This window comes from Manacus vitellinus, unplaced genomic scaffold (genome assembly GCF_001715985.3).
Source record: "Manacus vitellinus isolate BGI_N305 unplaced genomic scaffold, ASM171598v3 scaffold_15_pilon, whole genome shotgun sequence".
In the NCBI taxonomy this organism is placed as follows: domain Eukaryota; kingdom Metazoa; phylum Chordata; class Aves; order Passeriformes; family Pipridae; genus Manacus; species Manacus vitellinus.
The window spans coordinates 14470733-14605422 of NW_021939122.1; the positions used below are offsets into that span (position 1 = coordinate 14470733).

Sequence of the window (134690 nt, forward strand, 5' to 3'; positions counted from 1 at the left end):
GAGGAGGGATGGCAGAGAGGGGAGAGGGAGGCTGGTGACCACAACTGATATAGCAGGAAATTTTCTTTCCTCGTTAACCTCCTTGGGTGAAGCTAATTGCTGTTTCCCGATTATTCTCACCCTATATTCCAGCCTTACCCACAAGGGATTCCTGCAATCCTGGCAATCTGGCCCGGAAAGGCCCATTTAGATCATCACATCAGTGTCCCCCTCAGGGTAAACTACAGCCGTGTTTTTCATTTGTGTTACAGACCACATTATGCTCACCCTGCAGAATATTTGCTGAGGAGATTCATTTCTTGGAAACCAGCCAGAATCCAGCGATGCTTATACTAAAGCACGTGTCAGGACATTTTAAAAGCCCTGCAACATTGTCACGATGATCACAGAGATAATTTGCCAATGGTGAACTCTGCAGCTGAATCCAATCAGGGTTGTGAAATGGTCCTTTCAGCCTCCTCTGACTCACAATAATAATAATAATTTGGGGTTAGATTTTGCATTTGGTTGTGGCTCTTAATAGAGGGTTGTGGAGACCTGCACCTGCCAGAACTGAACAAGCCCAGGGAAGGGGGAAGGATCAGTCTGAAACACTTCAAATGTTTGTCACATGCCTTTCCAGCTCTCCAAGTGGGGATGCCTTTTCCTCTCCTGTTCTTTTTGGCTTGTGCATGTTGTACCCAAGGGAACAGAAGACTCTGGTCTCCCGTTGGCATTGTCCCCCTTGGCATTGTTCTTCATGCTTGATTCCCAGGGGCAGAGCTAAGGGTGTCTTGCCTCTTCCCTTCCTGATCTGCAGTGCTTTCAGTTTGGTTGAATTTAGGACAGTAGCTAAACACAAGGTAGTCTTAATGCCTGTGCCAGTGAAATTGTTTGATTGTTTTCTGTCGGTGAATCATTATTATATCAGTTTGAGCTAGCTAACGGACCGTGGGAGCAGTGGCAATCAAATACAGGGAGGAAAGAAAATACTTCTCCTATGTGGGAGTGTGACCTGGGGAGTGTGCACAGCATGAAATAATCAAGCTGCTGGCAGAGCCCAGAGTACCAGAGGGAGGACAGGGCAGGGGAAAGCTCAGCATCTTCTCAGAACTTGCCTCAATTCCTCCAGGTCTGGAGATATCATTCTGCCTGCCTGCAGCCAGTCCAAGGAGAACTACAGCATGAGAGCAGCTCTGTCCTGCCTCCTTTAGTTACCCTACAACCCCAGCATGAGAGGAGAGCAAAACAGGAACATTGAATTTGATTAACTTTCGCTACTTTGGACCCAGCTCAGGGCAGAAATAACAAGCATCACTGTGGACAGACTATCAATGTGATATTGATGTCTCTTTGTAATTTAAAATGAATTAAGCCACCGCTCAAAAACACCTTACTCCATTGTGTGGTGACCAAAATGTGTCCCCATTCTGTCTTCCTGATCAAGATCTTTATTTAATAAAGGTAAAAAAGGTCTGCATTCCTGACTCCTAAAAATGTGCTAAAGGAAGCAGAAAACAGAAGGGAAAATATTGATGTCTGCAAGAGTTTCTTAGTTGCTACTGAGCGCCTGGTATTGCAGAGCCACATTGTGAAGGCTTTTGTACCCAGAGGTGACTTCTAACTGGTTCTGACTCATTGAGCACTAAAATTTAGACTAATTTGCTTTCCTTCCTAGTAGAATTAATAATGACAAACTGACGGGTATTCTGCATAGGAACCTCATTCCAGGAGAGTAATGATCTCATAAGAAAAGATGTAGTCAGATCAAAAAGCATTTTGCAGACACCTTCTGACTGTGCTTGCGACAAGTCCTCTGCAGTAAACAGCCATTTTACAGGTGGAACTGTGACTGTGCCATGTGGGCTGCTGTCCTGTCTGTCTGCAGAGAGCTGGGTCTAAACACTGCGAGCATCCCAGTACCACTGGTGGCCTGAGCCAGCAGGACCAGTGTTAGGCCCATGGACAAGCCCTGAGGGAGTCTGGATTGCATGGCAGGCTGGTGCTGAGATATGGCCCACGGCTGATGGATACCCAGACTGAATGAGCCAGTGAATTGCTGCTAAAGGCTTTGCCCAGATAAGCACGGGAGGAAGCAATATTTATTTCATTTGAATAATACATGACTAGTAAGTTAAATAAGAGAAAGCAAAGTGAGCTTTCCGGTTAAGCCAAAATGTTTGATGCTTGTTTCCTGGGCATTTTGGGTCTCTGGGAAGCTTTGAAGTGGTCCTAATGAACTTGCCAATGTAGATAATGTAAAATCTTTAATAATTAATTTATCAGGCAATGCTGTCTATGAAATATATTCTGAAATGTTTAAAGAGATAGAACTGTCCTTTCTAAGTGGTTGTTTGATCTCAATTAAAATGGTGCAAGTTCTGCAAAGATCTTTTATGGAAGCACTTCAATACACCTTGCTTTGAATTAAACTGTCCTAATTGGACTATCTTTTATGTTTTTATAATGCCGTATTTGCATCAGATTACAAAAGAAAGAGTTGAGGGAGAAAGACCTGAGGAGTAGCAACCAAAATTCCCTGACACCAACCTCACCAAATGACAGAGCCATTTACTCTGTTGTAATCTTGATCTGTATCAAGTGATCAAGGCCAGGAAATAAGCCATAGAAGAACTCACTTTATCTTATCAACCCTCCTATACCCATGATACCTTTATTGCAGTTGTAACTTTCATTTCCTTTACCTTCTCCTGTTAGATACCTGTGAAATTTTGACTCCTGCTTTGCAGTGTAATCTCCCAAAATGATCCCTGCCCACCTTAAGCAAGCCCACAGGCTTTTCCTGGCAGAAGCTGTTTGGCACCTTGGTGAGATCATGGTGTTGGTCTGTGACCAGAATGGATTTTTTTTCCCCTCAGAGTGATGCAGGATGTGGAAGACAGCAGTAGGAAATGGGGATTTGTAGCGGGGGGCTGGGCATCTACACAGCTGTTGACGAGGACAGGGGGTGCCAGTGGTATCTGACAGTGGCTTGGGACATCTCCTGGTCACCGGACAGGTGAAAGGATGCTCTCAGCCCTGCTTTCCTGACACAGAGACCAGTGCCACCAGCACTGCTGGACCATACCTTTCCATGGTCCCACAGTCCCACAGTCTCAGCAGTGCTTCCAAGCTGGGAAATGTATTAGGAGATACATAAGGGGTTGGAGGTGATGACCAGGGATCACTTCCTCTCTGTCAACACAGGTACAAAGCACACTTTTACAAGGTTGCACGCATGGCCAAACAGCCTCTCCCATCCGTGTAACAGCACTGGGATTGCTGGAACAATAACCCACCCACTTGTGTTTGTGTTTCCAGGGGCTGTCCTGCGAACAGTCACATGCAGGTTGTTTTACTCACAAAGACCCTCGGCGAGTTTGGCTGCATTCATGTCTCTGTGCTGCCTGGGCAGGGTCACATCCTCCCCACCCAGAGGCACACCTGTGTCCATGCAGGGGAGAGTAAGTATTGTAAGTCCAGTTTTCTTCCTATTCCACCCTAGAAAATTACCTAACAACAATGAATGCCAGTGTTTTGGTGGTATATATCATCAGCGCTGTAATGTGCCAAGACAAGGAAGGGCCTGAGAACAGCAAAATATTGTTTGTATTTTCAGCTCTCAGCTCTGAGTTAAATGAAAGTTTCAAACATGTGGCTCCAGTCCTCTTGGATCACGTTTAAAATAAATTTTGTGTGTTTGGAAACAGTGAAACTGGAAACTGCAACAACAAATGGTGTGTTTGGGGGAAAAGATAGCAGGGAGAGAAGAAACAAGCCTATCTAGAGATCTTATCTTCATTTTTCTTGGGAGGACAATTTATGCAGCCAGCAGTGGAAGTTTGATCGTGGTTGGGTGGTTCCCGGCAGCTGCATTTGGAAAGGAAAGGGAGGCAGCAGCAGGCCAGGTAGATATCTGAGTACTTCCACGTCTGCTCTTTTCAGTTAAATACCAGATGTTTAGACTTTGCCTGTAAACCTTTAACAACAGGGATGAAAATGAAATGTTTGCTGCGTTTTCTGCCTGGCTCCATTTCAACACCAAACAATGCTCACAGATCCCCACTCACCTGTACTTGCCTGTTTGCAAGTAAAATGTGAGCCCTGTGGCGATTTCCAGGACTCTTTAGTTTTCCCTTGCCTGTTCTAGATAAAAAGAGATGGAAAAAGCTAGATCTAATGTATGCAAAACAAACCATAGTGGTCAGTGGTGCAGCACTGGTGTTAAGTGCTTTAGGAGATCATTTCTTCAGCCTGCATAAAACTCCATGCAGCTAAGGAAGTATATGCTGATGAATTGCATACATTTATGGGTATAGTCCATATTTAAATATCAAAATCATGCTTATTGCACAACAGAGACTTTCATTTAGTTCCTACAATGCCATTCTTCCTCAAAGTCTTCACTAGCACAAACATTAACAAGGTGCAATGACCTGTCTGTGTTTTGGCCTGACACCTGGGAAGTATTTCTATTACACAACGTTTCCTTATCTACTCCAGCAATAAAACTAATGGAGCCAGGTGTCTGATAGGTCCCACTCCTCTTGCTGTCTGCTTGGGAGGCAAATGGGAGCCCTCCTGCAAGTTCCTGCCAGAGCCTGGGTTAGTGGCACTTCTCTCAGTGCTCACTCAAGTCTCTGGCATTGCCAGTGAGGGATCAGACATGGATTTTGTTTCTAATTAACATTTTCAGTGTAGTGGACATTTATTTGTATGTGTATTTATATATGACCACATTTTACAAGCCCCAACTCCCACCCGAAGTCACTGCCTTTGTAAGCGAGGCCCACTCACCTGATGAAAAATCCCTTGAGCCCGATCGTGTTGAAATAATTTTGTGTCCCAAGCTGTGTAATATATTAAATGAATCACAGTACAAGAAACAGATGTTTATTCCAGGGAGTGCAGGAGTCCATACACAAAGTATTGGGTTACTCTCTGTCTCAGATAACGGGACAAAGCAGAAAAGCTGGGATTAAACATTCTACATGTGCCCAGTGTAGAAACTTTAAACCTTAAAAATGTAGCCCAGGTCCTTGTAACTGGCCTTATGGGAGCAAACCTGCATTTGCTGTGCTGCATTCCCAGGCTGCGATCAGCACTTGGGCACAAATCTGGGCACTGGCACATGTCCCGCATGTTACACCAACCTCGGTGTAACATGTAAAGCACTTGGGTGCTTTAGTTTGGTGCCTGGCCACATTTTTTTTACTCCCATGCCCAAGGGATGGTGATCCATAGCCCATATCTAAGAGAGGTTTGGGACTATCTGAGACATGATCTATGATATTTCAGGTCTTTGGACACTAGTGTCTTTAGATCTAACTGCAGAACTGAACTCTGGTCTTTTCAAATGAGCTGTTTTCCTTAAAACAAAGGCTCATTATGTTTGATCAGTTGTTTTTATCTGTTAAGCCAAAACTCTAGATTAAGTATGAGGAAAACTCCCCCCAAATAAAACATGAAATATGAGAAGCTCCAGAGAAGTTTGCGGGCTGGGGTGTCTCTATCAGGCTGGCTGCTTGACTCTTAGCAACTCAGTACAGGGAATGTTTGCTCAAAACTCTATACAGGAGAAAGCATGAGCTCAAAAAAACAAGTGAGGTAAAGAAAAGGATCCTTGTAGAAAGATTGTATATATCCAGAAATGCTCCTTGCCTTCAACTTTTCTGCCCTGCACTGATTCTTTTATCGTCAGCAGCATTGCCCACATGGGTCCTGTTTGGGGTAATTTCTAAAAGTCCTGTGGGTCCAGGCAGTGCCCTGTGCTTGGGGTCCCTGAGGGATCCCAGCCTCTGGCCCTGCAGGATGGCAGTCAGTAGAAAACAGTGTGACCAGACTTCCAGCCTCTCCTGCCACATGCAACCACTGTCCTTTGGCTGGCAAGCACTGCGGAAAATGCAAAGCACCATTTCTACATTGTAAAATCTGTTTGAACAAACAGACCTTTGCTCAGACACAGCTCAGCCTCCTCCCACATCCCACCAATCGCTGTATCACAGGCAGTACTTCCTGGCTGCAGAATCTGGGCTTCACTCATACAGGAGGAAAGATCTGCTGCTCCTTTTCTGTTCCTGTTTGCATCCCTCAGCACACTTGACATGATCTATATCCTGAGCTATTCTTGTACAAGCTTTCCCATTGTTTGAGTTGCAGGTTATGAGTTCTGTCTCTTTGAAGAAATATGACACGTGATATGGAAAAGTGAGAATGATGTTAAGTCTGCATGAGATACTCATGGATGTGACATACAGGAAAAGGATGAATGCTTTGCACTGTCCTCATGAATGGAGGCACAGGAAGGAGGTGTGACAGGGCACTGGGTGAGCGGCTGAGAAATTTCCATGGTTCCTGATTTTGCGCTGGCTCAGTTTGCGTCCTCACTCTGCATTTTCATTAACTGAAAATGTAGATCATAAAGGGCTCCTCTGGCACTAAAAGTCTTGTCTCTGCTAAAATGTTTTTTAAATACTTAACACTAGTGATTCAGACATAATTTGTGACATCTGTGTCATGACAGCCTGCAGACTACAGCTTCTTCACAGCAGGCAGGAGAAAGGCAGGTCCTGATCTCTCTGGTGACCAGCAATAGGACACAAGAATATGGAATGAAGCTGTGTCAGGGGAAGTTCAGACTGGACATTAGGAAAAGGTTCTTCATTGAGAGGGTGGTTGATCTCTAGAACAGGCTTCCCAGGGAACTGGTCATGACATCAAGCCTGCCAGAGTTCAAAAAGCATTTGGAGGATGTTCTCAGTCATATGGTTTAGTTGTAGGTAATTCTGTGAGGAGCAGGGAATTAGACTCAGTGATCCTTACGGGTCCCTTCCAACTTGAGAGACACAATTCTACGACAGTCATTGGTCCCTTGCCTGTCTTTCCACACTAGCACTGCTCCTTTATTCTCATCAGTATTGCCAGCTGAATATTTGCAAGGGTGGGAGGAAATACTTTGTGCTGATAGATAGCAAAAATGCCTCTCTGATGGCTGCAGTGTCCTCCCCAGGATGCTGTTACCAGCCACTCAGGATGTATTTTGAAGGAATGGGGGAAAAATAAAAATGCTACAGCCAAAGGCCTGGTGCAACCAGGTGCTGAGTGTCACTGGGTACAGCCTGTGGTCTGGAGCATTTGGAGTTGGCTGCTGGGGCTCTGTGCCTTGCATTGTCCCTGGGGTCACTTGGCATTTTGTTCCTCCAGCCCTGCACCAGCAGTGCCCATGCTCACTGTCAGGGGCTGTGCTTCCCATTGCCGAGCTCCTTGCCGTGCCTCAGCGCCTTGCTCCTGGAGGCTGCTATCATGTGCAAAAAGGAAGAAGAAGGCAAAACAAGCACAGCCAGGAATCACATAATATTGCTGCAGTCCTGCCAGGAAACAGACTGTAGAAGTTCCTGTATTTAATGCCAGGAGATGAGTTTTATTGTTAGTAGTTGTTATAGCAACCTGAGGTGCTGGAGAGTAATACATGCTCAGCGCGTTGCAACAGACTCTGACAAGTTCAAGGCTGTTGCCTTGCTGCTAAATCTTGTTGCCAAGGCAATGCAACACAAGGCTAGAGCCTAGAGAAATGAATACTGCTGACAGCTCGTGCCAGCAGTGGGCTGATTAAAAGGGAACTTGTGAAAGTGATGTTAACTTAAAGAGCAGAAGGGAAAGGGGAGCACAGAGAGGGAGGATCGGATCCAGAGGAGGAGTGGTGGGTTAATGTCAAGTAACAGGTAAAGGAAAGCATTTGGTTAAAAAGCCATATAGTTGAACAGGAAGTCTTAGCCTGTGATGCAAGAAATGCACCACATTTTTGGAGGGAGTAAAAAAGAATCACAAAATCCTCATTTTTAAAATTTGTTTGACTTGGACAGTACTGCTGTCAATTGAACAGGAACTTTGGCTTTTTCCCAATAGTGTTGACAGCAAAAATAATTTCCTCAGTAAATTTGTTCAGTGGCACAGATATTGTTGCTGCTGTAGTGAAAACCATGAAGTAGCTAAGTTAACTTTCAGTTTTATGTTCATTTCCAGCCTTTTTAAATGTGCTTCATGGCAAAATGTTAGCTAGAAAAGAGATGAGGCTGCAAGTTGATTATTCTCTCTTGTCTGTGATTCACTGTTAATGCTGACACTATACTCTGAATTGAAGGAAGAGTATTACTCCAAGGACCACAGAGTCAAAATAAATGATCAAAGCCAAAGAAGTCAGGTAATTAAGTTAATTTCAACTACCAATACAATATTTTGACATGTGCTATGGGATACTAGTGTTCTAAAATGCAAGTACTACAGAAGTGCCTCAAATAGATACACAATGATCTCAGATGAACTTGTTGACTTCTCTATTGATTTGTGAGTAAAAGCATAATGTTTCTTAATTACCATGGCAGTGTTCTGATCCACTCCTACTTATGTCCAACGTATTTTACATTGTCATGGATTATCAATAGCAAAAGGTGACCTCATGTTTTTCTATTCAATAACTGTTTCATCATGTGCAACTTGCAGTACAACAGTACTATACCTGAACAAATGCCCTATGCGGAAATTTGTTCTTCTGGCACCTATTGTGGATCATGGAAAATCAGGTCTGTGAGTACTTTGTACTATTCAAATATGGGAAACTTAGACATGGGAAGGGATTTGCCAGTTGTGCTGGAATGTTTTTTGTGTGCAATCATGGGCAGAGCCACCTCTATTGACCTTGATAAAAGTAAGGTTTTTGATTAACTGTGAAATATTTTTGTACTATTTTGAAGTTCTTAAGCCATGGTCCAGAAAGCAGGCAGGTAATTGGTCATATGCTTGTAACCATCATTTGTTTTTCAGCTGCTGAGTTATATTCAAAGAAGGTAGCAATGTGTTACTTGTACCCCTACTACTATTACTGGCATTTTTCCACAATTGCCATAGTCAACTGTGAGATGTTATAGAATCAGAAAGAAGGAGAAAAACAGTTCAGGCGATTGTGAAGAGAACATGACATTGCCCCAGAGGATGCTTTTATTTGGAGACTGTCCATTAGATAAAGAAATGTGAGGATCCTAGAACTGGGCATTAGCATTTTTTTTAATAAGAAAGCAAAAAAAACCCCTCTATTTTTAGTCTTAGTTGAATTTCTCTGCTGGTGATTCCACATATGGTGTTATTTCTTAATATATCCAAGAGAAGGTTTCAAAGCCCTCCGGAATACCCTTCATTTTTCTGAAGAGATGCATACATAGAAGTCAGGCAAGTAAAAAGGCAAAACCATATGGGCAGGTCACTCAGCAACATCAACACTTACTTGAACTGCAGGATCCCAGAGCGTTTCCAAGACCCAGCTCTCCTATCTGCAGGTCCCATCTGCCCCTGATGCCTGTGACAGTAGGATCCTTCTTGGAAGGCTCCTAGGTTCCTAGATGATGTTTACCACCCCGAACATGTTGTGTTATGCCTCCTTCAGGACAGATGGGATGCATAGGGGAAGGTCAGACCCCCCCAGAAAGAACCATGGCTGAATCACGCTGCAGCTAAATGCACCTTGGCACAGCCTCTAAAATATGGATGCACAGCCCAAGGGCATCCCCCTCTGCTTCCTTCTGCCTCCTACCCCTCTTCCCTTCTGTGCACCTATTTATTTGCTTGAGAGTCACCCCCAGGGAGCAGGAAGCAATGTGGAGCCAGAACAGTGTGTCTTCAAGATAGCTACTGATAGCAGAGCAGACAGAGCTATTTCCAGAATGATTAATACTATTAACACATGCTGAAGCTTAAGGCTGAATATAAGCTTTAGAGGAATGGATTTTGATGTAAAAAGTGAATAAATGAGACAACTGTCAGAACAATGAGTGGTGAACCAAGTAACGATTTTTAGCGTAGGAGATGCAAAGCACTGCCTGCTGGCCTGTTTTCACTGAAGCTGCTGATAAAATCGCCACTGCCCTTCAGGCTGGAGAAATAGCCCAGCAATAGCATGTGGCACAGAGGTAACCCAACTATAAGGCACCAAGACTATTCCCACAACTAATTAGCCGCATGGCATTTGAGCAGAGGCACAGGGATGGTAACACCCAGGATTCAAGGCACTGATCCTCCCCCAGACCAAACCATGCTCCACTGTTGCTGGAGCTTGTTTGGGGATCTTTGTGTTGCCCTTTGCTGTACATACCTTGAGTGCCTGTGAGAGTACCAGTGTGAGGGCTTGTCCTCACACTTGAATAAAAAAGCTTGAATAAAAAGCATGTCTCCAAAGAGCCATCTGACTTACACTATCTTCTCATAATCCCCACCCCACAGATCTCAAATGCCATAATTGAATACTTGCTGTTCATCTTCTGAAAGTCAGGTTTAACCTACTGTAGGCAGCTCCCAGAGGGACAGTATTTTGCATAATCAGTTACAGGGAATATGTGTAGCATTTTTCTGTTTTATTTCTCCTGACACTTTTCTCATAGGAGAGCAAGCAAACAAAATATAGGCATAGCTGTGCAATGTCCTCTTCCACAATTCCTTTTTTTTTAACCCCAGTCATTAAGGTTACTTCTTTTCCTGTGACTACTGCATTGTATGGACAGTTTTTCATTTCTTTTTTTGAAAATGTATTCTTCTCTTTCTTGCATGAAACATCTTGAGAATAGATGAATGGATTCACCAAAATCTGGTGCGATTTGTTACCTTAGATCTGTCTGCAAAGAAGTCACATGCTCGGGGTGTTTCTCTGGAGTAGCTAATTCAGCTTGGACCCAGCCACATGATCCTTTTTTTGAATCTTGCCTTATGGCCTCTGAGGAATGTTACATTGGCTGCGAGCGAATTACTATGTCTTGGCAAGATATGTTAATATCTTCGCAAAGACTTGTTAGGGACCAAGACTTCAGCCTCCAACTATTTCCTCTGATAAAGCAGAGTATTCACAGCAGTTCATTAGTCTTGAATCATCAGTCTGACTTTGAGAGAAATGAAAGTTCCCCACAAACCAGAAGGACTCCATGAGTAAAGCTGGCTGCTGTTGCCTGCCTGCTAACAGGCTTTGGAACAGAAGCACAAAGTGTTGGATAAAATTAGAGGAGTCAGTGACTCAGGACACTTCAGTCAAGGGTTGGGAAAATGAACACCCAGGTGGAAGACAGGTTATGAATTATGGCCACACCTGCTGCAAGAGGATTTGAAAGACCATCTGTCATGATATCTGAAAAGTTGGACTGTCATATGTGGGGATAGAAATTTGATGTTTTCTCCTGAAGATCTGCCCATGTTCATACACCAAGTTCATAGCAGCAACAGAACTACAGTCCCATTTTATTATAGCTGTTGTTTTGGGGGGTTTTATCACTCAGTGCTGTCTTTCCATTAGCATCCAAAATCACACTGATAACCCTTGAAAGCACAAGAGTGTGACTGTCATATCTGCAGCTGGATCTGCTGGGAAGCTAGTTACACAGCATGGAAAGTATTTTTGCTATCTCATTTTGAATCGTTGATAACAATATCACAAGTGAAGGGACCGTACTGTTCATCCATGAGATGGGAGAAACCCCTCCCACATTCCCAGAACATTGCTGTCCCAAGCACACACTTGCAAGGCAGAGAGGCAACATACACATCTTACAAGCCAGGAGCAGCTTTCCCAAAGCGTGGCTGGCAGAGCACCGGTGCAAGTGACAGAGTATCACAGAACAGGTCCCTCCATGCCAGCTTCCCAAAGCACTCATATCACTGAGCTCAGCTTCGGAGCATAGCACAGAGAACACTCTAAAGGAACCTGAGAGCTGGCCCCCAGCAGCAGCAGCCGGCCCCAGCACCTGGAGCGCTCGATACGAGTAAGGGTATCTACCAGTCAGATGCTCAGAAACCCCCAGTTGATTCTCAGCCCCATTTCTTGGCTGCGTGCCAGCCTCTTTACACCTCGGGTGTTGGAAAAGGAAGTGAAACAGCCGGTTCTCATGTATACGTTCAACAGCTCTGAAAAGCCCCCCAGTTGTAGAAAAACGGAGCAGAGCTGCGAGGTCTGGAGTTGGTTTCCTATCTGAAAGCCAGGCAGGATGCCGGATCTGTAGCTGCAGTTTGGTTTGACAGAGGGCCAACTCCAACACCGCTGTTCTCATCTGCTTTAGTGTCAGCTGAACATTTGTGTGCCATTTTCCCATCCAGCAACATATGAGCCTAAATCAAAGAATAAAGTTCCCCCAGCTTTCTACAGGTGGTGGCATAAATTGCATTCTTGTTCAGTGTCATTTGCTGTCACCCAGTTAATATTTTTGACACTGGGATCCAAATCAGGATCTTGATTCAGCAGCTACTCAGAGACTTGTCCCATTCCAGTCTCATTTGGGCTGTGCATGTGCTTAGTTAGACACATGTTTAAATAACTCAGTACAGCCATGGTCAAGCCTAGAGAAAAAAGTATCCCAGCAGAAGGACAGAGAATGGGCTTGATCAACCACTCACAATGAGATGTGTTCAAGCCATCTAATGGGTAATCCTGTGCCTATGTACCACAAAAACAAGATAACTCACTGTCCTACTTGGCAGAAGTGTTATTGGCTCTTGGGGAACAAGCACTCCTCATCAAAAATTATCCTTGTAGAGTAAATAATCAAACCAAACTAATGCATTTGTAGATGTGTATATATACATACATAGTTCACATGGATTTATATGATATTGCATATGCTTATGTCAGTCCATCTGATGGGGTAGAAACTGGTGGGGAATTTGTAACTACACGGAAAAAACAGGAATTTTCTGGTGAACCTCAACATGGCAGAGACTGTTCTCAGAGATCGTAAAAGACTTCTGCAGCCTGCTAATTATACACTAGCCAAATCTTATTACAAACAAGTAATAAGTATAGGCACGTTTGTTGGTTTTGCTAATGACATTAATGTCCCTTTTGATGGTTTGCAGAGCTACAGGAGGCCAAAGACTCAATTTGTACTGATGTATCTCTCACTCTGGTGAAGTCTACGGATCTCTGTGGATGTTTGATAGCTTTTCACCCTCTATCTTTAGACAATCCAAGGTCTGTTTTCTGCACAGTAGTTTGAGCTGCTTCTTCTGCCATATAACACACACATTCAGAACTCTAATTAGATAGTGGATCTGTATATTATTTTCTAGTACATAAGTGATGGTATGTAAAATTACACATTTCTCTTCTTAAAGGGAATTTGTGCTTTTATTCCTCCACAATTTCCCTATCTTCCATAGCAAAATGGCTGAGATATTGAAGTCTGCTGTGTAGATTCATTTATCTTTCCCCTGCAGAGTTTCAGAGAGTTCAGCTATCCTAGTTAAAACCACAGACTTTGCAATTTAGGGTAAGTCATCAGCAGGGTGAGAGACAGACTTGGAGCTGGTTAGTACACATTCTGTCGAATTATCAGAATTTGCTGGGCAAAGAGAAGCAAAGGTTTTTCTCTTCTCCTCTCTCTATCCACATACCTCTGTGACTGATTTGTTTTGAGTTTCCAGTGTCTGTTTGCACAGACCTGATCATCGGTCCCACTGCCCTTCTCCGCTTCCTGTCTGAGAACAAATGGAGACAGTCACCAACAGCAATCACACGTCCTTTCATATGAAAACCACTGAACACAATTTGTCCCGCCAGGGAAATGAGTACTTCAAGTATGTGAGCAATCCACTGACTTCATAGGAATATCTCTGGGTGGGTTTTTTAAGTGTGCTCTCGATGGCTGCAGCGACAGAAGGACACTGCTCTGAGCACACACTTGCAGGCTGCAGGCGAGTGCCAGGAGCTCCCCGCAGGCGCTGCTGGCCTGTGCTGCAATGTAGGGAGCCCTGCTGTGCTGGGGCAGTGAGCTCCTGCCCCCCCAGCTTTCCATCCAGCCCTTCCTACCATTACACATCCCTGGGAATATACTCCGAAACTACAGATGAGGTCATTCCCAAGAGTCTGCTGAGGTATTTGGGGCCCTTGACACTGAGAGTAGTTAAAATCTTATGCTCTATGAATGGCTTTTAAAGGGAAAGTGGAACTCTTTTTATAGTACATTAGCTGTTTGCTAATCTTGAATTGGTAAATTACTAACTCCTCTATAGTTTGTTTATCCTTATTGTTAGAGATTGAGCTCATATATATTCTTTGATCTTAGTTGCTTCCTAAGAGGCTTTGGGAGTGACAGTTACCAATGCACAATCCAAAATAAAACATTATTCATGAATTAATATTGTTTATGCATATTAAAAAGTTTGATTTTGTCTCTGTGCTGTCTTTTCAAGCAATCCATCAAATATGAAAAGCAGCAGCTTGCCCAGAAGGCCCTGAATTTGATTTGATGCTCTAAACTTCAAAACATCTGTCCAGCAAATTACGCCACATGTTCCTCTGTGGGTCCAGGGCGAGAACAACAAGCACAGCATACAAAGATACCTCACCACTGAAGGTGGGGGGTAACTCTAGCTTTGTCCTATGTCCAATTTGTCTTGGTGTAACAAAGAAGAAAGTGGAAGCTTACCGTGGAGTCCAGGTTTGGTACAGAAAGCCTTTTTCAGACTTACTGAATCAACACTCACATCTACCAGCCCATGACCTTACACTCCTGTACTTCCATGCTCCTCTCCCCCAGGCAGTTGTACAGGGCTTCCCATCTGGTATGGGTCTGCTGACAGCACACTCCTGTCAGAGATGGCAATTTAGGTTCAAGTCACAGTTAATGTGCTGACAGAGAATCCCTACCTTGTTGTTCAACCAACATAAACCTTTTGCCCAAGTGTAGACAGTGCTGAGCCAACAAACATGGGTTTCTTGATGCAAGAGGATGTACTGTGCTCCAAATGCATCATCAGAATCACAGATTAGTGGTGTCTTTTTAAAAATGTGCTCTGAACATGAGTTTTTGCTTCCAAAAATAACTTTTATTTTGTTCATATTAGAAGAGCAGGATGTTCTTTCCTGTCCTGAAGGGATAAAGAGGAAATGAGAACTATGGGGTTCTTATATGGTATAAGCTACTATTCTTTGGGACTAGTGCTCTGAATCTTGATTTATTTTTTTTTCTCCAGGCTTAGCATTTTATTCTCCATGGACCTCGTTTTGCATTCATTCATGCTGATGTTACTCCAATGAAGATCTCTTTGATATCAAAGGAATTCCTTCATGTTTACAACCTCTCCCATCCTAAGGCAATAGGCATTAGAAGGGAGGCAACCTACTGAAGACAGTGCATGCTGAATGTCTCAAATCCCTTTTCGAAAGAGATAAAGTCAGTTGAGAGTTGCAAGTGGGGGCAGAAAGCATCCTTTCCTGTACTCTGTTCGAAGGAAAGAGACAGCAGTTTGGAGGAAATGTGAATGTAATGGACTGTACATTTGTATCCCATTGTACTGAGGTCTGACAGGAAACACTTGGGGTTTGATTCAGGAAAAAGTAAATAGTATTCCTCTATAATACTTTCATAACCCTGGTTATCCTGCAATATTTGACTACATCCCTGTCTTTAATGTATATATTCTCACAGCTCTCTCCAGAACACCAGGAGGAAATCTGGCCACTGGGGAGCGGGGGAGGCATGGGAAGAGATTGTACGGCATTTTCCATGCGACGACCCTACTGAGTGACAGCAAAAGGCCATCTCAGCTCTCCCCCTTTTAAACCAAATGGACTCCTGAGCAGCTGCCATTATGGACTGCCACCATGAGCAGTTCCTTATGGGAGGAAAGCTGCAAATACCAAACTTGGAGTAATTTCTGAGCAGCCTCCACCAAGCCTGTGAGAGCTCTCTGTTGCCATCGGCTCTCACTGTTATGTATAGATGGTTGTAATGAGTTCCCATCAGGTGTGCAGGGCCACTGATTCCTCAGCAGACACCAGGGAATCCCTTGTTAGAGGTTCACCCTGCAGCAACTTGGAAAAGGTTCCAGCCCTCAGCATTTAGCAACTTTGTTCCTCATAGAGACATCTGAAGCAGGAGTGCTCTGTAAGATCTGTGCTGGTCCCTGGAAATGCCTTTCATCCCTCCCGAGGGAACCTGCCTCCCAGAGTGACCAGGGTCAGGGAACTGTTACAGTTCTTTGTCCGTGGGGAACATGCAGTACCACCAGTGTTTGGCACTTTGCTGCATGGCTCATGAAGCTGCAAAGATTGCAAAAGAAACCAACCCCCCCACATGTAACCCAGAAGACACAGACTGAGGACATAATGCCCTTGATTGAAAAGGGAGGCACCCAGGAAACCTCATAGTATATGTTTTGTTGGTTTTTTTTGGTTTTTGTTTTTGTTTGGTGTTGTGTTTTTTTTTTAACTAGAGCTAAAGTAATTTGGCATGTGTGTGTCCCCTGAGCTGCTTCCTAAACCACAGCTGCATGAGGAATTATCTAGCTCTTAGCTGAAGTAACTCCTTAAAAAAAAAAATCCCAACATGTAGGTCATTAAAGTGCTAATAAAAAAAGTTGATGAATCTCTGAGCAGTGCTCCGATTATCTCTCTGTGGGGATTGAAGAACTCATTAACATGAGCTCCATGCCACTCCCTCCCCCTTTCTCAGAGTTTGGCATAAAGCAAGGAAACAAATGTTTGTGGTTTGGCCAAGTTTCTAATGAGTAGCTCAATTAGGTTCACTGATTTAGACACATGGCTTTACAGAGGGTGAAAAGGCTGCAGTGCCATGTGAAGTGGCAAAGCATTTCTGCCAGATTGGGACCCTGAAAAGGAAATGCTTTACCTCTTTTGTGAATTTTTTTTGTGATATGTTTAGCCAGAGATGTACACAGAGAGGGTTTCCTTAACTTGGCAGACAGGGAGAAACATTGAGCTCGAGAGAGTAACAGAGCCGGATGTATGTCTGAGGATGCACTCTCCAAAAATACAATGCTGTTGTAGCTCACTATGGGCTTGGTTTCACTTCCTGTGTTCTCTCTGCTCTAGATGTTACTTGTTCTAATCCACAGAATGATGCACAGCAGCCCCCAGGCACTGCAGGAACCCACAGGCAGCATGGTCAGAGACCTCCATTTGCTACATCATCTGCAGGAGCTGCAGTGCAGAGATCTGCCTATAACTAGAATTGGCCCAGGCCAGTGACTCTCCAGGAGCACCTGGCAGTTGTTTTGAAAGAGGGAACAAAACCTCCAGAACTAATGGGAGAAGTCTTTTCCATGCAGGAAAGTTTCTTCTATATCCTGCTTGTAATCCATTTATAGCCCGAATCATGATGAGTGCTTGTCATCTCCATAATCTTTCCAGGAGTAAAGTAAAACTCATCCACATGCCCAGGAGAAGAAAACTCACCCTACAATAAACAGGAAAGGCATCTGCTGGGATAAGCAGCTGCTGCCTCTGAAATTCAAATATCAGGGTGTGTGATCAATGTCACATAGCACCTTAGCACTCAAATCAACCTCCTGAGACATCAAGTCTGTCCCCTGCTGTTGCAGACAATGCATTGTATAATGAATTTAATAAACTTCATCTCAAAAGCAATGAGATTTTCCATTTCCAATACCATCCTTGGAAAAGGCAGAATTTAATTGCTCTAATGGTTAGCAACCCTCTTCTAATTTCCAGATGAAATCTGTGTGTGGCCTGTTCATATCCAGTTGCTTGTATGCCAAGCATCATCTCTAGCCAAGCAGTTTTTTGGGCCAGAGCTCAGAGTTCGAGGCAAGTTCTGATCCACCAATTCCATTCCACCCTCACTTTCAAAACCACACCTAAAGTTTGTAATTTCGCAGCTTTTCAAGGCTGAAAGTTTATTAAGGCATGATACAGCTGTAATTTTTTCTGAAAGGAAATGAAAAACAGGGGATGAACATGGATGGAACAGCCCCACTAATTCCATGACTGTTAAATTGAATAAATATGCAAATTGGAGAGAGCCAATTGCTTCAACCTTCATAGCACAATCCACATGTAGTTATATATTCTTCCAGTGCCTAAGGTAAGTTTTAATTTACAACATCCACCAGATAGTTAGAGGTTTTGTATTAAATAACAGATGCTGTACCACCTCATCCCATTATTAGTGGCTGGTACCTACAGGTTCCTGTGGTGCTGGTCCGGTCAGGTGGAGACATCTCAGTGCCATGTACACATTTGCAAAGTTAAAACATGTTCTGCATCCTCTCCCTATTCAAATCAAATACACATGTCTGGATAGTTTGATGCCTCAAGCACTTTTTTCTCCAAGGACCTCTCTAGCTCCCAAAGGCCCTTGCTCACCTTTCTATGGTGGACTTGTAGCTTCTATCCTGATGTGGTGGCAGCAGCCAGCCAGGCTGGAGCCTCTTTGGTAACTCCATCAGAAGAGGGTCCTGGTGTGCAGTGTCCTTACTCCAGCTCTGCTCATTTCCCCATGACCACAGCCCCCTAGGGGCTCTTTAAAAGTGATCAGGATGCAGAATTAAAAGGTTTTGTTCCTGAACATACATGAAGTTGGTTAACGTGTGTAATTTTACACCTGTAAGCAGTATTGTTGATTTCAAAGGAACGTTTTAAGCCTTTCAAACATATTTTAGAAAGTTTCTCCCTGATCCTGCTTGTAATCCATTCATAGCCTGAATCATGGGGACTTCTTGGACTTCAGGAGTTCTGAGTTTTAGAAATAATTAAAAATGTAGTTAAAATACAGACTATTTTTTTGCATGTAAAGGGGAACAATCACCCATTGGTTCCGTGAGTTCAAACGTCTGGTCAGAACTGCTCAGATGTAACCAAACCAGCTCTAAAACTGAGAAACAAGTAACTTAGGGTGGGGAAACAAGACAGGGGTGTTTTCAGCTGCAAAGCAGAACAATTACAGAAAGAGACAGAAAGAAACAGAAAGAAACAGAAAGAAACAGAAAGAAACAGAAAGAAACAGAAAGAAACAGAAAGAAACAGAAAGAAAAAGAAAGAAAAAGAAAGAAAAAGAAAGAAAAAGAAAGAAAAAGAAAGAAAAAGAAAGAAAAAGAAAGAAAAAGAAAGAAAAAGAAAGAACAATGTTTGCCAAGATGACTTTAGCATTTTGTGCAGCTTTCTTTAGCCAGGGCTGCTCTCAGCACAAGAGCCTTTTCCTGAGCAGCATGAGCCATCTGGAGGAGCCTTCTGCTGCCTTTCAGCCCCAACAACTGTTTAAATCTCTCAAAATTTCACTTCAAAACAAGGGGGTTTTCCGTTGTTGTTTTTTGGCTGGGGGAGGTTTCTTTATTAATTTTTCCCCCCGTACACCTCCCCGTATCCCCCACCGCCGCCTCAGCAGTGCGCTGAGCACCGGGGTCCCCATCTCCTCGCGTCACGGCCCCTCGGGGACCGATGCTCCAGCCCCGCACTGCAGGTACCGCCGAGGCGCGGGGCGTGGGACAACAATGGAGGGCAGGCGGGGCGGACGACACTGGCGGCGCCGCCGTCCCTCGGCCAAGTTGGAAGCCGGCGCGAGGGCGAGGGAGGGCGCCAGCTCTTCCACACTGGCGGAGGGGCGGCTGGAGAAGGACGGCGGCGCGTCCGCCGCCCGGCTGCCCAATAGTGAATCCACGGCGGGCGGGCGGCGCGGGGGAGGAGCCCAGGTGTCCCTTCCTGGCCACAAGTGCGCCACCCCTTTCCCCGCCCCTCCCGCGGTGGTGCTGGCGACCTCCCGCTCGCCCGGGCGCGGGATGGCACTGCAGCACAAAGGCGCGGGCCAGCCGCTGAAGGTACCCCCGCGGGCCGCGGGCGGGAGGGCGATGCGGGCGAGCGGGGGAATCTCCTTCCCGCCGACGCGGGGGCCGTGGCGCGCCGCACCCGGAAAGGGCGCGGCCGAGCCCCCGAGGCTCCCCCGTCCCGCGGCCGCCCCGGGGCTGCGGACGCGGGGCCGCGCACGGCGCGGATGGGGCGGCGGGCGGAACCGCGCGGCCCGACGAGGGCGACTCGCCCGCGGGGCTACGCCAGCGCTCCGGCCCGGAGAGATGCTGCAGCGCTGCCGCTCTGCCTCGGCGCTGGGCTGGGCAGGAGGACGGGGCTTTAAATAATGCGCCTCTGCTCCGAAACTCCGCTAATCAAATAAAACCTGGCAAGTGATTGCTGTAACTACGCACTGCCCTTGCTCCACCGCAAGGCTCCGGACTCCCCTATGCGTCTCAGGAAACTTCTTAAAATTAATGTTTTTTAGGCTTTTTGTGCGTTTAGTCGCGCACGGCTCCACCTTTGCTGTGGATCGCGGTGCGGAGAGCCCGGGAATGCGCTTTCCCGGTGCAGGCACACGCATTCCGGTCACGGCAGCGCGGACCCATCGGCGTGAGCAGCATCAGCCCCGCGGCGCTCGCTGCTGGCCACACGTCCCCCTGTTCTGCTCGCAGTTTGGAATTATCGCCACTCTGTGTTTGTATTAGCGAGGAGGAAATTCAGCATTGCTGCCTTGAACTTTAGGCTCCAGAAAGGATGATTTGCGATGGGCCTGTTGGGAGTTTCTTCCGCGGTTTTTGATCAGTTTCATCTCTCATTGTAAAGCTGATTTAGGAATTCGGAGCAGAGTTATCAGTCAGTGTTCACCGCAGACTTCAGGATAGGCAGGATCTGCATGGCCAAACGATGTGGTTTTAGCAGGGAAACCTTGGACTGGCCCTCTAGGGAGGGTAGAACATGTCTCAAAAGCAATAAGCTGGTGATGGAGTTGGGTTGCCTCTGTTTCTGTCTTCTCAGCATGGTTAAGTTACAGGCAGGTTGAGCCTGAATCTGCTGGTTTTCATTCACAGGTCCTGGACTCATGTCTGGAGGGTAGTGATGTGATACCAAGCAAAGGAAAAATCTGTAGGCTTGTGCCTCATGTGCATGGTGCCACTGTGTGGAGGAGTTAAGTTTTAAAACAAATAGATAAAATCAATGGCAATGAATATCTGGGCAAAAAATAGTTGGCCAAGGGTTATAAAAGCATGAATGTATGGAATTGCTGAATTGTGTGGGGGAAGTTGCTGCTTAAATGAGCTTTGGTGCCAGAGGAATGAAGCCTGATAAATGTGACTTCAGCTTTTAAAAGAGCACTTTGCTGTGCCTGGGGCAGATTCAGATTGTCTCACCTGCCTTCTGGTCCAGTTGCTGGTGATTGGAATAAAGTGCAGGTGTGGCAGATGTATGTCTGTGTGTAATCTGCTGGGAAGGGATGGTGATGGCTTTGGGGGGAGCAGTGCAAGACGGGGCAGTTCTCCACCTGCCTGCTTTGACAGCAGATCTGCTGTGAAAGCCTCCCTTTTGCCTCCCTGCCAGGGTTTGCCTTGTATCAGGGAGTTCTCAGGACTGCACATGCAGCCACTGAAGTGGCCTTGCTGGAGGGGAACTGTGTATGAACAACTTGTACAAACCTTCTTGGTGGCATCCTGTACTTACAGGGAAAGAAAGTGTCAGCTCTGGGAACGGCGTGAGCTCTTTGGCCATTATCAGACAAGCTCCTCAATGCTGCTTTGAGTAACGAGTGCATGTGCTTCTCAGTGAAACAAAATGATAATTGTGTGATTAATAGAGCGTACCAGTTTTAACTTTAGATGCTGTCACGTTAACTCTTTTAGTGATACCCACATTATTTTTCAGAAGACATTACTTGAGCTTAATTTTCTCTGGGAGAACCTGAAGCCCTAAGCAGGAATGGGTGGGCTGTTTAGAGGTTGAGTGTTTAATGACAGAGGTTAGTGCATGATGATGATGATGATTAAGCATGTCCTTAATTCCTGACCAATAGATGGAGTGCTTCTATGCTTTAGGATATCTGGGGATTTAATGGTCTCTTGGTTAAATCAGTCATTATCCTTGACTCTTGCCTGAGGATTGAGGCAGCTGACATTTTTATTTAAGGAAATGGTGATTTTTAGGGTGGTGCAGTCAGGCTGTCTGACACCACGATCATCTAACCTAAAGAGGAGGTCCAGGTGGTGCCTCTCACCCCAGAGGCTTTGCACTGCTTGTGGAGTGGTTGGACTGGAGGGACGTGGGTGAATGGGGCCGTCTTACCGTGACGGTCAGCTAGAGGTACTGCAGCTCTTCTGGCGACCCTTTGCTGGCAATGAAATGAGCGTGGGCTGTTCGACAGGGCTGGCTGAGCTGAGCCAGACTCGGTGAAACTGTGCTGGAACGGTCCCTGTTGCATGTGATGTTAGAGGTGACATTGCATGCGGGGCTGCCTGCTTTTGTTCAGCTCCACTTGTTATGGGCCAAATGACCTGGCATAAGACTCTATTTGCTGTTAAAATCATGAGAAATTAACGTGTAAGAGATGAAAAATGAAAACTATTTTAAGACAGGTCAACCTTAGTTTGTTTTCCTTTGTAAGGGGAATGTTTTACAGATTAAAAACTGAAATGAAAGAAGGCAAAAGGCTACAAGATTTTCCCTTGTTAAAATCATTGTCGCTGGTTAAAACTGCAGCAAATGTCCTTGCCTTGCTGTGGATGGCGTTGGAATGCTAATGATTTTAAAAAAACAATTTAATTTAGGAGAATAACTTTTATGACTTTGAGATGGTGCATAAAATTGCCTTTGCTAGCTTTTTTTAAACTCAATTCAAATTTTAGTTTCTTAAAAAAATGTCCTGTAACTTTAGCAGTCATAGTAACCTCTGGCTATTATTTCCCTTGTAAATCAATTCTGCATTTTCATAGTGCTGCTGTTTCAAAAACTGAGCCGGTCATTGTTTTGGTATTGACTTAAAAGAATGCAATCTATATTTTTTAATAGCATTGCTTCCCATTACATCACAGGCTTTTCTTCAAGCTGTGTTTTGAAATGCCTGTTGCTATATGAGAGATGGTGGTAGATGGTGGTGTGGCTTCTGGCAGGGTTCTTGGGGGGTAGTTGTCTTTGGTGTAGCATTTTTTGGCAGATGAGGATGAATAAAACTACTTGACCCTTAGGGAACAAGCAGTAACTTACTCATTGTGTGTTAATATTAGCTCTGTTTGCCCACAGAGTCTACTCGGCTTCCATATTAAATTTGAGTCATTTGGCATATGGGGAAACACTATTGTTTCTTTATTCAAGATAACACAAGTCATTGTACATCATCACAAATGAGATTTTGAGGGATTTCTTTTAAAGATATCCTAGCAAGTACATGGCTGTTTTGTGGATAATTTGTGGTCCAGACTATTAGTTAAGACAAGCAAATTTTAATTGGATAGGTAAGAAAGTATCTGTAGTTATGGCACACTCTTAACCTTGGCTGGGGGAAGGGGGAGGCTTCACTTCAAAATTGTAGAGTAAATTAAAAAATGTTGATTACTAAAAGGTTGAGATGTTCTGCAGATTAATTGAACAGTTGGATAATGAAAGAAGGCTTGAGAGGTTCAGACCTCAGCGTGAGGGTGACGGCTCCTGGTTGTTTTATTCCCCCCTGGATTGTTACAGTTTAGTGAATGTAATGTAGGTATCTAGTCATTTAGGACTCTGAGAGCATACTAAATTTAGTTTGTGTCTTATGGTAGTAATGTCAATTCTGCTTGACAAGGATGCAATCAGCTGTTAAAGTGCTAATTAGGGAAATATTATAATAGCCTCATTCATTGTCCCAGTCTCTTACAGTGTTCTGTTCTTGGGTAGAAATAAACTCTTTGCTTGTGTTGTATTGTTTAATGTGTTAAAATCCAAATGACATCAAAGCAGGAGGCAGTTTTCACGTGAGTCAGCAGGTTGAGGTGAAGATCAGTAAATCACAGACTGGTGTGAGAGCTCCAGCTTGCTTTGTAGCATTTCACATTGTGTTTTCTTCACCCACAGCAGCTAACAACTGGTAAATCCTTTTTCCCTTCTGCAGTAGCAACCTCCTGAAGTTACTTTTCCAGCTGAAGTACGTGGCAGCTCTGAATACCATAGAGTTGACAGCAGTTTGCTGCTGTTGCTATTGTTGCTGCGCTGCCCTGAATGAGCACCTCACACAGTGCTGGTGTTACTGGCAGCTGGCACTTCAGCCAAGACCTGAACTGTCCGCCGTGTTGGCCATACTAAGAGGATTCTTGGAATTGCTTTGAAAATCTCTGCTTGTTTTCTTCATCTATACCTGTAATAACTGGTCTCAAGCTTTTTTATTGATACGCATATTTAAGTGTTATATGATACTTTTTTTTTCTTGTAGAAAACAAGCATTCCCCTGCATATCATCCATAGTTATTACACTAAATACAACATAGTTTGGAGGCCATGTGGATCTTCATCTTATGTTTGCAGATGTACGGTAAATGTCGGTCCTGGAAGCAGGATGATTTAACCACTCAAACTGTGCATGTCCTTCTGATGGTAAATAGAGTGCAAAATAGAAAAGCTTACTTGATTGATAAAGCTTGCTTAATTGTTCCAATACATTCAAAACAAGGAAAGAAAAATATAATTTGAAATATGTATTATTCCCCCCTCCAAATGTAGACTGGCTTTTTTTTGACAGCTCTAGAAGTCTTCACAGAATGTTGTGGGAGCAATTTGGTACTGAAGTTGTCTGTATGATTCAAATAAATAATTTCTAGAGCAGTGTAAGTTATAAATTGGCTGGGTTCAGAGAGATTGCTGATATCAGTGTAAGTAATTTCATAAAATCCAGTATCCCAGCACTTCCTTAGCAACCCCTACAACATATTAGCCTTTATGGATGGATATACAAAAAACCTCCATATTTATAAAGAGCATCGGTAAGGCCACAAAGTCAAGTGTTTGAAAGCTGGGTAGTGCTTTCCAAAGAAAATATCCTTAGTTTAAAAATGAAAATTAAACTATAGCATTGGAAAGTACACTTAGGAGCCCTGATGTCAGGAAGAGTAGGAGTGTTTTGGCTCAGATGCTTCAGATGTAGCAGACACTTAGCAGAGGCAACCTTCAACCTACCATATGAAAAATTAGGTGAAATTGAAAATAGGATTTTGGGACGGAAACAGCAGACAATGTTAGGCAGTGCATCCAGCTCTGTCTAGAACTGAATACAATGACTCGAAAGTACTGACCTCACAAGTGTCTTTGTGTTTTCCTGATTCAGAAACACTGCTGTTTTTAGGAGAGCTCATGAATGGTATAACAATTTCTCCAGTCTCCTGGTCAGTGCTAAAACAAGAGTAAAACACAATTTAAGCAAGCTGTCTTTTAATATACCAATTATTGCTATACATCAGACAATGTACCGTATTTCCTGTGTACCCTAAACCACCAAAAGCAAACAGAACAACTTCGTTCTTGGAACATACAAACTGTATTTGGGGATTGCATGATATAAGTAGCCCATGGAGGGTCAGATCAAGTATTCTATTATGAATGTTTTCAGCTGTATTATCTGCAATGTCTTCTGTGGAGGTGCTGAGATTTAAGGTGCAGGAGGCATTCCTGTGTTAACTGAATACAACATTAGCTCTTCTGATGTAGCATTACTGCCATAATAAATGACTAACTAGTTTAATAGATATTTCTCTTATCATGGTTAAAGTGCGATAGTGCCCACAACAAGCCCATCATCCTGTTTCAGGTTTTGGTCATGTATGAAGCATTATATTAAATACCCAGTTAAGGGGTAATTGTAGAGTTCACAGTTAATCTGTATAATTTCTGGCTTTCAATTGCAGCTGTCTTTAAATGCCTAAAGATGTCTAAAAATATGTGCAAAGGCTCTTCTGGTACTCAAATATTTTTTGACCCAGCGGTCAGAGCAGAAAGCAAAGATGTTCATAGTCTTTAATTCACTTATACTCGTGTACTGTTCCCCCCTTAGGGCAAACTGTATTTTCAGGCAATGGCTGTGTAAACTTGTTATTCCTAAAGTTATTGAGGTTGTAAAAGAATTTGTGGGCATGTGTCAGTTTTTTTCTTTTTTCCTCTCCTCCCCCCCATTCCCATCGATGGATATAATACTGAATACAAATTAGATTTCTTACTGACGTGCTGATTGTTATGGGTTGGCTATGCAGAGTTGTTTGTCTTTTACACGTAGCTGACTTGGCATTCGAAGGACACGTGCATGTTCTGTGTTAAATGGCTTAAGGACTGGAGTGACACAGTTGGGGAGCTTGGCAGATACATCTGCGTGTGCATGATTTGGAACAAAAAACTCCATCTTCTAAGACAAAGTGTCCAAAGTAGATTTCTCAGTCAAATTTTCATGAATATTTTTATTGCAGAGATTTAATCCTGAGCAGCTGAAGAAGAAGAAAGAACTTGTGATACATGCTTTAATAATGGCTTCTACCATGTTTTGTAAAGCCAAGTATGTCTGTAACCAGCAAAGCCCCCTTTAGATGTTTGTCCTGTTCCTTATCAACCTGATCAAAATCAACGGGCAGAAAAAAAGTAAGAAATGTGCAGCAGAACTTGCACATCCTTTGAAATGCATAGTGTTTTGAAATAAGTAAAAAAACCCCAACCCAAAAGCAGAAACCAAACCCAGTGATGTGGCAGTCAATCTGTTTCAAACTTATTTTAAATACTTTTGCAGCATGCAAAGAGATTGAATACATCTGTGTAGAGCTAGCATGAGTGAGTCTGTGCTCAAAAACAGGTTAGTTAAAAAAAAAAAAATAAATCTTGAAATGAATCCAGGTAGCTTCCTAGTTAAAACATATCAAATAACATAAAGCACGTGAGCTCAAGACAGCTCAGTTTAACTATATAAAACATTTAAGCTGTAAAAAAATTGGGAGGGTTTTTTTTTATAGGTGCCTGGATAATTTGCCCTTAGGTGGCAGAGGGGCAGAGTGGGCTGGTTCCCTCATTGCATCAGATGTTTTCCTGTGGGCCAAGCACTTGGGGAAAAACTGAAATACTGCTTCCTCTTTAAATGTTTTCTACATATACATTATGCTCTTTGTGTTTGTTTGCTTAAATTTAGATGTTTTTAAAGAGCAGTGCCCCTAATTTTACATGCCCTAAGACAGCTCCCAGTTAAGGGCTAGATTTCAAAGACTGCTTAGTTCTTCTCAAGCACCATGCCATCTGAAATGGAAATTTTTCCTCTCTGGTCAGTGGAAAATGTTCTTGTTTTCTTGCTGTTCATAATGTTTTATTGTGTGTCAGTGTTTCTAATCAAATCAAGTGACAATGTATTGCCAGGTGGGATCCTGTGTCCTTCAAAATATCTTAAATATGAAAGTCTCCAATTATCTGGATCAAGACACCTCTCTCCAACAATGGACCCAAAGTGGCCTGTGGAGACTGTTAGCGTGGTGGGATTTCTTCTGTATTAGAGAAGTGTAGTCCAGCAAGGGTAGTCAGCATTTCATTCCTGTGCTCTGGGGAGTCTTTGCTTAGATGTGAAGATTCCCATATCTGTCCTCAGTTGGCAAGGCAAGCAGGAGCCCAGGTTCACCCAGCGGTTCCAATGCCAGCAGCTTTGTCTGCCTGGTCTTTTCCTGTAGCTGGAAGAATAGACTGCCTAGCTTATATGTATCAGCAGAGTGGTGTGTGTATGGGCAACCCTTTCCAAGAACCTTGAGCGCTGTGTGGCACTTATCTCTAAATTTGGGTCTGTGAACTGTTTCACAGGAGCCCATGAGACAGAACAAAGTTACTGTCTCAATACTTGTGCCGGGAGGTTCTGTCTCTCCACTGGAAAAATTATCAGTTTCTTTGTTGAAAAGGGTTGAAATCTTCCCCTATAGGGTAAAAGCAGTAAAAAATTTAAAAAAAAATCCCCCGATGTATTACTTCCTTTTTTATTACTATTGGTTAGTATGTTGCATAAGACTAGTGTATGTGCAATATTGACTGAAAAGAATTGGCTAATGGTGGGAGTAAGAATAACAATGTCGTATTTATAGCCTGGATTAGCCTTTAACAAGGAAAAAATAGCTTGAGATATACCATGTAACACTAGTGTCTGGCTACTATCAAACATGCTGCAAATATATAGTAACAGGTATTGTGTGCAGTACATTTATCTTTGTAGTAGAAACCTGATGTTGTTGCTATTCCCAGGGGCTAAGTTGAATTACATTATTGCTGAGGCTGAGCTAACAGAGCTTTGCTTATAGTATACATACAGACAAGGCGGTTCTTCACAGAGAGGTGACCTCTGCTGTATTTTGGTTTCAGGTTTCACAGGGACCTATTTCAAAGTTTTTAGCTTCAGTCCACACCCTGCTGGTAGTTAGCTATAAAACTCTCTTTGAAGTAAGTAAAAAAAAAAAAAAAAAAGAAAGAAAAAAAGTGTCTTTTATTACTTTAATAAAGTTAGATAAAGGTCATTTGTTTACCCCTTTTGTGTTATACAGTGCTGCCACTGTTGCTTGTCAATATAAGTGATAGTTTGAAGATGAAACTAAAGCTATAGAATTACTGGTTGCAATGTGCAAATGCATAGTGTAAGTAATTATTTTTTATAGCTCTTCTGTTTATTAGTTAACTTGAAGAATGTGTACTGGCATATATTTGTACTGGGGAAGCTATTATAGTTGACATGGCATAATGTAGTGTACTCTTTCCAAGGTTATTCCACTCTCACTCTAAACTTTTTCTGTGTTTTTCTTTCTCTCTCCAAAACCAATTTAAAGAACCAAATTAAAGCCCTGTAATCCTATTTAAGAACCCTGTCAAATAAGAAGTCTGCATGTCACCGTTCCAATAAATATAATCGCCTCTTTATACAGTCACTCCTCTCTAGGACTCCGATTTCCATTCGATTTAAATACTTGGATTGTACATTACAATCAGGCTAGAGGGGATATCTTGCTTTTCCCTCCTGGCCATGTGGTCCTGCCCCATCCTCTCTTGTGTAAGCCCTGCCGCTTGCTGAACTTGTGCAATTCACTGAATTGCAGCAGGAAAGCTCCTCTCCCCCCCTTTCCGACTGAATTAACTCTCTTTAACAAGTTGAATTAGCTCAAGAGAGGATTGAGTGAACACTAGGGTGGGTACGAGGTGTTGAAGGCAGTGGTGAGAACCTGTGGGGAAAGGGGGGAACAGGGAGATGGGGCACTGACAGTACTGGGCTTCAGGTTAACTCCAGCCCCTTAATCCTTCAGTGGTGACAGCTCTGCAGGCTGGGCACTGCCTGCAGTACTGGGAGGCAACACAAAAATGTATATGGAAGGTGTTGGTAAGCTGAGCCTTCTGTGAGGGGACTCTTTGGTAGGACAGCAAGAATGAAAAAGCCATTTGAGGCACAATGTGGCAGCCTCTAGGTTAGGAGGTTCCCCCTTACCCTTCCAGAGCTGTCAAAATCTGAGAGGGAACAGTCATGTTTAAAAGGAGATTCTGGGATAAATGCCACGTTTGGGAAAAACTACACAGACTTCAAAATTATTTTAATGAAAATAATCTCAACATGCTAGGCTGAGCGGCTCTTTGACTGCCATGCCACACCCCCATATCCCAGCTCCGTGAGGCTGCCAGTGCGTGACAGTCCAGTGGAGTGCAGTGGTGTTGGGTGCTTGGGGTTGCTTTCTTTGTCTGCCTTCCCTTGCCTTCAGAGCCTGCAGTATTCACGCACAGCACAAGATGCACAACTGCATTTTCTATTGTAAAATGACAAGGTTATCACTGTTGAGCAGTGTGTACCATCGCTGCTCTTACTTTTTGATTCTATTTCATGGTTATGTACCAGAAATGGAGGCTAAATACTGCCATAAGAGAACTTAATTACTTAATTTGTTGGGTAGACCACAGTGGCTGTGTGTATAGAAGAGGGGAGGATGGGGTTGTGCTTGGTTCTAGCAGTGAATTTATGTGTATTTTTACAAGACAACTTCATATATGAAGATTAAGAATTACATTGAGGAAAATGTATACAAGTAAGTTGTTTAGTGTAATTCAGCCTGCCTCCTGAAATGTGTAACTCTCTTGCAGTCTCCTTCATGCCTTTGATGATGGCATTGCCTCTCTTCTCATTTCATCCAGGTTTTTATAGGTTAAATGATGTGTGAGAAAACCTAGTGTTACTGGCAACAAATTTGGCAGAAGAATTGCTTTAGAAGTGTAATGCTGAGTTTCTAGCAGCAAAAAGCTGTTTGCTGTTTAAGTTGACTGAAATTATTCCAGTGAGTGTCTGTGCAGGTGGTGCGTGATACAAGTTCACAGTGTGAATAGCTGTCCTGCAGATAGCACTTTTTGGTCTTCAGTGCTGGGTCCTCCTAGGTTTTTCCTGGACCTCTCTTTCTCCTTTTCTCTCTTTTCCTAGCTGCAATGAAGGGTCATTTCCAAAAGTTTGTATTTTGTATGTGTGATATGATATGCAGGCTTCAGTGTAAATACTTAAGGAGTCTTATCAAAATAATACTGGCTCAGTCAGAGTAAAGATGCTTTAGTTAAATAGACTGTGGCTGTGTTTAAAAATAACAGCTCTGGCTGTGTCAGCGTGTTGGACGACCTGATACCGACTGCAACAGAAAGAGCTTCTGAAAATCACTTTGCCTGTTGCACGTATCGCCCCCAGTGTGAACTTGATTTCTGTTAGTAGCGTTTCAGTGTAAGACAAACCAAAACAGAGCCCCTGAGTTGTAAATATGAGTAGCCAAATGGCTTGAGAGAGAGCTTGTTGTAGTGGGCATCTTTTAAATGCTCAAACAGGAGTAGCAGCATTTTTGGTCTTGTTCACATTGTCAAAACAGTGGTGTCTGGGTTTGGGTGCCAACATTGCCCTCATCTAAGCTCAGTAGTTTTGGGTTCTCAGCTGTTTGATGTTGTGGTGGTTTTCCTGTAGGAAAAAGGTGGTGTGTGTATGTTCCAGCCCAAGGTCTGTCAGTCTGTGACTGCCATGCTTGCACACATGTAGGCTGTTGCTTTCTTGTAATAGTAAAGCATGAGGAGGAGCTTGCTAGTAATTCCCATGTAATTGTCTCATCTCACCCCAGCCCTGGTTTGTCTCTGACTTCTTTTGCCTTTCTGAAGACTTATTTAAAGCATTGACGTTCTTAAAAAGTCTGGTTAATGAAATATAGGTCATATGCAAAAGAAAGGTACAGGTTTTTGAAAATACTTTGTGTATCTGATGTTTATTCCATTTTTTACGGTTCTTGTTCTGTGTAGGTTTCCTGTGCTTTTTTTGTTTCTTGGCAAGGAAGACAGTATTACATTCTTGTACCAAGAGGAAGTGTATTAGGCCTACTCATAAAAAGAAGATTTATTATCAAATGTAGTTTTTCATTTTGTCCATTGGAAATTATTTTTTTCTTAAACTCTAACCATACACAGATTACTGGCTTCATTCATACAGTTGTATCAAGTTTGGATGCTGTCTTTGTTAAATTATGGCTCCTGAGGGTTTTCTGTTACAGAGGTTTCTTCAGTCAGGGGAAATGAGGGTATAATAAAGAAGATCCGAGGACCGGACACAATGATTCTATATAACTGAAACAAACAATGCTAGACTTGGCTGATGTTGGATTTTCCATCAAACTTTTTTATTGGCATTAATTCATTTTACTTTAAGCAGAATTTAAAACTCAGGCAGTTTGAGTTCCTGAAGGAACTGAAAGACCAATAGCAGACAAATTGGGCAGTACTTTTAATTGCTGTATCCTATCCTCATGCATTTATTCTGAATTCTGGCTTACTAAGGAAGTTGCCTTGATTCAAATGCCATTAGAGCAGTAAATTCAACAGGAGACATCCAGAGTCATCAAAAGGACTATCACTAAAGCCAGTGTAACAGACCTGGCTGTGCCTGGGGTTTCTGAAACATTGATTCCAAGCACTGAGCTCGTGCTTTGTGAGAAGCAGTACTGTTTTCTGGCAGAGTGAGTACCTGACCTTTGTTTCTGTTGCCTGTGACTTACTGCAACTCTCTTAATGTTAATGGTATATTTTGTCTTTTACTACAGTTATAAAATGTTATTAACTGTAATATGCTAAAATAGAGATAGAATAATCAAAATGCACCTCAGCATGCAAGCAAATTTGCTTGAGAGATTCTATAAATAGATGACTGTGCCTCTCAGCCAGAAATACAGTGTGAAGCAAGAACACAGGGTATGCCAGTAGCTTTCTCTCTCTTGTGTTGAGTGCCAGAAGGGGAATGATGCTGAATCTGTTTTTCACTGCCTCTGCTATGCCAGAATATTGGTCTTTCAGGGTAGAGAGTGTGCAGTACTGCAGTTTTCTGCAGGTACTTCTAAAGGAGAGAGGAGGAAAAAACATAATATTAGTTTTGACATTTACAAACTAATGGATACCATGGTAAAGCTGCTCAAGTCAAAACTGTAGACATTGTTTTTAATGGCTTTAAATTATTTAAAAGCCTTTATATATTATATAAAAACCTTTTAACTATTTTGGAAGGTTTTGGAGTATTCCTCTCCCTTCTTATTCTCAATAACTTCTCCATCTTTGCACGTTGGTGAAATTGGGTGCAATGATTGAATCATACCCAGTACACAAAACTGTTTCCTCTCCCCATCTATTTCTGCACCTGCTCTTCAGTATAACTTATCCATTTGTTTATTCATAGAAATCTAGGAGAAGCTTTCCTAATGCTCTTTCTCTTATTGAGGTTCAATGGCATAACTTTACCTTCTGTTCTTACATCTTTCCTACCCTTAGTGGCTTAGAAGGCACTCTCTGGTAAAAATGAAAGTCCTTACAGTGACTAATCATGTAGCAATTTGGAAGATGAAAACTGGATTCCTCATGGAGCAAAAAGCTGTATGTGATTTGAGGTGAACACTTGCAGTGCATCAGCACTGTGCATTATGGTCAAATTTAATGGACACAGCATTTTTAGTCTTTTTTCTTTTAATACCATAATATGCCTCTCATACAACAGGATTCTGCTTGATGAAAAAAAGAAAGAAGATAGAAGGGGTAAAACTACACATTGCCCCAAGGATAAAGTTTTGGAAATATTTGTGTGAATTACAGCAATGGGCATTACGTAAGAAAGAAAAAAGGTTTACCCTGAAGTGCCTAAGTTATTAAAGCATTTGTAAAAGCAGGATTTGTCTGTCCCAAAATTTATTGCAATGTCAACTTCTGACCAGAGGCGAGATGAGTATGGATGCTTTGTAAAATCCTAGTCATCTACAGGAGCCTGCGGATTTTGAGGGTTGCAAGGTTGTGTAACTCGGTGTAAAAAACATAAAAGGTTGCAGCTGATACTGTCGGATTATTTATTTATCTTGCAGTTGTGTGAAATTAAGTTTCCTGAGAGGTCTGAGTGACAGTATTTAGTGTAAGAGGATCTGATCTTCTAGTTGTTTGTTCCTTGTGGTAGCCTGAACTATCACAAATGACCAAAAGTGTGCAATTGTGCAGCTTTCTAATTAGTGCGCTGTCTTTAGTGTATTTGATAGATCAGCGTTGAGGGGTGGTGGTTATAAAGGCAGCAAATAGAGCAGTCTTGGTTGTGAGATGCAGTGATTTCCTTGTAGCATCTTATGGGGAGGAGTCTGCACTGGACTGGGATCCACAGCTACTGAGACTTTCCCTTGAACCACAGCCTCTTTCTTTGGCTCGGCCCATGAGGGAGCAGAAAGGCCGGAGGTATTCACACCACTCAGCACAGCCGGCTGAGGCTCTCCCCTTAATCACATTCCTTCTCTGAATTGCTTTTTGGAGAACTCTCTAAGGATGCCGGAAGCCTTAAAACAAGGCAAACGCAACTCGGGCTTGGCTGGCTAATTAAGGTGCCCCAGCAGAGTAGTGAATAGCACACTTAGGTTGTTATGCCTGCATCTAAATTCTTTGTACGGTGAGGCCTGGATCCCCTGGATCCCCGGGTCCTCTCAGCTCTGTGCCGATAACACCCAGATAACGATTCTCTGCTTAGTTCTCAGCTCATTATTCAGATATATTCAAGTATTTTGTCTGCATATTGGCTTAATTTCTGAACAGACTTGGACCGTGAGATTTTTTTTTCATACTTTTTAACATAAACTGTGTAAATGATGCAGTATGTTATCTTTCTCCTTTTAAGATATTTTATCCCATAGTGATGCTACAGCTACTGTTGTTCACCCCTTTTTTGGGATAGTGAAACCCTTCCTGTGGAATAGTTGGTAACTACTAAATGAATGGAAGCTTTGCCATTGATTTATTAATGTGTCCACAAAACCACCTTTATGTTTTGCCTTCTCAGTTTATTTGTCTTCCTTCTTAAGAAAATAAACAAATGCACATATCCTCCTTTGTTTCTCCCAGCCATAGGTAGGGTTCTCAAATTGGGGTTTCTTTTATGTTTAAGGAAAATGCTTTGCTAGCAAGGCTTCTGTTATAAATAGTAGATGAGTGCACCTACACAGCAGGGCTTTTCTCTTTGAGACTATAGCAGTTGAAGTTTGGAAGTAATTTTTAGGTACCACATAGATAGATGGCATGTGGGCAGAGCTGCTCACCCGCATCACCCCCACAAACCAAAGTAGCTGGAAACACTTGGGTGAGAACACAGCTGAGCCTCAGAGCTCAGACACTTCAGCAGCCTCTCTCACTGAAAGAACGTTTTCCTCGTGGAGCAGAGACAAGTGCTTTGCTCACCTCTGGGCTCAGAGTGCTTGTTTATCCATCCTTGCCAAAGTTTCCTCTCTGAACAAGCCATTAGGTCTAACCGTGCTTTAAATCAATCTGATTCCTCCATTAGAGATTGTGTTTATACAACCGTATATATATATATATATATTTAATCCTGTTGTAAATGATGTTCAAAACAGATATTTAAAGCTCTTGTTAAAGGTTGCTTGGGACACTTTAAATAGTTGTGTAACATTCCAGTTTTCTCATCTTCCTGCCTCCAGAAGCAAGTAGCTAGGTACCTGTTGATTAGAAATTGGCTGGTTGTGAGAGGATTTTAAAATTGCAGCTGCATTCACATCATCTGATGTGGAATTTCTTAGGTTAAAGTAGGACTTTCCTCTACTTTGATTTTTATTCACTGACTTTTTCATCATTTCGTATGACCTTTATAATACCTTGCTGGGAAAAGGTAATCTAGATTAGTCAAATATCTGAGCTTTACCAGTAAATGTAGGTGCTCATAAGTGGCACTGTCCTCTGAAAGAGTTACTTATCTTTGTTTCCTAAAGGTCCAATCAAAAGATAATTTGGGGAAAAGGGTTGTTTTCTTTTCAACTGTTGATTTTAAGTAATGTTCCTGGTAGTTAACTAACCTAGCTTCAAGTGCTTTAGTTCCTTCAATAAATACATTGTAAAGGCAATAGTCTCAGTAACCATTGAATATTTGGGGTTTTACTAGTTAAATTCTATATGAGCATGAATGTGGAGTGAGAGTAATGATTCTAAGTAGAGAGAATTTTTCTTAACCATTGGATTCTCTATTCATATGAAGATGGACTTGTCTTATGTAGTTCAGGAGAGTGATTGTTAAGAGGACTTTCTTAAATACTTCAATATCTGGATATCAAATATGGTGAAAATCTTTTGGGTTTAGATCTGGAGTGATGCAATCAGTCTTTCTGTGCTGTTTCGAAATGAGTTTGAGTTTTATTCCAATTTTCTTGAGGTAAGTTGATAGGATTTTATAAATCAGACAGCATGAAAGAACCAAGTTCTTGTTCAGACTTTACTGATTTTCAATATGAAACTTATGTGTTATTTCCATTATTTTGTTGATTGCTCGTCATTATATCAAAATTCAACTACCTTTTATCTTAAGCAATCCTAGAGCATACCAATTAAATCTTGATCATATGTTTGACTTATTTACTGAGAGCTCTATGAATTTGGTCAGAGATTTTAAGGATGATATTAGCGATCAAAAACTTTGGTATGTATCTTTTGGTTTTTTTTTTTTACTTAAAACACTGAGAATTATTGCTTAAAGCATCTGAACTTTCCCTAATCCTACAAGTAGAATTATAGTAACTGGTTTTGTATTTTGAAAATCAAATTATAAGTCAGGCGCAGATCTAGCTAAGTACTGTCTGCTGCAAAGAAGCTCAGTCTAGACTTAGTTCTATCCTGCATCGTTGCCTTCTCATAGCTGCTATAGCAATAAGCTGCTGCAAAGCAGGGTTTCCTCAGTAACATGCTGAGCTTTCCTTTGATAAGAATGTGCTTCAATTATTTTTTGTGGTGGATGTGTGAAAGGGGAGGGTGTGTAACTTTTTTAGTTCTTGGAAACATTTTTTTTTTGTGAATTAAGAGATTTAGAGAAAATGTAGAAAATGGGTGAAATTCTTATACATATAGAGAATTTTTCTCTAAACATTAGGTTCAGGATATAGGCCACATCTGTAATCATGTTTTTAGAAATGAGTCCATATTAAATCGATTCCCTGCCAACAACATCTGGTTGCACTTTATTATGTGTTTTCTTTCATAGAGAAAGCAAACCATATGACATAACCCCAGTCAGATAAAATGATTGTTTATAATACTTTGTTTATTTATATAGCACCACAGTGAAATACGTCGTCATCTGAAAGACCTTACAGCAGATTACAAAGGTGAGCAGATGACATCTGCATTTCCAGATGGCTGCTCTGGGGCACTGTGTTGTGTGGTTTATAAGCCCTGCTTAAGGGGATATAAAATTAGTAGCTGAATTTGCTAATTGAATGGGGGCTAATAATTCTAGGTGCCTTCGTGGATAGTGTCCCACATCCTGTAGTGGCCCTGTGATGCTGGTAGCACTTCTGAAGCTTCACATGGGGTCAGAAAGAGGAATACTGTGTAGTGACAAACCTTCACAGACACAGTGCCTTTTAGGACTGGTAATGACCCCCTGGTAGTGCTCACTGCCATGAGTAAAATTTGGAAGCAGTGATTTACTTTTAATAAAGTGGACAGTATAGCAGTTGCTCATGTAAATAGTTCAGAGAGATTTCAGATAATTGATCTGAACTATGCTCTTGAAAGTGGCTCCTTTCCTTACAAAACAAGCAGTTTGTGGGTCTTGTGAAGTAGTGCAGCCTGGATTCACCTTTTGGATTCCCCTTGGGAATGAGCCAAAAGGGAAGAATTGGAAATACCTTGGAAATAGCAGAGATGTAACATCCTGTAGTAAAGAGTATTGAGCTGTGATGCCCTCAGAGCAGGGGGAGCTAAGCAGTGGGGGTTTGGCTGTTGTGATCCTAAACAACAGATCTCTTTAGCACATGCCACCAAGGTGTTAAAGGGTGTCAGCCTTGTCTTTACAGCATGAAAGTTGAGCCACTTGGAGCTGTAGAAAAAGCTGTAGGTGAAGCTGTGTTTAACCGAGCACGCACAGTACTGCACTCCTAATTTGAGATATTTGGATGAAGTATCCTTGGGTGGTTGATGATCTCAGGTGAGATCCAGGTTGTCTTTAATTTTGGATTTTTTAATTGATTATTTATGCTTTAAAGTTACTTAGAATATGCAGTATTCAACAAGTAATAGTTTATTTGACTCTTTCCATTTCAACTGATTAGCTTATCTGTTAACAGCATAACTTCTTTTTCTGAGTCAGTAAAAAAAAAATGGCAGGGGTTTAGAATAGACTTTTATTGTGTTCCCAGAACAAACCAGAAATTTAAATATTGTGGCTATTAGACCTTTTAAAATTAGGCATCCTAATTAACAGAGCTAAACATGACTTAATTACTTAATGTAATTAACAGAATATCTATTACCTTTTTAGTTGCTAGGCTAAAAGGTTTTTACTCAAGTACAAGCTTTTGCTGTGCATGATGACCCTTTAAAGGCTTTTGGGACTCTATCCAGCTGGCAGCTTGGCATTGCTGAGCAGATGTGCCTGGTCTCTGGAGAGCTGATCTGTACTGCTTAGCTTTATTAATTCCTGACATTCAGATTGATCTGTGGGTCCAAACAAAAGTAAAGAGTCTCAGGTGGAAGTGGTATAGTGTGTAAGTTCCTGTTGGTCTTTTCCTGCTCTGTTCAGGATATAGTTTGGTATTTTTAGTCTTAGCAGCTCTTATTTGTTGTTTGTACATGTGCATGTGCATGTTTTACTGTTTCTTGGCTTCATGTTCTGTTCTTGGTGATTCATAGAGCATCAGAATGCTCAGAAATCATGTTCTCAGCACTTTGGAAGACCTCTCCAGATAATTCTGAACACTAGTGGTTCACAGGAAGCAAGTGGGTGTGCTGCAGGAGCATTTGAGTTTCCCGAAAATGCTCATGATTACTGAGGAACTGCTTTGCAGCTCCCTTCTGAGAAGAGTTTTAAATTTCTTCCAAATAGTATTTAATAATTAAAATATTAAGGTTGGGAGGAAGTACATTTTCCTCTAATAAGGACAAGTAGTGTTGAAAAATCAAGTGAAAAATTGTGCTGATGGACTGAAGTTTGATTTTTCCCAGGATGTAATTTATGTCTACAAAAGGCAAACTGTAGTATATTGGGATTAGTTTGGCAGTAAACTCAAATCACAAGTGACAGATTTTTCTTAGTGTGGAGGGAGTTACAGTCAGATATTCTGTGTATGGAGAGTCTTTGTGGGCCACCTATTAATGTATTATTATCAAAGTACTAAATTGAAGTTGGTTTTTTTAACATTTTTCAAATTTAAGAGGAAACATGAGGAGTTTATGAACAAGAACAGTATGACCAGAGGTTGGCATGTTGGAGACACTGATCACAGGCAGTTGCAGACAGTGTTCTGAAGGTTACCAGTGGATCATGCCAGTGGGCTGTGGATTTCCCCCTTTAACCACACACTGTCACAAATAAACATGGTAATTTCTGCAACAAAGGCACTGCACTAGTGCACATTGCTGACCTCATCCCAAGAAACGCACAGCACTAGCCAATTTCTGATACAGTTTGGGGAAAACATTATTTAAATACTTACTGAAAACAGATGTTCGGGAGTTCTATTTGGATATATTAAAGTCTTCTAAAAAAAATCGTGAACTGTAACTACAATAGCTGATTGTTTATACCTTTCCAATCCTTGGTGTCTGAGGCTGTGCTTTGATAATTTCTCCAAGGGAAACACTTGCTGGTGAGAAAGTGGAGTCAGATTGAGACCACCCAATAGTCACTAAATAGAAGTCATGGCAATATGTGTGTTTTCATTTAGTATAAACATTTTTGACTTAATGACTTCCTGTTTCTAAGGATGAGAATAAACTTGCTTAAAAGAAGAGGAGGGGGAATATTAAAACAGGAAACTTGCATGACTGCACTTTGCTAGTAAACCTGTAGGCTGATGCAAACTTAGGAGAAAGCTCATAAGATGTTATGATATTGCAACTTGCAATTCCTATGGTGTTTGTCAAGCAGTTATGGTTGTTTCCATAGAAATATACAAACTTACGGATTTTGCTGAACAGAAATGGAACAAGTAACAAGAGGTGGTAAATGGAACAGCAAATGAGGAGTGAGCTGGTGGACAGGAAGACAGTGAGGGGAGAATACAGATGGTGTCTAAGTAGTGTCTTGACTTAATAAAATGTTACACTGGATAGGATTTCTGTTTAACTAGGTAACAAGTCTCTGTTTACATTTCCAAACTTTATCTGAATGGGCAAATATTACCAACAAAGAGTAAAAAGAAAAGCTTAGCTAAAACTTCAAGATTAGACTTGAATCATTAAAACATTCCACAAATTCAAGTTGAAGATGTCTGTCCTAGTTTTGTTCCCTTTCCTAACCGAATTTGATGTACAAGTTCTCAATGTGACAGTGTTGTAGAAGCAGCACATGAAAGTGGCTGGTTTTTTTCTCAAGTTTAGCGGTTTTAGCAGTGAAAGCAAGTGAGTTGCAGAGATGGGTAAGGGCTTTTGTGAACTGAATGAGATGCACATACTCAGGGACTCTTACACTTTTGTAATGTCCTGTTTTATTTTAGACCTGGACTTGGATTAATTCTGCTGGCCTTTCAACATATATCTCATGCAATCTCCATGTAGCATTCTATTTGATCAGCACATGTTCTCTAACCTTCTTTTAAGTAATTTTTGTTGAAGGGATCAAGGTGTGTACAATGAATGCCTTTAGCCTAAGCTGAGGATCTTATTAGAAATACGGCTACTGAGAGGTGAGGAGGGGGATGGCATGGTTTGATTGAAACCAAATGAGTTCTCATCCTTCCATTCTTGAGGGAGGAACGTATAAAAATACTTAGCATCCTTTTTACATAGCAGTAATTTATATTTGTACTGTTCTAACTGTACACTTGAGTATCATTTCAACTGAAGGTTTTGAAGGAGGAAAATCTATTCCCTCCCAAAAGGGCTTTGCTAGAAGTGTGTTGGAGGAGCATGTGGAAGTGAGTCATTTTGACTAAGTTGCAAATGATATTTTGTCTCAACTGAGGAAAAAAGAAAAAGGTCCCCTTGATTTCTGAAGGGGAAAGAAAGGTTAACTGGTCCTGTTCTTATATCCTGGTAGCTTCTATTTTCAAGAAAGCTTGAGTTGTGTATTGTGGAATGAAGTGTCTTTCAAAGTAATGATGTGAGAATTTCCTTTTGCTTCTTGTGGCAAAACAAGTTGGACTAATTGAGCGATCTTCTGAAGCTTTGCACAGTCCAGGCATTCATCAAAGGAGAGATTTTTTTCTCTGAATTTAAGTAAGTTTGGGTATCGTTCTTGTCTACATCTTTGGTAAACTAACTGTAACACTTGTGTATAGTTTTAATGGCCCTGGTTTTTTTTCTTTTCTTTTCTCCTTTGGAAAACAGGAATCCGTGTGGCGAATGACAAACAAGGATTGCATCAGTAAACTTCATTATAGTATCTGTTGCAACAGTGTCTGACAGGATCTGTCTTTTGTCTCTGCACGGGGGTCCAACCAGGCACAACTGTGCAGCAGCAACGTTTTCATTGGGCTGACCCCTAAATACATTCCAGTTATCTGTCACTTAAGAAGTTGTGCATTTATTTTCCTGTATTGTTATTTTCATAGAATTTCTTCATACCTTAAGACTAGTGTAATCTCAACATGAAATTTAATATCTTTTGTTTTACCTGTAAGTGGAAAAAGGTGTTAGGAAGCAAAGCCTGGGTGGGAAGCAAAGGCTGCTTCACCATACAGCAAATAGACATTCTTGTTGCACTTATACCTGAAATAGCCACTGTCATCATGTCACCACTGAAATTCTTTACTTGTTCTTTTCCAATTGATAGCCTAAATTTCTCGAGTTGTGGAACTTCTCATTAAGAGCCTAATCTCCCCTTAATAATGTTGTCTTGAAATGAATTTCAACACATGCTGAATTTGTCAGGCAGTGGTACAAGAAACTTCCCTAGTACCAGGCATGAAGAGGACACCAGTGGTTCCTTCTGCCTCCCTGGCATGTGTAACCTGGACATTCTCATCTATTCAGTTTTAGCCCTTCCTTTCATATGCCTCTTGACTTCTGCTTGGTTTTATTGCTGAGTAAGAAAGATATAGACTGGAATGAAGAAAATCCTACCTGCTAAACGTGCCTGGAGTGCATGTTAGGACTCAATTCCACAACAAGTGTTAGAAGTTTGGTTGCTTGCTGTGGGTATACCTTGCTTCCTCTCTCTGAAGTGGTAAGTGCCCCTCAACACAGGAACTTTTGAGTACAGCCTTCCTTTATGGGCATTTTGGATACAGAAACAATCACACTTTGCTTGGACAAAGGTAATGCAGTAAACAAAGTGTTGTTGCTTCTAGTGCAGGGCAGTGAGCGGCAGCGTCCTTCTGCTTGGGGAAATATGATTATTCATCTCTACTGGAATATCTCATAAGGTACATTTTATAAGGAAAGGCTTTGAGACTCAACAGGAAAAAATCCCATTGAATACAGAATGGTATCTTAAAGAAGCGTGTTCTTGCCAGAGACAAGATCAAAGTTATTTGACATTTCCACGTTGTGTTTGCAGCTAAAACCATTGTTCTGATTTGCATTCAGAACGACGCTTGTGACAGACCATTATCTGGATTATTCAACATGTATGATTAGGCATTTGCTTTCTTTTCCTTTCAGAGTGTCTGTGTAGGGTTTTAAACATTTGAATTAAAAATGATCTGTGCATTTTCATACAGCATTTGCGTAATTAATTTGAGAGGTTGGTCAGAAGGATTTATTTTGTGGCTTTTGTGCCTAAAATAGGTTCCATTGATTTATAGATAGAGATGAATATTGATGTGCATTCTACAGTGGGATAGCACAGTGGAAATAATATCACAGCCTGTGGTAATGTATTTGGGATTTCAGGCCTGGGCTGTCATCTCTGGGTTGCTGGCCTTCATGCAGACACTTTTACCAGTAGACTCTTAACACTGATATTTCAAGTTACATTAATGCTTTGCTATTGCAAAGTAAATAGCTGTACAAAAAAAATTGTCACTGTCCAAAACAACAGAGCACATAGGCAAACCAAGGAGTTGAAATTAACCTCACTCAAAAACATTTATTGAAACTGCTTTAGAAAGATTATATTTTCAATTCACCATCTAGTTTTTATTGAACATAAAGGGGACATGGATTTATTTTTAAATGTGAATTTAAGATTATATTTATTTATTTTTAAAACTCTCTGTATACCCAGAGAGAAGCTGTCTTGCTGTGTCGTGAGAATGATGGATTACAAAGCTTGCTTTGCCTCTTGCAGACACATACACGTGTGCAAGCTCTGTTGCTAAGCAGTGGGTTATGTGGCTGGTTGGTAGAAGGAATGTTTCATTTCAAAGTTTAGGAAGTGCACTACGTACCTCTAAAGTTTTAAATTCTCCAAAGAATTCTGATTATTTTGGCCTGGAGGATCTCATCATGTGGAGTCCCCTGGTATAGCTGCCCTTTGGGTCTGTCTGCATCCTGAGTGCAGTCCCTGCACGCTGGGGCACACTGCCAGCTGGGGAGAGCATCTGAAACAGCCCCATCCCATCCGGCTTGGAGGGATGCTTTCTGAAGTCCAGTACTTATGGCAGCAGGGAAACCTGCTTGGCATTCATGGTGTGGAAACCCCTCTTGAAAATCCCCACCATTTCCCTGACTCCCTTTGAGTTCTTGTACAGAAAAGTTTGCTGCCTCACTAGTTATAAATTTGTTTTTTCTCTGAAAGAGGAACCATGAGACGTGGGCAGTCAGATTTTTTAGAAGTCACTGAGGAGCCTCTGCATGCATGAACGAGCAGACTATATTAAGTGCCAGAGGTATTATTTTTAGTGTCTCTTCCTGCACTGCAGTTGAGAGGAGTAGGCTGGTACTGGCAGTGAGCTGGTGTGCATCCTGCTTACACCCTGTGCTCTCCCTCCTCAAATAGATGCATGTGCCTCACCAGTGAGGCTGCCAGTTAAATTGCTAGTTTAGGATGCTCAAGGTTCCTCAATCGGTTTGGAGGAATTTTGCTTCTTGTGCTTTCTGCAGCTGATGCTGTGTTTGCTACAGAAGCAGCACAAACACAGAAATTTTGTTCCCTCAGATTCTGCTCTGTTTCCTTAGAAACTGATTTCATAACGTATCTGTGGACTGAGCATCAAGTCGCTTCACATTCTGTATGTTAGAAACCTATAAAATCAAATCGATGCAGACTAAGTGCAAATATGTTGGTCCTCACTTCTTTGCAGTTTCTTCTCTTCTCTGCAGTGAATCTTCTCTTACTGATCATTTTCCAACTCGGCTGTTCTAGAGAATAGAGCCCATTAGGCTGTGATTGCTATTCCTTTGATTAAGCTGCAAGGAGTTATCATTGCTGGAAGTAAAACTTATTTTTAGTAGCTTGCATGAAACATTCAGCTTGTGTCTCAAGAAGAGGAAGTTCAGTTGCCTAATTGATTATTGTCCATGTCTTCACTCCAAAAAGAAAAAAGTATTGCAAAGTATGGGCAAAATTTGAACAACTTGAAATCACATGGAGGGGAGTTCTTCTTCTTAGTAGAGGTATCGCTCAGCTGATAACAGATGTCCTGTTTTGGGGTTTTTTTCTGGTGAGTAATTTGGCAGTGCTTCCCTAAAGCAGAAATAATGTTGCATCTTCACTTCAGCTACTTTTAATGACAAACTGTGTTTATTCATACTGATGGTCTTTTTTAGATTTTTGGAGATGAGGAGGTAAAAAATGGGAAGGGACAGTGTTGAATCAGTCTAGCAACTGGCATCTATGAATGCAAGGAAGCAGAATGTTTGGTTCTGTTAATATTGCATTAAGTCCTCTTTTCACAGATGTGGAAGAGGTAAATGTTGGCAGGGGAAGTGTTTCTGCCCCAGCTTTGTACCCTTAATTATGCTGGTTCAAGCATTTGTGTCCAGAGCTTTTGCGTTATTTTATATGTGGTAGTGTTTGGCTGAGTTATTTCAGGAGTTATTTTTTCACGTGGACCTATTCATTACATTTTTAATTCACTGTTACCTCTCTACTGTATATTTCCTGCTCTAATGAATTTACTGTACTGGTGGTATGCAGCCTCCTACACATCTGTAATTGAACTTTTACTCCTTGGTATTCCAGAAGAGTTGCTGAAGGGATGAGAAGATACTTAACACGATCATTATAAGTCATTATGCTTCTGAAAGCTCACTTTGTTGAATTAAATTCAGAGGTTCAACTTGAAAATAAACAGCAGCTAAGCAATCACCCCTCTAGAGAGATATTTTTCTTCCTAGTATGTGTTTTCTAATTTATGTTACACTATAGTTCTACACTGGCATTTTTCCCTTATGCAGGTATTAAATTAGCTCATTAGACTGAATTAATATTTGAAATTAATCAGATGTTTGGATCAAGCATTGCAAAGCATTGGGAACCTTCAATTCCTGGTTAAAAAGTTAGCTGAATGTCAAGTATTGCTCATTGCTTTCATTAATTTTCCCTGTAACAAAGGCACGAATCTGGCTTTCATTTAAACTTGATGCAGATTTCTGGTGCGTATCAAGTGCAGCAGAGTAGTCTGCAAAATAGCTTTTAATGATAATCTGTAGTTGACTACCTTTGATCGAAAGAGATAGTGTACCTTGAAAAATAGGGTTATAAAATGCACTAAAAGGCAGACTTATATGGCAGCTCAGATAAAAACAGATAAAAGTAGGTGGGGTTTAAGAACATGTGGTTGGAAGTAAAACCAGTTTGAGCCAGTTGCTTGTCTTCTGCAGTTTATGCTTTTTCTGCGAGTGTTCCTCAGCACATGTGATCCACTGTTTTGGGAGAGGGGTCACAGCATAGATATTTCGATGAAAATATCATTTAAAAAAATGACATGTCCCTCTTTTCTGGAGGAGCTGAGATGCAGCAGTTGCTGCCAGGGGGAGGGATACCATCAAAATGGGTACAAGTTCAAAAGCAAATGTTTGTCTCTGTTCCTTTTAAAGTTTGTCTCTGATCTTAGTTTGGCAATAATTCACTTCATTTGCAAAACTCTCTAAATAAACACTTTGGTACAATTTCTTCTATCCTGAACCATCATACGGGAACTTTCATGCTGTTTGTAAGGACTTTTGTGACAAAAAGGTGAAAACTGAGGGGAAAAATAGTAATTTCTATTTTTTAATTTTTTTTTTTTTATTAAGGCAGCATAGAAAATGGTAAGCAAAGAAGTTGTATGACATCAATAGAGCTCACGAGGAAGATTGTGTGAGCTCTTCATAGAGAACAATAGTTTTTTTTGAGAAAATAAGAACCTAGAAAATAACTGCACAGACAGGACAAAAAGATAGTAAGGAGGTTTTTCTTTGTTCATGAACAAGTTTGACTTACTTCTTAGTAATGTAAATACAGTCCAGATGGCTGGAAAGTACAAGATGCTCCCAGGGGTTAGGGTGGAGGTTGGCTGAATTAAGCTGTGTAGAAGTCAAAAGTGAACAAGTGAGATAAAGAGTTTAAAAAAAAGGGAAAAAAGTGTAGTTGGTTTCTATCCTTTCTAAGCTTTGGGGCCTGGATTGACCATTTCAGGAGCATGATTAAATAGAATATAAAGAGGCAACATTTCTGTTCACAATGTCAGAATTAATTAGGAAGAATACTGATGAAAGTGTGTTTTTGTTTTACCAGTTGGTCAGAAGTTGGTCAATTTGTAAACAAATCATAATCTTAAGTTCCAAATACAGCTTGTTCCAATAAATAAGGGGTTCAATACTTTGTAGCTGAGGAAAAATATTTTAAGATCTGTATGTACACTGAACATTATTAGTTTTGCAGTAATGGTGGTGTCATGAATCCAGCTACGGCTTTATCCGTAAGTAAATACTGGAAGAAAATAATTCCATACTTTTGAAGTTTATGTTTTGAAACATCTTCTGGTCATCTGTTGTCAGACAGAGATTCCTCTTGAGAAGTTGTGTCATGCCTTGATGTGACTGGGCTAAGTGTCCCAATCACTATTGGGAGCACAGGGAAAATCCTCTCCAGCCCCTTGAAACTTCTGCTGCAGGCCTTCACTTTGATTTCCACTATTCTCTTCTTGTTTGCAGGCACAGTATGAACCAAGTTTCAACAGTCTCAGAATGAGCCGCAGAATGCCAGTAAACCCTGCTGGAAATGCTCAGAAGTAATATTGCTGTAGTAGAATCAGAGGTTCAGAGCTGAAAGACAAAACTGTGTGAGTGGAGGTGTAGAGGTGCTGTGGATTCAATGATTCAGTAATAAAACCAAAACAGTATTAAAGGAAAAGGTGAGATTAGAAAAGAATCAGTGGCTTCTCAGGTGGTCGAAGCATCAAATTAGCAAAAATTACTTCCTAGTAAAAACATCCCGAACAGACATTTTTTAGAGCTGAAGTGGCAAAGGCAGTTTGCAAAAAAAATTGCTGTGAAATGAAATGTAGCATGAGACTCTGCCAGGTCTTATTGTTATTTAATATGAAGACTTGGAAAGAGTCCCTATGAGTCTTGCCTTGCTTTGTATCCTTGGGCAGACCACTGCTGTAACTGCAGGTGTGTAAGTATATATTTTACATGCAAGTCTAAGAGAATGGTGTCTCAAGTGCACACACCCGAGCGAGTTGGGAAGTCGGTCTTGTTTCCTTCTGTGAGAGATGGATCCCAAGGAAGCAGAGGTCTTGCTACTTGAAGTGCCCATTCCTTTCTTGAAACTTTGATGCTTGTACCTTTTGTGTTGCTTTAACCTATGCTTTTTCATTTTTCATAATGAAAGCTGAAGGAGCACTGTCTACCTCCCCTTGACAGGCCTTTTCAAAGCTGCACTTGTGTTTTGTCTGGTTTGAAGTACCTGTTACTGAAAGAGATGCAGTTTATTAACACACACCTTTGCTCATGCCAATCTCAGTAGGCACTTCACCTCATTTTAAGGGACCAAAGGAAGCAGAAATATATGATGTAGAAATGATTTTTCTGAGGCCACTTAGGAGGCTTGTAGCAGAACTGTACCCGGCATCCGGATCTTAAGGCAGTTCAGATGATTTCTGACAGTGCCATTTCCTATTGCTTGCACTGTATTTATGTGAAATTTAATAATGCAGTACTTTAAATACCTCACCTGAAACTAATTTTACAGTCTTCCTGAGAAAGTCGTTGAGGTAGCTACCAGACAGCAGCTCTATTCTGTACAACACCAAATTGTTGAGCATTGGGCTTTTATTAGTGGGATTTATCAGATGACAGAGGTAAAGTGAAATAACAAGTATTATCGTAAACTATAACCCATAAGATGAGTGTGAATTAGTACCTTCATTTTCACATGTATTTATTTCAACCAGAAGACACAATTAAAGCTTTTCAGATATGCTTCAATAGCTTGGATTTTTGCCACCTTTCTAAAATCAGTCTCTGCTTCCTTATCAACACCAAAGCTTCCACTGATGGTAGTGCTAATTCAGCCTGAGTAAGAATGTTACATAGACTTTGCCCAGTAGTTTCTTGTCATTCTGAACATGCATCTTGTTGCAGTGACTGTAGGAAAAAATAAAAATGAACTGGGCATTTTAATGAAAACTAGCAAATAATTTCTTGCATAGCTTGGTATTATTATGTTCTAATTATGGAAATCCATGATGTGTTCTACTGACTTTACCTTACTGCAGAGTTTGGGTAGTTCTCTATATCCTCACCAGTGAGATTAAATTGAAAAGCTTTTGGTACATGTTTTTTTTCTAGGACACTGACAGTAATAAAAATAAAAGATAGCTTTTGAGTAGTGTTCTAAATCTCAGCACGCTTTGGCACTAGTCAAGGTTGTGTAACACGCTTTGGTTATCTAGTCAAGATAACTGGAAAAATAATTTTTGCTCTACTATTATAATTAAACCAAGCTGCTTCTTTGCATGACTTATGCTTAGATCTTCAGAATCATCTAAAAAGGAGGGGGGAGTTAATGTGTTTGACTTCAAAAAGGTTGAATTCTCCGGAATCATGGATGTGCTGTGACAAAAGGTCAGCGTTCAAGAGTTCAGTGTGCATCTCCTATAGAAAGAAAAGATTAAGAGATGCAACAGTTAAAATAAAGCCTGGCTTGAAATTTTTAGCTTCCTGTTCAGTAACTTCTGGTAAATGGTTTTGTATGTGGAAATATTATGGGAGACTTGCAATCAGTGACTATTTTATTATTGATTATCTCAGAAGATTGAAGTACAGTATGGACATGTTTCTTCCTCCGTGGTGCCATTGGGACGAGTTTGTTGTCAGATACTTTTGGCCCTTTTTGTCTACACATGGGACATCACAGCCATATCCCATTTTCCTTTTTGAAGAGCATGGAGGATTTTCCCATGTTCCCTCCTAAAAGGGGAAATCCAAAATTTGAAATCTTGTAATTGTAGGAGTGGTTTCCTTGACTACAAGAGAAATAATCTCTCTGCCACGGATTGTAAACACTTCCACACAAGCAAAGTCTTTTTACATCTCTATCTCAAGTTAAGACATTTGTCTGTCTTTTCTACTATCCAAAATTCTTGACTTGTTTGGCAAACTAATTCCATAAAGCTGTGTCTTTCATGGACTTTGTTTTGGTTTTTTTCTTTTGAAAACAATTTGGTGTCTTTGTAGCACATTTCAGTTTTGTTCTGTTTTTATGACTTCTCCTTGCTTTCCTTCAGCTTGAATGGAGAGAATTAAGTCCAGTTGTAGCTCTGATTATAATCTTGCCTTAATTGAGTTGCAAATTTGCAATGACAGATATTGGTCAGGGTGCTGATGTAGCACCTTTTGGCATTCCTGGTGCCCCCCTGGATTCTGACAATACTCTCTGTTTTTACATTTGCTTATGTTCATTTATTCTCCTTTTCCCTCTTCACAGCATGAAGCTCAGCACAGAGTGTAAATTGCTTTCTCTGCAATAGTGACTTGTTAATTAGCTGTCAAGAAAATTAAGTGCCTTTGTCAGTCTTGTCTTGCCTTTCCCTTGAAGTGTCTCTGATACTTTGTCTCCTCATGTAAGGTCTGAAGACCAGTAGATTGTGAGCACTAAGGGTGCCACTGCCTGAACATATACACAAACATTTCCAGCTTCCTTTGGAGGGATTCGCAGTGTCAGTTGGCATCGCTCAAATAATAATCCCAAATGGAGAAGGTGGCGTGGAAATCTATTCACTGGAATTACACAGAGGATAGTGTATAAGATACAAAGGGTGTACTACCAGTAGCGTTGCTTTTGCTTTCACTAACCAAGTTGAGCACCAACCCACATTTTTGTGCCAGTGCTTCTCCCTAGCCTCACCTGCCTTACTTACTGTCAGGGAATGCTGCAGGAGTGAGTCTTGTTACTGATGTGCTGATTTGTGGTTGGGGCTAGAGATCTGTTTCTGGTTAAAAGGGATGTAACGTTATTTAGGGGAAATCTGACAAATAAATAGAAATTGCAGTAGAGAAATAAATTTTGTTTAGATAAAGATGCTAAATAATTAGACATAAGTTCTCTCTCTAAACATCAGGAGAAATATATTCTTGTTAAGTCTCAGGTGCTGAGTTAAAGATGTCTTGTGGCCCTGGTATGATAGTTCTGTATTCTATTATATCATCTGTTTTGTATGCTGAGTGCTGAGAGTGGAAAAGATGGAAACATGGTTAGCTTGTCAGTTGTTTCCAATGAACACATCTCTGTTTGGTGGAACTGTTTGCATTCCTGTGGCCAGTGGTATAAGGAAATACCATGTTATGAAAAATTCCCAATTGTTTCCTTAAGGGCTCTTAGAGTTGCACAATCTTTTGATGGTTTTGTTTGTTAAAAAGAAAAGAACTTAGTTGCTAGCCTTTCAGTTTGGAACTCAAAATTCTCTTAAATATTTACTAGAGCTTTGCTTTTATACTCAAGGTTTGGATTCAAACCAGAAGCGTATTTTCCTATTGCACACTGATCAGCCATTATAATATGAGTAGCTGAGGAAGATTATAATTTCATTCCAGGACATGTTTCTTTGGGATATCCCATCAGTTCCTGAACTATCTGTCATTATGATTACTCGTACTTTCTGGATGCAGCTCTAAAATGTTGCTTCTCTGACCGAGGGAGTGGTAGCTCTCAAGTAACCCAGTGGCTTTTGCACTTTAATTCTGAAGAAGATAAATGGTATCTCTGACACACGAATTATTTTGTCCTATAGGCTGAAACCCTCATGTAACATTTAATTTGTACTTGCATTTTCAATATCCTGTTAAGATTTGTGTAATATATCTGATTTCTGACATACACAGTTACTCAGATGTATTGTAAATTTTTTTGAAGCTGCTCATGTTCAATATTTGTCTCGCTGCTGTCATATCTTGAGTTAACGTCCATCTCTCTTACTAATTTATTCGTCCAAGAATGTATTTCAGTTATTATTTTCCCTGATCTGAGAGCTGACTTTGAGTTTGTTCTTTAGTGTGTGACTGTTACTCCTTTCCAGATTTTCTTTTTCTAGTTCTTGATATGATCTGCATCCTTTGTTACTGATTGTATAATTTTATTTTGGCCATAGAGTCGTTTTGATGAAAAAAAGCTGAGAATACAGCCTAAACAAGCACAGTGAAGACAACTCCTGGCCAGTGCCTACGTCAAAGAGTTTCTTGCCCATACTCCAGGGGTGTGTAGAGCAGGGTGAAAAGACCCCAGTGGATTAAGCAGAGTGAATAAGGTCATGGTACCAAACAGCATAGTAGTTTCACAGTTGTCAAGTTTTTTTGTTGTTGTTTTAATAATGAGAATTTTGAATTGGAATGGGAGGAAGAGCTTGTGAAAGTGCATTGAGTGGTAATAGGGAGAAGGGTCGCAAAGAGGGAGAAGAAGAAAGGGATTGTAGCAAAGAGCTTGTGACAAAGGGCAGAAAAAAAACTTGCTCAAAAGCACATATATTTGGAGTGTCATGGTTCCTGGATTCAGCAGTTTCCCAGACTGCCTCCTTTTACTGGGAGCTGTAGGATCTCCAACTCCCCCAGTGCCCAGAGGTGGGGACACAGCTGAGCAAGGTGCCCATGCTCCACTGACCCCCATGGGAGTGTGAGCAGTGCTCTGCAGCTCTAGGGAGGCTAAAGCATGTCAAACACCATCAGATATGGGCATCTCTGTGCTCTAACAACCAGTGCTATTAGACCTGAAGCTGGCAAAATTGGAAAGACTATCAAATTTTCATGCCTGAGAGTGGTCTACTGATGCCCTCTGGAAACAGTAGCTACTAGCCTGCAAGACGGGGGTCTCTTCTTACTGGTGACAGCTACGCTTAAAATAACATATCAGGAACTTGAATAAAAATAGCATTCCCTTATCTCTAGCAGTGTGAAGTAGATGAAAAATAAACTGTACTCATGCCAAGAATAAACAGTCACGTTAAAGTGTTTAAATTCCTGATGCTGTGGAGTACTCCTGCTTTAATGTGGCATTTTGATGCCAACACACTTCCTCTTCTTTCCCCAGTCACTGCTATCACTTTGTGTGCTCTGCCAGGGAGCATTGGCAGGACAGCAAAATAAGCAAATATGCCCAAGCCCCATGCAGAGCACCTGGATAGAGACAGTTTTGTCCCCTAAATCTATATTCCTCTCAAGTCTAAAAGTAGGTGAAATTGTTTTGTGGCTGTTTACCTGTATTAATACTCTGTGTAAGTACATTGTTCATTCCTAAATGCAAACATGCTGAAAATAACTGTATAATTCAGGGAAAATAGACAATTTGAGCACATGTGCACTAACATTTTAACTTCTCTTGGAAGCTTGTTTTTTACTTTGGACAACCTTGTGGCAATAATCTCTTACGGTAATTTTGCATAATCCTATTTGCATTATTTTTGTGTACCCTGTTTTTTTCAAAAGTTAGTTCTTTACTCCTGAAACTCATAGAGAACATTGAATAACTGAGCTATTAGTGATGATGGGGAACAGGATAACCAACCTACTGGAATGTTGAAACTGGTGAAGTATTTGTAGTATGATAGTAGAAAACCTAAGCAGTAATGTTTGAGGATACTACAATGAAGTCATGAAAGAGTAAAAAGGAAAAGCTGGGGACAGTTGAAAGAGACTGTTACAACCTGATGAATAAAAATGGGTTAACAGGTTGGTGAAAAGTACCAGCCATGCCTGATGGTTGGCTGAGCTCGGTGTTTTCACAATGCATAAAATGTCTAATTTGCCATGTATAGATCCTAAAAGAGAAAATGTAGCATATGTTTTGTATATATGTATGAAATCAAGGAGTCTGGCCCCTGTACCCCAGGAAATTCAACTGTTTTTCCTTGGCGGAACAGTTCAGGGAAAAGGGGAGGTGATGGAAATGATTTCTCAGGTTTGACTGAAGACAACTTGTACTCAAAGACTGAGAGGACGAAATATGAAAGAAATAAACAATTGCTATTTTATTTATTAATTTACTTTCATGTTAGAAGACAAAGGCAGGAGGAAGACCCATCACTGCTCAGTGGTGGGAAGGGGTCGGAGCAAGGCAGTTGTTTCCATATGAATTTGCACACCAGCCCTCAAAGAGGGGTATTGTGTCCCTGTCCCGGTTCCCCACCTGCCCCACAGCATAGTGACTGCTCTGAAGTTCAGTTCTTCTGCTGGGCTAGAAGAGGAATTGTGAATTGTGGCTGTTACGCTCTATTTTAAAAGTGAGGCTGGTAGTCTGGATTTTACTTTCTGGTTTGAACCTGGTAAATGGCAAGATTCCCAATGAGATGCTCTTAAATGAGATTTATGTATGTGAAAAATGCACTGTATGATAACAAAATGTAATTCAATGAAAAAATCTGAAAAGAGTTCAAGAAACTGAATGTTGTATCAATACTTTAAGTGTACAGTATATTCCTGTAATATTCAAAAGCCTACCAGAACTCAGTCATCTCTTTCTTCTGTTTTACAGGTCAACTACATTACTAGAAAGAAGGAGAGCTGTGGAAAAAATCAAGGTACCTAAAAAATTTTACTGTCTGAATTCTTGGCTGTGTTCCTGCTGATCATTTAGTGTAATGATTTTAAGGGGGGAGAGGGAACTGAATCGGAAATTGGCACTTTGAAAGTGGTTTTATTAGAAAGTACAGACAAAAAAACCTTTCACAATAATCTCATTAATGTTGCACAGAATACTTTCCTCATTGTGGGATGAAATTGTACCTCAGCTTTGGGGTGTGTGCAGGAGTCTGAACAGTACTGCATAATATTTGCTCTAAATATGTAATGGAACTGCATATGCATAAGGATAACGACGTGTCCTGCTGGTTCCAGCTACAGTGAGGTGGATATTCCCTATTTGTACAGTGGGATGCATGGACTAGTTGATAAGTATCATCGAAGCTTGCAGCTTTGACATTCTTCACAGTAGTTAGCAGACTTTGCACACCAGTTAGCTTTTATATGTACAGTTCCTAAAGATGCAAAAGGAGGAGTAAGAAAGTGGCAGAACCTGAGCAGCAGCCTGTATTTTACAAGTGAGGAACTGAGGATTTTTTAATACCTTTTTCAGACACTGCTATTATGTCTTACAAGTGTTCCTGTGGTATAGATAGCATATATTGTGTTGTGTTCTTCATTTTTGTAATGATAGGCAGCAAGCATTCTTACACTGCAGACTTTTAGGGATTTGGATGCCTAATCTCTTATCTGAAGTATTTTTTGTCTACCACTCTTGTCTGTAGCTCCTCAGGCCTAGATTAAAATAAGACAGTGTTATAACTTGCATTTTCATGCCTGTTATGTAACTAAAAAGACTATATTAAAATAATCCTGTTGCTAGCACTTGGATTTATTTTTTTTTACTTGGAGAAACTTTCTTTCCTTTATTTGCTGTGAAATATTACCTGTGAAATGCTACATGTGCCTTGCAAATGGAATGCTGTGAGGCAGAAGCAAGGAAGGAGTAAAAATATTACCGTTTCATTAAAATGTGAAGACAATGGCTTTGATTAATAAAAACTGACTTTATACTTCTGAGCATTACAAATTGAGAGGTGCTGAGCTGCCTTCTTCCACTAAGAGTGCATTGAATTATTACTGTAAACTCTAACACTTTCTGTCCTGTTAATGCTAAGTTTCCATATTTGTAGCTGTATAGGTTGCATGTGCCACACCTGCAAGAGCAGTTTGCTACAGATGAAAGTACAGTTTATATGGAATTAATTTCTCAAATTTCTACTATTAGTACAGATTTAGATTGGTTATATCAAACATTTGTCTTTGTGATTTAGGGAAAAAGTAACAGGTGTTTTTGTTTGGTGTCTTGAAGAGTGTGGGAACTGAAAAGAAAGGACAGAGAAACTTACAGTGCTGGTAAATATGAAATGTGTTCAGTTCTTGACCTGTTGGTGGGTAGTTATGCTTACATTGCAGGCAACACAGAACTACTCAGGTCTGTAATTTGGACGGAATTGAAAATACAGGAGAGAAATCCTGTCCAAGAGCAAACCCGGTGATATTGGCAGTGTTCATCCATAATGCCTTTCATTTCAAGAAACAGAGTAATTTCCTGGTCCTTTGACTTTTCCTTTAAGATCACTCAGATGATTGGTTCCACCTTTAAATTGAGGTCTTCTGTGATGCTTGGGGTATTTAAAATATAGGATGTTTTCCTGGGATCTTGGGAGAATGCTATACATGGAGTCCCAATGTGGCTGCATTCCCTGCACTGCTGGACTGGCCTCCCCTGTAGGCTCCTGGTAAGATGAGAAGCTGGCATAAAGCATAAAAAGGAATTAATGTGTGGCTGGAAAAAAGATACAAGGGAGTCAGACATTTTATCTGGCGTCTCCAGTGCTGAAGGAGAGGTTTCTGTCTCTTTGCTCGTTTTAGACAAGAGATTTTACTCTAGACGTTCCTTGCCCCTCACTGTGCAGAACCTGTCAGATCCTTTTCCTGACACTTTCTCCCCCGTCAGTCCCTCAGAAGGAGTTCAAAAGAGATTTTTCCCAATAGCAAAAGGGAACCAGACATGGCCTTTCTTACTAACCCTGCATTTGAAGCATTGATAAGTAACATGTGGCTGGCTCCAAACTGCTGACTTTCCCAACCATTTAAGAAAACAGTGTTAGGAGTCCGGTTTTAAAAGAAACTATAGGATTGTTCTTCCTTCTTTGCAATTGCTCTTTTGTGCAATGTATCCCAAGAGTTTTGATTCTTTTCTGTCTGAAGCAGTCAGAATTCACTACTGTCTTTCTGATTAACACATATTGAAAAGAAATGTCAAATTTTTAAAGCTTTTCCATATGGGAAGGGTTTCTTTTTTCGTAATCTGTGTCACACTGTTTAAGCTGTAACTTTTTTTTCTTTAATGCCTTTGGATCATCATTGTTTGGAAGTGCCCTAGTAGAAAGAAAAATATTATTTTTAAAACTTGAGACTGAGTAAGAGGAGCCTGGAATTGAAATCTACTGTCTTGCATAATTGTTTAAACCTGCTACACAGTTTGGCAGAGGTACAAACCGAGAGGTCTTTTCCATAAAATGTGGTTGGGGCTTCGTCTTCAAAGACAGGGTATGCCTGAGGACAGCTTCTAGTCCTTTTAATAAGGATAGAGCTCACTTGAAAGGCAAGGCTGAAGATGAAGAAGAATGTGTAACCTGGGGGATTGATCTATTCAATAACAGCAATCTGGTGCATGCCATTATAATGATGGGAGAACATGGTAAAGCAATTGCCTTTTTCTTTCCTGCTTTATCTAAGGAACAGTCTAAAGTAAATAGTTCAAAAATACAGTAAGATTCAAGATTAATCTAAATATGTTTTTAAATCTATCACCTGAATTAATTTTTTTCTTTAAAAAATAATAATAAAACTCTCAAGCCCTCCTTGAAGTACAGGGAGTGTGGCTGCATTACCCCATGCCATTTAACCTGGTTAAATAAAACTCAGTGTTCTCTTGGCTCCTGGGCATCTGCACTTCCTTTAGCTTCTGCTGTCCCACATTGTTTATGTGAGGAAGTTCAGTCCTTGAACTATTAAAACATTCAAGGGACTTGTTGGGACTGTTTTCTGAAACCATCTCTCAACACTCTTAAGATTCAGCAAGTTTATAAAGTTGATTTTTTTTTTTCTAATACAGTTTTAATGCCTCTCTGTGATATGAAGCACGTTTCTGAGCCCCAGGTAGAATTACTCATTTTGCTAGAAATTGAGACTTTTCAAATCCCCTTACTCATAATACTGAGGAAGAGGTCGAAGTAGAGCAGAGCAGGACGGTTACCAAAGTATTTTTGCATGTTACCAATATAGAGTTGACCCAAACTTTTGTCTGTGCCCTACTAGAAGTGTTAGCCTGTACTGTCCTATTCCTCCCCCCCACACACATGCATGATAGAAGGGCATACCTGTTTTGCACACTGGATGTAGCAGCTCTGGTGAAGGTCATGTTCCTAATTAGTCTGCTGTACTTTTGAGAGGGGCTAAATGTTGTTTGTGAAACTATTTCAAGCAAGCCCTTGAGTGCTTTCCCCTCCCTACCCAGTGCATCTTTCAACATGTCCATCTTCATGTTGCTACCAGCCCTCACCTTCCCAATCCAGCAAGGAGGAATTGGGATGGACATTGGCTCGAAATCCCTTTAGGCACACTACTTCCTAGGTTTGAGCAAGGGAAACTGTTTAATAAGTGTTTACTTCTGGTTATACAGGAGTTTCATGCAAACATAGAGGAATTGTCTTCTCTGTCTTCTGTCAGCTCCTAGCCCTACGGAACCACACTTCAGCATCCTAGAGGCCTGGAATCCTCTGGCTTAATGTGGCTTCATTGTCCTTTCTGAGCCCCATTGCTAGAGTCAGCTTCTTATTTTGGTCAATTTTTTAATTGGGGCTGATTAAGTCCCCCAGGTGAGGCTCTTCAAATGTCAGTGTAGATAATCCTGTCTGCATGAATGATGAAGCAGAATATATGATACAAGTGTATTTATGCCTGAAATGCCTGTTTCCAGTAAATATTCATAAAAAGAAGTTGGTTTTGCAGTCTGATAACAAAACCAAAATTAAATGCAGAGTTGGGCTCATGCACATTTCATGAAATCATGTAATCTGATACCTCATTCCCCACAGTGAATCAGTTTGAAGCTTTTTTGTTCCTAGCATGGAAGCTTCAATGCATAAAAGTCTGAGTCTTTGACTTAATCTTCTCACTAAGTATTTGCAGTAGCAAACAGTAATATTGGTTCATACTGTACCTGCACTCTACATTTTTCTCCTACGGAGTGGAAAAAGATAACCATACTCATCATGAAGATGACTGTATTTTTCTGGAGTCCTGCATTTGTTGGACTTTTTTCTTTCCTGTTGAGGTGAAGAAACTTTCTGGAACTCAGTTCCCATTTACTTGGCTGCTCTCAGCCTTGTCCAGTATGGATAATGGCTGTATCTCCTGACAGTATGGAGGCTGTATCTCTCCTACTTCTCCAGCTTTCCCTGCTGGTGGTAGTGCTCATGCTGAACTGAGCTGTTCACTGTGACCACTTGCATCAAAGCACTGCAGCTCTGCCCAGATACTCATAAACAAATGAAATACATTGTGGAATGATATATATTGTGCAATCTAAAGTAATCAAAGGGAATTAAAAAAAAAGACAAAAGGAGATCCTATTCAACATTTCTACAGTTGTTGCCTTTCTCCTGGAAAAAAACAGTTGCTTTGTGTGTAGCTCCTTTTCTTTGATACATGTGTGAAAGAGCTGGGGGATTGTTGATTGTGTTTTTAATTATTATTTTAAACACACCATAATTTTCAGTATAGATTGCTGTTACAAAATAGAACCTGGTTCTCTGTAACCTCAGCATCAAGCTGATGATTATCTTGTCTCAAAAGAGCCAAACCCAAAGTTTCTGTGGTATAATCAGACTAAGCTTGAGCACTTGCACTGCTTGTCTCACTGTGATAGAAAGCTGGAGTAGCTTAGTAGTTGAGGATGAGGAAGATTTATAATTAAAACAGAAAAACATCATCCTAGGATACTTTCAGAATTGCTGCTCCTGCTATGATCCATAGCAGTGAGGAAAGCTTATTCAAATTCCTACAGCCTTTTAAAACATGAATAGGGTACTTGAAGCTCCTGCTCCCTCAGGCATGCTGCTAATCCTTGAGTTTGTACAGAATTTCTGTAGCTGTGACTTCTGGTGTGGATTGAGGAAAGAGACATTCAGGCTTTCCCAGACAGCTTAGTTTTTGAAGGTGTTATTTTAATAATGTTAAAATCCTAAATCATTGGTGCTGCTTTTTTTTTTTATTCTTTTCTCACTGTTTTGGGGGGTTGTTTGTTTGTTTGTTTTATTTCCCACGAGTGCCTGAAATGGGTTGAAGAGTGTTGGATTGGTCTTTGCCATTTTCTTTTTCCAATGCCTCTCTCATGGAAACAGTTTGCTGGCAGCAAAGTTTCTATATCTCATTCCCTGTCAAATTCCTCAGTCCGTGTGATAAAGGAGTTTCATGAGAGGCAGGAAGAGGAGGAGGACAGCATTCATGTAAAGTCTCTAATTACAGCAGGGGCAGAGGAGCTTGGTGGGCACCTCCAGGAGGAGGAATTGTAAGGGAGTGTTGCTGAGCATGGGAGAGAAGCACTGGAGCTCTGGGGTTCACCAAACAAAAAATTGTCCTTTTTCAGGTGATGCTAGCAGACTGTTAAAAGTTAGTAATACAGATTGTGTTACCAACCCCAATTAATTATGAATTAATGAAGAACAGCTCTGCAGAGAGGGGTTGATGTAATTATTTGGTTGATTGTGACATGGTAATCAGATTTTTAGATCTTCATATGTGATGCTGGAATTCAAGCTGAAAATAATATTCAAAATTGCAGACTGGCATATTTTAAATGATTCAGCTTCTCACTACAAAAGAACAGATCTAGCTTAAAATTAAATATTTTTTTCCAAAAGGTAAACTCATTCTGTTTTGCTAACATTATAACTATTAATGAAGTGGGTTTAAATGTGTCATCCTATCTCTATCTCATTGTACCTAATTTTTTTAATTGCTCCTTATCTTAGGAATAAGTCTGTCCCTGATGGCTTAAAAATGTTGAATCTTTGTGAGCATAAAAAAAAATGTGGATAGATGTGTATTAGCTCATCACTGTGTCTTTACCATGGAGATTGTTGGATTTCATCTGGTTTGACTTTATTCATAAGCTGAGTAGAGTGAATGAGGAATGTGTGTTTAAAAATTTAATTTTTTTCTGAAGTGGTTATAAGACTTAAAACTCTCCCACTCAATAATGATTTAATACTTGCAACAACAGCCTGTGTTTTTAGGATTTCCCCCCCCTTCACTCATTGAACTATATTCAGAAATTACAACGTCCTTAGCAAATATTGATATTTAGAAAGTCAGTTTAATAAACATATAGCTTTTTGTTTCCCCTCTGCTGAAGCTGGATTTACTTAACAGTTCAGTTGTAGTACCATGAAGATTTTCTCTGTCTGCTCGTGACCTGTGACTCTTCATAGAGAAGACTGTTAAATGTGGAACTAGTTTTAAGATTCAGCTTTGTTGTGTACCTTGCTGGGCCAGGTTAAAACAGTGTCAGCCGAGTTCTTTGCAGCTGATACTCCTCTTAATTCTGCTCCTTCTGAAGGGCTTATACTGTTAACTGGGACTTGCCAACACTCCAGTCTCTGCTGGTTATCAGCATGGAGTGCCAGGAAGTGTGATTTGTGTTGTGTCATCTTTAGGCTGAGGAGAGACTTGGTTGAGGGGGAGGGGGTAAAACAATCACTAACAAAGCATGGAAGTATGATTTCTTTGTGAGCTGCATTCAGGAACTGTTTACCAGTGGTCAACAGTGCTGTTATTGCCCAGTGTCTACCCCTTAATGTAGAGATATGGAGGGTTTCATGTCAAGTGGTTCAGTTGGAAGCTTGTCTATACAAGTAATTGGAGTAACCTGTAATTCTCTTAATTTTAAATTCAATTTATTCACATTTTTCAGATTAACAGTAGTGCAGCTACACAAATCAGTAAGTGAACTGCTGAATTAGATGTCTTTATTCTCCACAGCAATAGACCATTTATATTGGACATAGATTGTAACTTTAGATTGAGTTAATTCTTCTAATAAGCTAAAGCAGTCAAGCCCCCAAATATTACAATTTAACAGCAGCAGAACAAGCCTCTTTGCATTCTGTTTGCAGTCTTTGAATGTGTGTACCTTGAAAAAAAAAGTTACAAAACACGTGGTGTTATGAAACATTGTAACTCAGAAGAACCCCAGTCCTGGTTGTAATACATTGAACAAGTCACCCTGATGTTCGGAGCAGCAACCTGCTCCCATGGAGGTACAGGAGGAGGTAATTCTGTGGGTGTTTCCAAAGGCTGCTGATACCTCTCTCAAGCTTGTAGAAGTCAGTGACTTCAGAAAGCATCACTGTTGCTTTAGATGCATTGGGAACTGGGATCTGGAATAGCAAAGCTGTTCTTACCTGGCTCCCAATAATATATTTGTATGATTAAAGTTCACTGGTCACATCTGAACTGGTGCACTGAACCCTGCAATTCTCCTGCCAGCCTCCTGCCTTTGCTAGTCATAAAAATGAGAATGCTTGTTATAAGGAAGTTGAAGATTGGAAGTAGTAAAGTGTCTTTTTAAAGACTGAATTAGAAGTTGGATAAAATGTACACCCATCTATCAAAGACTTCAAACTTTTTGTTGTTGCTGCTTTTTATTTTTAAGAGGTAAGGAGGGTTTCAAAGCAGATTTTAGGACTCTCTTAGCAACGAGGAACCATCTTTCTAAAGCTGAAGTTTCCTCTGAAGAAAATAGAAAGGGGGAAAAAAAAGCCTCTCACAAATTAAATTTTAAAGTATAATAAGTCTGTCCAAAAGATATTCTGAGAAACAATTTGCTAAAGATACCAGAGCCTACAATAAATCGTTTAAATTGAATCATTTCAAGTACATCAGAAATGGACATCCTGCCAGACAGACTGGAGAGCTGGTAGATGCCTGAAGTGTAAAAGAAATACATGATGAAGATAAGCCACAGAAAAAAAGCTAAATATTTTTTACCCAAATTGACTTTCCTGAGAGATTTTAGTGCAGGAACTTCACTTCGTAGGTGATATTTTGAGAATTGGTCTCAAATTGAAATGTTGGTATAAAAGACTCTTAGAACATTAAAAAAAATGTAGCAAATTGCCAGGAGTAGATAACATTTGTTCAAGAGATCTTATAGTAACTGCCTGTGACAACACTGATCTGGCAACTGTGATCTGTTACTTAAGGCGGCTGCGAGATCAGAGGCAGGAAAATAGGTGAACGCAATTTCAATATATTAAAAGCATTCCAGAAATAGTCAGGGTACCACAGACCAGCAGGTCTGTACAGGCAAGTTGGGGTGTTTCATTAGGAACAAAGACCACAGAATTGGTAAACACGTGGGCATATACAGTTTATCTCATTATTTGAGGGAAATATTTGTGCGCTTCAAATAGATGACCTTTAGCCTCAGGGTGGGACATGCAGTTATTTAGCTCTCTTCTTTCTCCTCATCTCCAGCTTGTGGAATTGAACTTGCTGTTGGTGTCAAATGCAAAAAAACCCACTAATTTGTTCTATAATCATATAACTTTGTGAAAAAGATACTTACTTAACAGCCAGAAACAGTATACTATACCACAGTGTAACTTTGTGTTAAATTAGATGTATGTCAATAAATAACTGGATAATAAATAAATATTAATAATAATAATAAATACAAATAATAAATATTTAGTAGGAAATGATGGACTGAAATTAACTGTCTGGCATCAAGCACACTAAATGACCTGTATGTAGTCAAAATCTATGACTGCCGACATACGTTAGTTTAGATGTGAATGTTTATTTAATTTTGGTCAAGTTCTGTCCACAAGATTTAAATGAAACTTAGTTTGTGGTGGAGGAGATGTGGACATTACCTAGTTTGCTATGAAATCTACCAAGTCTGAATTTTATCCTGTCTTCATGCGTGGTTGGCACATGTGACACTGGATGTGCGTGACTCTTTTTTTTTACGTTGCTGATAACACACACTTCTTGGTAAGAAGATACAAAATAAATAAGGTAAGGTGTCTTCTTGCCATCAGATCCTGGGCTTCAGGAAAAAAAGATTCTTTGGACTAATAGTGGTTTCAAGCTGTTCTATGGGTACGGCCTCTGTAAGGTGTCTAACTTTGCATGTAGGCTGAATACAGGGCTTTTTTCTGCTACTTATCATGCTAAGCAGAAAGAACTTGCATTTCACCAACTGTGTAGAAAGTTGCTGATGACCTGTGGATATTTGAAAAGCTAAGTAACTGTGGGGGAAGGACCTCACCTTAATACTGATTTTTGTGAAACGTTTAATACCTTGTGATGATGAAATAGCTTTAAGGGGAAACAGATTTACTAGACCAGCCAAAAGGCCTTCACCTGCAGCTGTACATCAGCTGGTATATCAACTATGTATCAGTTTTGTACCAAAGAATTACAAAAGGAGTGGAGATTACTAGAAAGGTCAAATCTGTTCTTCAGCCTTTGGGAATATACAGATAAATTTACGCTATTCTCTTTAAAGCATAAAACACCAAGTTTGCGCCATTGTTAGTTTGCACATGTTGTGTCATATGGAAGAAAGCATATGTTTGTAGGTGGGTACTGATAAGCTTGTATGATTTAGAAAAGTATTCAAAAATCCTTTCATCATCACTGTAACTTAGTGTTGCATGTTTGTCATGAACCATGCTAATTAAGCCCCAGATCATCTACTGTCATATGAGGACAGGAGCTTAAATTAGCTTTTACCAAACACATTTTGGTGCAGTACATCCAATACATTTCACTGCAATAAACTTTTTATTGCCATGAGTATAGCAAGGTGCTTAGAGTGGGCTAATGAATGCAAGGGGTTTATTGTTGCTTTGACCCAACTTTCACCATGATTTCTAGTATAACGGAGTACTTTGTTTGTTTACATGTCATGCTAACATGAAATGAAAAGACTAGTACCATGTTGATGTCCAGAAATGTGAGTTGTATAATGCATTTTCTAACTTTTTGGCTCATTTTTCTTTCTTAACAGCAATAATAAAATACAGAAGACAGTCTTTGAGATGTACATTAGCTTCAAGCACTTAGTGAGAGTGGGAGAGAGCATTATTATTGAATTAAAAATCTCTTATGGAACTTGTTAAACACTATTTTCTGTTAAGCTTGTTTGCTTTGTTAACATTTTCCTAATCAAGTACATTTGTATTTTGATCACAATCCCAATAAAATTTGTCTGCTACATTTCCCCCCTTCCTCGTTCCTTCACTTTTTCTCCTTCGTTATCCCCTAGATGTTGACATTTTATTTCTTTTTTTTTTTTTTTTGAGGAATTGGTCACATATTTTCGCTTAATGATTGTTATGTTAGCAGCTCCTGCACTTGGTATTCCAAAAGCTTGTTTGTGCCTGGTGACAGTTTCTCACAGCATATTTTAGTCTACACTCACACTGTTGCCAGATCTTGGTATTTACTTGGCACCATGAGGTTCTCATTTTATACTGTGTTGTATCCCAGTGCCACGAATTAGTCTGTAACATGTGTTGTTGACTTGGGCAATGTAAAATACTCCTTTGCCTCTGATTAGTGGGATGCATAGAAAACTATACTACACATCCTGCATGTGAATTTTAAGAATTTAAAGAGTAGGCTCTTGTTTTTAAATCTGCCATTTTTCATTTTTTTCCCCTTCGTTATTAATGTAGTTAAGTGATCTCTTCGAACACATTTCCTCCGTCTTGCATGTGGCTTGTTACCGTTTTAGAGCAGCACTTGAGGTGTCTGCAATATGGATGTCTACCTGTGGATTGTGTGCCTCCATTGGAATCACTGTAAGCCTGTGGTGCAAGCAATGAAGTCTAGAATATTGTGCACCTCATCCTAAAGAGAGAGCTTAATTAGACAGTGAATTCAAATGTTATGTAATTATCTAAAGTTAGGAGAAAAAAACGCACTTCAGGACCTAATGGATTCACAAATATAAATGTTGAACAGGAAGGTGTTAAGTTTCAGTAGTTTGTACATAATATGGATGATAAATGAAAACTGTTACTTTAGGACTTAGGAATTTTCCTTTCAGACTGGGAACTTTCAGACATTGAGCAACTTTGTTCCTGATTCAGATTTTGGAGAGAGAAAAGCATAAGTCATCCCAAGTGACTCACAAATTATTTAACCATAAAGTATGAACTCCTCTTGCAAGTTCAGATGGCACTGTTTATCCTTAACCATTATGTAATATAAGCATTTCTAGGCATTTCAGGGATTATTCTAACATATGTGATATGTGTTCATGTTCAGCATAAGTTAAGCAACTTCCTTTTGTTGTGGCTGGATGTGAAAACTAGGGACTTTCTAAACCCCTTTTGCATTCTTTTAGTGTGAAATTCTTTGCTGTGTAGCAAATCTGAGAAGTGTGTGCCGCTTAAACTCACATGGAAGTAGCAGTGAGGTGTTATTTTGGAATATAAGTGGTAAACAGGCTTGGAGCCCTCTCTGCATCCGAATTTCAGCCTTAGTCACTGAAATTTATCTGTAGCTTGAAGTGTCATGCCTAAATTTAAATGGTAAATCCTTAAGAGCAGAATAATCGTGGTATTTATTTCTGGGACACATCTTCCATGCTTTTAAGCAAAACATAGATCCTGGATAGATTTGCTGCACAAGAAAGAGTTTTACTCTGGAGAAGTAGCAAACAGAGAAGAGACTAGTCAGCAAAGAGTTGAGTTTAGTTAACAGTTGGCATGTGTACACTTGTGTGATTTCTGTTTGTACTGCTCAGCTGAGTTTTACTGATGCAGTGAAATGTACTGTTACCACTTTTAACATCTATCAGTATTTTCACAGTCTTCTATCAAAATATTGCTGAAAACAGCTTGAGAAGAAATTTTGAAATTAATAACTAATACCCATTCTAATAATTATGGGTGGGGTGAGAGTAATTTCTGAACTATGTAGTTTTTTTAAGGCATTGACAGCACTGTCACCATTCCCTACTTTATTGAAATATCTTCCATTTTGAAGTAGGTCTAATAAAGCCTTTAATCCTTCTTTTAGTTTAAAAACCTCTCTATGTCCTGCTGTTTAAGGATAATTTTTGCCTTGTGTTGTCCAGTATTTAGGATAAGTAATATAATACTTTGTATTGCAGCACTTCATGTGAAAAGAATTAACAGCCTTGGAGAAGTGGCCTATGTACCTTGAAGGTCTTGGTGTTGCTCAGTGTGATGTGATGTGATGGGTCGATCAACTGCAGAAACTTTCTGTGCATATTTCTAGTATATGACAAAGTCAGATTTTACTGTGGCAGACAATAAGCAATGTAAGAAATCATCCCCCAATGGATTTGCTCAGTGTTAAGCATATAAAACTGAAATTGTGGGAAGAGTGGTGAGTGCTGTTCTTGCTTTCAAGGAGCAGTGGAACTGTTCATGCAACAATATAGTGAGATTGCTTGCAGTCAAAATTGTGCTATGCTTCTGATTTAACAAAATTGTGCTATGCTTCTGATTTAACAAAATTGTGCTGCTTCTGTTTACCCGTTATTGAGTCACTGGTTCCAAGGGAGAAAAAAAGACATGGTATTTTAAGCCATTTGTACAAATTCATACTTTCCAGTCAACCATAGGATTTAGATTTACTTTCCTCGGGAAACTGTAAATTACTGAAAGTCCTCTGCTTTTGTATTTTCTGAGTGATAACACTGCCTGCTTGTATAGCTATTGTGGAGATGATACCAATCTTCCAGAAGCATAGCTCTACATTGTAGAGATTCTTTTTAAAAAAGGTAACGTTTAAATACTTCATCAATCTTGTTTGACAGAAGGATGTTGCTCTCACATTTTTTTCATTACTGTGTGGACACAATATCACAGTCCTGTTCTGTAGAATATTTTTCTTTCTACACACTGGGATGCAAACTTGTAGTTTGAGCAGACTCGGTTTATTCAGCAAAACACACAAGCTGGTATTTCAGTCTGCCTCTTTGTAAAGGGATTAGCTCTGACAGTTACTTCTTACCTCAGGTACTGGAATTGAAAGTGAAGATGTTTTCTAATAGTGTCATTCTTCCTGATACCTGTGCAGTTTGAGATGGTTGAGTGGTCCAGCCAATGAAAAGGTGACCTGCTGCTACTAAAGATCAAAGAAGTCAAAGAAGCTCTTTTTAGCTGGTGGTGTTGGGACTGAAGAAAAAAGCACCAGTAATATATATTAGAAGAGTCTTGCTGTGTGTGGCTTTACCCAGCAAAAAGGAATCCATATGGATAGTTTGGGATTTTTAAATGGGGGTTGGCTTGGGTAAAGGGAGGGGAAAAAAATGTTATTTTTGTTGTTTTAAATATATTATAGGAAAAAACGACCTGTTTGTGTAACCTGGTGAGTTTATTTAAGTGGGATGAAATTTCCAGGTGCTTAGCACGGTGGGGTTTGTTGATGTTACTGATAGCATCCTCTTTTTATATGCTCTATGCCTTTCCTGAAATCCCAAGTGTGGCATGGGGTGATTTCATTCATAAGAAAGAAAGGGCTGAAATCTGCCTTAAGTTCTGGAGCTTCAGGAGTGCAATAATTACCAATAAGTAGTAATTACTTACCAAAAAGTCTTATTCCAGCATGGATGAAGCCATGTCTCTATAGCAACTTTGTTGGGAAAACACGATCCCAAATAAAAGTGACAGCTTTTGTAAAGTGCCCCCAAATCTACCTGACATCAGCCAGTGTAAAACCACCTTGGCAGAGCTGATGTAGGTATGGGGGTTTCTGAGGCCATCCCACCCTGTCTCTACCAGTGTGACAGTCGTGTCCATCCTGTAAGCTGAGCCTGGCTTTGCTGGCAGCTCCTCGTCCTCCCCCTCTGCCGCCCTCTACCCCAGATAACTTTATCCTCATATCACAGATACTCAGAGCTCCAGTCTGGATTTCATTTCTTCTTCCTCAGCTCCGTGTGATCTCTCGCACATTCCTGACGCGTTACCAACAGCCCACGGCTCTGAAAGTGCCGGATCAGCTTTCAGTGGCAAGAGCTCGGAGGGGAAGAAGGCTGGTTCCTCCATGAGCAAACAGCTGGGCAGTTGTGGATGGAATTAATTGCTGATATACACTGGCCGTGTTTTTCTTCTCTTGTCATTTCCTTTGCAGCTGTGAAAGGCAAGTTTTTTAGGCTTTGAAAACAGCGCAGACCTTCTCAGTGGTAGTGATGTACCAACACTGAAATATATATGCAGATTAGGATTTGCATACAAAATAAAAGCCCTCCTAAACTATAACAACCAGCAGTGTTGACCTTGATATTCAAATTCTAAGTGCACCTTCCATTTCTGACTTTGGATTTCTAGCTTGAAAAAAAATTCTGTTTGGGGAGGTTTGTATTTCTGAACGCAATAGTCATTGTTTTCTGAAAATAGGAGTCTGAAGTTGAGTGTTGAAAGCAAGCTGTTAAGAAAATGGTTGTCTTCCATCTACAGTCTTGGAGCTATTATACAAAATGGACTGAGGCTGCTTTAGCCAAGTGTGGAACAGTCAAGTTGCTGAAAGTCATGTTCCAGGCCAGCAGTTATGGGAAATTTATCACAGGGTTGGAAAATACATATGTTATCAACAGGGCTGCCTGTCTGCCTCGAGGCTTCACCCAGCCCATAACAATGCAAAAACAAACCGCCCATCACAAATCAAAAAATGCTGTCAAAAGTAGGTTCTGAGCACTAATGCTGTCAGAAGCTGCAGCTTGTTGGATTTAGTTGTAAAATGAGTGGAAAGATGTGTGGTACCTATTGTTGGAGATAATATTTTGTGAGCTTCCACCCTGTAAGTCCCACAGATATTTTTTGCCTTGTTTATTAAACTGTTTTAATGTGCTTTTGTTTTGCAGAATTGTTAGGCCTCCCCTTCCAGCAGGCTTATGCTGCCATGCAGTTTACTCAGGGGAAGATCTATAAGCTCTTTTGCCAAAATAATTACAACTCTCTTAGGTATTTCACTAGTACACAGTTTTTGCACGATGTATATTTATAAATAGTCTTATACACAGAATGGATTCTTTAAACAAATGCTAGAAAAAGGTTTTGTTGTTTTAAGGCCTGGTCCTAATAACTAAATAAATGAAGTTGTACAAATATGCTGAAAATGTCCTCACCAGCTTGTGTTGTGCAGTGCCTTGTTACCACAAGACGAGTATTTCAAAGGTCCCACTGAAACCAGGGCCATTATTTGTGGTAAATACTGTGCAGGGTGAGGAAGGGTTGACAGACCAAAATCTTAATAAATAAATAAAAATTACACAACTCTTGAAAGGAGCCAGACTTTCAGTCACAGCACCCACATCAGCCAAACTCTTGCAGAGACTGCTGCAGAGATCTGTGGGACTGTACTTGCAGCCAGTACAAAGTAGTGCATCCTATTTTTTCAGCCTTCCATGCAAGGGATATCCGCTGCGACCTTGCGTCTGTCACAGCTAATAGCACACCAGGGGACACCAAACCAGGTCTGGCTCACGTGGAATGCAGGAAGTTCAGCTGTAGCAATTCAATTGTAAATCTGAGCCAGAGAATCAGTATATCTGAATCGTGGCTGTTACTTCAAAGAATGAAGACTTCCCCTTTGAAAGCCTTCTAGTTTTTATAGCTATATAAAAGTTCACTGTTACGTAAGTCGTATGATATATGTATGCATATATGTCTGTATTTATATGTTTTGATAAAACATATATGTGTTATATGTATTGATAAATATGCATGTATCATAGGCACCCTGTCCCATATCTGTCATATAAAGTACTTTTTTGGCAGGTAACAAACAGAAGTTATGGAAACAATTAAAATTCCTGTGCAATGCTGGAATACTTATTTGTTTGGAAGAGTGGGTGGGTGTTATAGGGAGGGGAAAAAAGGCAGATATGTACTTCAAAACCAAAACGTAAAAGCATTCTGGAGTGGTTTTGCCAGAAGGTCTTTTTGTCTATTTGTGTTTTGACAGAAAGATCTGAGTATCAGGAATACTGTTCTGGGGTTTGTACTCTGGTGTATCTTATTAGTAAATATTTAAGAAATTATAGAGCTGCAGTTGCTTTTGTGGCCAGTAACCAACTGTGTTCATTTCAAAGCACTAAACAGTGTATGAGAACAGTGCTCTTAACTACCCTGCATTGCAAGAAGTTGTTAAAATTTAGAAACTGGTTGTTCTCTGCTCTGCCTTCGCTTTAATCCAGTGCCTGTCTGACTGAGAGATTAAGAGAGACAAAAAACCCAGCCAGTTTTAAGGAACTCATATAGTAGCAGGGCAATTTAATTTCATCCAGCAGTGAATATTTTGATCCAGAGTCTGCACTGTGCTTTCTTCTGGGTTACGTGACAGGTTGGTGGCATGATTTGCTTTGCAAACCTGTAAATGAGTTCATGTTTGTGAATCTTTCAGCTGTGGTTTCTTCCTCCACCCTTTTCTCATGAATAAACTTGAAAAATATTTAGGACAAGATTTCTCTGGACTCACCACATCTGATGATATCTTTTTCAACTGTGGTCTTTGTATATGTGTACTTCTAAAACAATTGGGAGGTGTGGTGCAATGTGCTTCCTTGGAGGGAGGAAAGATTACTGATCTGTTAGTAAAGATTACTAATTCTGTGAGAAGAGTCAACCACACAAAATGCTGAAACTAGCATTGCAGCTGGGAGGAGTCTGTGGCTTTGGTTCTAAACTCCCTTTGGGTTTTGCCAGTGACTTGGAGCAGAGAAGTGTTTGGTCAGTTATGGTGAAACACCAAAAAGATTTTAATCTTCTTGACAACTACATATAGCAATATAGTAATAAGTTCAGTGTCCTAATCAACCACCTGACTTGCTACATGAAGAAACTGAATGCAATTAATAAATATTTCAGATTGTTCTGTATGTGACTTACAAGTGGTATTTGACTAATGAAATACAGGATCTGGCAGTACTAAAGCTCGAGACATCGTTGAGCGAACTTTGTGTAAGAGTGGGTTCATTCAATAAAAAATAAAAGGAGCATTTAAAGAGCCTTTTATTCCTGTCATAAAGATGCTTTGTGCTATTGCAGTTGTGTATTTGACAGAAGGGTTGGGGATGGATGCTGCAGAAAATTGTCTTGTATTTTGAGTGTATTTTGAGACCTGCGTGATTTCTGTCTTCAGGGTCATGACATGGCTGGTGAGTTATGATTTCTGTGTTCTAATGAAGTTTTCCGCTGTACTTAGTGTCTATGTATCCATAAATCAGTTACTCCTTTAACATTGGTTGTTCTGCATATTATGGGGTGGTTTGGGTTGTGTGTTTTGTTTTGTGGGGTTTTTTTAAGGGAATGTTATCTGATTTTGCTTCTTCTTAAGTCCAGAACAGCAGCCTCATTAGGACTGGGCTCAGAGTTTTGAGTATATGTTGGCAGCTAAATTGTGCACAACCACATGGGGCACAGGGCTGATTCTGCTGTGGTGCAGTACCGTGGGTTGCTGTAGTGACCTTTGAGGTTTTAATTTTAAGTCTGTGAAATAAAATAAATCAAATATGTTTGGTTTTGTTTTGTGGTTGAGTTTGGCTTTGGGGTTTTTTTTGTTGTTGTTGGTTTTGTTTTTTGTTTTTGTTTTTTTAAAGCTGAGTACAAATAGGTATCTTGATTTAGTTTGTAAGATACATTTTAACACATGGTTCTAGAACACAGCGCATAGTGGTCACACAGTTACACCAGTTGTTGCACTGTAGTTTTTCATTTCTGCTTATTGTGTCAAAGTAGTTCAACTTATGTAAGTATGGGTGATTAACAGCAGACTAGATATTCTCCTGTATAAGTTGTTGCAGTGTGATAGATAATGGAGAGGTCTGTTCTCATTTAAAGATATAGCAGAGTGCATAAGGCAGCCTTCATTAATGTATACTGTAATAGCATTGAATGTCTTGGATTATGTCAGAGAGATTCTTATGATAAACATGACCAACAATTTTTAAATTGTCCATAAAATTTAATTTTCTAAGGTCCAAAACTACCCCACTCCCACCTTCCCCTCCACCACCCCTCCATAAAAACCCCCCCAAAAAACCCAAAAAACCCCCAACAAAACAAGGCAAAACACTCAAGTACTTTTAAAATACATAAACTTATAAACTTGAACTGGGGAGAAAAGATGAAGAAAAAGCTTCTAACTTTCAGTAGATTAATCATACTTTCAACATCTGGAATTAAGGTTTTTCTTAAACACACTTTTGAGATACGTAGCATTAATCCCAAAGCTTTGTGAGGGTGTGCAGAGCTTAGCCTAGGAGGCAGATACTCAGTTCTGGCATTAGTTTTTTTGCATTGTTTCCACATTCTGGCACTCCATTTCCTCGCCTCACTGAGCACTGAAAGGGACATAAATTGACATAACTAGAATTTTGTGACTGGGGCAAGGGAAGCAGCCTGAAAGATAAACTTTAACCTGTCATCCTGTCAAAAAATTTGCATTGTTACAGAAGTAAGAATTTATATACCATGGAGTCAAGAATAGTATGTAGGGACAATGTATTAAGATAAAGAAAGTGCATATCTGAAGTTGTTTTTTTCATCCTAAAAATAGAATCTAAACTTCCCACTACCTGATGTACTGTTGCATTAAAAAAATTTGGTTTTCCATTTTCTTGGTATAAAAAGTTTTGAGTATTTTCGCTGGCGTAAAACAAGGAATTCCTAACTGTGGTAAAAGTTGAACAGCTTAATGGGAAAGTAATGAAAGAATTTGTCCTGTCAGTGTAGTTTTGGGACTGCTGACTTCTCTTAGCCGTCTATACTGTCTTCAGCATGCCACAGTTCAGTTATGCAACCTTGGGAAATTTCTCTCCCACTGAATGCTCTCTTCCTTTATTAAGGCTAATGGGAGTCATGTGTTCATGTCAGTGGGAAAGCAGAGCCTTACAAATCTTTCTGGTAGATTTGGTGGAAACAGAGCTCACGTTCGTTATTGCTGTGTTCTGGGCAGTTGGATGTCTCATTAGTGGGACGTTAATGATGTTCAGTGAACTTCGTTACTGGACAAGAGGATGTGGTGAAAATATAAAATAAGTGACTTCTCAATCTTATAACTTCCTGTGTTATTGGATTAACTTCTGCCTGTTGTGCCCTTTCTCTCATCCCAGCACTTAAACATTGCTACCTGTAATGTGGTGGATATGATGCTGGAGGTGCTTCAACCCCACTGTCATAGTCTCTCTGCCCTGAACCTGTACTGTGGCTCCCCTCTCCTTGGAAATTTGCTGCAGCTCAGTAGCAACCATTAGGTTTTCAATCCTTCTGCAATTTAAGGCAGGGAGCAGATCATAAACATCCATCAGGTAGGAGCCAGATTTTAGGCATGAGAATGTCAGTGTAGTACCTCTATAGTGAGAGCCACGTGCAGAGGGAGCAAACGTGGGTTTGCACAGATCCGCGGGAAGGGCCTGCGGGCGATGATAGCGAGAGCCACACCACTGCTTCCCTGAGCAGATGTTCCTGCAAACACCTCCTGCTAACAAAAACAAACCCACCATCTCCCCACCAAGTCGCAGGACAGGCTGGCCCTGATGTGAGGCCGAGCCCTTGGCCGACAGTGGGAATTTGCTTATCCTCAGAAAACGCTGCCTCTCGTTTTATCTCGCCGAGGCAAAGGCAGAACAATAGGTTATTAGAGCATTGGAACAACACAGGCTTTGAGTGACCCCCGTGTTACTGTGTTGGGCAGGCGAGGCTAAAAGAGGAGAGATTGGCTGCCCTCAGAGTTAATTTGGCAGCCAGTGTGTGGAGGCCTGGTCTGGTGGTGGGTGTGAGGTGAGGGTGACCATGAGAGAGCACAGAGGGCTTCCCCTCAGGGCTGCCCATGAGAAAGGAGAGCAGTAAACATAGAAACAGAGAGCTGGCAGAGCTGAAAGCCCTTGGTTTGATTTTTCTTTCTGGTATGAAATCTGTTTTCCTTCATTCTTCAGCTTTTATGACAAAACTGTCACATTGCTGATTTTTGTCACTGTGACTCCAAGGGGCTGGAAATGGCTGAATCGCAGGTGAAGTGTCCGGTCACAAGCAGAAAGGTGGTGGCCTCCCCAGTCCTACACAGAATGGCACAAGCAGGCTGTCACATCCATGCACAGTCCAGAGACCTGATTTAGTCTTGAATGTAGCCTTTGGAGATGTCATCCTTCCTGAGACCGTGTGCATCTGTAAGTAATTAGATAAATTATGCCATTGATATCTCAGAAATTAGAGTCACAGAATCACAGAATATTCTGAGTTGGAGGCGACCCACAAGGATCACTGAATCCGACTCTTAGCCCTGTGAAGGACACCCTAGGAATCTCACCATGTTGTGTTGTCCAAGCACTTCTTGAACTCAATCAGGTTTGGTCCTGTGACCACTTCACTGGGGAAGCTGTTCCAGTGCCCAACCACCATCTGGATGAAGAACCTTTTTCTAATATCTAACATACTGAACTAAGAATATGTTTTTTCAGAGGAATAAGGGTGTAGGGGAATGTTTTAATCTATGAACAAGGTATGTTCCAGCTATGGGCCGTTAGTCTTAAAGGTGCATTTTAATTAGAAGCACTAATATTTCAATGCTGGTAAAATATATAGAGCTGCAGAGTAGACATGCATTTTGAGGAAATTCAGAAGGGACACAACATTCAGATGTTTGCCAGTAGCTCCTGTTTTGTAAAGCAGAAACCAGTTTCTTAGTCCTTCAGCTTTCACTTGCACACATACCCTTAACAACAAATAAAGAAACCAGCCTTCCTAATGACTCATCAATCTGTCTTGGGTAGAATTTTCCTGCCTCCCATGCTGATGGAGGAGCCCATCCAGTGAGTTATTTGAAAGTCAGTTGGTCTTAGAGAATTAACAAGGTGATGAAACTACCTTTATCTTCTGGACTGGTGTACCTGTCGTATGCTGAGTATGTAAATGTATGTACATTTTTTAAATGTGTTTTTCTCTAACACGTAATAAGAATTCTGGCATCCCCTTCCTGGGTAGTTATCTACTCAATATGCAAATGTATTCCCCAGTGTCCTGACTGGAAGCCTGCTGGAAGGCTCCCAGTCGGCCCTCACTGTGCAGTTCCTGGGTTGCATCTGACAGTCCAGAACCAGAGACTTTTCCATCAGTCTGATGGGGGCAGAATGGACTATCCATGAGGGAAGAAATAAAATGGGCTATCCATGAGGGAAGAAATATTTAATAGTTATGATGTGCACCTTTTTTTTAATTTTTTTTTTTGCATCAGTTGAGGAAAAACAAGCAATGGCAGCAGCTGTGCCATGTGAGCGAGTGTGTCATGAGCCTGCTGGGCAAGGCATAGTGAAGGGCATTATTCCTCTGGGAGGTTGGCACTGGCCATGGCCCTCCAGAGTTGCCACAAAGGATTTTCTGTTCGACATCTAATGCAACAAGCACATTCATATGTTTGCAGAGGGTTTCCATGGAAACCATGTAAACTGTGATGCTAGCAGACAGAGCCAAAGGTTATACTATTGTAGAGGCCCTTTTGTGTTCCCTTTAAGTGTTTCAGAGCAGCTATATTTCTTAACTGATACTTTGAGCCTATGAAACTATTTGTTCAGATTTTTGGTTTAGTCTTCTTTTCCCCCTCCTTTCCCCCCATCCACCCTTGCCTAAGCTTTTGTCGTGGTTGTACTGAGGAGGCCAGATGAGCTGCAAGAATAACAATGAAAATGTGGTTTTTATTTTAGTTTTTTTTACATAGGATCACTTGAATATCATTATTTGAATTGATTTATCTTTCTGTTAGTGATAATGGTGCAATTGGCAGTGGAAGAACAGGGCACAAAAAAAACAATCAACCCATTCTGCCCCTACTAGTACAATTCTCAATTCTGTTGAATGCTTTTATTGCTCAGGTAGAACTAACTCAGGTCATTGCTCGCTGGCACGTGGGGAATTTTGAATGTTTGTCTCCTCTTAGAAATATGAACCTATGCTATTTGTAGACACTAGTTTTAACACTGGCTAGCCTTTAGTATGCTTTGAGAGTTCATGCTGATTTTAAATTTAAATTTCCAGGCATACCTATTGCTTTGTTCATGTTTCAGGAAGTACACCCACCATGGGCACAACTGCTACTTATTAAGAAGAAAGAGAAGTATTGACTCTTCTATAGCATTATCTGAGTTTCCTTTTGACTGCCCATGTTTGCAAAATTGTGCTTGTTCACAAGTTCAGCTTAATTATCATGGGAGGTTATTTCAGATGGCTGATCTCATGTCTGGGCTTCTGCTGCAGATCAGAGAGAGGTCTAGGTACCTGTTTGTTGTTCACCTGCTGCTCTATGAACATGAGATCTTACCTGATCACACTATGCATATATTCCTTCCTGCCACCTATCTTTTGAACCTGTTGGTTACTTTGAGCCAAACTTGGTACAAAGGTAAAAACGTAATTCATTTGTGCATTACAAAAGTTGATGTCTGGTTAGAAGACAAAGAGGTAGGATTTTGATGCACAGGTTCAACAGAGGTACAAGTTGCTCATTCCATCTGATCATAGGGCAGTGACTAAAGAACAAGTCCAGGCTCAGTGTACATAATCAATTGAACTTGTAATCAAGTTTGCAGATTCGAGACAATTTAAATTCTCAGTTTTAAAGAATAAAACGTGCTTTGCTGAAAAAAGTGCAACAACCTCTTAGGTGCATAAGATATTCCCATCTAATATAGGCAAGTAACCTTGGCATTAATTGTGTTTCTGAACTTGTGAAAGTGCTGTCTCAATTATACAAAGCAGCACTTAGTAATTACTTTTTGTGGATATCCCACACAAGGATGAAACAGCCAAATTGGAGCATCTACTGTTGAGGGCAATAGTTTCTACTACAGAATGAAAAGGTGGAATGTGCTGTTAGCTCAGCATACTGCTGACTTACTTTTGGACAGCTAGGCATGCCCATGACCTGCTGCACCATACCAGGAGGGGCCAGGAAGGGATGGATTTGTTTGTTTACTTATTTCTCATGTTTTGTTATTTAGATATCAGATGTGTAATTATTAAAAGCCTTGTATCCAGTGCCTCAGGAATGTGACAGATAAAAATAACTTCAAAAAAATAAACCGTCCATGTTAGTCTTGTAGAAACCACAAGTCTTCCAGCCCAATATCACATGATTGCAAACAACACATTGAATATGACATGAAAATGAGCACAGGATAGATGTAATGAAAACCTTTCTTCAAGTTTCATATAGCATAATTGTATAATTGCACTCTGTGAGGGATGGGGGTTGTGTGCCAGGTAGGAGTGTTTTTCATTATGAATTCCAGTTTTCTGGATTTGAAACCAGAAGTCTCAAGTCTGTTCATATAGCACAAAACTTTGTATGCTTTTCATCGCTTCATCCTGACTGCTTTGCAGCACAAACTCTAATCAGTTTTGAAAATTTATCACAGAGAGAGAACACAATACTGATGAGGCAGGCTGAAGTCAAAATTCCTTAGCAATTTGCCAGGCAATTAAAAAGAACAAAATGAAAAACCCTTAGCAACCCACAAATGGCATCTGACATGCTTGTTTCAATACACACTGGAAGCATCACTCAATAACTGAAATTGAAAAAATTTGAAATCTAGCTATCTCCTACCCAAAATAATGCAATAAATTAGCAAGTTAGAGCAATGCATCTTGAAGGGGGAAAAAAAAAATCTAAATACTACCCAACTCTAAAAGCAGCACCCATTCCAACACTTCCAGAAACCTTTGAGATCAGACTCCTGAGACCAGATTAGTCCTGCAGATTCCTTTTTTCCTCTTTGGATTAAGAAGTGAGTTCCAAAAAAAGATGTGGTTCCTCCACATCCCCACTGTGGTTAATCCAGAGCTCTGGCTGCCCTGGGTCGGTGTCGTCCTCCACAACATTCCAGCACGTCTGTGAGAGCTGTCATGAATGAGCCTTTGGCAAGCATCTAATCACCTATTATTCAGCACTTTATTAATCAAGTTTTGTGGTATTTTTTTGGCATGTTTTTACATTAATGTGGAGATCTTTAATGCTTTGAACAATGTTAGGTTTTTACAGATGTTTAAAAAAAATTCCACAAAATGCCCGATACATAAGTGAAAAAAATAACTGAAAGACCTAGAAGAGATGTTACTTACCTTCACTCCTCAAACAGATGTGATCTGTCTAGTCTCAAGCATTTTTTGTATCATCAGTAATTATGATATGAACTGAAATTCCACTTACCCAGGATGGTTTCCATGAGTTATTCAAATATTCAAAAATAAACATCACTATAGCTCAGAAAACAATGTAATTTTTACAGTTGTTAATTGATTTTTAAATTTGTTGCTTTTAAATCATAATGTTACAGTTAAGAGAAAAATTTGCCCCCGCATCTCTCTGCACTCAGGCTCTGAACTCCATCCCATGGGTAACATGTCTGATACTTGCATTCAATATAAATATAAACAAGTTGGAATGCAAATAAACAAATAGCATTTTCAGGCCTGGTTTACAAATGAGCTTTGGAAATTCAAATAAAACAACTCTTACGTTTTTAGTTTTATCTAGGAGATGGATCCATCTAGTATCTCTGTTGGCTTCAGCATATTCTTGGAATTACAAACAAAAAACAGTAGAAGTCAAAACTGGAAGAATTGCTGGGAAAGGACTTGAGGAAGAGTCCTTCCTGCTGCATGTGTGACAGATTAAAGGCTGTATGTGCCTTCAAAATTATAACTGAGGTCTTTGCAACTGGGATTCTGAGCCACTGGTGCTGCAGCTCATTCAAGTCCGTGGTTTGAGGAGAAACCATGAACAAGCTTTTCTTCATTTGTGTGCCAATACAGTAGTATAAAGTGTCTTCTGAAGCAGTCTCTGGTGGATGGTGTTTGTGCCGCCTTGGCTGCCAGGAAGTTCTGTTCTCCTTTTTAGACACGAAAACATGCTTCATGAACTGCTTAGGACAAAAGAGAGGGTGAATCTCTAGGACAAGTGTTCAATGTCAGCTGGTTTTGCATTCTAGAAACAACCAACACAGATGTTTGCAAGTCCCCAGGATTTTGCATAACATGCCAGGTCTGGTGATACCAGAGTTGTTTGCTGTGGAGTGTCTTTTATTTTATGCAAGTTTCCAGTGCTTATGAGTAACGACGGAGAAGATGAATTGTGGGATAACAGTAGATAATTGCTTGCTTGCACTGGGAAATAATAGTAACCTAATTATGAAATATTTCTATATTCTACTTTTGACTTTTAAAATACTACTCTTACTACTGTGCCTGGTGCTGACTCACCCCCTCAGTGTGCGTCTTACCAAAGCTTTTGTTAGTAAATCTTCAGCTCTCGTTCAGGGATGTGCTGGCTACTGCTCTGGGCATGTCTCCTTCTGTGGTTAAGTCCAAAATAACCCTCTGCCTTCAGACAGGCTTGCTTGAGATTCAGTGAAGTAACTTTCCATTCCTGAAGGTGTAGAAGACCTTTGGCTCTCTAAATTCAACTTACTTTTCGAGTATCATGAGCAAAAGGTGGCAGAGACAAGAAGCAGGTCAAATTCAGGCCAAGTCAGTTGAGATTGATGTACATAATTATATAGGTTAAACATTGAAAGCAAATGAAATTTTTTGTATTTACTAGTTAGGTAATTGGTTGTTTGTTTTTTTTAAAATTATTTTCCAGCAAGCTGAAGACAATATTAGCCATGTGACTATACACAGAAAAAGTGTTTCTGTACCACCGTAAATCCTAGGGATTTCCCTGGGAAGGATAATTAAAGCAACATGCTTTGAACACAGCTGATAAAGTAGCTGCCTTTTGAACTTATGGTGAGGGCAGCCAGGCCTTTGTGGCCCTTCTCTGCTCCACACTTTCCCCTGCCCTTCTTGCCCAGATTATTTTTAACCCTGATCCTTTTGTGTAACCAGTGTAGACTCAAGCTTCCTGGAGAGGTGTGCTAGCACAGCTAGGGGGAAATAGTGTTTTGAGAGGTGGGGAGCTGAAACACAAGGGGCAGGATTGCCTTGAGTCAGCCGGGAAAACATGAAAAACTGTAGCATAAGGTGTGTTTAACTTAAGTCCTCTGAAGATAATAATTTTGTAGGTATTAGGGATGCCCCCATAACCTAAATCAAATTCTGCGTATTTGTTAACTTTTTTTGTGTTATGTTTTAACATTCATGAACATTCATATCTGTAAATGGACCAAGGAGGGGAAAAATTTTTCCATGTATTGAGGCAAAATTAAGTCTGATAATGCAGTAAAAAAGCAAGTCTTGAATAGGGTGACAGAAGACACTTGTCAGAATAATTTGAATATAGTGATTTACAGTTTTTTGTCCCTTATGCCATCCCATGGCTGATAGAAGCTGTTAAAATCCTATCAGCAGAGCTTTCCCTCTACACCTCAATTTGAGCTTGCTTTTTGGAGCATTTACTAAAGTAAAGGTGTAGCTTTTTTCTTGAGTTGCCTAGGTTTTTTTCCATGCTTCTCATGGCAAATCATTGGCAATGTGTCTCCTGCACAGTCAGGCCTGGACTTGGCTGGCATCAATCCCTAAAATTACTATTTTTAAATTCCAGTTAAAAACCTTAAGACAGCTATAACATTTCCACTAAGCCTCTTGTTCATATTTGAAATCAACATATGCGATTGTTGTTTCATCTAAAATATTCAGAGTTTTTGACTGTAACTATCATAAATCAGCTTTTTTTAAATGCTGTTGTTTTCTGTTTAATGTGAGAATGACATATAAGTCAGTAAAATGTTAAAATTCCCTTTCTGAGACGCTAGCCAATTTATTTTGACATGGTCAAGCTGATATTGGTGTATTAATGTGACTTGTGTTATTGCTCTTTATTTAAAATTTATGTCAGCATGATTCAGAGGTCCCAAGATGAACTTGGGGGGAATCGTGCAGGGTGTGGTGCATAATGTAAATAAAGATACAATTTGTCCTGAAGACTTTATGATCGAAGACCTGGCACAATTTCATCTTTTCCCCAAGCCTCCAGTTACAAATATCCTACTGAGATTAGCTGTTGGCCAGGCTTCCCATTCCTCACTTACGAGTTACAGAGGGTGTTGAGCTGCAATTCTGTATGGTCAGTGCACGGTGGTGGTCTTAAATGGGGTTTGAGACAGAACCGTTGCTGATGGTAAAGGTCAGGATTTGATGTGAAGAGAGAGGAACTCCAGGGGTTTGGGCTATAAAAAGGTTTGGCTGCGTGCTGCCATACACGAGATCGGTTGTTCGTGTAAATATTTGTACAATCCAGCAGTTGCCCCGTGTCGATCATCTGGTTTGCCCACCATCGCAGCCTCTGACCCTCCAGCAAAACGCAGGAGGCAGCTGCTTTGGCCATGACATTTCTCAGGATAATCAAACTGCCATAAATCACGAAGGCTTTTCATGTGCCTTGGCATCGATAAGTTTTCCCGGCTCTCTAAGGTCACATGTTGTACCAGTGACCGAGGAGGGCTCTTGAAGATTGCCAAGAGCAACCCTTGTTACTCCAGGTAGTGCTTTCCAGGTTGGTATGAGTCAGTGGGATTTTAAAAAAAATATTTACATAAAAACTTGCTTCTTCTACCCCATGATTGTGTAGATCTGCATAAAGAGTGTAATTGTCTCCCCTGCATCTGTTCAGGGACACCCCAAGAAAAGAGTCACCAGAGGAAGCTGGAGGCTCTGTCAGAGAAATAAAGTGTTGCAAAATACAAAAGGTTTTGTCTGTTTTGACTGCAATCAGCTTTTCCAGTTACGTGTTTTTTTCTCACAGAGAAGTTCTTAGTTGATACTACGGAGGAACCCAGGTTTCATCTTTTTCAAAGGTTCAGGGGGATTTTTCAGCCGCTGTCTGTGTGCGGGTTATGTGTTTGCGCACTTTCACGGCTTAGTACGGATAAGTGCCACCAGAACGTAATCTTTTAATTTAGCTCTGTGTTGTCTACTGACTCGTGAAATATTTTTAGGTGACTTAAGCACAAGTGATTATGTAGATAAGCGGAGATCAGTCCTTAAAAATAAAAAAGTGCTTTTTATTGTCTTAAAGTTGCAATATTTTGGAAAATACTGACATACTTTTTCATTATCAAGGTTCCAGGTATCTCTGAATCTAAATGAAATCAAAAATACCGTCCTAACTTCTTATTCCCCTCTCATTTGTAATTTGCTGGGTCCTCTTGGAGCATGAATAGGCACAGGGTTGTGAGAACCAAAAGTTGAAGCCTCTTTGGTGGTGGAGCATTTGCATTTCATCAGAATTCTTAAAACCAAAAGGAAAAAGCAATTATTCCTCATGAAAACTGATATATGTGTCTTATGTCTTTCATTTCTGTTTTTTTATTAAAATTGAAATACACATTAGGAGTTAAAGCTCCCTGACTTTATTTTTAGGGGTTCCATGACTTAAGAAAAGGTCAAACACAAATAAATAATCTTATTTCTGCTCTGTCGGTATAATTTGCTTGTATCCCTCTGCACTAGTTGGTGTCAGGAATGGGTAAATATAGGACATTAATTCCCAATAAGCGCTGAGATGACGGATGGATTCTTTGAAGTATGTCAATATTTGCTAATAATATTTGTTATTAGCAAATGGGTTTGACGTGAGTAGGTAGATGGTGTTCTCTGTAAAAGAAGGATAACAAAGCAGGGTCAGCAAGAGCCAAAATACACTGCCAGTTTAGGAGAGCCCACCAGTTCTGCTCCATGGGTCAGCTCTGACATGGGCTGTGCTGATGGGAGCAGCTTGGGGGGGCCTGGGCCTTCCTGCAGTCCCATGATGTTTATATTTGGATGCAGTTTATTCCCTCTAGTGCCTAAGCTTCGAGGTGGCATTGGGAGAGGGCCACTGCTTGTATCTTCAGTTGGATTTGCCAAAAGAAACCACTTTCAGAGGAGACTTGGTTGAGTTCTTGCAGGTGGAGCATTCCTGCTGCCTGTGAACTGGCTGAGGGAGGACCAGAGCAATGGCACTGCTGCCATCACTGTGCTGGCTGGCTCCTCTGCCACAGGTCTTCTGCATTCAGAACAGCTTCAAAACACTTGCAACTTGAAAATCTGCAGCAGTTCATGCTGCTCTGGTCCTTACCAAATCCTCTGGAGCAGTGGAGGGGGGAGGGGGTTTTCTGTGAATGGCAGATGAATTATTATCCTGGAGCAAAGTCATAGTGAGATGAAAAATGTTAGAGGAGGGGAAGTAACTTCATTTCCATTGTTGTCATTCAGTGCATCTGTGCTTTGTGTGAGAGCAGCTTTTTGCATATGTTATAGGGAGAGGTTTTCTTTTCCCTGGCAGCTCCAGTACATGTCCTTAGCTTTCTGCTACGGTGAGGACATGCTTCCCAAACAGCAGTCTTGCCTTTGGATAGAAGCAGATTATTTAAGCTCAATGTTCAGATATTTTGAGTGATCTCATATCCTCTGCATGAAATTTTAATTTAATACTCCTCTATGAAAATAGCTTAAACCAGGAGAAATTTACATTCTCATCATAGAACTAATTTTTTACTGTACTTTTTCATGAACTTCAGTTTAACATCGAAGATGAGAGAAAAACAGAGGAAAAGTAGGTGTGAGGTAGGACTGACATGCTTTTCAAGTCTAGTGAGTACAGAAACTATTTTACAGTTTAATAATTCAATGTATTAGATGTTCTGGTGGTTTTATTCAATTGAAGGAGATGTGGGGTTTTTTTAATTGCCTTAGAAATAGTCTCTGTCCACACTGTTTCATAGGACCAGTCACCCTGTGTACCCAAGCAGAGGTGACAAATAAATATCAGTACTCCAAAGTGCAGCTTAATGTTGTTTCAAAATAAAGGCATACACTTACATGAGTAAATAAAATTTACATAAGAGCAAAATATAAATCAGCTTCCAAACTGTTTCTGGTATATTTCAGTGAACCAGGTAGTTATTAAAAATAACAAATAAACAAAAGGAGGAAATAAAACTATCAAAGAGAAAAAATTTCAAGGAACAAGTTTAGAGAAAGGGACAAAACCAAACCAATGTGATATTTCTGTATGACTAACATTCTTCTCTTAAAGAGAGGTTTTAGTGACACAATCTGTTGTGTCTCTTCAAAGTTACAGATTATTAGTTCTTACTTGCTTCTATTATACAGTTATAGAGAACTGGTATGGCAAACTGTGTCCAGCAGTACAGAGGATTTATAGTGAATTATCAGCATGTGACACGAATCCCCCTTTACCACTCTGACATTTCAGTGCTTTCTTATGGTTCAGCCACCCCTTGCTGCTGCGATGCAGGAGTCACCTGTGTGAATCATTTCACCAACTAACTCTGGATTCCTCCTCTGCTACTTCTCAGTAACCAGTTTGCTTGTGTGATGAGGTTTGTTCTGATTTTAATGTTCTCTGTACAGAACAGCATAATCTCAAAATGTTCTTACTGTCTGTACAACCTTAACTAGAAGAAAACATTTTGTGGAGTGTGGCAAGGAAGCCCTTATGCTGCCGACTGCTCAAGTGTCACACAGTGATGGAAACAGCCTTCCCTTGGCACAAGAGGTTCCATAGTAGGCAGGATGGACCCTGGATCTAGATTCTAGAGGCTGTGCTTTTGAGAGCAGTTTTGTCTTTTATCACACTGTCTCTTAGAAAAAGGGTAACTGCGTAATTCACTGATCAAGGGTTCTCTCCATCATGAAAAGCTCACACAGCAGTGAAGGAATACTAAAATGTGAATGAATGAAGTAGTTTGGGGCTACAGGGTTAAGCAGGCAAGTTCACTTATGAGACTCAATGCATGCAAATAGCATTTAAGGCCATGTGGTAGAGCATATTGAATACATCAAACCATCATTCTAGGCTTGGGAGGTTTTTTCCCCCACCGCTTGTGCTGCAAAATGTTGGCAGGCTGGCCTGCAAATGTGGAGGTGCAGATTGCACCTGCTACAGTCTGGGTGCATTACAAGGAGGCTTCTGTAATGGGGAAGAAATGTCACATCTTCAGTTAAAGGTAGAGATGTAGCCCTCATATTCTGGATGGTTTTCAGCAATTTCTTAGTTCTCACTTCTTGACAATAGAGAGTATCTGGCTCAGTTCCAGTTTACACTGAGTAAAGCATAAGTTGCACAGCTTGAATATTCATGTTGACTTTAACATGGCGCTATAGAATTGGGCAAAAATAATGCTTTAGATTTAACACAGCAACACAAAACCTGTGTTCAAATACACACAAGTTCCTACTTCTTAGGAAAAATATATCTTGCTGCCATATAGTCTCTCTAATGTGGTGTCTGAAAAGAGATTAATAAAATTATTAGCTTGCTCTATTCAAAAGCAGAAGGACTTAAATATGCAGCGCTGAATTAGAATATTTGATTAGTAACTGGTTTGGGCTGTAGTATGACAAATTGTTTATGGCTGCATTGCTACTGGAAGAAGTGGTATTAGACACCTCTGTATCATCATTATCTTTGTTTCAGAACAAACATTTGTGTAGATATGCAATTAGCTGGCAGGGGAACTGATACAGCTGAAAAATAAAGCCACTTAAAAAAATTAAAAAAAACCCAAACAACAAAACAGACCAAACCAAACAAACAAGAAAAACAAACAACAACAAAAGCAAAAAACCTCTGCAACTCAGCCATAGAGTAGTTTTTCCTACCCATTCCACCATCTGACCTTGGAAGCTTTTGCTGGCATGAATATGAAGATGTGATAAAGGGAGAAAGATGGAATGGCTGGGAAGGTTGAGAGAAGGTGCGATTATTTTTTTAATGCAAATATTATATTGTGTCAATTCAAGGGTGTAGTTTGGCTTGAGTGCCAGCATACAGAATCACTGTGTAGTAGTAAGATCAGTTAATATAATTTTGAACAAATGCTACCTATCTATTTATTTTCAGTTCCCCAAATTGCATTTAGAAAATGCTAATGTCTGAACATTGTGTAAAGTAAGATATATAAATGAAACCCAAACCCATTGTAACATAAATAAAAGAAAAAGAATTTAAAAAACAATCTGTCAGCTCCTTGTCAGATATTTATAGTATTTGATGTCCTGATCAGGAGACTAAAAAAAATTAATTACTTTTTTTGCCCTGAAAGAGATTCAATTCTATGTCATTACTAAGATTTACACGAGGAAGGACGAATAGTTGACTTTCTAATGCAAGAAAATAGCACTGGTGATGCTTTTCTCAGTCCATATTCTCCTGCATGTTTCCCTGTCCCTGTTAAGCATTCCCTCATATTCCTTAAGTGTGTGTGTTTCTGCCAGCTTACTTACGCAGCTGGAGGTGTTCTCTAAAGCCAAGTCTTTGATTCAGACTGGAACCTGCCTGTTTCATAGGGAGGCTGGAACTGAGATGAAGAGACACCCAGTTTGCTTCCAACAAGTCTCCTGGCAGACAAGATACTGGAGGGTGGGGGGAAGAAAGAGCAGAGTGTTCCTTAAAAACAAGCAGACGAGAAATAGCGAGAGCAGAATAGCACAACGTGCTCCTCAGAAAGGAGCTGCTCACACGCAGTGTGGTCTCACTCGAGTGCTCAGACCTGAGATCAGTTGCTCCTGTTAATGATGCAGCGCACACACTGCAGGTTTGCAGGGCTGGAAACTCTCAATAAGATGGATTGTACTGCATAGAGAAAATGGAGATGTCTGAAACCAGCCATAAAAAATCAGCATAAAAGGTAGGTTAATGTTCCGTTGCTAGGTGATGTAATGATTTGGTCCCTTTTCTGTTACTCTGTCTTGTGGTGGTATTTATTTTTATATACATTCAGTACATTATGAAAGATATAAATATATCAAGTCAGTTCTTTCCGGGGAGTTCTTTGACAAGATAAATTTTCCTTGCATTTGGTCTCTTGCACTTTTTTTCTTTAGTACTTCTTGTTTCTCTGACCTCGTTATTATCTTTTTTTCTTTTGTGATTTGACATTCAAAATAGTTATTTGCAACAAAAGCAGCACAGCATGTTACTTAGACTATACAAACTGTCAGATAGGGATGCTCAGGATGTAATGTTGCAACCTAAAATCAACAGTTTCAAGTTCCTGGAATAAATTGGAAGCTTTTGTTAAATAGAACTTACTCCTAAGTAGAGAGATACACAGTTTCCTGATGGGGTGGGAGGGGGAATGTTCTACTTTCTCTCTAGCCCAGTTACGAGTATAAAATACAGAACAGGATATGGAGGCCAAACCCATGAGCTATATAAGGCATCAAAGCACGGGAGGACACGACCTGTTTTCTTTTGTATCAGAATTGAGTTCAGCATGAACCAGGAGGGCAGAATTAGAAGGGGGAAACAGAGTTAGATTAACAAGTTACTTTGTAGCAAGAGCTTGTGAGCCTCTTCCTTTCACAGGTCCCTAAAAGTATTTTCAGCAGACGTGAAGATTCTGTGTAACAAAAGTTTATCCCTGCTGACTTGCTCTTCTTAGTTTCTCTTCTCCCCTTTGGAACACTTGAACCATGGGTGGGCAACTTGCTCTTCCATATGCTTTGAATCTCTTTTTAGCATGTCAGCATGTGCATGTTAGGCCAAAATGTGGACTAAATTGTGTCTCAGCTGAGCGAGAGTGGTGTCTCTCACCAGGATAGAATCAGATCCTAGTTTGTTTGATTTCTCTGTGTTTGTCCTTTCTGACCTGTCTAGATAAAGTGTCATGTTGCTATAGGGTCTGTCATTTCTACTTGTGCCCCAGTCTCTGGAACCACTCTTAAGTGTGCAGAAGAAACATTAGCTAGTACTGCTTCGGAAGGTGGGACCTCAATTTCTGCAATTCATAAATACATCATTGGAAGGGGTGAAAGCTAAAAGTAGCCTTGCAGCAAAGCTGATTTTATTTCTAGGCAAAAGTATCTTGAAAAAAAAAAAAAAAGAAAAAGAAATGGGGAGGGGGAGAGGATCCTCTATCACCATTCATAGATTTTGGTATCTGGGTTTTCTGCAAATACTTACTTTTGTGTCATTGCCAGTTCTGTGCTGAGAAGGGGAGGTACTGATTTTTTGATCCCCAAAAGCCAATCGCATTTTTAACAAATGTCCTCTTTCTTAAAAAGAAATCAGTGGATGATGCAAATAAATAATAAAAGAATGGCCGATTTGTTTAAAAAATTTCCTGGATACAGTAGGGGTTATATGAGAGTCAGCCTGGGCCCAACAGAGCGGGCATTGAACCAGACCTAATAAGAACAACTGGACCCAATACCCATATTATGTTCAGTAATGGAGGGGGGTTTGTAGTACAAGGACTTTAATGTTATAATCTTAATGGCTAGAGGTAACAAACCAGGCTGAAAGGAAAGAGGAAAAAATAAAGTCCAAAACAATTAGAAAAATCTTTTTTGTGGATTTTAGGTTTTGCTAGCCACATTTGTGTCATTTTTACAGATGAATGGGCTTTTCTGTCACTGTAAGAGTGAATTGCAAAGTAACGGACTTGAACTAATTATGTCCTGTAAACCTATAACAATAACAATAAACTTGTTTTGAAGTTCAGACATGCGTGTAGTTGATCCAGTCAACTGAGTGAATCAGCAGCTGAGCAAGTCTGCTACTTGGGGGTAACGGGACTCAGGAGCATTTTAGGGAAAAAAACAATCAGATAAGACATCTCCTGGGAAGGAAGAAAAGAGTGGGAGTCACAGCTAGTCACCAATTCAAGCAAGATTTTTGCTATCTGCATTTCTAGACTGCTTTCAGTTACCTGCAGGTGCTGGAAAGTGGCTCAGATGGAGGTTCATAGCCCAGCGCAAATGGAGAACAGCTTAGACTGACAGGTCTGGTCTCAAGCTCTTCATACCTTGTGGCATTTGGCAAGGGAGCTCAAAGTCTTGTGTTTTCTCCTAATACTTCTTTTCTTTCTCATCTTAAACCTCATCACTTTGGGTGGGGGGAGAAAGAGGGAGGTACACTCCTCAGGTTAGAGGAGTGGAGACCTAATACATGATTACATTTATAAGGTATCTTTCTTAAGCTGAGCAGTGATCATAGTCCCAGGCACTAACCCAGGAGGCTTATCCTTCTGCTTCAGTGCTCCCACTTGGGAAAGACAATAGTTAATTCTTTAGAAAAACTTAAGCTCCTTTTATACTTCTACTAGATTTTTCCCAAACCCTCACTTCCTTGAAGCAAGCCCCTTGTTTTCTCCCCAGCATCCCTAAACTGATCACACATACCAGGTTTCCCCGCGGTCAGTCAGCAAATGCTGAGTGAACTCATGTTGCACTCGAGCAGCAAATGAAAAACTCACCGATGTGTTTCCACAGCCTCTGGAATGAAGCCATCAGAGTTCATGGAGCTTGTCTCCAGGATGTGAATTATACATCCCAGAACATGGTATGTTCATCCAGCATGCCAGGTACCTCTTGGGAGCTATGTGTGTGCAGCTGGATAGCATTGCATCCCAGATCACGTGTGTGTGTCTCTCTCAAAACCAAAACAAAACAAAAAAAGAGGGCAGAAAGAACAAACCCGATTACAACTTGTAAAAACTGTTGTATTTCATCTTGATCCCAAATTTACAAGAAAATTGTAGATGTGGTTGTCTTGGCTCTTAGCTGCTAATGCTTTCCCAGCTCCATAGGTGGTATCTGTCTTGTTTTGTGTCTGGAGTTTCATGCTTGGTTGCAGGGCTGCAGTGCCCCAGGATTTCATCCTTGCACTCTCCCTTGCATTGTGTCAGCAAAGCCGTTTGGGAATCAGTGTGGGAAACTGGCTGAAGACCAATTTGCATCCTCCTGCCAGCCTCGTTCCTGGTGTGGCTGTGCAGCAGAGGGTGCAGCACAAGGACTGACAGGACTTGCTGCAGGCAGGAGGAGGGCTTGGGCTGCTGGAGCTGGTTTTGACAGGGCTTCCTAGTGTTTCATCTGGAAAATACGTGAGGTTATAGTTGAAGCAGTTCAGATGCTCCACTTTTTGCAGAATACCCCAAACAGTATTTGCAGTGACCTGAATGAGGGATGGGTGAACTGTGCCACAGAGCAAGGACACTTTAAACCACTGATACCATAATGTCAAACCACGCTGTTTAACACTTTGGCTTTTTTCCTCTGAAGATGTGAATTATCTACATACCAAATATATTTGCATGCAGATATTTTTTATTACATATATTATTGAATGTAGATATTTGCATGTTAAAATGTGCATTTTCATAATGTACTATCTCTTCCTTCAAATCTTGCTTCTCTTTATTCCTCAAACCTGAGAAAGCATCCCTCTTCAGTAGCCTTTTGAGGAATGGTGTTCCTGAGTGTGCTTCTGAGCCTTATTCTTTGTATGAAAATACAGGTGTCTTCTCCTTTCCTTTTGATCCAGTTCTGTTTGTGTTTAAAAATGCTTATCAGGTTTTTTAATGAGATTTTGAACCTTCTACCAAGACATGAAAGTTCTTGGGGTGTTTTTTTTCTTAAGGTGATGAGCTTCAGTGAGAATCTTTGCATACAATTGCTCACAAAAGGAGAAAAACTAAAACTCAGCTATTTGGTGTGGATGTAACCTCAATCGTGTGTAACCCAAGATATAACCTTCTCTGCAGTTGTCTCCAAGTGTCTCCTGAAAGTACGGACACCAGCTGGAGCTCTGCAGAAATTTCCTGGTGGTCTTTGAGTGGCCTGATGCCTTGTCTTGAAGCTGCAGTTATGAGATGCTTTGGAAATGCTGTAATTGAGGAATGCCTTCCTTCAAGTTGGGAGATGAGCTCTTAGCAGATATTAAACAGAGGCCTTGTTTTCTGGATGTGTTCGCTTGAACAGCTCAGGAAGGAGAGCTGTATAAAAACCTTGGGGGGCTGATAAGTGCAGTCTAAAATGATACAGGAAAGTTTGTCATAAAATATATAATGGTCATTTCAAATTTCATTCTTAATTGTGTTCTGTTGGGGTTTCATTTTAACTTGGATAGTGATGGTTATGTGCTATCAGAAAACTTATTAATGGGTTTTAAGCACTTTTCTAGGATTTTTCCACAGTTTTCTGATTATGACTGTTGTTCACTTGGTCTCCTTTCATTTCAGATGGTGTTCTGCGGACACGAAGAAGAGCATTAGTTGTGTCCAGACCTGGAAGTTATATGCAATTTCCTGCTTTGAATTGTTAACCGTTCTTCCCTCTTTTTCATGTTTCAGGTGAAGCCTGCCCTCTGCACTGCTGAAGGATGAGTACTGATGCCAGTCAGGTGGTGGTCACTACTCCTCCCCCGGCCACGATGCCTCACAAAGAGCGGTACTTCGATCGCATCAATGAGAATGACCCGGAGTATCTCCGGGAGAGAAACATGTCTCCTGACCTGAGACAGGACTTCAACATGATGGAGCAAAGGAAGAGAGTCACTCAGATACTGCAGAGCCCTGTGAGTGCCATTAAGGGGGAATAAAAAGGAAAGGGTGTTATTTTTGGAGACTTAGAAGAAGAAATCTGTGTCACATCTAGATAGAATGTCTCTGGACCATCTCCTAAGAAGAATCACGAAAGAGATTATCCAGCATTTTGTTTGCATAGTGTTTTGTCTGTGAACAAGCAGCCTTTATTGTGTTGTTTTTTCTCCGGGTGCTTTTATATTCTTATGCTCCACTGCAGTATTACAAAAGGATGTGGCTGGCTGCAGGGTACTTAATTAGAACTTAGGGGCAGGAAAGAGAGTGAAGGAGTCATTGGTCAAATAGAAATAAATTAGGGTATTACTTGGTGTTCTGCATTCTGGGTTTGAATATTAACCTAACCTTTGCATCAAGAATGCTTTAATTAACATCTATGATTGAGTTAAATTTATTTAAAAGGTAGACTGTGTGTTCTTTTTATGTCCTTGGGGGTAATCATACCTGTACTTGGCCATATTGGCACTCATCTACTGGTTGTGTAAGTTCAATACTTGTGTAGGCTACATATAATTCTATCACATCTATTGAGCCACACTCATAGTAGCTTTAATTTATATTTTAATGCCTGTATTCTTTGGGCTTAACTCGATGAATACACTGGAAAATAATACTGTTGCCTTTAGTATTTTGAAGCCGTAGGGAGCAAGCAAGGCCTGTGCGAGGGTGAGCCTGTGGGAGTGTTGAGTAATGAGAATAATGGGGACTGAGAAGGGGTTAAGTAGCTTTACAGATCCTTCTCTCTTCAGTTCCTCTGTAAGTTGGGGTGCTGCTTCTGTAACTTTTTTTGAAGCTTTTCCATATGTAATAAGATGGCAAACAGCTGTTAGTAATCACTCTATTATAGTCATCCATGAATAACAGGATTGTTTGCTAAAGTGTTGTCCTGGAGTGTCTCTTGGATCTGTGTGTTGCTTTGAGTATAATGTGAACCTGTTGACTAAGGAATTTATTATTTTTCAAGTCAATTTGTGCAAGCTTGGGTTTGCAGCCAGGCTCTTTTATAAAGAAAATATTCTAAGGAGGTATTGCATAATGCTTAAATCATGATAATTTTATGTTAAACACTCAGTTGTAAAATGTGATCAGAGTCTCTCCCTTCCTATTAAAATATTCACATAATGAATAGCCAGGACTCACAGAAAAGACTAAATCTTTAGCCTAAGAGGTAAAAATAAGTTAGAGAGATCTTGTTTGCGTTTGTATGTATGTTGTTTTTTGGTCCTTTTGATGGCAGTATTGAATCTGATGAGTGTAACTATTTCATTAACATTTTGGGGGGCACCTTTTGCCAAGTCTGCCAGATGTAATTAATGTCCCTTTGCTGCAGCCTCTGTGGTGTTTTTTTCAATACATACAGTGTCAGGGTGCAGATTTTAGGAAGGGGTATGAAGAGGAGCAACCCCTGAGTTTAGGTAACTGTTTTAATAGAAGGTCGAGGGACAAAGAGCTGCTGGGCTGCTGTTAGTGTCCTGCTGCAAGAGAAGCTGAGCCCAGCACTTTTTGGAAAGTGTCTGTTTAGAGCTGCCAGTAAGTTGCAAGTTTTTGTTGTGTAAGGGAGCAGTTGTCCAAATAAGCCAGGGGCCTGCTGCCTGCTTGGCTCAGGGAAAAGCAGGAACGTGGGAGCTGAGTGTGTGATCAGGCACGAAGAGGAGTTGTCTGAGCTGCAATTTCCCCTCGAGTATCTTCTTTTATTCTCCCTTGATATAGAAAATTTAGACGAACCCCGCTGTGATTTCTTGTGTGAGGAAATAAAAGCATTTTTCTACAGTATCTGTGACCAAATGTCCATCAAGCAAATTGCACAACTGATTTTCTGATTTGGGGATGGAAGGGGCAGTATTTCTTCCAGGTTCCCGCTGCCATGGACCATACTGTTCTTGAGACTCAGGACTGAAAATAATTACCTTGATCTCCTGAATTTAAAATTCATCACGAAATGTCCAGAAAGTATTTTTCTTGTTATCAGTCTGTGTAACACAGGTTCAGGATCGATTGATGAGTATTGTGCTTAGTGTTTTTGTTCTGTAGCTGCAGAATTACATTGCATTAGACATTTTCATAGAACTTTGTTGCTTTTCTGGATTATTCCAGTTGGCAAGGAGGATATCATTTGAAGGTGTTTAGAAGAAGAGGAAGAGAGGTTATCAGAAACATTTTAAAGAAGAGCTTGCTTGATGGTAAATCTTCACCCAGTCTTAGATATATGCATTCATATCTTCACCAAGTCTTGATTATATGGATTCAGATCAGAGAAACAGTGATTGACTCATATTCTGGCAAGTATTAGTAAATATGAGGTGTATGTAGCAAAGCTGGTAACTGTCTTAAAAATATACAAGCATGTATGGACTTGAGGTGAGCTTTGAACATGCACTTTCTCTGAGCAAAGGTGCAAACCTAAAGGGTTAATCACTGTCATATAGCAGGAAGTTTAGGTATTGATTTAATCTGGTTTTATTAACAAGCTTTTTTCTTTCTTTCAAGTAGAAAAATCTAAATCCTGTAGCAAGAAAATAAATTAGAGAATATATTTCAGGAACCACAGTGTATTTTGTTCAGTGCATGTTATTGTAAAGGGCTACAGCCCTAACCAGACATCTTCAGACATCAAACTGCTGCATCTCTCTGATGTGCTGTTTGGTCACATACTAGTGTGCAGTCTGACTACTCCTCTCTGATGTGCAATTTCCCTTTCCTAAATTAAATAATTTAAAAGCTACTGAAAAGCTATTTCCATTACCTCTGATGTTTGCTAATGTCTTAGAGTCTGTTCATAATAAGCCTTAAACAAATCATAGGAGTTTTATGACCGTTGCCCACAGAGAATGTCCTGACATTATCAGTGAGTTCTCAGACGTGTTTGCCTAATATTGCATGTAGCCCATGAACATCTGACAGCCTGGACAATCTGATAGCACTCACATATTTGCTGTTCTGTGTCTGTTAGAAAGGTGGAAAGAAATTAACATCAGCTGGGTCTGAGCAGCCTGAAAGCATCCAGAGATACTGCTGGCCAATCTTTGGGATAAAGCCATTTAGGTTTATTTTAGTAATGTCTTCAGTTTGAGGAGGTTCAGGTAGTGTGTTGTTATTTTTAAAGGAAAGGTACTGCATTTCTTCAGTGGACTGATTTTACTGCTTCTTGGGTCTGAGGTACTTGCTCTATAATATATCCAAAATGTGAAAAGATGGGTTGGTTGTTTAGGGTTTTTTTTTAAATATTTTCCAACTTAACTTAGTTAAAAACAGTTTTGTCTGTCTGCTAAGCAGTCATATGTTGCTTGTTATACAGATTAACTATGTCTTTCAAAGAGTAAACATGTATTTGCTGCACCATCAGACCCCTTATTTCAGTTATGGTATGCAAGTCCTTCTGGCCTTCATTTCCTTCTAGCATTTCTCTGGTGCCCTCACCATAGCAACCAGAAACTCTTAAAAGACAAAGACTATCAAAAAAAAAAAAAGGGAAAGGCAATGGTTGTGCAGTCATGGTGTGTGTGAAGACTGAACAATCTGTTCAGCATTGAGGAGCTGAATGAACATAGAGAAGGGAGAAAATCCCCACAACCCTCCCAGAACCAGGGAAGGTGATGTGTGTTTCTGCAGGCAGGCGGCAGTGCCACGCTGCTTCCAGGGCAGTGAGACCCTGTGAAACAACTCTTTCACCAGCAGGAAAGCTAACTACAGGTTTTAGCTAACAGGACTGTGTGTAACCTGACAGGAAATTAGGATCACAGCTTAAACTGCACTGAGGAGTACCATACATCCCCTTTATATCACTGTATTTGAAGGAAAGCGACAGGTCAGGGTGGAAATGAGAGCAGATGCATTCTTGTACATAAGCTGTTATGTGAGATATACTTCATTATTTTTACTGACATAAGAAGTTGGAGTAGTCAAATTTGTGTATGAAGTTGTGAGTTGAACAGCTGTTTTATGTAAACATAAAAATGCCTGGTGATTGGAATTTAAATGCCCAGTTTATGTTTTGAATTTTCCAAAATGAAAATGTTGAGTGGCTTGTTGAGACCCATTGAATTTGCACTTCCTATTTTTGCACAGCTATTTGGAGCTTGGGTTTGTTTTATTTTTCTGAAGTTGAGCACTGCGTTGGCAGGATCTCATCATGCTCTGCTTTAATTCTGTGTTGGATACAGAGAGTGTCTACCAACCCACCACAGCTCTGCAGAGTGTTCAGGATGATTTTGGCTTGATGCTGCCATTACATGAAGGCCCTGGATCAGGTCTATCCACCGGGATTGCAAAATAAGGGGGGGGTTTATGCTGAGGTTAAAAATGTCCTTCTCTCCTGTGCCTCTCTTCCTTCCTGCCTTGTACATGCATACCCCCCCCTGCCTCCCACACTAGCCAGTCTTGCCCAAGAAAGTGGGGAGAGAACTATGCAGCTTAGCAACTCATCTCTTCAGAAGTCTGCCTTAGCATGCAGCATGCAGACAGATTTTTCTCCTCAAAAACAAGCAATCCCACCCACACTTGAATTTTTTTTTTCTAGCTATGTTATTTTCAAACTATCAGTTCAGAGATGAAGGATGGTTTGATTTATTTTTTCCCCAGCTTTTGCAGTTGTTTAGCTTACTTTATTTGTATCAAGTGAACATCTAGTATTTTTGTAATACCACTCCCTTTTGAGGCAGTTTATTTTCTTAAAAATATCAAAGTCCTTTCAGTTCCTCATATGTTTTGGCTTCTACTGCTCTTTTCTCACAAGTTCAAAAGCCTTTCAGATCCTTCAGAAGCCTTTGGCCACAAAGGGCTCACAACCTTGTACATCACCTGGGGGCCTCCTCACTGGGCAGCCCTCTTGCCTTGTAGCTCCTTCTTCTGGCTTTTGTCTTCTCTGACATCTTCCCAATTTCCTGCTGGGGAGTCATGACTCTCCTCTTGTTGCAATAGCTTATTTAATTGCATGCTTTTGTCGTACAACCTGTGCAGTGTTTTGTTCACTGGGAGACAGGAGCTCAACTCAGCATTTAAGACATACCAAAAAATGTCCCTTAAAGATCCTCTCTGAGCCATGACAACAATTTCAGTGAGAGGGAATTTGTGCTAAGGGTGTTGTCTTAAACCAAGGCCATCCACTAGATGTCTGCGAGGACCCAAGAAATTCCATTGCGTAACTTTCATTTCTGTAGCTGCGATGGTTCATGGTCAAATCACACTCATGTCCTGCACCACGAGTGCTATTTTATTTCCCTGCTTCCTCACCTTAAAAATGGGGTGCCTTTCACTCCTCTCTTATTTCCATGTTGCTGCTTTCCGTTTAGTTTGAACTGCGGTTTCCATTAGATATAAATGCCAACAGTATCCAAAACGATATTTTTTTCCCTCATATCCGTGTTTCTAATGTTCCTGCTGGTTGTTAACTGCTTGGGTTTGGGTTCTTGTAGTCTTGGGGGATGTCTACAGATTCTGTTGTACTTCTGGTGCCATGTTCTTTAGATTATTGAAATCATCAAACAATCAGATCCGTCTTCCTTTGTGTGCTGACTCTTCTATGATCCTCTGTGTAGTTGAAGTTATTAATTGCAAATAGCACTGTAATCTGATTTATTTTCCTAGGTCAGTAATAAGGAGATATAAAATGTACTGTAACAAAATCCACTCTTTTTCTTTCATTTGCTGGTCTTGTAGATTCTGTCCAGTTAAGGCATCAGCTTGGTCTGATGAGGGCAGGAAGAGGGGTTTCCACTGCAGTACAAGTAAAGAATAACAATTAAAGTATTTACTTAGCTCAATTAATTTTTAAATCCTTTTTTTAATTATTATTTTGGGCTGTTAAATAATCCTTTGGTTTAGTACACGCTCTTAACAGTGCCTGGAAAATCCTGGAAGGTTATGACTGATGAGTTTCCTCCCTGACTGCAGGAGGACATTCATCCAGAGTGCCCTACAAGAGCTCTGCCTGCCATCCCTCCTGGTGCATTGACACCACATGTGATCCCTACTCCTGCACTTACTGAAAACCACTTAATTATGCTTAGAAATGTGAGACCCCTGAGGAGCTGAAATTTCATGTCTTCTAGCATTTTAAATTTCAGTGGTTATATTCCATCCAGCAAGATGCATAGTGTGGCTTTATTCCATGAGAAAACACGAGGGAGGGACCCAGACCCACATTCACAGCAGCAGCTCTGAGTGTGGGGATGGCTGGCGCAGGGAAGTCGGCAGCTGGGTGTGCTGGAGATGGGCTTTGCAAAGGAGTTTGGTGCTTTGGGTTTTACTGTAATCATAGGTTATCTCTAGGCTGCTTATCTCAGGAGTAAACATGCTGCTTCAGCTCACAGGAAAGTCAGTGTGTGCTGGGTTAGAAGAGCTGGAAAAACTGGCACAGTAGAGCTCTGTTTGGGGACAGCCTTGCTGTCGGTTGAGTCACTAAATCCAGCCCAGGTACCCTCACGCTTCACTGCAAGTGAAGAGATTATTATAACTTTAGCTAATTCCCTGTAGTTATTACTGAGGCTATTTCTTTCTGTCTTAACACAGAAGCCCCTTCCCCCTTTTTCTTTTCCATGGCATTAACAAACACTTTTTTGTGGCTCTTATCTTCTCCCCGCCAGCCTTAACTCAGTGGCGGTTTTTTTGTGGCCAACTCCACCCTTTTCCACTTGGGGCACCGGCTGTTTGTATCTAAACTCCAGTCTTCAAGCAGCCTGTTATGAGCTGTATCGGCTGTTTGGGTGAAGGTCTTCGTCTCCACGGGCAGCTGTGTTTGCAGCACAGGAGTTAAAATTAACGTCTCTTCACTCTCGAGAACAAAATACCAGTTAAGTTTTGAAACTTTTCTTCAGTGGTTGAGATTTAGCTTAGAGACTCTGTGTGGGCGCGTTTATATGTAACATAGATAAGTGGAGCTATACACTTTTTGAAAATGGCTTTTGGATATATAAACTCTGATTAAAATGGGCAAAAGTGAAAATGGGTGAAGGGGTTTCTCATATTGTTCTGCAGCTTTTAAGTGCTTCTATGAAATGTAGGGGCCTCATGGATCTTTTTTAGCTACTTTCCTTTGGAATGACATGAGACTGTTTGGACATTACTGTAATTAGTCCTGATGTGAGCACATGCTTTCTCCCCTTAAAGGTTTGCGATGGTGTGGAGTATTTGTAGGTGACCTGTATACCATTGGGTTTTTTCTTATTATTTTTTTTCTACTTCTTTTGAGTGGATATATGGAGAAATCAGTGGTCAACTAAGCTCAGAGGACTGAAAACAACATGATCAAAAAGCAGAAGAATTAAAAATACAATAAGAAATAAATGATCTTTCTGTCAAAAATTGCCCAAAATACCATCAATTATACTACCTTTCTTTCTGCTATAGAAGTAATATTACTTGTACAGGTTATAAAAAAAATTCTAAATATAATTGGTAAGAATTTACTGTGAATGTTTTTGCAGATCTTTTTTATAGTCCTCGTTGAATTGAAGTGGGAATGATTTAATGTAATACAGATAACTGTTTATCTCCATCTCCTCCCAAGCAAATGCTTCCATGAATATCATGAATTCCATCTTCCACATGGCCCCCAGGAGACTACAAATGTGCAGTTTCCATATATACATATTGTAAACAAGGCTGAAAGAACATTTCAGCCTTGCAGAGTGTAAAATGGTAGAGTTTCTTTCAGGGGACCTCTTTCAGTAATAATTGAGAAGTAACTAAATATCTTGAAATGACAGAATTTGAAAATAAGTGTAGCTTCCTGATGGAATATATTGGCCGGTCATCTCTGCTATCGTAATAGATCATGGGAACAGAAGCAGAAAGTCACATAAAGCCATCATCTCATGGTGAACCATCAGTAGGGGAGGGAGCTGGCACTGGGATGGCTGGTGCCCGAATGTCTGTTTTAAGTGTTTTGTAACATGGGGGATGTGATGTGCCGAGAACCAAGGAAGTACCTCTGTTGTTTTACATTTTTTTCACTTTTGATAAAATATGGAGGTTGAACCTTGGTTCCTTTTTCTATGCCCTCTGAGCTGTTTGACCACCAAAATGCATCTTCTATTTATCTGAAAAACCCTTGTCTTCTACAGGGGATTGTATAAATCATGCACATCTGATTTTCATTCAAAACCATTTCGGTGGTTTTTCATTCAAAACCACTTTGGTGAGAGATGCTCAGATTCAGGTACTAACCCGTCTCAGGCATGAGTGATGCCAAATCATCTGTTTCCCATTTTTCAGACTGTGATTTTCCATGTATCCCACTTGATACCCTGGGGAACAGCAGTGCGCTAGACACTCAGTGCTGCACTTGAATTTTCAGTGAGAGTTGAGCTTTGTGTATGTAAGAAGCTCCTTACTGCCCAGTGTTCTGCAAATGGGGCTCTGGGCCTCTCGGAATGAACATCCCACATTGGTGGAAGCACCTTACCTTGACCTCCTCACTGGCATTCTGTGGAAATAACAGGGCCTTGCTGCATCTTAAAGGCACATTTTGGGAATTAGTAAGTTAATGTTTGTGAAGCACTTGGATTTACTGTAATTATCTGCCCACAGAAAATCTTGTCAGATAAATAATAATTGTTACCTCAGCAGAGTATGTGCAGCCTCCACAAAAGGCACAGGGCCACATGCTGAGCCACAAGAAGAGAAAAAATACTGACCTGCTTTTCTAGTGAGAATGAGCCACTGTGTGCCAAATGAGGCACGAAGACAAGGTGTCTGTGCTTAAAGATTATTACCTAGGTGCAACAGGGACCAAGACACATCCCCTGTTTGTCTTAACTTCCAGCAGTCCAGGCATCCGCATTGCCATTGGAACACGAGCATGATGGCCATCCTCAGAGCTGAATCAGATTGAAGGGGGTGGGTTTCACATCATCTGCTCATAGATGAAGGATGAAAGTCAGGATGTTTTCTCCAACCACTTGGTGTTTTATACAAGTACTTTGCTTTTCTGGCAGCTGCCTCCCCATAACTGCCTCCCATCAGGTCCTTACAGGCTCTCACTGCTGATGCACCTCCCATACTTCCACTTTTCTCCCAGTTAGGTTCCTTTCCTCACGTAATTCACTGTTTCTTCTTTTCTTTTTCTCATCTGCTGCTTTCTCCTGCTGCATAGATGTTACCTCCATGAGCCTCTGAAGACAAAAATCTGACTTTGCCTGTGCACCTTCAGGCTGCCAAGAGGTTGTTCAGCCATTTGAGGGCTGCCACGAGCATAGTCTGGTCTGTGTTGAGAAATCCATGGAACAGGTCACTGCATAGTCAGTCAGTGGGAATCTTTAGAGGCTTTATTTATCTGTCAAGTCACACACAATCCTGACAAAAATTATTCTAAGGAGAGCATGGGTGTCTGAAAACTCGATCATTAAAGTGCAGTTGTGGAGGCTCAACTGTCCAACCAGGAGGCCATATCAAGTAGAATCTTGAGGACGTTTTTTTAGGAGACCAGTAGTGCTCTCTCTTACAGAGTCAAAACCTGTTGATGAACAGGCTGTCATGAGATTGGTGGATTTTACCCAACAAAGTGGGCGATTTGAAGGCCTGAATTAAAATTCAGTGAGGAAATCACATTTGTCATACAGAACTATCTTCTTTTTTTAATTGAGAGCAAGTACTCCGCTAAGCAAGGCAAACTGCAAGGAGCAATTACATACAGGGAATAGCCTGGAGTTAAAATGGGAGCCAGCTGCTGGTAAAGACACCAAATGTCTTTTTGGAATGAACTGGCAGGAGTGTTCGCAATACACCTCAGCTCGTGTTGTGTGCAGCTTCAGGTACTGCTAGTTTGGACAAAGGCTGGAAGATGCTGCCAAGAAATAATGAGAAAATGTAACTTATAATGGAAGTTTGAAGGAACAGAATTTACTTAGTCCAGAAATGTCAGGATTGCAGTAGTCCTAGGACAGGCATTCGCCGTGGATAGGGGATAATCTGCCTATCATCTCAAAGGAACAGGCTTTGTCCACAGTGCATAGTATATTAAATTTGATACTATAAAAACCTTTTTCATGATATATTCTGCAAGACTGTATCTCTTGGGCTTGCAGACATTTTATTCAGGAAAAGAAGGGAGGGGTTTTCCCTTTGGGAGAAGGAAAGAGAGAGAAGATAGCATCCTGGCATTCCTTCTAGTTTCTGCATGTCTGTGATACTACTTGAGCATGGATGAGCTCCAGTTTTCCAGTTGTTTATAACTTTATCAAATTTGGATGGATTTTCAGAGGGACTACATTATTAAAAAATATCTAGTACTAAAAGCAGCGTATCCTGGTCAAATTTCAAGTACATCTTCCAAAATATGGACAACACTTTAATTATCCATAAAAATGTTTTTATCATTTAAAAAAATACATTTTATCATGTCTTGTACTGGGAAATAGTTAATCCTCTGTGACCAAACTCCTCCTTTCTGCCCCCCAAATTGCAAATACCCAGCATACAAACTTCAGGTCAGATGGTTAAAGTCTGGCAAAGTTATAAGCAGCTAAAAACAAGGTCTAAGGGGAAGTTTCATGTAACAATAAGAGGCAAAACTACCAGCCCCACCTATAATAGAAATATGGTTATCAAAGCCAGGTTTCCTTGATGATTCTCAAATGTTTCTACAGGCTTTTAGAGAAGATCTGGAATGCCTTATTCAAGAACAGATGAAGAAGGGCAATAACCCCACTGGACTGCTTGCATTACAGCAGATTGCTGAATACATTACAGCGAGCACTTTTACAGGTTTTTCTTCAGCTTCACTCAGTAAGTGAATCAAACATATAATTGCACTTTTCCTTTTTTTTTTTTTTTTAATTGTCACTGGCAATGTTGGGATCTCCACTTTCTTTGAATACAAATTCTGCCAGAGCTTGCCTCAGCTGTGAAGTAGTACAGATGGTGGCCTTAACTTGCCTTTTTAGGCTTCTTTCTCCCAGATTCCTTGATTTGTGTAATGATGTACAAAATGGTTGGGATCCTCACACTCCGTTCTATAATTTGCAAATAAGAGTTTAACTGGGTTAGGGAACAAAACGTTGTGCCCTGTTATTATTAGCAGTTTTAACATGAGCATAAACCGAGATGTGAAGTACATTGCCATTCAGATTGTTTATTTTTCTACTCTTGCATACAAATTGTTACTAAAAAAAAAAAAGGGGGGGGGAAGAATACCCTGGCAAATTGAGTCATTACACAAACAGCTCCCACAGTTAAAAACAGCTTGTAGTCTGCACTCCAGTTATAGAGATGTCACTGGGATCTTTCAGTTAACACCCAAGTTCTTCTTTCCAAGTCATGAAGCATTGAAACGCCCAAGTCAATTTAGGTTCTGTGGGTGGACATCATACAGGAGCTTACAAGCCTGAAGTACAGTGGCAGCTGTCAGTATTCGTAATTTTTTGAGAATTGGTCCCAAAATGGTGCTTCAGGGTTCATTTAACAAAACGAGTGGAAGAGAAGAGCAGAGAGCCCAAACAGTCTCATCTTCCCATCTCTGGTTGGTTACTGAAATGATGTGTCCAACTGTTGTCTCTGCTACATTTACCCAGAGGCAGTGGTGACTGATCTCAAAGTGCATACTCTTTTTGTTGAAAACCAAAGTGGCTTTTACTTCTTCTGGTTGTAATTCTCCCTGTAAACAAAGGTTGTAAGCTGTCCAAAAGATATTATGCATTCACGAAGGGGAAAAGGGTATGTTTGTGTAGTCACAAGTCAAAGAGATGAATTGATCTTTGTGATTTCTCTGTTAAGAGGTGATCCCTTCTGTTAATCCCTTTGAGAACTCTTGCACTAATCCTAATTTCCTCATTAGGACTGAATTAAAGTACTGAGATAGCTCTTTGAAGTAGTTATATTGGTGTCAGAAGTCCATAAGGAATGTGTTGTCCTGTAAAAAAAAAACAAAGTAACATGTAAAAATACTTCATTAGTGACAAATGTCTTAAAGCACATTTCCAGTCCTGTATAGGGTATTGATTCAGGAGAGAGCTCAGGAAAACCTTTATTTCACCTCTCTTAGATTTGAAAAGGGAGGAACATTTAAATTCAGGTATGGTTCCTACTGTCTTAAAGTAACAGATGTTTCAGTAACAACCTTAGAAATCCCAGTAGTGAAGTTCCAGTCTAGTAATTGCTGGTACTGCTGGGCTAACAACTTAAATACACTGCATCAGGAAGATTGTGCTAGAAGTCATTTAGTTGTCCAAGTGGCTATCATCTTTTTTTGTCTGTTTCTCAGGCCATGGAATGATTACACCCATCAATGACCTACCTGGGATAGATACCTCCTCGTTTGTTAAGGGAGAAAAACTTACTCGTTGCAAGTTAGCCAGTTTATATAGACTGGCTGACTTGTTTGGGTGGGCACATTTGCCGAATACCTATATCACAGTAAGTATTTTAGAGAATAACATTTTTTATTTAGAATGCTACTTATTCATTCAAATCATTTTTCCCCTGAATAAAGTAAATTAGATCAGTAATCTATTTTATTCTTCCTTTGCAGGTAAGAGTAAGCAAAGAACATGACCATATTCTAATCATTCCAAGAGGTCTGTCCTTTTCTGAAGCTTCAGCTTCTAATTTGGTACGTGATTCACCTGCTGTAATAACCAATGAGGCTCAACCTGTTTTCTGAAATACTTTTGTGGCTGCTAAAATGGACTTCTAATCTATAATCACGCTGTTGTTTGGTTTTTTTTAATATTTATCCACCAGATGAAAAGCTGATTAACTGTTTAGATACTAGCATCCTTTGTTTCTCAGCGTTTCTCCTTAGGTTTAGCTTTACTTTCTGTTGCTTCGTCTTCAGCTTCAATGTGGAGCAGCAGTTTTGTTTCCCTGTCTGATGAAGCTCGTCAAATAGCCTCAGTGTAGCAGTAACCTTTTATAACCTGACAGTATGATAATATGTGTGAAATTACTCCATAGGAGAAGAGTTAGTAGAATCAGCTCTTATTGTTTTAAGTGGGGAAATAAAGTTGAATATCTTCTCTAGGTCCAATAAATGAGCTGAGTGAAGTTACAGGCTGTTATTTAGGCAATGGCAGCTGATAAATCACACATCTTTTGGTGCAGACCCTGCCATATGTTCTTCGTGACAGTAGATATCTGTAAGGAAACTTACCTCCAGGTCAAAAGGGTACCAGATAGAGACTGACAGCATTACATAACAAAACAAAATACCTTGAGATATGACCCTGCTGTTGTTTTTTGTTGATACAGGAATTACAATTCTAATGTTCTCACGAAACTGAAAATTCCTTATGCATTTAATGTTCCTACTGGACATTTCTCAGGGGCTGAATTTTCTTCATATTTAAAATGTAGGAAATGTTAACAAAATTAATTTTTGAAAGTCAGAAACCAGGAAAGGTCAGCTAGACTGAAGTGGAATATATGTTGTATCAGAGTCTTATCCTTACTTCTTCCATGGCTGGACTTCCAACAGCTATCAGAGGCTTGTACAGCAGGATGGTTTATTGACACACAGATTCATGGCTGCTCTCCTACTTTTTTTTTGTGCTCTGAGCCCTAAATCCATAGGGGGGAATTTGGTACTAAATAAGAAAGGGAGGGTAGTTTCTAGACTATTGAAATTGTCGCGAACTTTCTGAATATCATTTGTTTCTTTGGCTCTTTCAGGTTAAAGTAAACATCCTAGGAGATGTAGTGGACCAGGGAAGTACAGCTCTCAGTATTGACAGTGTAGGATTCAGTCCACACGTGGCCATCTACTCCACCCGCCCCGATGTCAGATGTGTGATACACATACACACCCCTGCAACGGCCGCTGTAAGTCTTCCTTCTGGATAAAGAGTAAAAGAAAACAGCTTTACCTTATGAACTTAAAAGTGTGTTTCTGAATCCGAATCACTGCTCATGGCAGTGATTTTGTTTTTGTTTTTAATACCGGCTCTACGCTGGCAAAGAAGAGTCTGAGGTAATCAAATAACCAGAGAAAGAGGGCTGGGCCACTGCAGTGAAATGGGATAGAAATAAAGTGATGCTTAGATATTGTTATGGTCAGGTTGTGGAGGTTGTAAAGCGTAGGGTTTACACAAGTTTCATTTATAGCATCCTAGACAATATATTATGCTATATAGATCATCATTTGCATTATGCAGTTCCATTTTTTAGGTGGTTTAATTAGTAGTTATGTTCAGTTTGGATTTACGTCACTATTAAAATGTCATAGTTAACGTAAATTTAAAATGGTCTACATAATAGTGATAAAAATGTAATGAGGCTTGAAAAAACATATATATTTATCTATAAATATATATGTATTCTTTGACCACAGACAAAAAAAAAAGGGATCGATAATTTCTTTTATACTAGCTTTTTGAAATTATAAATGTGCGAAAGAAGGACAAAAAATTAAGCTTATGCTGAGAATTAAACATGGATAAAAATTCACAAAAATTAACTCAGTTGGGTTAATTTGTATTTTCCTCTAATGAATCTGTTCCTAGGCTGGGTAGCAGCACCTCTGTCATCCTATTGGAAACTAGTCTGGTGGAGGGGGATTGATTCTAAGCTTTCACTGTGGAGAGTTTGTCTCTCTTGTAGCAAAGATACAAAAGTACATCCTGCTAAGGCTTGGGTGGTTGAGATACGAGTTTTAAGTTTCATTTTTTCCTAATTATCAGCACTTCATTTCCGTGAAACAGGTTTCCTCTATGAAATGTGGCATCCTTCCCATATCACAAGAGGCTCTGATTCTGGGAGATGTTGCTTATTACAACTACCAGGGATCTCTTGATGAACAGGATGAGAGAATTCAGCTTCAAAAAGTTCTTGGACCCAGTTGCAAGGTATTCAACCTCCTTCATGCTCTTCATAAACGATTTTCATGTCCTGTGCCAGTTTCTACCATTTAACATTAGTGTCTTCATTTACTAGGTATTAGTCTTGAGAAACCATGGTGTGGTAGCACTAGGAGAGACACTGGAAGAAGCATTCCACTATATTTTCAATGTGCAGCTGGCCTGTGAAACACAGGTGAGAGAGAATTATCTGTATTTAATTCCAAACACTTATGCTGCAAAAGCTTTTTCACAAACGAAATAATCACTGGTGTCCCCAGGTTCATGCATTAGCTGGAGCAGGTGGGATAGACAATCTCCTACTACTGGATCTGCAGAAGTTCAAGCCTTCCACGCACGCCGTGGCAGCAATGGGAGGAGGTGGAGTTAATATGGCTTCGCAACATAAATGGAAAGTTGGGGAGCAAGAATTTGAAGCGCTCATGCGGATGCTGGACAACCTGGTGAGAGCACATGGATGGTGTTGTCCATGTGGTGCCTGTAAGCTTTTGAGTGCAGGATTAGCTTCTGGAAACCAAACAATTTTTTCTGGTTTCTTCGTGATTTTTGAAACGAAGACAGAGTAACTTTGTGTATGTAAAATCTATTCTACTTGGTTTAGTTTGTCATATGTCACTGTTTCTGACAGTGGTATTTTGTCATGATAAGAATTTATAATGCTTTGGACTTTGATTTTGTCCAACCATCTTACAAACATGATTTGCTCCTTAGAGTAGCTTAATAGTAAAAATATATTGTAATTACCACCTAGTAAATAGACATGTCAGATTCCCTCTATATATTTTGTTATTAACTCTAGTATTAGGAGAAGAAAAGGCTCCAGGGAAAACTCAGTGAGGCCTTTCAGTACCTTAGAGGGTCTTATAAAAAGGAGGGAGAGGGACTTTTAATATGTGCAGATAGTGACAGGACAAGGGGCAATGGTTTCAAACTACCAGGTTTAGATTAGATTTCAGAAAGAAATTCCTTACTGTGAAGGTGGTGAGGCACTGAAACAGGTTGCCCAGGGATGTTGTGGCTGCCTCATCCCTGGAAGTGTTCAAGGCCAGGATGGGGACTTGAGCAACCTGATCTAGTGAATGGCATCCCTGCCTATGGCAGGGGACTTGGAACTAGATGATCTTTAAGGTCATCCCTTCCAACCCAAACCATTGTATGATTAGGAAATCAGATGATAATTTATTATTTTTAAAATGTCCATTTCACTATTCTGTGAATTCTGGAACAGCCTCCCATACCAATAGAGTGAGGAGTGAGGGAGTGTCATGAGCTGGGATGTGCTGTTGTGCAAGACATAAATGTCCTCATGGAAGCTGCCTAGACCATAAACTGAGCAGGGGGTCATTTGGTGGTCATACTTTTGCAAAGGCAGGAGGAAGGTGAAGTGAGAGTGGAGTCCTGTTCAACTGCTGCTGTACTGTGTTGTAAATGGGTCTCTTGAATGTAAATAGTATGAATTAATGATGGACAACACCACTAACCAGGTCTCTGAAGAGAACTCAGCAGACCTGCTTAATGCATATAGGGCAGCACAAAAAATCCATTGCTACTTTGGATACCTTTTTCTGATTTTTAATAAATAATTCCTTCTATTTATGTTTTTAATTATTTTTCTTTTTTACTTCTCTGTAGGGATACAGAACTGGCTATGCCTATAGGCAACCATTAGTCAGGGAAAAACCCAGACATAAGAGTGATGTTGAGATCCCAGCCACTGTGACTGCCTTTTCCTTTGAAGATGATACAGTCCCACTTTCCCCCCTGAAATTCCTTGCACAGAAGCAACAGAGAGAAAAGACAAGATGGCTGAACTCTCCAAACACGTACTTGAAAGTTAATGTGCCTGAGGAGTCCTGGAACGGGGAAACCAGTCCCAGGACTAAGATCACGGTAGGTAGAGATTTTGGGCAGCCACTTCATTTTTGCCCTATTTGAAAGTAAATTATGCACAGTTTTTATGAGAAAATCTTTAACAGGATTAGCAAGTAAGTTTATCAAGCAAATTAAAATAGGCTTTTCAGAGACTTAATGACATTAGTACTAAGGGTTCCCTCTGTTTGGTGAGGGGGGGTTAGTAGTTTGTAAGAGTAACAGTTTATGATAAAATTTAACAATTATTTCCCTGTTGTTACTAGCTATTCTGATTCCTGAAGCAGACAACAGATTTTCTGCCGGATCTTTTTGTGCTATTAGTTAACCAACAAACATAGTAAGGTTTTAAATCATCCAGGGGTGGTTCTCTTTTTTTATACAAGGGAGACACAAGCTCTAATCCATCTCTAGCTGCCCCTTTCCTGTTCGTGAGCCTGCTGAAAACAGCTTTCAAAGAGTCTGTTCATGCTACGGCTTTTAATGATGATCAAGATTTTTTTCCCCCTCCTGCAGCTCACCAAGATGCTTCTACTTAAGTTTCCAGCTTGCAGAGAGGTGGCTTTCATGGGACTCCAAAGTGTGTTATATGCTATTGACTACTCCCAGTTGCGCAGTACAACTGCAAAAGCATCAGCTCCTCCTGCTGGCAGGCTGGCAGGTTTCTAAACTTAAGTTTAGAAGGAAACCCTGCTTATGAAGAGAAAGAACCTGCAGTCAAAATGTGCAGAGGTGGAAGTCAATTGCATGAACAAGGGCTCTGGATCTATGTCCCAGTTACTAGGAATTGTGATCCTTCCTAAATACAGAGTCATAAGTACACCGTAATACTGCATTTTTCTGGAATGTATTTCAGTGGTTACAAAAAAGTAATCTTAATTGTACATGTTCAAGGCAACTTAAATCCTCTTGGGCAAACACATAAACCTGCAAGGAGATGGGATTATTTTGTGAGTGTCATGTGGAATCGAAAATAAAGGCAGAAAGGCCTTTCTTTTATATCTCTTCATTAGCAATAAGACAACACTAAGAATTGTTCCTCTCCATCATGCTGGAAGTTTTAGCTTCTTTATTTTTATTTTCTTCCCCTTTAAGTGGATGAAAGCTGACGACTCTTCCAAGACTAGTGGAGGAACGCCAATCAAAATTGAAGATCCAAACCAATTTGTCCCTCTAAACACAAACCCAAGTGAAGTGTTGGAAAAGAGAAATAAGGTAAACGAAGTGTGATGAACTGAAAATTGTAACATTTCCAAGTAAAACTATATGTTCGAGCAATGATTCAGCAGAGCAGTAAAATAACATTTTCAGATGTTTTGATTTTATTAAGAAGTTTCTTACACTATGTGTGATTTTTGGCACTCAAAAGCGTGTATTTAAATGTGTGACATACATGAAGTCTGGAGATACATACGTAGTATGTATATATTTAAATTTTGAGTGCAGTAGTCTGAAGGATGAGTATTAACTCTGGAAATTATAGATTGGAAAGGGTAGTCCCTACTATTTAGTGTAATATTTAGTGGATAATTAGGTGTCAACATGAACCGAGTTGCTGTGCATCATCTACAGCATGATTCAATCTCAGACTCTAATCTTGCTCTGCTCTGTTTTAATTTGCCTAGTGCTTATTAGGCTAGAGTTTTTGTGACCCAGTCCTCTTTCTAATGGCAGTAAAAAAAAGAAAATGAGAGATTATTTTTGGACCTCTCTGTAAACAGAAATATCTCACCGCTTTTCCCTTCCAGCACATAAGTCACTGACTATCAGACTGACCAAATACTCCACCCTCAGCATAACTATATTAACAGATATTCAGGACATTTTTCATTTGATTACATATTTTTTCTTTTTTGGAAAGCACTACATCAGTATCCTTGGAGCAAATCCCTTCCTCAGAACTGGAAAGGCACCCTCTAATCATCTAGGGATTAATAATACGTGTCCCAGGCAATGATTTTTAAATTCATGCATGTCACTGTCTCATAGATAGTTTATTCCTAATTTTCTGGTTTAGAATTTTTTTATAAGATCTGTATTGGTATTTATATCTGATCTGTCAGTCTCTTAGGCACTGACAATTTGAATTTAGGGCTGTTAGTTTAGGGAAAATAATAAGCTATTCATAAAAGGAAAAACTTTACCAACCTTTATGACCACAGAGTTCTCTCCAGTAGCTGAACATGTGTCATTTATGAGGTGGGGAGGACAAGTTCAGAGAATATTCCTTGGAGTTTATTTCTAAATATTGGCTTGCATGATGAAGTGCAGGAGCTGGGACTATGGTGGATATTTGGGAGTACTGCAATAGCTAAATAATATATGCTGTATATTCAGAGGTGGAAGAAGAGTTCTTAGTTTTTAGGTGCAGCAGCATACAGCTTGATCCTCCAGCCACTCACTGTGTTAATGGCTTTGGAAAGCTCATGGGCGTAGGATTTGTTAAAGAGAAATACCTGTTTCTAACCAGGTTTGCTTTCTCTATATAGATAAGGGAGCAAAACCGATATGACCTAAAGACAGCAGGACCACAGTCTCAGCTGCTCGCAGGGATCGTTGTGGATAAAAAGCCAAGTTCAGTGAGTACAACATAATTCACTAGTTTACAACTGTTTGGGTTGTCTGGCTGCCTGTCTTTCAAATGTCAGTTCGGGCCATTGTCTTTTTAAGTGATTGGTTAGAACTGATTATTTTCATGCCAAATTTCAGAGGTGTGATACATTTTATTCATATTTCATTTGAAAGGTTTAAAATGTTAGTTTCAAATCGCGATATGCACGTTAAGTTTGCCACTATTAATATTAATGAAGTAGGACCCTGTCTAAGTGAGAGAGGATGAACTTTGCAATGCATGGGGCCAAAAATAATCTTTATTAGTTTGTGGAACTGATGTCCACAGTAGTGATTGAGGCCCTGAAATATCTGAGTTTAAAAGGTGGGATTTGACCATGTAGAAGACACAGCTTTCATTAGAAACAGGCTTCTTACTGGGAGGGAGGTTTTTCAGTTTCTTGCCTGTCCACAGTAATCTTTTCTTGAATAGAATATACTTACTTCCAAACAACACAGATATCCCTAATAAGGTTATCCAACAAGCTGTGATGAATTCTAATTGGAAACCTATAAATCTAGTTTTCAACTGTCCATGAGTTAGTAAGTCTTATTTTCTCATTTTGGTTTCAACTATTGTTTTGAGATAACACTGGGTTTCCTTATTTATTTCAGACAAAAAGAATATTTTGCAAATGAATTTTCTTTCAACATGAGAATAATTTTAAAATTTGTCATTTTAAGATTCATCTTGGAGACCTTCCACTTAGATTCCTAAACAGGAACATGAGCACAGTTACTTTCCTGCAAAAAAAAATCCTAGAACTTGGGCACCTGTAGAAAATAGGGAAACCTCATTTTTGATCCCCTGTTAGGATCAACTGTGTGAAAGGACTTTCACTTCCGTGAAGAGGCCCTGAACTGTAAACTCTTAAGGCAGGTCTCTACTCTGGAGCTGTCCTCCCTTGATTAAAAAAAACCCAAAGCACCCAAACAAAAAAAAAAAACCAACTAATTACTTAACTGATGCAAAAGGGTAATTCTTTTACAGCTCAGCAGTCAGTATTCATTATTATGAGAATGCCTCTTGGGGTAACTTTTGCCTGGATGCATCCGTGTTTTAGTTCTGTATTCCCTGTGAATCTGGTGTCACAAACTCTGGGCAAAAAAAAGAGACATTATCTCTGTATGTCTTGCTTGTTGCTTCTTTTTTTAACTGTTAAATTCTGTGGTTTTCTCTTTTCCAGCCAATGCAATTTGATGACGAGCACGCGCCACCAGCACCGCCCAACCCGTTCAGCCATCTCACTGAAAAGGAACTGGAAGAGTACAAGAAAACAATTGAGCGCAAGCAGCAAGGGCTGGAAGGTCAGTGATGTGGTTTAGATTGTTGGGGTTTACATTTTAATAATGAGTGGGAAAATACCTACTGTAAAATTGTATACGTGTTAATTATTAACACATACAGCTACTTTAGAACTCATCGTTCCTTGAGGTGGTAGAATTCTTTTTTAAATGTTGTTTGTTCTTTTACTTTAGTTAGTGGTAAAACTGAAGCAATGAAAGGTTTGCACAGAAATAGGGTTGACAGAAACACACTTTAACATGATGAATTTTCTTGTCAGAATTATAGAATAACTTCAGGTGGGAGAGTCCCTGAAGGTCATCTTAGTCCAACCTCCTCCTCAGAGTTGATATTAAAGTTAGATGTGCCCAACTGAGCTAAAGTTTACTGGGATGTTTGGTCTCGGCTCCTTTAATTTTTCTTCTGTTCTCTCAGTGTGCACAACTCATCTACTTTCACTTTTTACATCTTTTTCCAATACTACCAATACTACTGTTTCATAGAGAATTACTAATTCAGTGTTGGTCTTTTATATGTGGTTTTTTTTAACAATAACACTGTGATTTCTTCTTCACTAATACTGTGTAATAAACCAATTTTTTTATATGTCACATTCAGGACATACTATAGTAGCTTACTGTAACAGCAGACTGTGACTTATGGCTAGAGAAGACCACGGGGCATGGCACTTGAAATGCAACCCTGCCAGCTTTTTAATGCTTTCTATTAAAGAACTAATATATAATGATTTTTAGTGGATAAAACATGTAAATCCACAATTCTGTAGTGTTTCAGTTGTGTATTGTAACTTGGTGAAGTTGTCAGCCTGAGCAAGGCAATGCTATAGCAGAACTGTAAATCTTGTAGCACTAGCACTGACACTCTTGCTTGACTTTCACTTTTGCATGGCTACTAACTCCAATCTTGTCCTGCAGATGCTGAACAGGAATTATTCTCAGATGACGGTTCATCTGTGTCACAAATTCAGTCACAAACTCAATCCCCGCAAAATGTCCCAGAAAAATTAGAAGGTATTCCATGCAATTTCTGTACAATGCCAATGGCTCCAATAACCCAAGTCATCCACTTTTCTGCTGCATTCTTACACTTGCATGAAGTCAACTGAGCCAGAAAGAGCCCACTTCTACAAAGTCTGGGAGGGACTTTGTCCAGAAAACTATTTTTCCCAGTCTTTTCTAATACATAATTCTCACAAACAGAAAACAACACAAGGCATGCTGAAACTTGGATATTAATATGATGAAGGAAATAGATATTATACTTTTATATTATTGAATATGTTAAGATTAGATTTTATGCCTAAGACTTTCCTAGCAAAGTCTACGTAGGCATTTTGAAAGGGAAGTTCTCCAAAGACTTCTGTATGGAATTAGTCTCTTGCAGTAAAGTGTAATTTTGAGTGTGCTTGAGACTATGCTACAGACTACACATCTATGCAGTGTAGACTGTATTTGTACATACTCTGTACAGTTTGATCTGCGTATGCACCTGGCAGAGATAAAGTTAGATTTTTCAGCCCATTTTCCTTTGATGACATTTTCACAGTATTATCTGCTTACAACAACAAAGAGTGTGGATAAAGGGGAAAAAACCCACATCTAAGCACTCTGTGTTTCATTCTTTGGATCACAGTCCAGACTCACAGTATTTGCTTCTATACTGGGGGTTTTTTTGCAAAGTGTTGTACATAAATGATTGCAAAATCATTTGCTCTTTCAGAAAACCATGAGGATTCCTATACCCAGAATGCAAACCTAATATCTGTGGAGATGCCAGTTGTGGTGGTGAATGGGAAGGAAGATGCACATGACGTGGAAGAGGATCTCACCAAGAGAGTCAGTCAGTTAACCACAAGTACTGTGGAGAGCGTAGAGATTACCATCAAAAGCTCTGAAAAGATAGAAGAGGCCCTGTCTCCTGAAGGGTCACCTTCCAAATCCCCATCAAAGAAAAAGAAGAAATTCCGCACCCCATCCTTCCTGAAAAAGAGTAAAAAGAAGGAGAAAGTAGAAGCATAAGTGCAGTTCTGTCGTGAGGAGACATTGCACATTTTAAACGTTTAAGTTTTCCATTAACAGCGTAGTGTTAGGGGTGTGCAGTAACTGGACTTTTAACCTAAACAAAAAGAAACTGGAAGAGGTTTTGCTTTAAAAAAAAAAAAACAAAGAGACAAAAAAAACTTTACATGTTAATTGAAAGTTAATTCATCTCTCACTTAACTGTGTCCAAAATTGCTATGAGGGCTGGAAACATTGATTAGTTTCATGTAGAACTACACTGGCAGGGGCTCCATTACCATCATAGCAAGGTCAAATACCATCACAGTATGCAGCAGCAAGTTCTGCTTGGAGTATTTTGCAGACCTTAAAATTTTCAGTACAGTTAAAGTCTTTATTAAAGTTACTGTTGAGTGATCATATGACTTTTTAAAACTGCTGTCTCATTTGGAAACCAGATCATACATTTTTGTATTGTGATTTTTGACCATATATTTTATGTTTCTGTACCCCTGTTCGAGTGGGTACATATTAACAGCACACCTTTAAATCTTTTTTAAGATTAGCTCACATAGAAATATTATACACTGGCACATAATATTAGGGGAAAAACTGTGTAAGAGAAAGTTTATTTGGAATTATACAAAATGTCTAAAGAATTCCATTATTCAATAACTTTTTTGCCAAATATTTCATTTTAGTGAAATATAATTTTTGAAGACTTCTTTTTTATTCTATCAGTTGGGGCGGGGGAAACCCTTATTTTTCAAGAAGGGGGATTTTATACACTTAACATTGATAATTTAGTTTAACTGGCAAAACAAAAAGAAGATTTTATATGTTCAAATGTTTGTATACCATTCAGTATAAAGGTATGATAAGCATGTGAACCAAGCATTTAATAGTTAGAGTGTATTTAAGAATGCTTGGTTTAGAATATACTTAAATATAATTCAGGAATCCAGGGACTTAGAAATCAAAGGATAAAAGCATATAAAATTGAACTGGATTCATGTTTAAAAATTAGTCATGGGTTGTTCTTTTTTTCTCTCATGGTATTGCTAATGAATGAAGAAAAATAATCTCTTAACATAACCAAATGAAGGAAACAAAACTGTTAAAAGGGAAAGTGAAATAGTAGGAAAATAGGAGGAGACAAAGAAAGTAAAAGTTCGGTGATTATTTTTTTTAAATATATGATATGGATTGCGGGATATTTTTATTAAATCAGCAGAGTGACATTTCCATATTAGATGTTTTAAATAATTTGTATGGATTCATACAGAGTGCAACACTGTGGGTTTTTAATTCAGTTTCATTCAAATTGTAAAAGGGTCTCGTGAATCTGTGTTGTCCTTTGGATGAACCCAGAGCAAATCAGAGCCTAGTGCCATGGGTAAGGGTGGTACTGCCACTTACTCATTTTTACTTGTATTGTCATTTTAGTACTTTTACTGTATTGTAAATACAAACTAAACATAGAAATTAACATAGGGGTTTCTTCGCTGTGTCAAATGTCTGTAAATCAGTCATCGCAATAGGAAGTATGTTTTTAACATCCATGTGATTCCCAAATTGCCGGTTGAAATATTATACCATATATAATTGTTAAATATGGCTGGAGAGTGGTTTGGCATGCAAAAATGTTGATTATAGCATGTTCGGGGCTGGTTAGCTTTGACCGTGTAAGTGTGATAATGCGATGTTGGAATGGATCCTGGAAACAATTTTCTAGCTATCACTAAATACTGGAATCAGTGTTTTTAATCATAGTGGAAACTTTCAGTTGCTTACTTTGTTTTTTATGTTCTACATTATTTGTGTTGTATTACAACATATGTAGAAACAGTAACCTGTGAACTACGCTTTTCATAACTTTTTTAAAAATATATCTAAATGAATGCAATGTGCATAAATATTTTTTAAAATGCAACCGTGAACTATTTGCACCTTTTGCTAATGCCTCTATTTACTTGCTTTGGCATAAAGAATGAGCCAGCCAACTCTTGTGTCCTGTGGAAAATATATAAATGTTATCTGAAATTGCTCATAGATGTAATGCTAATTAATGTTAAATCACAAATAAACAGTATTTTAAATAGATGGATCTCATATGGCAGCCTTTTGTTTATATAGTCCTCTTACATCTCTCCCTTGTAGAGAAGATGCTCTGACTATGCATGTTGGTTCTCAAGAATTTATTCTGAAGATGGCTCCTTGCTTGTGCTTATCCTGAAAGCTATGCAAGCAAATAACCTGATCTTGTTGTTAAACAGTTGTTCTCTCTGTCACAGGTCCTGGAGGTGAAAAAGGACAGGCCTGTGGTAAAAAACGTGGCACTGGCAGGCAGTTGTTTTGAGCCCCAGGTGACTTGGGCTGCATCTTCTGCTCTGCAGCATCATGGGCTAGATGTGATGGCCCAGGACGTGTGGCTGGGGTGGTTTAAGTGCTGTGTAAGTACAAAACAGGGAAATAGCTTGCAGAAATTACCTTTTTTTTTTTCATTAATGAAAACAAAGTTTTCCTGTAGGGAAGGCTTTTAATACGAAGTTATTTGTAGATATCTGTCATGCCCTGCCAGCATATGGTATATGTCGGAGCCTCTGAGGCTGCAGAAGTTGCAGTCTGATGTTTTTGTAGCTGTATCAACTCTGTGAAATGTCTTTAAGGACTTCACAAATGTTTATTTTCCCTGTCCTTCCACAAATCAGCCTTTTGTTTCTGTTTACAAGCAAGTCAAAATTCAGCCCTCTGAGTCTGGTGACAGTTTCATGAACTCGGTCCCCATGTGGGAGGATAATTTTGGTTTAGCATTTTAAATAAATCTTATCCAAGATTTAAGTACTTTTCTGACAATCATTTGTCTCCAGGAGCATCTGCAGTCTGCTCAGGGCTGCACTAAGGTCAAAGTAGACACTGTGTCAACACAGAGGAGCGTACACTGTAAGGCCAAGTGTGTCTATAGTTTTCTTCTTTGAGCTCTCTTTATTCCCATGGGTCTACAAACCACATCGGACCCTTCATTTTCACTTAAATCTTACTCTTTTATGGTGTCACAAAGATCTGAGATTCTGCAAACCAAAGCATGGAAATAAAGTAGATGTTCATAACAGGCATAACAGATTAAGGCTTAAATCTTGAGAAGCAGGAGCCCTTGGAAAGATGAGCTTCAAAATGGGTCATTGACCTGATAGGAAATAATTATTGTCATCAGGCTACTTAACCCAAGAGAGAGCAATACAGAGAAGCAGTGGTTGCTATAAAGAATTACATTCAAGCTACTACCTGAGAACATTAGAAAGGAAAAGGATTTGTAAAGCTGTGCATCTTTCTACCCCACTTTTGTCTATGTACAGCCGTACTAAAATCTGTGTTGTGATCCAGGTAATCACCTGCCATCATCTTTTACAGACTCTCACCTGTTCTGGAGATGTGTTACATAGCAAACCAGATTTTGCAAAATTTGCACAATGAGGTATCAGGCTTTAGATTTCACAAGAAGACAGAATGATGTCATGGTTGGGGCTGTAACAGGCTGTATTTTCCTGCCTTGCCGGTTGAGTCACTGTATGTTGTTGAGCACTCTGAAATTGTGGTTGAGTCACCAACACAGCCTCTGAGAGGTGAAAATTCAAGCGGCCTTTAGGTGGCATCAGACTTTCACGTTTGCTGCCTTTGTTCCCTGCAGTTGCAAAGCCACTAACAAAGCGCTTTCAAAGAAGGTATTTTGGAGATTTTGTGGGCTTTATTCCAGAATAGCGAGATGAAAGCAGACATGAGAGAGATGAAAGCTGTCGGACTCATTTTCTATATTGATTCATTTCAAAATCCATCAGTGGAGCAGGCTTTGTCTGGGAAGCAAAACTCCTCTGCTCCCCTCCATCCTAGTTGCACTTTTGCAACTAGCTAAGAATGCTGGTTAAGTTTTTTGTGCTTACAGACTGACTCCACTGGGACTGGAGAAAGTGGACATGTTGGCTTTGGCCGCCTGTGCCAGGCGTGAGCACCTCACCTGGAAATATTTGCTATACCTGACACGTGGCTGCCATCACTGTGTGGGACAGGGACACACAAGGAAGGGGACACCTCCTACTGGCTTTGTGTCCTTCTCTTCCCACATTTAGTTGGAGTGCTTCATGCCAATCCCAAGCAGAATGCTGGAGAGCTGTGGGGATCAACTGATTTGAGAGGTTTCATTCCCTCTGTGCCAGAGCTGCCCAGCCCTTCACTTCCCCCGGACAGAAGAGTAAGGATCTGCTGAAGGCCCTTCCCAGGGCTCCCTGTCTCTCCAGGGGTAGATATGCAATATCCACTGGTACCCCTGCACTTTTCTGTGCCACCTACTTCAGTGTCTTAGATTTCCAGGCACGTTTCCCGTTTCCTTTTGCATTTGCAGTGGTACCTCCGTACAACCACCTGTCTCTGGACGCTACTGTAGCTTTTGCAAATTTTTAATTTGCAAATGTCATAAAAACAAAACTTGTGCTCTGGGTTATCGGGACAGCAAGTAGTTAAACTCTGTAAGGAATGACTGAAATTCTCTGGGGTGATGACATGGTCCCCAGCACAGCTCTGAGAGCTCCCAGCCCTGGCAGACATTGCCAGTTGGTGCTGGGTTTGACCTTTGGCATGCCAGCTGCTGGCTGCTCTCTGACCTCCTTACCAGACATAGCACTCATCCCTCTCGTCCCAAAGGTACAGAAAGTTCAAACATTGCCTAAAATGAGGTGCTTGACTTAATGGCCTGGCTTTTCTCAAGGAGCTGAGCATGTTTGCGATGCCAGGGAGAGCTGGAGAAGAGCAAGTTGCTTGTTCAGTCCTCGGCTTGATGCATTGAGAGACAAATAACCCCTGAGCTGCGGGGGGAAAAGCAGCCCCAAGCAGCAGCGTGTTGAGTGGCTGTTGTGCTTGAGTACCTTGCAGGGGCTGAGTTTCCCAGTGAACATCCCAGCAGCCCAGCTCTTCCCCTCTCCTCCATGCCCTCACCGAAATGGGAAAGGGAAGGTTGCTGCAGATGGCTGATTTTCTGTATCCGAGGTGTTGAGAGCAGCTAATTGACCCTTAATAAACATGGCATGTTAAGGGTCTCTGAGTGTTAATGGCAGTGCAGGGGCCTGCCTCAGCATGTCTCACAAGCTGGCACTTGGCACAATGGTACTGAAGCTTGGGGACACTTCGAGTCCCTGCACTGATGACCACGTGGTGTGGTAAAGCAGCTGGTGGCTCATTCCTTTTCCTTCTGTTCCAACAGCAATAACAGAGGGTCTGCAAACTTTCAAAACTTCATTAAACTTGTGTACACTCAGTCCAAGCTGTGTCTGCCTGAGAAGGTACCTTGCTTGTGAAATACTTGTAAAGAAATCTAGCTCTAAGCTGGGGTGGTGGGATGGACTTGTTGCACCATGGCCTGTGTGTTGGAGGCTGTCACCATGTCCCTCTGTCTGCCTGAAGGCCACTTTGGCATGGAACCCTGCTCCTTGGACTCCAAAGCCCAAACATCGAACTTGAGTGAAAAGAAATTGCAGCCAGTGCTGCACAAGCAAATGTGTGGTACCTCTCTGTCAGCAAGACCAGCCACAAGGACCAGTTCTTGCCATGACCACACTATAGTCTGAAGCCCAGATGGGTCATGAAGTGGAGGATGTCTACCACCTGCCAGGTGTTTGGAGTGGAGAAGGGAAGGCAGAAGCAGCAGGGGAGTTTCTCAGCACAGCTTATCTGAAAGTGTCTCTGGGGTCTGCAGTACCGGTGACCTGTGCAGAGGATGTGTGGGACAAGCCCAGCTGAGCAGGGAGGACAAACACAGGACTCTATTTATCACCCAGGAGTTGCAGTCATGTCCCCAGGCAGGTGCTGTGCTGGAGCCTCAGAGGTGCACCAGAGGACCAAACCTGTCTCATCTCCTGAGTTGCACCTTTGCTGGGTGCTAAAAAGGACCTACAGAAAACTCTGAACACAGTGTAGCAGCTGTGGTTTATACACAGTGCTTTGCCCTTGGATGTTGGACACTTCCAACCTCAATTCTTTTTTAGATGGATGGGCAAGAAGGAGAAGTTGGCCGTCAAATTCACTCAGCAGACAGGGAACATAGGGCAATAACTCCCTTCCTCAAATACCAACTACCAGTTTCATATTCCAGTGAGTTTAAGCATTCTCCCCTCTCTAGCAGACAGTGGCACAGTGTTTTCAGTACTTACTCTTTCCATCTGGCTAGACAGCTCTCTCAAACACCAATACCTATAATTACATATATTATGTATATTTGTATATACATATTACACATGCTAATTATATCTACAGAGGCATTAAAACATTTACCCAGTTTTATTTTAAAGTTGGCAACATTCAACTAACATTAGGAATATGCTGTATAAATAATTAGAGTTTATTTAGATTTATTCAACAGTGTTTACATCTAATAAGTAACCACATCCATTTAAGTGCTGGCATGTCACCTACATGTGATCATTCACCTTCAGCTGGAGCAGCTGGTTCTTCCTGGGTTTATTTAATGGGGCCAAATTCACAAGTGACCTGAAAGAGGAACGTTGGGCAGAATTTGCTCTACCACTGTCTGTTTAATAGGAGAATATTTGGGTATTGGAGTGATTTTCTTATGACCAGATGTTTGGGGCTGATGACTTACTCCACTTGGCTTGATTTCTGCTTTTCCAGTTGCTTTATGGTACTAGAGATGCCCCAAATGCCTTCTCAGGGTGTGAGTGAAGGTGCTTTGTCAGTGTTACCTGTTCCATCCTGCCAGCACCAGGATACCTGTGGTATCAGCCACTCACTAGGGCTACTGAGCCTCTCACAAATATTTCAAGGAATAACAGTGTCCTATCCCTTCATTGAAAATGAGCTTTGTGCAAACAAGGAGTGACGAGGGAGTTGGGGCCAATAATCCTTGTGGGTCCCTTCCAACTCAGTCTATTCTTCCATTCTTGATGATTTTCTTACACTGGGCATTTTAAGTTTGAAAGCAATGTACACTTTGCTTTTGCTTTCAGCCTCTGCCTTCAATTTAACCCACACGAGTGCTGGTGTGAACACAGTGACAGTGCTACACAGGCAGCAATTTGGCTGGAGAGATCACTATGTTTTACGCAGGGGACCAGCACCTCTGTCTATGTGAAAATAATCTCATCTGAGAGGTTATTTTCAACCCGCGGAAGGTTTGTGTGAGCCGGTCAAAGGTTCTCCTGGAGGGATGGGGCTTCCAGACAGCACTTCCAGCCTCCCTGAACCCTGAACATCAGCACGGCACAGCTCATGGAGGCTCATCGTGTGCTGCCAGTGCCATTTCAGGGTGAGTTTTGTGAAAGCCACGCACTTTTCATTTGCCCCCTTCGAGATCAGGATTCGGCCTTTAATCCCGGTGCACCCCAGGTGCTGCCCCTAAAGCACAGGAGCGCTGCTCCCCCCATTTAGTCCTGCTGTCATTTAGATCTAATCAAGGCTGTCAATACCTCTGAATTACTGGACAGTCGGAAAAAACACGTTTACTTTGAGAAATCGATATGACAAGAAAGAACCAAAGTGGTGTCTGGGTGATCGGGAACACGGTGCCACGCTCCCTCGGCATCTGTACAGCTGCCATCTGCACCACACACAGCACAGCACCTGCCTCACCAGAGCCCTGGACACCTGCAGAGGGTGTTAAAGCAGTGCAGGATCCATATGCAATGCCAAGGGCACCAATCTCATCTCCGTGGGCCAATGCATTATGTGGCTCTTTGCAGCAGCAAGGTCATGAAGTGCCACGGGGTTTTAACATGAACTTGTGATCTTGAGCATCTTTAGTGCTTTGACTTGTTCCTAATGACATGAGGGGATGCTGTGAGAGGCGAGTTTGAGCTCTTCTCCTGCTTGGCTGGGCAGGAAACTGATGCTCCTCACCCAGAGCCTCTCTGTGCCTGTGTAGGGGCTTGAAGGAGAGGCTGCAAATTACTCCTGCAGGATAATCTGAGCTCTGGCAGTTTTTGAGAGAGGAGAAGTGGTTCCTACCATAAATAAATAACTTTGAACAGAAGTCTGACATCTGCAATAGAGCTGTCAGGGATGGCAACTGCAATTCCCCCCTGGGCACCAAACCCACTGGCCTGACAGCATGTGTGGTGCAGCCCTGGACACCCCTGGCTGCAGCGGGATGGCTGGAGAAGCATCAGAACAGCAACTGCTGTGGCCCAGCTCCCATCACTATCACCTCTTGGCTGATATGGACTCTGGAGCTGAAGCTGAGCTGCCACAGGAGGAGCACTGGGCACACTGCCCTCCCATCTGAGCTGCTTTGGGGCACAGGCAGGTGGAGGCAGCCAGAACCAACCTGGTTTTAGCCAGGCTATAAAAGGGCAAATTCTTCAGATCTGTGAGTCAGCAATGAGATTTTCCCCTTCCAGACGAACCACTAATGCAGCTCTGCCTGCCTTAATGCCCATGTCTGTACCCCACAAATGTCTTAATGTCTGGAAAATTCAGATTGAAAGGGGCATATTCCCATACGAAGAGAAGGTCTGGCATGTCAGCCTGTGCCCAGCATATGGATTAAATATCTTTTCCTGCACAAAGCCAGACAGCCTTTTTGAGGAACATGAGTGCCTATGTGTGTGTGCCATTTTTGGCAGCTGCCTCTAACTTGATATATGCAGTTATGGATTGATTTTAGGATTATACAACACAATTCCCCCAGTCCTAAAGGAATGACAACAGGTCTTAGCTCCTGTGTTAACTGAAGTGCTGTGGCTCGAGACTAGGATGGCCATTCCCCTGCTTCAGCTTCCTCTGGCAGCTGTTGGAGAACCAGTGATGCTCAGTGCTGCACTTGCTGGGCAGCAGGGATAATGTCAAGTTACTGATGGTTCCCTTCATCCTATTACTCTCCTGTTGGTGCAGTGTCTGGTTCCTGTCTCTTTGAGTTACCTTGCCAGTCTCATTAGTGCTGTGTACCACTCCACTTCATCCAGCTGCAGTTGTCAGAGAGAGCATTTAACATCGCAAGGGAAAATGGGAGCATGTGGTTATGGGGTCAGGTGGGTATGCACACACATATGCAGATCCCTGTGTGTGCATTGAACTTCTAAAGTTCTCAGTGAAAACATCTTTGTCATTTCTATGTTCATGTAATCTTTTCCAGGACTGCTGCCTTCCTCAGCCACCTCTGCTGAGGAAAAAAGGTTTGTGCAATCATCACTTAAAAAAAACCAAAACCAAAAACATTTGAAAAGCAGGAAGAGTCCATAGGATAATTCTTCTGTTGCATAGATTTAACTTTATATGTGTATGAAAGTGCCCTGGACAACAAGGAACTGTAGTGACAAATTTCTTTGCTTGGGCCTCATTCTGCAGGGCTCTTATCCATGCACTCGACTACCCACATGGCCTTAAACACCTGGGTAATGGATTTACTGGATTCCTGCTGTGATCTTCCTGCTCCTAAAGCAAAGGCAGTGGAGCTCTTGAACTCCTGACCAGATCCAGGCCTGGCACTGCCAGGACTGTGTCCCCAGGAGCCCAGGGCACAGGGCTCAGTTTCGGCGCATGCTTTGGCTCTGGGCCAAGGGCTAAGCAGCAGTGAGGGGAACAGGGAGGGGCAATCCCAGCTTAAACAGTTCAGGAGGGTGCCTCTCCAAAAATATTTTGATTGAAAAAGATACTGATGCTCTGTCTCACCAGGGAGGAAAGGATAAGTCAGGTCTGAGATGATCATCAAATTCATTTGCTGGGGCTTGATGGGGTGATCTCCAATATACCACCCACCACAGCTTAAACTGCACAGGAGAGCATTCCGCAACCTAGGCTGGCTGCCTCTCCTGGGATTGTTTTAAAATATCACATAGGATGTGCAGAGAGGTGAAGGGCCTCTTGGCTGGGAGTGTAGTGAATGAGAGCTGCTCCAGTGGCCCTGCCAAACCTCTGCCCACTCCTCTCTCCAGCCCAGTGTTTGGAAAACAACACCAGGGTATGACTTGCCACTGGCCATGGCTCACCTGGACCCTCCTCGTAGACAAGAGAAAAATCATTAGAAACGAGCCTGTGCAGTAGGTGACAAACTGCTCCTGGGCAGCCTGGACAAACTGGACAGCCAACAAGCAGGAGCAAGATTTGCTGTTGCATCACCTGCTCTGAAACACGCTCAGAGCCGCTGCTGCACACGAACAGGACCTACCCCCAAACCTGCCCGCTGATGGGGGCTCCCAACTACCCCACAGGGAAACATGCACCATGAATGTTGTGCAGCCCTTTACCATTGCCAACACAGATATTTTGGTGCAGTGGACCTTTGGAGGAAGCCAGGAAGCATTCCGTGCCTGCCTGAAAAGGATAGGGCTCTGCACAGGTGGTAGAGCCACATTCTGGAGAACCCCCGATTCCACAGGCTGAGTGCTCAGCCAGGTCTCTCCAGCAAGCCCATCCTGCTGTGCCGGTGGCTGAGAGACCCAGACTCCTCTTCCATCTCTGGGTGGGTGGTACCCCATTGTTCACAGCCGTCTTCTCGAAGTTTATAAATAAACCCCATTTCCCTGCTGTCTTTGTGCTTTTCCATTTTGACGCGCCCTTGATTTCCTCCTGTTCCAGAGACCTTCAAACAAACAGCCCCTTTTTCTGCTGTTTGTTTGCTTCCTCCCAGCTTGTGTCCAAGAAGGCGGCAGTGGTGGTGCCTGTGCCTGGGCACATGTCAGGTACCAGGTGCCAGGACGTTGGGCACTGGGACAGGGCTATCTGACAGTTCCTCATAAATTATCCCACACTGTAGGTGTGGGCGTTAACGTGCAACTCGGTGATGAAGCAGCTGGTTCTATTGCGTGCGTGGCATGTGCATGCTGAGCAGTCCAGGGATGGGATGAGGGAGGCTGGTGCCATCCCAAACAAGACTACCCTCTGCAGGGTGAGGCAGGGCAGTTGGGCTCCTGCTAATCCAAGCACGAAGTGGGTGATCCACAGGAATACCTGCTGCCCAGGCAGGATCACACCCCCACAGTCCTAAAAATACTGGAGTGCCCCAAAAAAAGTGATTCCCCAAGTAATTTTAATGGGGATACTTCATTTCCAAGCATTTTAAGGCTCACTGCTTGCTGGCAATTTGCAATCCTCTAACAGCAACTCTGACTAACAGTTTATTTTGGGTAAATATTTAAGGAACACTAATATCCACCCATGATCTATATAACTGCCCTTCTCTCTATATCAATATTGGGGGTTGCTCATTTATCTTTTTTTCTAATACATGATTGTATTAGATGTGCTCATAAACACAGGTCTGTGCCCTAGGCCAGCACAAGGAAGGGCGTGTTTTGCTTTTTCAGCACTTGCGTTGCAAGGACAGGCTAATTTTTAACTCTCTCCTTCTCATTTATTCATAGCATCTGGGTGAAATCTCTCTCTGCTGGGGTGTGAGGGGAGCTGGGAAGGGCAAGGATGCTCTGAGCATCGTGGTGCTGCAGAGCCAGGGTAAGATGTGGGTGAGGGGTGAAGCTTTCCCTTTTTTGTTCCTTTTTTACCTACTTCTGCTGAAACCAAAGTCTCGAGAAACACTGAGAGCCACCATAGGTGTTATGGCAGCTCTTCTCCCTCCTAAGTTAAAAATCTCTTGTGTTTTTAATATCCAGCTGGGTGATTCCCACACAGGAGTGAAGTTGTCATCTCCCATATATGTGCTCAAACCACTAAGGATAAAAAATAGCACAGAGAGAAGTCTTAAAATATCTTGCCACCTGAAATTCAGGAAAAAGAAAAGGAAACCCAGGAAAAGGGATGTGCTGAGCTGCAACAACACGTTGGCAGCCTCTGTGCTGGCACATGGCAGCCCAACCCTGGTGACGCTGTGGGCACTCAGAGCTTCACCCCAGCTCACCACAGCGCAAGAGGGTGTCTCCTGTTATTTGACATTTTCCTTCCTCCTCCCCAAGGCCAAGACGTCTGTTGCTTCACATCCCGCCCATGTCTGGAGCCACCAGCTCCAAAGGGGAGCAGAATCAGACAGCGGAGTTTCCCTGCTCCGCTGCCTTTGTGTGCAAACCGGGTTTATCTGTATTGTTTGACCAGCGCCGGCAAATTACACCCTGCCTAATGCGTCGTTAGGGAGAGGCAATTAAATACCAACCCAACGAGTATTGTGGCCAGCGTGACTGGGGAGAAACAGCTGCAATCTGCATGGCAGCTGGGAGTGACGGGTGGAAAACATTAACCTTTTTATTTATGTCTTTGCTCTACCCTCTGCCGTGTCTGGCTGCCTGGCTGGGTGAAACCTGTGCAGGGCAGAATTTGGCAGGGACCAGGGAGGGTTGACGCCTGGATCCAGTGAGTTTTCACTGGTTTGATTTGAGTCCAAGTGGCTGGCGATGCCCATCCTCTATGGTGCCGGGTCAGCTCACCAGCAGTCACAGGACTCTGCTCTTGCCCTGCACAGCCTTTCTCTGGCTGCTTTCCAGATGTTCCCTTTGGCAGCAGAGCTGAGTGGTCGCATCCTGTACGTCCCTTGTAGGACTTAGTGCTTCAGCTTGGACACCCATCAAATCAACCCCAGTTTTCTATGTCATCTTCTTCAGTGCCTTTGTGCCTGAGCTCCTGGCACTGAGCTTTTGTCAGTGCCACCCCACCAGCAGCCTCCTGCACTGTCCCCAGGTGAGATTTGCTGTCATACTGCTTCACCTGCCATGACCCACAGCACATTCACATCTCCAGCCCTCAGGCTCAACGCTGAATCATACCAAGTGTTTTGAAGACCATGAATCCTGCTGCTAATCCTGGGCACCCCAATAAATCACTTTTTCCTCCAGATGCTGTTAGCACTCTAAGGGATGGGGCTATCTCGCTGCAGGCTGGAGTGTTTTCTCACTGTTATACAAAAAAAGGGAGTAGGTTTGAACAAGAGTCTCTAGGATCAGCTTCCCGCAGGTGCTGAAAGCATTTCTTGGTAGATTTAGAGGGGTACATTTGAAAAGAGTATCTTTAAGCATCATTGAAGTGATGCTCTCATAGCGAAGCAGCTGGAGCAGGCGATTCAAAAATCAGCATTGGAGTCTCATTGCAGCCAAGGATTTAAATTGACTGTGTGGACAGTCATCTGCCATTGAGTTCAGCCTTCTGAAATGCAGAGCAGATAATTTGTGCTCCTCTCTGGCACCAGCTTTCCGAGAGTCAACACTCAAAGGACCAGAGAGAGTTTTGTGAGCCCTGAACAAAGAGTGCCCGAGGGGTTCCCAGGAAGGTGAATACCCATGGCAGGGCAGCACATCAGTAACATGGAGCAAACATGTTCCTGCCAAAGCCATTGCCCACAATCAGCTGCTGATTTAAGCAAGTGTTCTGCCAGGTTGGCCCTATCAGGAACCCACAGTCACTCTCTCCTGCTCTGCACATTGGTTTGGGGGCATTTTATTTGGCTTTATTCTGCAAGCTGTTTGCTATTTGGGGTATCCTACAGCAAGTGGAGTCCTGAAGGAAACAACAGTCACAGTCCTGGAGAAGGACACAGGGTTAAAAATGCAAATTTCTCTTTACAACCAGAGATTTTTCTAGGCCAGGCAATGCAACAGGATCAAATGCCTTTTTCAGACAGGTATCTGACCACACTGTGAGAGTCATCATCAGTGGAACCAGAGCAGGCAAGGATTAATAAATTAGCTGCAAACTGAGTAATGTGCTGGCCAAGGGGAGCAAAAGGCTTGGGGGTGTAACCCCCACTCAGCAGAGCTGAGACCTGCACAAAAGGAGAGTCAGGACAAGTATCAGTGGGTTTTGCTGTGACATACACTGGCCTATGGTTGGCATAAGACATGAGGATCTCAGTCGATTGGAAAGGAATGAAAAGCCATCCACGTGGTGTGGCTGTGGGCAGCAAACCAGGGGCGGGATGGATGCTGAGACTTGCCCATGGTGCTGGTGCAACAATCATCCATGGCTGGGATGAAGGCCGAGGATGCTGGGCAGGATCAGCCTGGGAGGGTGCATGATCCTTCTCCTTAGTTAGAATAGAGGAAACAGAGGAAGATGAGGAGGAAACTGTAGGGAAATACTGGGGAGAGAAAATAGCTTTTAAACCACAGATAATGTTGGCACACGAACAAATGGGTATTAACTGGTGGGGGCTGCTGGGAGACTGGGAAATTTGTGGAGGGGATTATATGACGTGGCTGCTCAGAATAGTTGGACTAAATGACCCAGCAGATCCCCTCTGGTTTCGCCCTCCCCTTATGACACCACATGCCTGGAGTAGCAGTGGCGCCGATCTTCATATTTGAATATTAGGCTGTCAAGCAAGTAAAGATGATCAAAACTGCACCCAAACACTGCTGTGTTTTTTCTGTTCTTGGGATGTACTAGGAAACTCTCCTGCATCAACTTCTGCAGTCAAAACCTGCCTGCCAGTGGCCCACAGAGGCGATGCGAGCTGTGCTGCAGGACACAGAGGTGTTAGAGGGAGATGCTTGTGAGAAATGAAGGAAATCATTAGGCAACTGTAATTACACTGTGAGACTTGTGAGTTACCTCTCAATGCATTGCAACCACACTGAACCATCAGAGCTGGTGGCTTGTGGCACTGGATGCTCCCAAGGTTCCTCCTGAAGCAGAGCTACTCCCAGGAAGCACTATCCCCTTCAAGCTATGCACTCCCTTGGCCAGCTGGTGTCCATCACTGCTGGCATCACAGCTGGGGGCCACTTTCTGCTTTCCCCTGCCCACTGTGGCATGGCATTAGGGCCAAGGGCAGAGTCCTTGTGCCCCACTGGCCTCCAAATCCACCCCCGCAGCCTGTGCCCATCGGGCTCCTGCAGTCTTTCCCTGGGCACTGACCCCTTCTACTGACTGCAGGTGAGCAGTAACTCCAGGTCTGGGCATAATCCCTTTAGCACATGATATTTTTTTCAAAATTTAACAAATTTTCAAAATTAAACCTTTATTCAGCTTTTTATTCAGAGTAACCAGCAAGCCCCTTTGAAGGGAAGAATGTAGATCTTCACTATTATTTTGTTGCTGCCATGCTAGAGTCAAGTATCAGCTGTACCCTGATGGATTTCCCACCTTAACACCAGCCCCAGCTGGCCCAAGTTAGCCATGAAATCCAAGGAAACTAAATTGATTCTGCAAACACCCAGATCTCCTCTGTAGAGACTGTGTGATGCGTTCAAGCTCCGAAAGCTTTGGAAAGCAGAAATAAGGTGTTGCTGAAGGAACAGTCTGGGGAGGCCAAAACTGAGCCCCCATCCCTCCAAAACCCTGAGCATCATTCCTGTGTGCTCCATCATCTTGTAGGAGAGTGACTGGAATCCTCCCAGGACACTTGTCCTCATAAAGCTGCTGCCTTTGTTTTCCTCTAGGCTTTATTTTCTGCAGCTGGCTTGCCAAGACATCAGGCTCAGGGGGGTGAAAGGGAAAAATGAGGCACCTGAGCAGGTCCAATTTGTGCATGGCCCCAGAGATGCCCGATTTCAGCTGTCAGCACCTCAGGAAGGCCATCCTGAACTAATGTATCAAAACACAGGGGGATCGGGAGGTTGTTCGCTGTGAAATCAGTTAAAAGACCAGCTGGATGGAGGGACACAAGGTATTCAAAAGTGAGAAGAGGCTCAAACTACCATCCACTAGGAGGTGTGGGATTCTCTTTCCCTGCTCTTCCCCCAGTGCATCCTGCTGGGCTTGTCCTAACGGCCTCTTGGCTCTGGCCCAGAAAGCACAAATCCCAGGGATGTGTTGGATGTCACAGACACTGAGTTTAACACAAAACCCCAAAGCCAGAGCATGCAAAATTGCACACTGAGAATATTACAAGATCCTTCTGCCTGGAGCAATGTCAAATGACCTTCTCTTGATCTGCCAGCCCAGCCCAGACTCAAGGATCAATCAGTGTATTCCTAGGAGTGGTGTAAAGTTTTCAGCTGAACAGATGGAGAACTAGATCCTTCACATGGCCCTTTCCACCAGGGATGTGCACTTGAGCCTTTCACCACTTACATCTTCCCACCCACCTCATCAGGTCCCATCCACCCCTTATGAAGCCACCTAGACCCACCAGGAATATTCAGCAGTGAATCCACCCACCCGGAGATGTGCTTTTTTGTGCTGGCACAAGGCAATTTCAGACCATATGTCTGCTTTCCCTTAAGAGTGGGCAAGAAAAATTCTTTATTATTTTTATATCAGTACTGCATGGCAACTACTGTAAAAGGCCAAGCATGAACAGTGAAGAACTAGTAGGAGCTGAGAAGAGCTTGTGCAAGCTCCCAGTCTCCAACATAGAAAACCTACAATTGCAAAGATAGAAAGTGGGGAGGGCAGTTAGGAGGCTGGAGGGGGAAATAAAAAATGGTCATTGTATATGCACAGGTCATAGCTCAGCTTTGCCTAATGAATGCCAGAGGAGATCAGGGGGCACCACAGAGGGAGCTTGCAAGGAGAGATTTCAAAGGAAATGTAGTAGAAGCTTTAGAGGTAGGATGAAACAGTAAATAACAGCAGCATAAATGGATCCGAGATAAGTGGGTATGGGCAAGACAGGAGCAGGCAAGAGGGAACATCAACACTCTTTCTAGTTTAGTTATTTCTAGCACACACCAAAAAAGAGCATCAAACGACAGATCTCAGAGGTGATGTACCCGTGGCCAGCCAGAGACACCCAGTGAAACCACAGCACTTCCCTGAGCCCCAGCAAAGAGCCATCAGATCTGCTCAAGAGCCTGAGGATCCACCCCATGGGTTTGAGAGCTGGAGCAGACACCCAAAACACTGACAAGGGCTGTTCTCTAAGTTACTCTGACCTCTTTTTTAATTTGAGGACTAACTGGGGAAGTGAAAGATCTTCCTAATGATGGCTTCGTAACATGGCTGGATGCATCTCCCCACTCTGGGTCTGGCCAAGTGAGAGTCAGGATCTGACAGCATTCCTAAGAAGACATGACCCTTGGCTGCAAACATCTACCTGCCCTACAGAAGGACGAGTGGCTCTGCTGCAAATCATGGTTCCATGTCCCACCTCAGGACCAGGAACAAGAGGCAGCAATAGCAGGTGACAGCTGATGGCCTGGCAGGAGAGCCTGTAGCCAGTGCTGGGGAGAGCTACATGTACTAGTTATTGACTAGTGAAAGATGAAATGCAAGATTTCACTGACCTCGGTGCATCTCTCTGTGCAGGCAGATTTCTATACCCCAATCAAATCGTGCCTGGGTGAGGAGCAGGGCAATACCTGTCCTCACCAGTGGGCTGGGCCACTTGGCTGATCACAAAGAGTGATGCCAGTAACACATCTCCTGATATGGAGCTCATCTGCTAAACAAGCCCCTGCGGCCTGAGACACCACGGAGTTCCAAGTCCAAGGACTGATTTTTTTTGCAAACCATGTTGCAATGAAAAAACAAGCACCTGGATACTTGGAAGCGAAAAGGTTGATATCAGAGCAGGAAAACAATTGCTGAAGAAGAAAATGCTCTTCCTTGTAGCCATGCTTCTTAGCAGGACTGGAGGCTTTCTGCTTCTCTGCTGCAACCTACAGCATGTCCTAGTGAATGCAGTGGCACAGGAAAATTCACACACAGCAGTTGTTGGGGCACTGCTGGGCAACCCACTTGGGCACCCAAAAGGGCTGCAAGGGCTAACAGTGCCTACTATAACCATCCTGGTTGCAGTAGCAGCTTCTTGGTTGGGGCTTGAGCTCATAAACTTCCCGGGTCCAACAGCAAAATCAAGCCTTTAGGAGTCACCCAGGATCCATCATAGATCTGCTCCCCCTCCAGGGTACAGCTGCTCCAGACCAGCTCTAGCCCATCATTACCACAACAACTGTTTCCTTAAAAAAAAGAAAAAAGATACGTGATAGCCCTCCAAACAATTTTTTAATATCTTGATGTCACTCTTGTGCAGTGAGAAACGCCTGCCCTTGGCAGACAGGCAGTGCAACTATCACTTGGAAAATGGGTTCATCTTTCCAAAAGGGCAGCAGTAGCATTTAAAGGCAGATTAAATTTTATAAAAGGATTAAAATGGGAGGGAGAGCAGAGAGAGAGCAGGTGCTTCCAGGAGCCTTTGCAGACCAAAACCCAGGGTTGTCCTGGTCCCGACTTCTGTGAACCCTGCCAGGTCTGTCCAGGAGGTGATTTACACTGGTGCTGTCACTGGAAGAAGCTGAACAGACAACACCTGCAATGTGGGGAAACAGCTGGTGTGTGTGATACCACCAGACCAAGGTCAAAATACAACCAACAAGGGGGACTTACAATTTGTGCTCAGAGTAGTAGTTCTGTTTCCCAACAAGGGCATGACACACACACACACATGAGATGAGTTCCACCACAGAGGAGAAGGGATGCTCACTCTCTAACCCATGGGTTTCTCATGGCAACCACTGGGTAGCTTTGCACCTTGCTGTGTTATGGAGCACTGCAAAATGAAAGCACTCCAGCAATTTTACCTCTGACCTGGCCCAATCCCCAAATGATAGCATGGATATTTTTCCCACTTCCATGAGTGTGAATTTGTCAACAGCACTGTGGGCACCCAACCTCTGCTCCTCTGGGCCACGCTACCCTCACTGTGCCATGCTGTACCATGGGCAGCGCATGGCCACAGGCTGCTGATAAAAGTTCCAGGGATCACCCACTTGGTGAGTGATTCTTTGGCCATGTGCCTGGGAAGCAGAGGCCATGCTGAAGGTGTGGGTGGTGGGGCTGTGCCAGCAGCTCACCCCCTCCCACCCCATTTCCATGGACCCCTGGAATTCCACTTGGTCCCTCCACTTTTGTCCAAGAAGCAGCGCCACCATCACCTTCCAGAGAAAAAACTGACAGTGAGACTTCAGGGTAAGCTCAAAGGTTGAATGAAGTAAAAGAGAAGGCAAATAAAGAGAGCATGCCCTTAATTGGCTTGTATTTAGAAGGCTGTGGTGAATGAGAGTGCTGGACCATGGCTGCTGCACGTGTGGAGCTGCAAAACCTCCTCCCTTATCACTCCTTCTGTGTTGCCTCTCCAATCTGTGTGCTTTCCCCTGCCCACCCCTCTTTTTTTGTACTCCACAGTCCCTATACCCTAAAAAAAACATTTCTCTTGAGCCAGTTCCCTTGGAATTTCTGCCCTTGGACCATTCCCTTGGAAATGCCGGTATCTCCCTACCCCATTCCCTAACAAATGTCATAACCCTCTGCGATCCCAGGAGCAGACAGCACAGGCAAGTGCTCTTGCACCTCCTGGCATCACCAATGGGGGAGAGCTGAGCTGTGCCTTGCCCCGACCTATGTCTGAGTACAAACCACACTGGCCAAAGACCATACCTGGAGGTACCCAGGTGCAGCCTCCAACACTTCCCCAAGGACCCAACTATGTATGGACTCCAAGGATTCAGATGGGAAATACGATTTGGGGCTGCAGAGCACGAGGACAGCCAGGACAATTCAGTGCCCTGGAGGTGGTGGCCACGGATGGACACCCAGAGAAAAAAAGGTTAAAAGAAACAGAGCATCAAGGGGTCCAGGGCACAGGTCCCCCCAGACAGGGGCTCTAGGGCTGGTAACTGGGGCTCAAAGGTGGACCAGACCCACCAAGGTTCTTGGGGCATCTGGGACATCCTGCAGCCTGACCAGCCATGGCAGAGCTGCTCAAACCTTTTCAGGGTAAGCTGTTTGGGGAGACTTATAATTCAGAGTGCTCTTCTCTGTGGAAGTACCTTTAAAGAGAAATTATCCTGGAACTAAGCTAGAAGCAAAGAGAATAAAAATTATAATTATTCTGGCTTCAAACCTGGGATGTCACACTGGGAAAAGCAGTACCTGCTACTAATGGCTGAATCACCACCAATTCATACAAAGCATTCCAAAAATCCCTCGAGAAGTGTTGTGCAGGTGCATGAGGAGGACCAAGAAATGCAGTAGGTAACAGAGGATGCTGCCATTAGGCATGGGATCTACAGTATGGACTCTGGATGGACATACACATCCTCATTTGGGAGAGGGGCTGAGATTTTTAAATCATCTGATTTTTAGGCAATCTGATGCTGTTTGCTTCTGCTGCCTTTGGTGTGCTTTTAGTCATGACCTCTCATACTTTAAACGAAGGTCATGGAAAGCACTTTCCCTGATGGTGAGCAGGCAGAGAGGTGCCCTCAGTGCTATGCTGAGCTGGACAACTGCTTGTGCCCAGGTTTCCAGTGGATGCAACCAGGACTGGTTAGAGCAGAATCTCACCCCTATCTTGGTCCCTGCACAATTAGAAAGCCAAAGACTTTCTGACTGATGGTTTAATAGGAGTGCATGCTTGTAAAGCAGGAATCGTGTCTTATCTCAGCTTGTTAGTGAAGTTAATAAAAACCAAGTACTTTTTTAATCCTTCACTTGCCTGGATGTAGCTTATGGCTCAGCCTGGCTGTCACCTCCACCCCTGCTCTGATCAGCCTTTGCTTTTCCAGGTTAAATCCCTCTCTTCTGGATGGCCAGTCGCCTGTGCTGAGCACACCCCAGCCCAGCAGCAGAGTGCTGTCCCGCTCCGCTCCCGGCACACCAGGCTCTGCCTTCTCTCCACTCTTCTCCAGGCCACAACTAAACCCAGTTGATGTTTCCTGCCCTTCCCCATCAGCCCATTTCAGGCTGCCAAAAGCAGTGATGGGACTTTGGCATTGCTGATGTGGCAGCAGCCATGTGGTGCTGCTGGCATGGAGGTGCCATATGGCCATGAGAGAGGCTGGGTTGAGCCGCACGGAGAGTTGGCCCAGCCCCGGCACGTGCTGTGGGAAGGGCATGTGACTGATGAAATCCTGCAGCCATGCTTCCCAAAAATAGCCTACTGGTCCACAGCAATTGAGAGCCAGAGGGACTTCATTGCACGCGCTGCAGTCTGGGGCATCGTTCCCTCTCAGATGATTCAGTTCCCCATGACACTGCGGGCTCCAGGTACCAATTAACACTCAGCAATACGGCATTTTTAGACGCCACCACAACCTCTCTTCTCTGCTTCCCTCCAGTGCTGATCTCTGGGAGGCCGGCGAGCCCGGCGAGGCCCATGGAACCCCACAACAGCCAGGCTTGAGCAGGTCCCCACACCCCAGCACATCTCTGGGGCAATGCTTCACCCCGGCCGCTCCCACAGGGCTCCTCAATGGATCCAGACCAACCTGACTGGCCAGGCAGGAGCGGGATTTCCTGCTGCCAACATAGCTCCGTGGCTCGGGTGATGGAAGGGGAGCCAGGAGGGTGGCTTGCTGATGGCCTGGTGACAGTGTGGTCCACTCCTACTCCCTCAAAATTCATGGACCTGAGACAGCAAATGACTTGTGGAAGTGCAAATCCTTGCCCTCCTCCTTGGCCTGTGTGAGGTCCTGTGCTCTCTCCCCAGGGTGCACATGCTCTTTCTTACCTGCCTGATTGCAAAACAAGGGGAAAACAAGGATATGCCCCAAACACAGTGTGCTCGGCCCTGACTCCAGGTCTGCAAGGATGGACATGAGGGCAAGGGCTAGGCTGGTGCATTCGTTGCCTGCTCTCTGCCTTTGACTTGCTTTGGAAAAAAAAAATAAAAAAATTAGTTGCTTTTGGAGTCTGAACCCAGACAGGGCTTTCTGGGGGGCACTGCTCAATAGAGGAGGAGTAGTTTGACATTAAACCGCTTGTGCTTCATGCCGAGGAACCCCTTTGGAGTTCGGGGCTGTGCCTGCAGTGCTGGCCCCATCTCACCCAGGGCTGGGTTCAGCATAGGCTGTCACCCTGGGTTCCCCAGCAGGGACAGACCCTCAGGCAGTGGCGGGAGGTGAGACGGGGTGACAACAGGCCTGGCTGTGCCTCTGTGTCCCGGGTGCGGGCGCAGCCGGACCCTTCCACCTCCCCGGCTACACCGACACCGCCA

General features: G+C 41.5%; 1 protein-coding gene across 4 annotated transcripts; it reads left to right on the plus strand.

The window, feature by feature from the left end:
* Window positions 1-52840: 52840 nt before the first annotated feature.
* ADD3 (adducin 3) lies at window positions 52841-114980 on the plus strand. 4 transcript variants are annotated; one of them, XM_018069300.2, is made up of 15 exons: window positions 52841-52920; window positions 90057-90280; window positions 100889-101027; window positions 102502-102653; window positions 102769-102849; window positions 103908-104057; window positions 104936-105079; window positions 105168-105266; window positions 105352-105534; window positions 106724-106981; window positions 108056-108175; window positions 109450-109539; window positions 110758-110878; window positions 111791-111886; window positions 112596-114980. In XM_018069300.2, exons 2-15 carry the CDS (start codon window positions 90086-90088, stop codon window positions 112892-112894), a joined length of 2127 nt encoding a protein of 708 aa, XP_017924789.1. In that variant the 5' UTR covers window positions 52841-52920; window positions 90057-90085; the 3' UTR covers window positions 112895-114980. The 4 variants fall into 4 exon arrangements, with proteins under 4 accessions (XP_017924789.1, XP_017924791.1, XP_017924790.1 ...); XM_018069301.2 differs by lacking the exon at window positions 52841-52920 and adding an exon at window positions 70046-70142 and having other exon boundaries at window positions 112596-113254; XM_008919633.4 differs by lacking the exon at window positions 52841-52920 and adding an exon at window positions 85349-85610 and having other exon boundaries at window positions 112596-113254.
* Window positions 114981-134690: the final 19710 nt, after the last annotated feature.

What these genes read in the sequence shown, in the direction of transcription:
- ADD3 (XM_018069300.2), top strand. Translation starts at nt 90,086, where the DNA reads ATGAGTACTGATGCCAGTCAGGTGGTGGTCACTACTCCTCCCCCGGCC. An exon ending in TTCTTGGACCCAGTTGCAAG is followed by an intron (nt 105,080 to 105,167) that starts GTATTCAACCTC and finishes TTCATTTACTAG; the next exon opens with GTATTAGTCTTGAGAAACCA. An exon ending in TGCGGATGCTGGACAACCTG is followed by an intron (nt 105,535 to 106,723) that starts GTGAGAGCACAT and finishes ACTTCTCTGTAG; the next exon opens with GGATACAGAACTGGCTATGC.